Source organism: Cuculus canorus, chromosome 9 (assembly GCF_017976375.1).
Source record: "Cuculus canorus isolate bCucCan1 chromosome 9, bCucCan1.pri, whole genome shotgun sequence".
NCBI lineage: Eukaryota > Metazoa > Chordata > Aves > Cuculiformes > Cuculidae > Cuculus > Cuculus canorus.
The window spans coordinates 26,929,485-27,045,955 of NC_071409.1; the positions used below are offsets into that span (position 1 = coordinate 26,929,485).

General features: G+C 54.0%; 7 protein-coding genes across 10 annotated transcripts; 4 read left to right on the top strand and 3 right to left on the bottom strand.

The window, feature by feature from the left end:
- Positions 1-4,935: 4,935 nt before the first annotated feature.
- On the bottom strand, positions 4,936-25,538 carry TRA2B (transformer 2 beta homolog). Of its 2 annotated transcripts, XM_054074314.1 has the most exons (9): positions 25,238-25,538; positions 16,376-16,509; positions 12,387-12,549; positions 11,401-11,589; positions 10,268-10,383; positions 8,600-8,683; positions 7,452-7,514; positions 6,094-6,167; positions 4,936-5,352 (listed from the first exon to the last, which is right to left on the bottom strand). In XM_054074314.1, the coding sequence occupies exons 1-9, from the start codon at positions 25,271-25,273 to the stop codon at positions 5,342-5,344; spliced, it is 870 nt and encodes a 289-aa protein (XP_053930289.1). In that variant the 5' UTR covers positions 25,274-25,538; the 3' UTR covers positions 4,936-5,341. The 2 variants fall into 2 exon arrangements, with proteins under 2 accessions (XP_053930289.1, XP_053930288.1); XM_054074313.1 differs by lacking the exon at positions 16,376-16,509 and having other exon boundaries at positions 25,238-25,391.
- Positions 25,539-28,538: 3,000 nt separating this feature from the next.
- On the top strand, positions 28,539-35,575 carry CFAP410 (cilia and flagella associated protein 410). The gene is made up of 7 exons (XM_054075031.1): positions 28,539-28,668; positions 29,213-29,231; positions 29,761-29,807; positions 30,620-30,849; positions 32,080-32,251; positions 33,112-33,205; positions 34,297-35,575. Exons 1-7 carry the CDS (start codon positions 28,592-28,594, stop codon positions 34,420-34,422), a joined length of 765 nt encoding a protein of 254 aa, XP_053931006.1. The 5' UTR covers positions 28,539-28,591; the 3' UTR covers positions 34,423-35,575.
- Positions 35,576-38,430: 2,855 nt separating this feature from the next.
- PFKL (phosphofructokinase, liver type) lies at positions 38,431-46,535 on the bottom strand. Its single transcript, XM_054074031.1, has 22 exons — positions 46,396-46,535; positions 45,914-45,987; positions 45,743-45,820; positions 45,462-45,651; positions 45,102-45,267; positions 44,580-44,624; positions 44,390-44,498; positions 44,043-44,138; positions 43,873-43,965; positions 43,112-43,237; positions 42,946-43,010; positions 42,523-42,586; positions 42,296-42,442; positions 42,111-42,181; positions 41,671-41,758; positions 41,402-41,554; positions 40,399-40,563; positions 40,134-40,195; positions 39,695-39,806; positions 39,514-39,613; positions 39,278-39,383; positions 38,431-39,178 (listed from the first exon to the last, which is right to left on the bottom strand). The coding sequence occupies exons 1-22, from the start codon at positions 46,478-46,480 to the stop codon at positions 39,031-39,033; spliced, it is 2,343 nt and encodes a 780-aa protein (XP_053930006.1). The 5' UTR covers positions 46,481-46,535; the 3' UTR covers positions 38,431-39,030.
- A 1,187-nt stretch (positions 46,536-47,722) lies between these two features.
- Positions 47,723-51,517, top strand: PROCR (protein C receptor). The gene is made up of 4 exons (XM_009570162.2): positions 47,723-48,299; positions 48,409-48,645; positions 49,588-49,854; positions 49,935-51,517. The coding sequence occupies exons 1-4, from the start codon at positions 48,245-48,247 to the stop codon at positions 50,045-50,047; spliced, it is 672 nt and encodes a 223-aa protein (XP_009568457.1). The 5' UTR covers positions 47,723-48,244; the 3' UTR covers positions 50,048-51,517.
- A 6,195-nt stretch (positions 51,518-57,712) lies between these two features.
- DNAJB11 (DnaJ heat shock protein family (Hsp40) member B11) lies at positions 57,713-70,852 on the bottom strand. The gene is made up of 10 exons (XM_054074076.1): positions 70,723-70,852; positions 69,486-69,642; positions 67,725-67,822; positions 66,562-66,694; positions 65,558-65,700; positions 64,944-65,026; positions 63,957-64,014; positions 63,266-63,377; positions 62,524-62,683; positions 57,713-58,114 (listed from the first exon to the last, which is right to left on the bottom strand). The coding sequence occupies exons 1-10, from the start codon at positions 70,788-70,790 to the stop codon at positions 58,050-58,052; spliced, it is 1,077 nt and encodes a 358-aa protein (XP_053930051.1). The 5' UTR covers positions 70,791-70,852; the 3' UTR covers positions 57,713-58,049.
- A 296-nt stretch (positions 70,853-71,148) lies between these two features.
- On the top strand, positions 71,149-76,670 carry TBCCD1 (TBCC domain containing 1). Of its 2 annotated transcripts, none has more exons than XM_054074050.1 (7): positions 71,149-71,220; positions 71,607-71,756; positions 72,562-72,928; positions 73,589-73,775; positions 73,924-74,421; positions 74,787-74,950; positions 75,958-76,669. In XM_054074050.1, exons 1-6 carry the CDS (start codon positions 71,197-71,199, stop codon positions 74,914-74,916), a joined length of 1,356 nt encoding a protein of 451 aa, XP_053930025.1. In that variant the 5' UTR covers positions 71,149-71,196; the 3' UTR covers positions 74,917-74,950; positions 75,958-76,669. The 2 variants fall into 2 exon arrangements, with proteins under 2 accessions (XP_053930025.1, XP_009568481.2); XM_009570186.2 differs by having other exon boundaries at positions 71,151-71,523; positions 75,958-76,670.
- Positions 76,671-77,730: 1,060 nt separating this feature from the next.
- On the top strand, positions 77,731-83,839 carry CRYGS (crystallin gamma S). 2 transcript variants are annotated; one of them, XM_054074081.1, is made up of 3 exons: positions 77,731-80,010; positions 80,132-81,209; positions 83,528-83,839. In XM_054074081.1, exons 2-3 carry the CDS (start codon positions 80,898-80,900, stop codon positions 83,798-83,800), a joined length of 585 nt encoding a protein of 194 aa, XP_053930056.1. In that variant the 5' UTR covers positions 77,731-80,010; positions 80,132-80,897; the 3' UTR covers positions 83,801-83,839. The 2 variants fall into 2 exon arrangements, with proteins under 2 accessions (XP_053930056.1, XP_009568458.1); XM_009570163.2 differs by having other exon boundaries at positions 77,731-78,620; positions 80,967-81,209.
- Positions 83,840-116,471: the final 32,632 nt, after the last annotated feature.

A 116,471-nucleotide genomic window follows, 5' to 3' on the forward strand; every position in this document is an offset into this window, starting at 1 on the left:
GGAATGGGGTGGATGGGGCAGGGTGGAGTGGGATGAGAGGGATGGGATGTTGCAGGGTGGATTGGGCGGGATGAGAGGGATGGGATGGAGTGGATGGAATGGAATGAGAGGGATGGGATGGGGTCGGATGGGGCAGGATGAGAGGGATGGAGTGGATGGAATGGGATGAGAGGGATGGGGTGGATGGAGTGGGATGAGAGGGATGGGATGGGGTCAGATGGGGCAGGATGAGAGGGATGGGATGGAGTGGATGGAATGGGATGAGAGGGATGGGGTGGGGTGGGGTGGATGGGGCAGGATGAGAGGGATGGGATGGAATGGATGGAATGGGATGAGAGGGATGGGATGTGGCAGGGTGGATGAGGTGGATGGGGTCGGATGGGGCAGGGTGGGTTAGGAGGGGGTCAATGAGATGAGAGGGATGAGATGGATGGGGTGGAATGGATGGGATGAGAGGAATGGGATGGAGTGGATAGGATGGGTTGGGATGAGATGCCTGGGGTGGAATGGGTGGGATCAGGTGGGATGGGATGGGTCTCTGGAGGTCTGGCCCTGCCACCCCACTCCCTGGCCCCTCTTCCTGAGCCCCATCGCATCCGTCACCCTCAGTTCATCTGGCTCCAGTGTCCTCCTGGCAGATCCCACTCTGTCCACAATTGAGGACTTCCTTCAAAGCATGGGGAACCACCTCGCTCAGGAACCAAGGTGAAAGAAACACAGAAAACAAATAAAATCCTGTATGAAATACGCTTTTTTGGAAAGCACAAGGACACCAAAGCGTCCCAGCCGAGGTCCACCCTTCACTACGTGTCATCCTGTCATCGAAAAGGCTTCACGGAACAGCCGGAGGGTGCGGTGGTCCGTGGTCTCAGCCCACAGGCAGACGGTGCTGTGGCCTTCGGGCTCTGCTGGAGGATGTCCCCGAGTCACCAAGAGCGTCACCGCCTGCCTCGTCCGCTGAGGGTAAAGGATTTTTTTTCTCTCTCTCTTGTTGAGAATCCAACCCCAAATCTGGATGGAAGCGCACCCGGACCATGACCAGAGACTAAAATAAGGTGCAGCAGTCACACGGGATGGCAGGAGGGTACAAACGTCCTTGGAGCAGCACGCTGTGTCCTACAGCCGGTCGCCCCTTACGTAGCGGGGATGAAGGGTGGGAATGGAATTCACGGGACCTTAACCGGTGTGGTGGGACAATTACAGCGCTGCTGCCTCTGCCGCGTGCCGCCCCGCTGCCGGGCATCCCCGTCATGCGGAGATGCTGGATGGGGTAGGAATAGCAGTGACGGGTGCACGATGCCACGCGCGTGGCAAAAATAGATGTGGTTGGACTGCAATGATGCAAAGCCAGAAGAATCCTTTCTCCTCCGATTTCTCCGTCTTTGCTTTCGGTGCAGCTCCTGCTGGGTGGAGGCGTAGCAGTGGGGCTGAGGGCTCTGCCATCCCAGCACCATTCCGGGGGGCTTTTAGGCTGATAATAAGAGAATCATGGGGATCTCAAAGCCCATCCAGTGCCACCTCTGCCATGGGCAGGGACACCTCCCACTGGATCAGGGGCTCCAAGCCCCATCCAACCTGGCCTGGAACCCCTCCAGGGATGGGGCAGCCACCACTGCTCTGGGCACCCTGGGCCAGGGCCTCCCCACCTGCATGGTGAAGAAATTCTTTCTAATATCTAATCTCAGCCTTCCCCCTTCCAATTTAAAGCTGTTCTCTCTCATCCTGTCACTCCAGGCCCTTGGAAAAAGCCCCTCCCCAGCTTTCCTGGAGCCCTTTTCAGCACTGGAAGCTGCTCTAAGGTCTCCCCACAGCCTTCTCTTCTCCAGGCTGAACAACCCCAACTCTCAGCCTGTCCCCACAGCAGAGCTGCTCCAGCCCTCGGATCATCTCCGTGGCCTCCTCTGGACTCACTCCAACAGCTCCATGTCCTCCGTGTGCTGAGGCCTCCAGAGCTGGACGCAGGGCTCCAGGTGAGTGTCTCACATCCTCTAAAATAACGCCCCTTTCCTGAAGGCTCACCCTCTTCAGGTCATCGATTCACCCCTAGAGAAGAGCCATCGACAGTAACCAGGCAGGGAGCTGCTGTTTCATCCCGTGAGGTCATTGCCACTGGGAAGCGGCAGGAGAAACCTGGGGGTTCGGGAATAATCAGTGCCCACAAGGTTGCCCAACTCATTGCCAACTCCTCACTCGAGTCTTCTGCAGAAACTGGACATAAGACAGAACGTCCCCTGCAATCACCACATGATCTTATCCCTCACTCCGGGCTCTTGGCTTCGCAGGAGGAGCACAACAACCTTCTTCAGATGTTTTTGGTACTCTCTTTCCTGGTCGTGGTCCGGATGAGGTGGTCAAGGGATATTTGTTCTTTGGGGAGGAAGATGTAAGAGCATGGACACAAAATAGCTGGTGAGGGAGCAAGCACACAGGGTAAATGGCCCAAAGGTGGTGCAGGACACAGCAGGAGAATCGGGTCCTCTTCTAAGGTGGGATGTGCAGCAAGGTCATTCCTCTCTGAAGAGAGATACTGGCACGGAAGGAGTCCGGAAGGAGGCAGCGAGGCTGATAAAAAGAGCAAAAAACCCGTGGGAAGGCTGAGGGCAGGGTTGTTTAGTCTGGAGGAGAAGATAATGGACTGTGTGTGAAGGACAGCTTGGAGGAGACCAGAGGGGTCAGGGACAGACGAGTGTTTGGTGGGTCTATCAGAAGGAGGAGGTGCCACTCCTTGTCTTGAGGGCTTGGGGAGGAGGTAGGACAGTGCCCGAGACCACCACACCCACCCAAGGGATCACAAGTCCCCTCCGGGCTTGGCATGAACAACTTGGTCCACAACTCTGTTTTCTCCTCAGGTCCTGGGTTCACTTTTGGGCCATACCCATCGAACCGACGCAAGGAAAAGGACGGAGCAGCGCGTCTGGGCTCTGCTGGAGCGCGATTACCTGGGATTGTCGTGTGACCGGTTTGCTGGAAGGGAAACACAAGCATCAAACTGAATTGCAGAAATCCAAATTAAGGAGTTAGCACAGAAAATGTGAGTTTTAGGGAGCGCTGATGTTCAACAGAGCTGAGAGCTGCGGCACCACGGGGGTCAGGAGAGCCTTCCTTGTGCCTCTGCTCCCTGCGCTGGACCCAGATGCTCTTAAGGCCCAGTTTAAAGTTAATTTGTGCTTGGAAGCCCCCACGTGAGCAGGTTTGAATATCATATAATCACGTTTTTCTGCGTGCACTTAAAACCACCGTAACCCTTGAGCTCTGCCTCACCACAAGGAGCCTCCTCGTGCCCAGGGACCGCAGCATCACTCACACCGGGAGAGGCACGAAGTGACTCCACCTGCACACGGCACAGAGACTGACACAGGCGATGCCTGGTTTCCTTTTCCCCGCGTGCGGGTGCAGTTTGGTGTTTGTATTCCTCACCGCGGGAAAGCGGGTCAGCACAGGGCACGGCACAGATGTTGCTTTCGCAGCCGCAGCCGCAGAGGACACCTCCCCAGCGCCGGTGGGATCGCTGCCGCAGGTCGGGCTCCTCTCCCCCCGATCCCCGGGGCTGGATTTTGGCGCTGGGGGCTGGCAGGGAGGCAGGACATCCAGCAGCGATCCCGACGCGGTTTCGAAGTGCATCGCATACCACAGCAATCAGTCATTCCCGCAGAACGGGGCAGCGTGACGCACGCCAGGGAGCATCTGAGCAGCGGCTGCAGCCACCGGCGTGATTCAGTGGCAGGAAACATCCATCCCAGAGGCTCTCCCACTGCAAGGCCATGGCAGCGCCGCAGCTGATGCCTTCCCAAGCCCTAAAACAGCTTTAAATGGATTTTAGGATGCACGTCAGCATCCTAATCAACACAACCCCCCCTTTCCTTTCCTACCTGCTGCAAGGGAAATGCTTGCTTGCAGCCAGAGCAGAGCACCGCGATCCCAGCGTGACCGCAGCACCGGGTACCTCCGTGTGGGGAAGGAGGGGATGATGCTCTCGCAGCAGCTACGAGGCATGGGATGAGTTCAGCTGCCAGAAACTGCACCACCGCGAAATGCTCCTTTGACTAAAACAGAAAGATGATTCAACAAGGCCAAGGCCAAGGTCCTGCACCTGGGTTGGGGCAATCCATGGTTTCAGTATGGGCTAAGGGACGACGAGATTGAGCAGCCCTGAGCAGGACTTGGGGATGAGCAGCTCAAGGTGAGCCATCAACGTGTGCTCACGGCCCAGAAACCACCTGTGTGTCCTGGGCTGCATCCAGAGCTGTGGGACCAGCAGGGAGGGAGGGGATTCTGCCCCTCTGCTCCGCTCTGAGAGACCCACCTGGAGCCCTGAGTCCAGTTCTGGAGTCCTCAGGACAGGGGGGACATGGAGCTGTTGGAGCAAGTCCAGAGGAGGCCACGGAGATGATCCGAGGGCTGGAGCCCCTCTGCTATGAGGACAGGCTGAGAGAGTTGGGGTTGTTCAGCCTGGAGAAGTGAAGCCTCAGGGAGACCTCAGAGCAGCTTCCAGTGCCGAAAGGGGCTCCAGGAAAGCTGGGGAGGGGCTCTGGATCAGGGAGGGCGGGAACGGGACGAGGGGAACGGTCTTCAGCTGCAAGAGGGGAGATGGAGATGAGACTTTGGGGAGAAACGAGGGTGAGGAGGCCCTGGCCCAGTCTGCCCAGCGGGGCAGTGGAGGTCCCACGGCTGGAAGCATTCCAGGTCAGGTTGGATGGGGCTTGGAGCCCCTGATCCAGTGGGAGGTGTTCCTGCCTATGGCAGGGGGTGGAACTGAATGGGCTTTGAGGTCCCTTGCATCCCAAACCATTCCATGATTCTATGAATTTAGAGAACAACCACCCAGCACCACAACATCAGCGTGAATTCTACTTTTGGGTGTTCAACACCGCCCCAGAACACATGGTCTAAGCATTGTAGTCTCTCTTCACCCCAGAACTTAACACTTGGCCAAAATAGGAAAAGAAAAACCAAACTGCTTTTTATTATTTTTTTTTCCACTTTTGGAAAGCATTTTACACAGGTTTTGATCTTCAGAATATCTTGGAATCAGTAGAAAAAGCTAACTGAACAGTTTGTCTTTACAATAGAAACCTTTCAGAGGTCAAAATCGAGACTAAAAAAATACATGCAAAACATCCTCCTTCGGGAACACGACCTGAAACGAAGCACCAACTACACGAATATGCAGAACAAAACAGCGTTTAACGTCACGCGAGTAGTCTCGTAAAAGGTGTAAAAGTCACCTATCCACTAGGCACTGGTCACTGGTTTAAACAGAAGAGACAATAGAAAATATTGTCCGCACGCTTGCAACTCCGAGGCCCAGGCTGCCGCCGGGAGCTCCTCCACGCGTCATGCCTCAATAGCGGCCTGCAAGAGAAACCACCATGTGTGACATCCCCAGGGACCTCCTGAGCAATCTCTGCTACTGCTTGTGCTGGCACAGCCCTGCTCGTATCCCACTGTGTGGGATTGCCCCTGATTCCCACCGCCGGGCTGAGGTTTCGGCACACTGCGCGCGGCCCTGCTGCCCCGGCTCCCTCGGCAGCCGTTTCCCACCCAGCAAGCGGCCACACTTACTCTCCTGTTTCCCCTTTGTCTCCAACCTATTCATCTCCTCTGTATCCCTTACGAGTGAGCATGCAAGGGATGCTGCTGCACTTATTAACTTTCTGCCATCAAAACCCAGTTTTATCTTCCACAGAAAGAAGTAATTTAGGAAAAAACACTCTCTGGCCTTGGCTGGAGTTAAGCTCCTCATTAACAAGCTCTCTCGGTAGGTTTAGTTTCAGCGCTTGAAGCGTGAGGCTGGGAGTGCAGTCGCGCCGGCCTAGAGGTGCCCAGGCTGCTGCCAGACCATGAGCTCCGGGGAAAGGAACGCCACCTCCGGCTCTTTAACAAGTGGGATTACCCAGTTTATCTTCTTGCAAACTAAATATTTGTTCTGCCCTCGAGGCAGCCGGTTGCTCAATGAAACATTAAAGAGATCCCTGGTCCAAAGGAAATGACCGCACCGAAGCTGAACAGCCCTCCTGGAGACAAAACCTCAACAGAAGAGGCTCAGGAGAAGTGGGGATTTGCTTTCGCTATGGGAGCTCTAGGAATACTTACGAGGTGAGTAGGAGCGGGATCGGGATCGGGACCTGTAGCCCCCTCGGCTGTAATACGGGGATGGTGATCTCCTCCTGTGGAAGAGAAGCAGAAACATAAAATCATTTGGTTGGAAAAGACCGTTGGGATCATCGAGTCCAACTGTCCCTGTCCACTACTGAACCAGATCCCTGAGCACCTCATCCATCCGTCTGTTAAACCCCTCCAGGGATGGGAACTCCACCACCTCCTGCACAGCCTCTGCCAGGGCCTGGGAACCTTTTCAGTAAAAAAATTTCTCCTAATATCCAACCTAAATCTTCCCCGGTGTAACCTGAGGCCATTTCTCCTTGTCCCGCCTCTGCCAGGGCCTGAGAACCCTTTCGGTGAAGACAGTGTTCCTGATGTCCAATCTGAACCTGCCCTGGTGTAACTTGAGGCCATTTCCTCTCATCCCATCACCTGTCCCTCGGGAGCAGAGCTCAGCACCCACCTCACCACAACCTCCTTTCAGAGAGTTGCAGACAGTGATGAGGTCTCCCCTCAGCCCCCTTTTCTCCAGGCTGAACAGCCCCAGGGCCCTCAGCCTCTTCTCAGAATCCTTATTCTCCAGCCCCTTCCCCAGCTCCGTTCCCTTCTCTCCAGCCCCTCAATGTCCTCCTAGGAGTGAGGGGCCCAAAACTGAACCCAGGGTTCAAGGTACGATCCCTGCATCAAAGCCTGTGGCAGATGAGTGGCAGCAGCTTTAGGACGATCCCTCTAACCTGATCCTGGTATCAAGAGCATCCTTGGGAAAGCTAATGAGCACGTAAAGAGCTGATTTGAGTTTTATCATTACAGGGCCCAAGGAATGTTATTTCAGACTAATAAACCAACCAAAAGCTCTCTTGTGTTGAAGCCCAACTACCCGATTTCAGCGTTTTGCGCCCCAACGCAGCGGAAGCCAAATCACACCTTAACTCTGAATCCACATCATTTGTTCCAAGCTGAAGACCTGACTGGAGTAGCAGTCACTGCTCCAACCAACCCTGCCCCAACTCGTCCAAATCCAGGCACTCCCAAGTTTTTTGTATCCTTGCTTATTTCCACAAATCTCCCAATAAAAATAAGCCTCCTAACACTCAGGACCTTTCCTTCTCAGCAGAGATCCCAAGTTCTCCTGGTGAAAAGCTGCACTAACCTGTCCTATGCTGCCCCAGCCCTTCACACACCAGCAAAGAACCTCCAAAAGGAATTGTGCTGCTCACCGAAGGACTTGGCACCCACCCAGCTCTGTTCATGTCTTGCAGGGATCCTAGGCTCGGTTCACAGAATACTAAACCACTGCATATAAGAACAGTTTCACTGTTGCTCGGGCACAGGAAGCATTCCCATTGTACCTGTAGAACTGATCCCTGTCTTGCACAGCTCTCCATCCTCCGCCGCCGCCACCGCCGCCTCCTCTGTGAACACAAATGCAGAACGGCATTGGAGAATCTTAAAGAAGTTCATTGTGCAAGCAAAAAGCATCGTCGAGCATAAGGAAGTGATGTGCAGGCAAGGAAACCACATCCCCACATACATCTACTTGTCTTTTGAACACCTCCAGAGATGGGGACTCTACCACCTCCTGGTCAGCCTCTGCCAGGGCTCGACAACCCTTTCAGTAGAGAAATTCCTCCTAATATCCAACCTAAATCTTCCCTGGTGGAACCTGAGGCCATCTCCCCTTGTCCTGTCAACCAGCTAACCAGGGGAAGAGCCCAGCACCCACCTCGCCACAACCTCCCTTCTGCAAGCTGCGTTCCAGCCCCTCAAAGACCTTCTTGGAGTGAGGAGGCCAAAATTGAACCCAGGATTCGAGGTGCAGCCTCACCACATCAAGTGCAGGGGGACAATTCCATCCCTGCTCCTGCTGCCACCCCATGGCTGATCCAAGCCGGGATGCTGCTGGCCTTCATGGCCACCTGGGCCACTGCTGGCTCACGTTCAGCCACTGTCAATCAACACCCCCAGAGCCTTTTCCTCTGGGCAGCTCTGACCTGGCAAAATACGCTGAAAAAACCTTTTTGTACACAAGTCCAGTATGGAACAGGGAATGTTCCAATTCCCAGTGTCCTAGTTTGGATAACATCTGAGGTGCCACAATCATTCCTGGTGACCACTGAAGCTTACCATGTTTTGCCTACTACAAAATGTCAGCTGGCACCAGCACAAACACCAGACCTCCACCTCTACTTCCACCACGCTGGCGCTAACAGGTGAACCCACAGAAGTGTCTTTGAAAGTGAGCGCACAGGGAACGCACTTTGCTTCCCAAACTTAATGTAGATGAAGAAAGCTGACTCAGCACGCAGCATCCCTCGATCTGATCTGTACTGAGCAATCATTTCGGTAAGGATTTCATAGTAAGATTCCAGAATGACAGTGAGGGCAAAACTATTTGGGCATCCGTATGTAGGATCAACCACTGAACGCTCGCACTGGTAGAAACGGGGATGAGAAAGCGCAGGTACAAAGCAGTCGGATATTACAAACACTGGCTCACCTGTAGGACCTGCTGTAGTAGTCACGATCGTCGTACCCTCGGTCGTACCCTCGGTCATAGTAATCCCGTCGTCGTGAGCTGCCACTGCGAGCAGCAAAAGAGAAATACGGTGAATAAAGCAGGAACCACTAACAGCGTCAGCAGGGGTTTCAGCAGGCGCAGTCAGGTACAATCCAATTACAGGGGTTTATACCACTATCTCACATCCCCGTGGGCCACATCACTGGGAGCACTCCTGCTTTCCCACCAGTGTAGATGGGAACAGAACTACTTAAAAACTGCTTTTAAAATGCTTGCATTTTGGAGACAGCTACTTTCCTCCTTGCTTGGAAACCTCGTAACCTTTTCAAATCACAGGCACAAGAAGAATTCCATTCTGTGGTGCCTCTTCCTTTAATATTAATCATAGAATCATGGAATGGGTTGGGTTGGAAGGGACCTTACAGATCATTCAGTTCCACGCCCTGCCCAACTTGCAGAAAGCTCCTTTTGGAAGAACTTTCCCACTAGGAACCATAAGGTGCAGTCTCGACACACCAGCAGCTACAAACCCAATACGGTCAGCTGAATGTCTTGGGGAAACAATTTACATTCTCGCATCTTCACGTCAGAAGCGAGGTCTGTGGGCAGAACAATCCACACCCCGGCTGCTCAGGCAGCAGCTGGTGTTCCATCATCTCAGTGCAGCCAGCAGGAGCAGGGAAGGGATTGTGCTGCTGGACTCGGTGCTGCTGAGGCCACACTTGGAATACTGTGTTCAGTTTTGGGCCCCTCACTCCAAGAAGGACATTGAGAGGGGCTGGAGCGCGTCCAGAGAAATGAACGGAGCTGGGGAAGGGGCTGGAGGAGTTCTGGGAGCGGCTGAGGGCCCTGGGGCTGTTTAGCCTGGAGAAGAGGAGGCTGAGGGGAGACCTCATCCGTTGCAGCTCCTGGAAAGGAGGTTGTGGTGAGGTGGATGCTGGGCTCTGCTCCCAAGTAACAAGGGATAGGATGGGAGGAAATGGCCTCAAATTGTGCCAGGGGAGCTTTAGATTGGTTATTAGGAAAAATCTCTTCTCCGAAAGGGTTCTCAGGCCCTGGCAGAGGCTGCACAGGAGGTGGTGGAGTCCCCATCCCTGGAGGGGTTTAACAAACGGGTGGATGAGGTGCTCGGGGATCTGGATTAGTAGTGGACAGGGACAGCTGGACTTGATCTCAAAGGTCTTTTCCAACCAAACGATTCTATGATTCACTCTTCAACTCAGTCGGGCAGAAGCTACCAGTGCGTGAAGGCACAGACGACAACAACTGAAAATTATTTAGAAACTGCAAAAAGCTCCTCCTGCAGCACTATCCACACAGATTTTTTTAAAGGGAATTCTGAAGAGCCTCCTTGATCAGCTGAGTGGTTCAGTATTCAGCAGCTCCGCCAGGTAACACCACCAACGTGAGCACAGCTTTCGTGAAGGAGACCCATGTTTTAAACAAACAAGGTAACTGGGCATCAAGAGTGATTTTTTTTGTATTTTAGTTTCTAGCCCTGAAGCATCGGCACAAGGGAAGAGCTTTCAGAGCACTGCGGTAAACTACCAACCAGGAGAACCACACTGAACCGGGGCTCTTCGAGAGGACACAGAACACAAGACAATTAATCCTGTCCTCTGGAGCCACCCAGACAAATTAACTTACTAAGTGGGTCTTCCCATATAGATTCCAGGGGTGGGTGTGTGAGGTCTTTTTGTTATGGAGAAGTCTACCCGGATCCTCCTGCCATCCAGCTCCATTCCGTTGGCACGTTCCTTTGCCTAAACAGGGCATAAAACACAATCAGCTCTAAGTACGAACTTCACTACCAACACCAGTTTGCAAACCACTGCTTGGTTACACCAAGTCCCAACCAGCTCAGTTTGGACACGTCCAGCTTTCACTTGTGCCTTACACACACACCCCAAACCTGAATTCCAAGCACTCTTGGCTCACTGGATAAGTTCGATAACTACTGACATTGCATAAAAAGCCTGAAAGGAATGTAATTTCACCATTGTTTCACTGCTTCCATTTATAACACAATTAAGGGGAAGCTTTGAACACGGCCATGGAGGGGGATGTAGCTGCTCCCAAAGCCACATGAAGTGAAGCATTTAGGAGTTAACAAAAGAGCACTGTGAAGGTTTATTTCCTCCAACGCACCCTCAAATCCTAACACATTATAGCCATATAACCGCATCTGAAGTAAAAACCCAAACTCCACTGGGTGTTTCCTGCCATGCTGCAGGTCCTACACCCAAAGCTCCAGCCCAGCATGGAAGTCTTCATGCCAGAGTTGGAAAAGACGACATCAGAAACTGGAATTTCTGCAGAACATTAGCCCAGTTACAGCCCAAAGCGCACTGCTCTCCAAGGGCCCTTCCCAGCACAGAGTTCTAGACCTGTTCTATACCTGCTAGCAGAGCATTCCCTGTTCGTTCCACAGCACTTCGCAAGCACAAGCCCTGTAACATGCCATAGGGATTGACACTGCTTTGGTTTCCTGCTCTACTTCATTGTCATAGAATGGTTTGGGTTGGAAGGGACCTCAAAGCCCATCCAGTCCCACCCCTGCCATGGGCAGGGACACCTCCCACTGGACCGGGGGCTCCAAGCCCCATCCAACCTGAAATCACAATTATTTCATGCTGGCCAAAGGAATTCATGTTAAAGGCTCCTACACCATTTTAAAGGTTCAACATTGAGTTTCTCTCGGGCTATATCCTGTTATGGAATACATATCCCAGCCACTTCAAACACAGCAAACACACCGTACATTCTGTATCCCAACCTACTTCCTTAGCATCCTCAACATTTTCGAAGTACACAAATGCAAATCCTCTTGAGCGTCGAGACTGCTGATCATACACGATGGAAACGTCGGCAATCGGACCATACTTGGAGAAAACTTCTCTCAGGTCTCTCTCTGTGGTGTACAGACTCAATCCAAACACGCCAAGACAACAATTTGGGTCAGGATTTGCCTAAAGGAAAGGATGGATAGATAAGAGTTAGAATAAAACAGCTCATTTTTGCAGTATGAGGTGTTTCATGAATTGTGACTGTCAGAGCTTCAAGACAAACCCACCAACCCAGATGGTGCTGAGGTTCAGGTTGGGTTACCTCACTCTCAGACACCGTTACAATCAAACCTACAGACACATCAGCCTTCTCTCACAAAAACACTTGGCATTTCTCAGGGTGCTGCACAAAACCACAGCCACAGCACATCACAGGCATTGGACTCACACAGTTCTCCCTCAAAAGCCAGCTGCTGAACATGCAGAGATGTAAACATGACAGAGCCCTGGATCACATCCTCCTTTCTATCAGTAACCCCTTTCCCCCCTACTTTAGCCCAAACGGCACTGTGTTCAGCCACCTGAGCCCACAAAGCAGCTCAACGCCAGTGTTCTATTTAACACTTGTTCAATAGAGACAACAGCGCAGCAGCTTTTAATGAAATGTTTTCGTTTTCTGCACTTTCTAATTTTAAAAAACAACTCCCACCACAAATGTTTGTCCCTCCCAGTTCTCCCCCCCCCCTTTCACTGCATACATTTGCTCATTTATTACATGGCGCACGCTGGCCGCGGCACTGGTTGCATTTCTAAAGGCAGCTGATCCTAAGCAACCTTATGGCCACCCCGGCTTATCAATTAACAATTAACATTCAGCAATATCTTTTAATTGAGCCTGAGAGGGCAGCAGGCTGTTTTCCTGTAGAAGCTCAAAGAATCGGGTCAGTGATTTTGGGGGGTGTTTCCTGTGACAGACATACCCTGTTTCCAATGTGGCGCCTACGCGTAGACATGGGTGAATGGCTGTGACTGTGCCGGCGCCGATAATCCCGACTGTAAGACCTACTTCTGGATCTCCTATGAGAGCGGGAACGAGAGCGTGATCTTGTGTAGTGTCTACGGGAACTCCTCCTTGATCTAGATCTGAGGGGAAAAAGAAAAAGATAGCGTTGGGTTTGTTTGGGGTTTTAATCCTTCAAAACCAAAAAAGGCCCAAATAACCACTTTCTTTGAGCCTGCAGCACTCTGTGATTCAGCCATAATGGATTTAAGTCACTGCTCTCAAGGACGGCAAACTAAATCCTTACGATTTGACTGTTGATGTTCTCGGAGCATTTCTACTGCACAACAGGCACCTCCACTCCTATGTCAGTCAACTTTTCATTCCCTGATGGCTTTTAACTGTCTCTAACAAGGCCCTCTTGGTTCAACACAGAATATTCACAGCATTTGCAGTAGCATTTAAGTAAAAATACGGCTGGGTGGCTTTCTTTTAAAGACTGTACAGAACAAGGAAACGGGAGTAAACAGGACTTCACACGAAGCAAGCACAACTGCAGAGGTGGACACTCTTGCTCATTCTACCACTTCGAATAGCGCTGCTTCCAGTCAAGCTGAAAAGCAAACAGTTTTCATCCAGTGCTTAATTCCCAGCACAGAGGTCTGGCAAATGTGCCTGGAACAGAGCTCAACATGACTGAAGACATTGGTGTCGGGCTTACCCACCTTCTGGTATCTCCCCAGTCACCCAACAAGGCAGCGTGTGAATGTTTGCATGGTCACACTGTGGGTATTTAGGTCCAACAACCGCTCCCCGATTTCAGCCCCAGCCTCCTCAGCGCATCTCCAGAAATGCTTCCTGACCACTAGCTCCATGGAGAAGAGGTCCTGAACACTGCAAGTCCTTCTGCTAAGTCCTCAGCCCTCCCAATCCTATCTGGAAAGCCAGGTGGACACTGAAACTGGGATACGATGTCTGAGCTCGTCCTGCTGACGGCACTCACTGAGAAACCTGCATTATTAAAACTACGAAGCAAACAGCTGCGAGGCTAAGAAGTGCAATGAACAGTGGAATATTCTGAGGCTTTTAGTCAGAAATTAATCTCCAGGCTCTTGTTTGCATCCTACATCCTTCCCCTAGTTTGTGGGAGCCAAGGCAGCAAGCACCGACCGAGAACAGGCGCTGCGGTCCCCGCACCATGTCTCGCAGAAGCACCACCACCACACTGGCAGGAAGAAAGCTCTCAACCTCAACCCTTTTTTGCTCCTGAGCATTTAACAGCTTCTTCTGCGGTCAGGATTTCTCACTAGCTGTCACCAGGTGGCCACGCCGCATGACAGACACTCTGTACAGGACTGGCCTCCTTAAAAAATGCCTTCAGCCTCACGGGGAGAGCCAAGTTCTGTCTTCCTCAGCTTTAAGCATGCATGCACATCCCGGAGGAATAGCCTCAGCGTGTCCTATTACACCACTTCTAACTACACACTTCGAAAGAACACATTATGTTTGGCAGCAGAAAGTAAGAGGAAAAAAAGAGAGAGCTTCCCTGAGGTAGGGAAGACAGTAAAGAAACCAGAAATAATAATTAAAACAGGTTCAACGCTAGCATACAGCCCTGTTTCGGCCGCTGCCAGAAGAAAAATAGGGCAAACCAGCAAAAAGAGATGTTCCGGGTAACAAAAGACATGCTGACCAGGAGTTGGACACTTCTAAACCAGCCAACCCCTTAAGTGAGAGAACAAGGCTTATTTTAAACAGGCACTGCTTATATCGCTGCGTTAAACGTCACTGCCGTTGTTCTCTGCTGCAAAGCCACCACGGCTGAAAACCCTTTTCCTTCGTTATGAATTGGCTTCAGAGTCAGCCACAGATCACAAGCTGGTGAAAACTGCAACAGAAGCAGATTTGTAAGCCAAGAACATTCACGCCCCAACTGATAAATACACCAGGAGACAGATTTTTTCCCAAATCAACGTTTAATTTATAAAGCTGGTAACTCAAAAATACATTTGTAACCGAAACTGCCAAGAAATCTGGAAGTTCTCCCAGGGTTATTTCTCCGCTGAGAGCCAGGGCTGGATGACCTGCTCGTGATCACATCCAAACGTGTGATGGCACTGAAAACAGATATAAGCATGTTGGTTCTACATAGGTGCCTTGACACAATTCTGCTAACACCACACTAATGCTGCGCTACTCTTCCAGCCTTTCCGGCCAGAGGCATTTTCCGGACAGCTGTTAAATGCTCAGGAGGCGGCAGAAGCCGTAAGCGTCTACCATTGTACATGGAAAACTAAAAAGTCAAGTTGCCAGGGTATCATTTAAAAGGTGAGAGTAAATGATTCACCAAGTTTCACGTCAATTCTAGATCCTGTATTGGCTTCTCACAGCATTTTACACAAGCTGAGAGCGCATCCTTACACAACAGGCGATAACGTGGTGCTCTGAAGAGTACGGAATCCCTAGGGGACACGGACTGAGGTGCAGAAGGATGTGTTGGGCTGGGACCTGACTTGCTTATTTTAAATCAAAACCTTCCCCAAAGGCGTGTGCAGTCTCCATCCTCTGAGGTTTTCAAGACCCAGCTGGCTGAAGCCCTGAGAACACGGTCTGAGCTCGGGGCTGACTGCCCAGAGCTGGGTTTGGAGCGGGACCCTCCCTGAGCTGCCCCACGGATCATTCACTGACAGCAATCCTGATCCCACACCCCGGACAGCGCTGGTACTCTACCAAATATTTATTCATTCAATAGTATTTATTCTTCATTCCAGGGATTGCCCAGCGCATGACTTGATGCCTGTGCCTGAAGCACGCGGAACAAACGAGCTCTGCTGTCACAATTTCCCAAGTGTTTTCAACCTCACAAAAGCCTTTGGAGCTGACGTCTTTGATCTTGCAGGGAGCTTTAAGCAGCACAATGACTTTTGGAGTTGTGATCCCTCCTCCCACCCGCCCCTGTGCTCTGGCAGGCTTCATTCACTGCTCAGATGTGTAAAACTATGCTGTGAGCAGCTCAGCTGGAAACTCCACTGCTGAAACACCCGCGTTTTTTAACCTGAGCGGTTATAAATAAGTAAAGGAATGATCAACACGCTCGTTTCTGCGGTCAGCGCTCAGTTAGCCAGACTCTTAAGAAAATAATCTCACTCGCTTATTGACAGGTTGGTTGCCTTCCTATTCTTTCTTCATTAAATACACACCAGTAAAGCAAACGTGGAGTGGCCAGCTGTGATGTTCATAGTCTGATTTTTAGACTACTGGGATATTTTCTGTCCGTTAATAGTTTCAAGAGGAATTTTGTCCCTGCGTACAGCTTGTTTAGCAGATGAGCATAAGGATACGGAGCAAAATGCATTCTCACAGTGCACATCTGCGTTGCCACGTGACAAATGCAATAACCAAGCTGCTTTCTCCACAACTGCTTTTGGGAGCTTGGAAAGCTGTCTCATCTTAAAAATTAACAGACTGGAAAGCTTTAAAGTTAAATTAACATGTATTTAAAAGGCCAGGCAGCTGTCTGTTGACATTCCCATTTCTCTCTCCAGCTGCTTCTCACAGGACACACCACTAAGTCCTCCAGAAACATCTCTGCTTCCAGTGAGGAAACATCACACACTCTCATGACCTGAAACAGAACATCTGTCAATGCACCTATCTCTTTCAATCCACGGCAAAACCAAGACCTAGAGTTCCTAGGGCTTCCTGCTCAGAAATCAGCCGTTATCCCACGACTTAGAAGGCAGGTCACCTCCAAACAGCCTCCGTAGCTGACTACCTCTTCAAGAAAGCTGCACAAAGATCTAACTTGATGGTTTGGCTTTTCGACTCCTGACACCACGTGTGTACACCATGCTCACAGACCTCCAGTAATCTCGGGAAACAGAACTGGGCTGCACTGGATTTCAGGTCACCTCTGACACAACCGTCTGACTTGCAAAGAGGAGGAAGAGGTAAAAGAAGGAAACTCACCTGGATTCAGACCTGGATCTAGATTTTGACCTGGAGCGCCTGGAATCCTCCTTAGAGCGAGATCTTGCAGGGGTGTGCCTCCCCGACTTGCCAGACCCATGAGCACTTCCGCTTCTGGAAGCAGAACGGGATTCCTGCACGCAGATATCGAAAGCCTAATTTGTACACAATTCCTTGTTTACCTGTGGTCTGTAAACAAGCTCCAGTGCAATAACGGTAACAATTCATAGCTATGTGTCCGGGCAGTTGGCATTAGAACTGCCGAGATTGTTAAGAAGGTTTTTTTTTCCCTGGTAGACACTTCTTTACCCTGCATATATTTTTGCTATTAAACAGATAATGCATGCATGTTTAGCAAAATATACAGGGACACATAAACAGACTAGTAATTACTTAGCGTAGTGCTTTCAGATTCCAGATTACTTCTTATCTTAACTTCATTTTTATTCCTTTTCTTCATTCTTCCGTTTCAAATTCTGACTTCTTTCATCTTCCCCACTTCACACAAATTGCTCAATATTCTACAAGTGGGACTTCTGGTCTGATAATTAGCATGCATTCACTTTCTTTTTTTTCAAATTTCAGCTTCACTTATTCCTGAGCTTCAAATAATTCTCATTTATAAAACTTGTCAAATGGCGACTTCCGCATTTTCCTTCTTCACCATTAACCTTAATAGAAAAAGAACAGGATGAAGAATATTTAAAAACTCCAGGATAAAATCTAGTGCCAAAACTGAAACTAGAAAAAAAATGTTTTGAGTCGAATCTATCAAATGCCCTACTATTTTATAAACAGATTCGGTTTAACTTAGGACTAAGTAACTGAATTTGCTATTTATGCCTATATTTAATAGCAAATGCACAGCGAATCGACCGAAGAGCTACTGATGGATTCTAGTGTTAGGAAACTCAAAGTACATTGCGCCGGCAGCCACATACTTAGCCAAAATCCACAAGGAATGACCTAAGCGAGGTCCCTGCTGCGGCCAGAGACGAGCAACCAACATGCCCTTGGAGTGTCGAGAGCACAAGGTGGCCGATCCTTCAATGCCGCACAGCGAGGGTGCTTCTGGGGACACTCAGGGTTTAAAACGCCTGGTTTGGAGGTTTGGGAGCACGCTCACACCTACGCTGCTGCGCCGCCGCAATGACGCAGGCAGGCCACCTGCTGCCCAGCAAGGCAAGTTTCCACTGCCTGAAAATCAGACTCTGTGCAAAACCAACCGTTCTGGAGCAAAACCCCAGCTGCTCTAGTATTTCCTCGTGTCTGCTTTGGTAACGACACAACCTAATTAGCATTTGCAACTGTTAGTTTTGGTTTAATTAGTATAATGCAGCATAATCAGTGTAAGATACAAATTCAGCTGCGTGGCGCAAACCCTCGGCTCCAGCACTCTGGAAGGTGTTATTGATTTCAAGGTATTCAAGAAGCAGAATTCTATGTTCTCCTAAACCCAAACAACTAAATTTTACATCCCTTCTGATCAGGAACGCTCACCAACGATGCAGGAAAACCAGATTTTTCTCGAAACACTTGTTTTATCGCTAATATCTCTTAAACCTCAGCACTCACCCTCACAGGCATTCAGAAAGTCATTTACTGACCCAAAATTTAATCGCGTTTAAACCACTTCCACATAACTGACACCAAAGTTTACAATTGCCGAGCACACACCACCCAGGAGGAGGGACACAGTTTGCAGAATAAAGCAGATTTTCAATACCAAGAGCAAGAGAAATCGAGCAAAGCTGATCAAGGCCATATTCTTCTCTGGCAGAACATTTAGGGAACTGCTCTAAACCACAACCAGCTCCTGCCCCAACCCGCAAAGGGCAGCGCAAGTGCTGGCAATATTCATTTCAGTTACAAATAACTTCAACCCATGGCTAACTTTAATGAAAACAGCCCACGGAGATGAGTGCTGAGTTCATGTGTTCATTAAGACATTAATGTAATAATTAAGAAGTCTTTTAAAGAAGGTACAAAACCCAAAATAGGGGCCATTCTTCATTTGAGGAAAAATACTTCTGGTCACAACACGTAATGCTTGGCAGGTTCCAGCCAGGCAGAGGGAGTCACAGCCAGGTACAGGCGGTCTAAGACTGACAAGGACCTGAGGAATGCACACCCAAGGCAGGATCTTGCCCCGAAACACACCCCGCCCCCTCTTTTAGGGTTTTTAGAAGTCAATGAGCTTTGAAGAAATCAGTAGAGCAATCGGTACTAGCCAAAGCAAGTGACTGAAGTCTTCATCTGTTTGATATATTTTTCAGATGCTCTTGGCTGATGTGGAAACCGGACACCTGGGATCCAAGAAGAAACGTAGGAAGAAAAAAACCCTTAAGACAACTGTATATCCAAATTGGAAATTAAACAGCTGGCTTATTTCCATCTTGCTCCTTGCGATTTTACACCTCCCAGGTTTTAAACATCCACACTGTGTTTCCAGATCAGCCTTTGAAACCCTTCTCTTGGATCTAGCCTATCTCACAGAATTACAGCATTTCCCTACTACTTCCAGCCTCAAAGGAATTTGCTGCACCTGGCCCGCTCCAGGTATTATTGGAATAACCCCTCAGTCAGAGCTGCTCCCCCCAGCCCTGGCCCAGAAATCCCTCCCTACCCCACATTCCCACCCCCGGGCGCTCGCTGCCCTCCAAACGCCACCCAGGGTTCACTGAAAGTGGGCAGTTTCTGCTCTCTGGCTTTCTGGGCCCACATTTTCTTCTTACACTTTTTCTTCCTTTGCTTTGTGAATTTTAAGGTTTCTGAAAATGCCATAGTAGGCTCCTGTCCCAACACGTGAAGAAGAGAGAAGAAACAACCTCCTTTACTCTGCCTGTGCTCAAACACTGCTGGTAACCTGATCAGGACTGGTGTTTGCTATTAAATGCAAGTTCAGGGTTACAACAAAAAGGTTAAAGTGTAGATTTTAAAGCCCACCAGATCCCTTGATCTTTACCAACAGTTCTTCACGCATCGCTGGAATTCAACTGTAAGCCTTGAAGTCCAGGCTGTGGTTTCCAAATGATTCTTTCCATACTTTAAGCCCATTAAACCCCACGTGTGATGCTGAGGGATGGTATTTTTAACGCCTCTAAGCGCATTCATAAAGATGTGTCACAGCCACCTATGCCACCAGCAGGGAACGTCACAGCAGCAGGATTATTTGGGGGGCAGGAGACAAAAGGTTTCCATGGACAGAAGCAGCTGTGAGGTATGGAACTGAGGACCATGTGGTCTTTGTGCTTCTCAGATCCAGTTCTTCCTCACGGGAACAAAACTCTCAGATTTCAGTTACTTAACAAAATCAAATATAGGCAAATAAAACTATTAGTACTTTTTAAACCCTAAATCCCTATAAATGTAGGGATTCCCCCTCATGTTCCTAAAGAAAGGTGCAGCCTCCCACTGCATTATCAAATCCGCAGCCAGGTTTACTTAAAGTGTTTATGCTGACTTCACTTTACTTCAGCCCCTCCACTACCAAGTTTGGCGAGCGATCCAGCAGGAAAGCAGACACTTTTGCCTCTTTTCCCTTGAAGCATGCGATTGGATCGCTGCTCGGGGACCGGGAATCTCCTCCGAGGGGAAGCAGAACAAGCCCTTTCCAAACTCCACCAAGCCAAGAATGTGTTGTGAAGCACCAAGTTAAGGACCTGAGCATGGACCCCGTGGGACCATTCCATGCGCCGAGCCCGCCTGGAATGGATCCATCACCACCGCAGGCTGCGTTCTGACAGCTCTGCACTGCGTCAGCTGCCAAGAAGCCACATCAAGCACCAGCTGATGATGTGGGAACACAGAACGACCTGCCCTTTGCGTGGCAGCAAGCTATCGCATTGCTCCTGACCTTCCCAAACCACTTCCTTGGAGCCTCCTAGCAGAAACACGGCATTTGACGGCTTTAAGTCGGAAGAGGGAAGAGTTAGATGAGATATTAGGAAGAAATCCTTCACCATGAGGGTGGGGAGGCCCTGGCCCAGGGTGCCCAGAGCAGTGGTGGCTGCCCCATCCCTGGAGGGGTTCCAGGCCAGGTTGGATGGGGCTTGGAGCCCCTGATCCAGTGGGAGGTGTCCCTGCCCATGGCAGGGGTGGGACTGGATGGGCTTTGAGGTCCCTTCCAACCCAAATCTTTCCACACTTCTATGACTTTTTTTTAATGTATTAAAGCACCTTGTAAGCAGATCTGTTGATTCAGCATTTCTGACATTCAAGTTCTTGGATAAAAAAAACATACTACAAACCCATGTACAGTGTGGAACAGTTTCTGATCAGACACTAATCCACAGGACGAGACTCCTTGGTTTTCCCCTTTAACTACTCTTCCCTTCCAACCCTTCCGGGCCCAAATCACACACGCTCCAGCCAGCACAGCTTCAATGAATGAAAACAAAACAGAAGCGACTCGGAAACACGTGGCAGTTCTTACAGCAAACTGAGTACTTCAAGTACCTTCAGCATACAAAGCATTAGTGACATTTAATAATTCATAGTCTCTTCAGTTATGACCAGTTTAATCCCACTACGGAGCATAAGCTGCGACAGAGAATTTGACTGGGGACCTTTTTCTTCTCTTTTTAACCTGCAACATAAGCCAGTTTAAGCTTGTGTTGCTGCTGAGACAACATATCCCACGGCTTGCAAAAGCGGTGTTTAGTCTTTGTCCCCAGTGAGGACAGGTGGCTACGCCATCGAATTCAGGCTGCAAACCAGCGCAGCTGGAAACAGAATCAGAAAAAAAATGAGCTGATGTCATTCCCAGACCTGCCCGAGTACAAGGGAGAAGGCAGGAACACATTTTCAAGAGCACAACCCTTGTTGGGAACAGCTCAACAGGCACTTATAAAGTCATTATTTATCCAGATTATTTATCCAAACACTGTTCTACCCTACAGAGACCTCAGCGCTTCCAGCCTGGAAAAGCAGAAAGCCACTGACTTGGTAAAATGCAAGCCTTAAGTAAGGAAAAAGTATAAATAACACTGACAATAGCATTAGAAAAGCTGCTTCCTGACCCACACTGTGGTTTTGCCTCCTGCTTTTACAAACGCGTACCCTGCACACAGCTCACCTCTCTACGAGTCACAAGAATTCAGGTCTGAACTCGTTCTAAGCCTTTATAAAAACACAGAAAAGAGAAAACAGAAAAGCAGGTGGGATGCGATTGTTGCCCTATCATTCGCTGCCCAGTGATGTTTTAAAAGGACTTCGCTATCAAGATTTTAACATGCCCGCTCGTTCTGACTGAAAATACCCCACAGGATGCCCTGGCAAACTCGACTAAAGCCAGGCCACTGTCTTTAAACAGCTTTCAGTCCAACTTGTACAACAGCAATTAAAACATTTTATAGAAATTAGCACAGAGAAATCCACCTCGGGCAAGGTCAAAGATACCGCCCTCGCTAAATCCACACCAGCTGTACGAGCGACACAAAGGCATCAACGAGAAGATGATACTGGGGGTGTACGGGTCTGCTCTGGAATCCTTCCGCACTGGGTTCCTGCCAGCATTTTTCTCTTCCTACAGACCCCATCCACCCTGAAGTAGCGAGACTCAGACTACTAAAGCTTTGTCACAGCGAATCTGAATAAGAAAAGCCCATATTTTTAAAAAAACACCTTAAATTTCTGCTCAGAATTATGACATTGAGAAGCAGTGGCTGCCGCATCCCTGGAGGTGCTCGAGGCCAGGTTGGATGGGGCTTAGAACTGAAAGGGCTTTGAAGTCCTTTCTGACCCAAACCATTCCGTGGTTCTATGATTCTATGAGATGGGATAGGATGAGCTGTGGCTGCCCCATCCCTGGAGGGGTTCCAGGCCAGGCTGGATGGGGCTTGGAGCCCCTGATCCAGTGGGAGGTGTCCCTGCCCATGGCAGGGGGTGGAACTGGAGGGGCTTTGAGGTCCCTTCCATCCCAAACCATTCCAGGATTCTACGACATTCTCTTTCTTTTTTCTTGCCATCTCAGTGAGGTTTACAATTCAAGCTGTGTACCCACCTCTGACACTGCAGGGAGTTAAAAGTTACAGACTGATGCTGAAAAAAAAAACAAACACCCCTGCACTACACCTGTCTGTAGCCATAAAAGATTAAGACTTCAAAGGAAAACAAGATTGGAGAAAAACCAGCTGTAGGTGACCTGCACAGCAGGCGCACATCACAGAGGTGAAGCTCAGCCAGCACCTCTGGAGCAGGTGCGAGCAAAATTCCATCCAGACAGGAGCGTTGTCTGGAATGCGGCTCCGTGGCCGGGTGTGCAGCAGCCAAGCGGCATAGGTTACTCAGAGCCTGCACTAATTCTGGACCCTCGGGGGGACAGACCCTCCAAACTCGAGTGTGACGTCCCCAGCATAGACCCCACAATTTTATACACTACAGATGGATAAATATTCATAGAATTCCCAGAAAGGTCCTGCATATTCATAAAAAAAATTCATACTATCTTGATCTTTTACCCTCCCAATCCTAAACCATCTTCACACGATCTCTCATGGCTGTTCCTTCACTACGGAACCATCGCCATTCTCTTGCTGGTATTGAAGTAAAATCATTAGTCCTTGCGTTTCTCAGTTATTACACCCTTCTTCGGCTCACTCTGCTTACCAGACTACTTTTGACCTCTATAATTACCCCTATGGCACCCATTCAAGACTAGTTTTGCTAAAAAGCCAATAAATTTACTCAAGGGTCCCCCTTCTCCCTAAGGAAAGGGGGAAACGGGTCCCCTTTTTGCAGGTTCACAGTTTCATGACTTTCATGATTTCTTTTCAGAGGAGCACCTTGCAGTCATGGGGCGGTTTCAGCATCTCCCCCAGGTTGCACAAAGGGCAATGAGAAGGTTCTGTTTGAGGTTTGACCCTTCTGACTATAGCAATCACCTCTAAATTCATTAACATTTTAAAAACATTAAAGTGAGTCCTGGGAAAGGAACAGAACACGCGTAAGATTTCTGGGAAGATCTATACATACGCAGACAGGTGGGAAATACACTGTCCCAGCTCTTGTCTGGCTGCACAATTGATGGAGATCGCTGCCTTGTGCTGCCCAGCCTTGACAAAGGCTGCTCGCTTTCTAAAACTCCAAAATGATTCCTAGAGTTTGATTTGCCGGCATTTTCTCTATCATATATGCATGTAGATGGGAAATCTGTTCCATCTCAGCTCTTGTCTTGCTGCACATGGATGGAGATCACTTCCTCACACTGCCCAGCTCTGATTAAAGGGTCTGATAACGAAAATGCCAGCGAATAAACTCTCTAAGACTCGTTTTGGAGTTTTACAAAAGCGAGCACCCTTTGTCAGGGCTGGGCAACGTGAGGCAGCAATCTCCATTGATCATGTGCAACGAGAGAAAAGCTGGGACAGAAGAGATTCCCCATAAATACACACGTGGATAAAATCTTAAGCACATTCTATTAGTTTCCAAGGACTAATTTTAATGCTATTATGAACTTCACAACAGTCAAATCTCTGCTAATTTGGAGCTGGCTCCAGCTCTGCCTGAGCTTGCATTTGAGACGGGAAGAGGCTGCAAACAGAGGCCATTACAGAAAAGACATCTGTTCAGCACAGATCAGACTGATACCAAAATCACCAGCAAATAAAGTCTGTAAGACTAATTTTGGAGTTTTAGAAAGCAAGCGCCCTTTAATTAAGCCAAATAAACACGGGAGAGTGATCTCCATCAAAGATGTGGCAGCCTGAGCTAGCGGGACGTCCCTGCCCATGGCACGGGGTTGGAACTAGATAATCTTTAAGGTCTCTTCCAACCCAAACTATTCTATGATTCTATGTGCAGCAAGACAAGAGCTCAGCCAGCAGAGATCTCCCACTTAGATAAAGGGGGATAAATTCTCCCAGAAATCTTATGAGTACTCCATTCCTTTCCAAGGTCTGATTTTAATGCTGTTATGAGCCTCACAACAGTGAAATCTCTGTTCACTTGGATTTGGCTCCAGCTCTGGCTGACCTTGCGTTTGAGATGGGGAGAGGCTGCAAAGAGGGGATTTGAGAAGGAGCCCCCTCTGCTCAGCACGGATCAGGCTGAACACAGGGCGTTCTCACCTCCAAACAACGCACAGCGCCTGGAAAACCACTGCTTTAAGTGTGAGAATTAATTGGTAAGTTTTGCTGCAGCTGGTTTGTATGTTTAATTATCTCATCATCTAAATCTGTCTTGTAGGTTGTAACTGTTTCAGGTCAAGAGATAACCTGTCTTAGGCCTGCGAGAATTTATGCTTAGTTGTCTTGTAAGATGCAGCTGCTGCAGGAGATAAACTGAAGGGAATCTCCGGACAAGGCTGGATAATCCAAAAAAAAGAGCATGCTTTGAAGATGTCTACGGTTCTTTGTCTAAAACTAGTCCATGTACCCACTGTGCAATGTCATGCCTTTTTTAGAAGGGCATCCAGTTCAGGGCTGAATCGTAAAATAAAAATATTGCCTTCGCCTCGAAGACTTTGTCCTTCTCAATATTTTACCAGCGAAGGGGTGTTTCTCACGTAAGGAAAACGCGCTCGGAGGTACACTGCGTCTGACTCCCAAAGCACACAACCGGACGAAGCCGAGCTCTACTTCAGCTTAACCCCCCCCGGCCTCCTGCCCCGGGCCTGCCCCTCTCCTCACCTCCTGCGGCCCCGCGGCCCCCCCGGGGCCTCTCCCCGCCCGCCCCGCTCCCCTCGGCCATTTTGTGGCTCCCGGCCGCCACAGCCCAAGATGGCGCCGGGCCCCGTGCGGGCACACACCGCCCCGGCTCCCCCCCCCCGGGCCCCTCCCGCCGCCCCCGGGACGCGCGGGGAGCGGGGAATGAGTGAAGGGGGAGGGAGGTCGTGGGGGTCGCGGGGCCGCCTGCATTTACCCGCTCGCCGTAGTTCTGCTCGCCGCTGTCGCTCATCGTCCCGCCGCGCCGCTCCTGCTCCTCCTGCTCCTCCTCCCCGCCCGGTCCCGAGCGCCGCCGCCGCCCAATCGAACCGGACCCGAACCGACGCCGAGCGATCGTCCCGCGCGCCGCCGCCGCCGCGCCCGCCGCAGGGGAAGTGACGCGAGAGCGCGCGCCAGGCGCGCCACGCCCCCGCGAACACAGGCCACGCCCCCGCCGATAGACCACGCCCCATCGAGGACACGACACTGAGAGCACGCCCCTCGAGCCTAGGCCACGCCCCTCACGTGCGGGCCACGCCCCCTTGAGCGCATGCCTTCCCTTGCTGACAGGCCACACCCCCTTGAGCACAGGCCACGCCTACTCACTACAGGCCACGCCTCATGCGTATACAGAACACGCCCCTGCACAGGCTACTCTCCCCAGTGACAGACCACGCCCCTTCAAAGAGACCACGCCCCCGTGTGCACAGCACTGCCCTCAGCACACAGACCACGCCTTCCCTGCGCACAGGCCACGCCCTCCGCAGGCCACGCCCCCGCACAGAACAATGCCCCCCCGCGTACAGACCACGCCCCTTCGTGAACACTGGTCAAGCCCTCGCAGACAGGACACGCCCCTTCACATAGACCACGTCCGTCACGTACAGACCACGCCCTCGCACGAACGGGCCACGTCCCCTCAGAGACAGACACGCCTCCTCATCCACAAGCCACGACCCCGCGCAACCAACCCCACCTCGTGACACGAGGCCACGCCCCGCTATCGGATCACGCCCTCTTGCATCGGCAGGCCACGATGGTGCATCAAACCGCGCCCCCGCTACAGGCCCCGCCCCCGCTGTGTCCGGCTCCGCCCCTATAAGCCAGGCCCCGCCCACTCCTCCCTGGGTAAGGAGGCCACGCCCACTTCTAGCGTCACCGAGGGAAAGCCCGACCCCGGTTAAGTCCCGCCCATTGCGCGTGAAGCCCCGCCCCCCGCCCTTCGGTGCTTCCCGCGAGGCTGCAGCCCCTCTGCTGCGAGGGCAGGATGGGAGAGTTGGGGTTGTTCAGCCTGGAGAAGAGACGCCTCAGGGGAGACCTTAGAGCAGCTTCCAGGGCTGAAAGGGGCTCCAGGAAAGCTGGGGAGGGGCTCTGGATCAGGGAGGGCAGCGATGGGATGAGGGGAAATGGTTTTCAGCTGAAAGAGGGGAGATGGAGATGAGATCTTAGGCAGAAATGTGGGGAGGCCCTGGCCCAGGGTGCCCAGAGCAGTGGTGGCTGCCCCATCCCTGGAGGGGTTCCAGGCCAGGTTGGATGGGGCTTGGAGCCCCTGATCCAGTGGGAGGTGTCCCTGCCCATGGCAGGGGTGGCACTGGATGGGCTTTGAGGTCCCTTCCAGCCCAAACCGCTCTGTGGTCGCTCGGCTGTGTCTCTCCCGCCCCGGGGGGGCAGCAGAGCACCGCCCGCGGCCGTGTCCCGGCCCGCCTGGAGGGCTCCAAACCCCCGCGGAGGAGGCGCTTGGGGACGCGGTTCAGCCGGAGCGGGGGCGCTGGGCTGGTGCTTGGGCTGGATGAGCTGAGGGGAGTTTCCAGCCCCAGTGAGTCCGCGGTTCTCTGCCCTCACCCTGGCGAGCCCGGCAGCCGCAGGGAGGCACCGTCCTCCCCCGAGGGCTGAGGTTCTCCGTCTCACGGGGATGACACGAGGACACCCACAAGGAGCGGGCAGACAGGACTTCAAACACAGCCCTCCGGGTGAAGCAAAACACTGATTCAACGCTCTGGAAACGTGGGCGAGCTCTGCTTCGTGCGAGCAGCTCCGGCACTGCAGACTCCCAGGTGCTCCTGGGATGCCCAGGAGAGACTCCAGCTCCACTGCCAGTAACTTTTGACACTCATGAGAAGAGACAAGTTGGAGGCCGCTTGGCTGCCTGCCTTCTCCCTCCCAGCCCCAGAGCACAAAGATGAATTTGTCAACCGAAGAGGAAGGTGAACGGTATTTTCACAGCCTTCGCCGATTTAAAGAAACCAGAGCTGGTTTTAATGCCGCTTTTCAATGCTTTCATCTCAATTCTCTGCTGGTGTTCCATCACAGTGAGTCACAAAATCACAGAATGGTTTGGGTTGGAAAGGACCACAAAGTGCATCCAGTTCCACCCCCTGCCATACCCCATCCCTGCACTGTTGTACATTGATGCCTCCATCTCACCACCTTTCAGGTGTTGTTGGATCGGTGCATATTTTGTCACAACCAATAGTTCCTCAACCAGCTCGAGGATGCAGTCTGCTCCAGCTGCCAGGAAGAGACCTACTGAGTAAGGTCAGAGAATGAAATCTGCTTTTATTATCTTAAACAGGATTCATCCCAAACGCAAGGGGGTGGAACCAGATGGGTTTAAAGGTCCCAAACCATTCTGTGATTAACATTTACATGTAAATAGGATGTCATTAGCTACACTGCACTGCGGGAGCTGGGAAGGCAGAGCCAGGAGAACTAGTTCCTGCATCCCATCCCATGTCATCTTGGTACCAGTTCCTGCATCCCACACCCCCGGTGCCAGTACCCACATCTCATCCCACTCCCCCGGTACCGGTTCCTGTATCCCATCCCGGTACCAGTACCCACATCTCATTCCATCCTGGCACTGGTTCCTGCATCTCCTCCCGCCCAGTATTGGTTCCCACATCCCATCTCTTAGTATCCCATGCTGGTACCAGTATCACCATCCCATCCCACACCCCTGGTACTGGTTCCCGCATCCCATCCCATCCCAGCACTGGTTCCTGCATCCCATCTCATCCCATCCCATCCCGGTACTGGTTCCTGTATCCCACGTGATCCCCTTCCCCGGTACCAATTCCTGCATCCCATTCTGTCCCAGTACCAGTACCCACATCCTATCCTGGCACTGGTTCCTGCATCTCTTCCACCCCCCAACACCGGTTCCTGCATCCCATCCCAGTACTGGTACCCACATCCCATTCCATCCTGGCACTGGTTCCTGCATCTCCTCCACCCCCTGTACTGGTTCCTGCATCCCATCCCGGTACTGCTTCCTGCATCACATCCCACCCTCCCAGTACCAGTTCCTGCATCCCATCCTATCCTGGTACCAGTACACGTATCCTATTCCACCCCTGGCACTGGTTCCTGCATATCTTTCCCCCCCCCCCCCCCCCCCCCGGTACCAGTTCCTGCATCCCACCCCATCCCGGTCCCTGTACCCCATCCCATCCCGGTCCCCGTGTCCCATCCCGGTCCCTGTGTCCCACCCCATCCCGGTCCCCGTATCCCACCCCATCGCGGCCGCGGCCATGGCGGTGCCGCCCCGGGCGGGCGGGGCCTGCGGGCGGCCATGAGGCTGACTCGGGCGGCCGTGCTGGCCCGGGCCAAGGCCCCCGCGCTGGAGGCCGTGCGGCGCCTCAACTGCTGGTGGGGACCGGGGCGGCGGTGGAGGGGACAGGGGCGGGGAGGGGACAGGGATGGGGGCGGGGACAGGAATGGAATGGAGGGATGGAGGGACAGGGATGGAGGGGACACGGATGGGGGGGACAGGGATTGCGAATGGGACGTGGGGGCACAGGGATGGGGTGTGGAGGAACAGGCAGGGACGGGATATGGAGACAGGGCCGGGGTAGGAGGACAAGGATGGGGTGCAGGGGGACAGGGATGGGGTGTGGGGACAGGGGTGGGGTGTGGGGACAGGGATGGAACGTGGGGACAGGGGTGGGGTGTGGGGACAGGGGTGGGGTGTGGGGACAGGGATTGGGTGTGGGGACAGGGGTGATGTGTGGGGACAGGGATGGGATGTGGGGACAGGGATGGGGTGTAGGGACAGGGGTGGGGTGTGGGGACAGGGATGGCGTGTGGGGACAGGGATCGGGTGTGGGGACAGGGATGGGGTGCTCAGCTGGCCGGGCACGGGGCAGCGGGTGGGCTCTGGGTGCAGCCCGTGACCTCTGTCTCTCTCCCGCAGGGGCAGCCACCTCACTGATGTAAGTACCCCATCTGCCCGGCTGCGCCCCAGCCCGCAGCCCTCGCCTGCGCTGGCAGCCAGAGCCGGGAGGGGATGGGATCGATGGGTATTGATGAGCATCTCGTAACAAATAAAAAGGGGTTGGTGGTGTTTCCAGGGAGCGCTTGGAAAATTCCTGTGCCAGGCCCTACCCGAGTGCCTGGTAGAGCAGGACCACGCGTCCCGCTGGGGGCTGTGGGTGCCGAGCTCCTGCTGGCAGGGGCTGCCTGGGCGCAGAGAGGCTCCGTCCCGTGTGCGGTGGCTGGAGCCGGCGCAGAGGCTGCGGGAGCAGAGGAGCGAGGTGACGCTGGCTGGTGTCTGCATGGAACCTTGCGTTTGTCTCTGCTCCCCCTGCGGCAGCAAACCTCGCCATGGTGTTTACTCAGGTCAAACCAGAGCAAACCTCAGTTCCTGGTCTTGCTTTTATCTTGCTGCTTGGGCATTTGTACTGTATTTACCTCTCTGCTCTGGGGGCACCAACTTGCTCTTTCTTGTCTCTCCCTGCCCAGATATCGATATGCCGGGATTTGCCCAACATCGAGGTGATCACATTCAGGTGAATGCTGGACCAGCCTTGGAGGGGGATGGGGAAATGCCCTTCTGGGGCTGTGGCTTGGCCCTCGCCTTCTCGTAACCTTTCTTTGGCTGCAAACAACAGCTATGCTCAGAAAAATTGTCTTAATTTGTAAACAGTTAATATAGGCTTAATTCCAGGTATACACTTACAAAAATGCTTGTAGATTTTATGTGTTATTATTGTACAAGATGTTCTGTAACTGGCAGAACCCCACCGCCCAAGCCCACTCCACCCCCTTTGATCCCCTTTCCCGTCCCCCAAACTCACCTCCCGACTCCCTGGTTTGGGTTGGAAGGGAACTCAAAGCCCATCCAGTGCCACCCCTGCCATGGGCAGGGACACCTCCCACTGGATCAGGGGCTCCAAGCCCCATCCAACCTGGCCTGGAACCCCTCCAGGGATGGGGCAGCCCCCACTGCTCTGGGCACCCTGGGCCAGGGCCTCCCCACCCTCACAGCAAAACATTTCTTCCTAAGATCTCATCTCAATCTCCCCTCTTTCAGCTGAAAACCATTTCCCCTCATCCTATCCCTGCCCTCCCTGATCAAGAGCCCCTCCCCAGCTTTCCTGGAGCCCCTTTCAGCACTGGAAGCTGCTCTAAGGTCTCCCCGCAGCTTTCTCTTCTCCAGGCTGAACAAAGTGCAAAGACCCAGTGGCCTCTTGCTGTCTCAGGCTGAGGCTCTGCGGTGGAGCTGTTGCAGAAAAGGGGCTGGAAAGCTGCTGTGCTCTCCCGGAAGAGCTCATCGAGGGAGGTGTGGGCTCTGCTCGCTGATCCTGCTGTCTCTCTGTAGTGTGAATGGCATCTCGGACCTTGAGCCACTGAATCAGTGCCAGAACCTGAGTGAACTCTACTTGAGGAAGAACAACATCGCAAGCCTAAATGAGCTCTTCTATCTCAAGAACCTCCCCCGGCTGAGGGTCCTGTGGCTGTCGGAAAATCCCTGCTGTGGGTCAGACCGCCACCGCTACCGAATGACGGTGCTGCGCAACCTACCCAGCCTGCAGAAGCTGGATAACCAAGGTGGGTGTTTGTAGGGAAACAGAGGCCCCCAAGCCACAGCACAGACTGGAAACCAGTGGTGTGGTGGTTCCTCTCATTAAGGTCTCCTTGATGTGGTAGTAACCCTCAGCCAGGTGGGATCTGTAGGAATCTGAGTGAGATCCACCACTCCTAAGCTGTTTTCTCCCTTTCCTGTAGTGCCAGAGGTGTCAGAATTGTTAAAGTTGGAGAAGACCTCTAAGTTCATCCAGCCCAACTCCCCCGTGCCTGCTAAAGCATGGCCTCAAGTGCCACCTCTACACATTGTTTGAAACCCTCCAGGGATGGAGACTCCCCCACTGCCCTGGGCAGCCTCTGCCAGGGCTTCACCACTCCTTCAGTAAAGATGTTTATCCTATTACCAGATCTAAACCTCCCCTGGTGCAACTTGAGGGCATTTCCACTCATCCTTTTGTTTGTTACTTGGGAGATATAAATTTTTTGAGTTTTGAGCTAGCATTTGAGTTAATGCTAGCGAGACTGAGTGCACCTCATTTTAGCTGAGGCAGTGCCACTAATTAGTATTTTTAGAGCTCTCTGCTGTGGCAAAACAAAGGCAGGTAATTGGATCTGCTGTCATTAAAATATGAGAAGCTTTTTCATCTGATAGCAGTAATTTGGTGGCTTTTAGAGCCTTCTCCAGAGGTGAAAATCATGGAATAGTTTGGGTTGGATGGGACCTCAAAGCCCATCCAGTGCCACCCCTGCCATGGGCAGGGACACTTCCCACTGGATCAGGGGCTCCAAGCCCCGTCCAACCTGGCCTGGAACCCCTCCAGGGATGGGGCAGCCACCCCTGCTCTGGGCACCCTGGGCCAGGGCCTCCCCACCCTCACAGCAAAACATTTCTCCCTAAGATCTCATCTCAATCTCCCCTCTTTCAGCTCAAAACCATTCCCCTCATCCTATCCCTGCATTCCCTGATCCAGAGCCCATCCCAGCTTTCAGGCAGGTAAAACAGCAAGCAGGTCTCCATCCCTTCCTGACATCTTTCCCTCTTTGGGAGACTGGTGGCAACTCCCGGCATTCTCCTGTGTGAGTTTTACTGCAGGAGGAGGATAAAAGCAAAAGGCTGGTGCCGAGGACAATGTTTGGACCAAACCCCTGCGGTGTGGCACTGCGGCTGCAGCGGATGCCCCGCGGCAGATGCTGCGTCCCTGGGCTGCAGGAGTTCAGCGCAGCAGGCTTTTTTCTTTTTTTTTTTTTTTCCAGCTGTGACAGAGGAAGAGCTGTCCCAGGCCCTGGTTGATGGTGAGGAGATCACGGCTCCACCAGCTAGGAGGAGGGTGGAGAATGGCTGCTCCGAGTCTGCCGGATCCAGTGCTGCTGAGTCCATGACAGAGACTGCGAGTGAGCTGCTGGAGGAGAGTCTGGAGGAGACCAAGTGAGGGCGTGTGAGCTGAGAGGGTTCCAGGGCTGAACTTGGGTGTAGCATGACAGGCTGAGAGAGTTGGGGTTGTTCAGTCTGGAGAAGAGAAGGGAAGACCTTAGAGAAGCTTCCAGTACTGAAAGGGGCTCCAGGAGAGGTGGGGAGGGGCTCTTGATCAGGGAGGGCAGGGATGGGACGAGAGGGAATGGCTTTAAGCTGAGAGAGGGGAGGTTGAGATGAAACCTTAGGGAGAAATGCTTTCCTGTGCAGGTGGGGAGGCCCTGGCCCAGGGTGCCCAGAGCAGTGGTGGCTGCCCCATCCCTGGAGGGGTTCCAGGCCAGGTTGGATGGGGCTTGGAGCCCCTGATCCAGTGGGAGGTGTCCCTGCCCATGGCAGGGGTGGGACTGGATGGGTTTTGAGGTCCCTTCCAACCCAAACCATTGCATGATTGTGTGATCCTATGAAAGAACTCTGCCAGCCAACCCTGATATTCCAGAGCTGTGTCTGCAGCTGGTGCTGATTCCCGTTATTCCGGTTACCATGGTGGAGCTGTACTGGCTTAATGGCACTTGTGGGGCTGGTTCGGTCTCTGCCAAACAGGCTCTTCTGTAGGGGGTGATTCCGTGTGTCAGCTCCTTGTGCAGAGAGATGGATTCTCTCTGAAGCACCACCTCCAGCACATTCCTGCTGAGCTTCATCCTATGGGGGTTCTGCTTGGGGTGTTGTCGTAGTGGTAGTGTGGGAATTGATGTGCCGTGAGTTCTTCTGCTATTATAAACACTTCTTGCATGGTTGCCCAGGATTAGAAAGGATTGGATGTGCAGAGTAAGGTTCTAATGGTCATGATAACAACTGCTCTTCTTCCCCTTCTGTAGCAAAATTCGAGAGGAGCTTGGGATGAAGCCTGTTCCCAGGGATAAGTTTTCTTCCTTTTCACCTCGAGAGACAGACTGCAACCGAAAGAAGAGAGTGAGTGTCTTTAAAGACCAAACTGCTTTTTGTCTTTAGGATGGTTTCTGTGAGCTGCAGGAAAGCTGGGGAGGGTAGAGATGGGACAAGAGGAACAGTTTTCAGCTGAAAAAGGAGAGATTGAGATGAGATCTTAGGTAGGAACATTTTGCTGTGAGGGTGGGGAGGCCCTGGCCCAGGGTGCCCAGAGCAGTCGGCCTGGGGGGAAGGAGACTGCTGAATTGAAAGCTTGGGTGGTTCCTCAGAACCTTCTGTGGTGGAACCCTGGGTAAACCTCCTGGATCCCGGCTGTTTGGCTGAGTTGCTGTCTGCCGGGCTCAGCGTTGCCGCTTTAGGTGGCACGGGAAGGCCAGAGTGAAGGCTGGGCCATGTTCCGATTGCGGTTGCCTGTGGTGTCTCTTGTGTTCATGTTTAATTGTACTTGAGCGTGTTGCTGTGCCACAGTGACGCAGTGTGTCCTGCCTGGCCTTTGAGAACAGCGAGCATGAAAGAAGAGGAGATGGCCACAGGGCGCAGCTGGGGGAAGGTCGGGCTGAGCGTTGGGAAAAAGATTTTCCCCAGAAGGATGGATATTTGAGAGGTTATTTGTTATTTGGAGAGGACACGGAATCTCTCCCTGGAGATCTTCAAGGCAGGGTTTGACAGAGCCATGGGCTGGTGTTGGCCTGTGTTGGTGGGAAGCTGGGATCCAGCTCATGCTTTGTGGTTCTGCCAGCCCTTCTCATTCCTCAGATCAGGGGACTCCTGTCCTTTCCCATCCTACACACGGTCACGCTGGAGAGAGAGGGCGGCCACTCTTGAACGTGCCTTTGCTTAGAGAAGCCAGTTGGGAAGGTGGCCAAGAGCCGGAGGGCTGTGGGCAGTCCATGTGGAACTGGGCAGATTGCACTTGTCCTGCATTCCAGTGAGCCTCCTCCCATGCAGTCTCTGCCCATGTTTGCCCCGAGGGTTTGGTTGAACTCTGCCTGGAGCTGCAGGCATCCTCTGCAAACTGCCGGTGGTGGTGGGGGAGCTCCTGGGAAGGAGCTCTTTGGAAGTTAAGTGTTTTCTTGAACTGCTTGTATAAAGCAGCGTGTGTCTCCTCCCGACAGAACAATGTCCTGAATGCCATCCTGCTTCTCACGAAGGAACTGGACACAGAAGGGCTGGAGATGGTCCAACAGACAGTGGGGAGGAGACTGCAGGCCCTTCGGAAAAAGGAGCTGCAGGAGGAGTGACCGTGCCTGATCCCAGAGCTCCCTGGAGCCCCAACAGCCGCAGCCCCGCAGCACCGTCCCACTGCAGACGAAGCCTCAGCGTTCCCCACTGTGCTTCCCCTGTGAGGGGGCAACCGCCGGCCCCTGGAGCTCCTGGCACAGCCCCTGCCAGTGCACATCACGCTGCGGCTGCCAGTGCCTCATCTGGCTCTTGGAAGCTTTCCTGCTTGCGTAGCGAGCTCCGGGAGCGGTGGTGTCTCAGGTGGTTGGGGCTCTGATGGGAGCGGCGGGGGGATTGGCAAAGCAGGAGCGAGCAGGGCTGCAGAGGGACCTGCTGCTGGCAGGAGAGGTCCCTGCTGGGCCCTGGCTCCCACTCGGTCACCTTCCAGCCTCTCTGGGTGTGTGCCTTGAGGTGGTTTCTATTGCAAGGGTTTGTTTTTGTGAAGTCTGTTGGGGAGAGCCTGCCCAGGGAGATGGCCAAGAACCGCCTGGTGCAGATGGTGAAGGGCAATGTCCAGTTCTTTATCTTCAACTCCTGACTTCTGGTCCCTGATAGTGTGTGCAGCCTCCGACCTGGCAGTCAGGTAGCCCGAAGGAAAGCTGAGTGCAGCGTGGGTCAAACAGAAATGACTCCTGGATCCCGAATGCTTCCTGAGGTGTCCCTGCAGCATGAGGAAATGTGAGATTGGAGCAAGAAACCCTTGTGTTTGGCAACCAGGAGAAGACAAACCAAGCATTCCTGTCTGGCTTTCGTGGGCATCAGAGGTGGTGGTTGTCTTTAACTGAAAAAGCTGCATTTAGTAAGGTTTTATAGAGCCGTTCCATACAAACCAGAAGGACACATCCCAAATAAACCCGATTGCCCTTCTGGGATGCGTGAGTTGTGGCCGGGGTTCAGCAAACACAGCGAGAACAGCTGCCTGGGGGCATCGCTGCATTAGGTCTGGTTCAGGGCTCGCATTGTCAGCCCTGCGCCGCGGGAGGAGGGCTGGGGCCCCGCGCCTTCCCGCTTCGCTGCACCCGGGATGCGGCACACCCGCCTCCGGAGCTGCGGCCGCTGCTGTTCGACAGCGCTCTGCAACTGGGCTGCTGTAAAAATAGTTGCTGGTTTCAACCATCGAGTTTAAAGCAATATCTGTCAGCTTAGAATAAAATTTATTAATTCAAATAAGAACAGTTGGAGTCGGCGCATTTTTGCCAACAAGAATCAAGTCTGTTTATTCCAGTAGAATGGAGTTGTGGAGCCCTGGAACTGATGAATTATCATAGCTGATCATGGAGTGGTTTGAGTTGGAAAGGACTATAAAGACACCCATATCCTGGGCTGCATCCAGAGCAGTGGGACCAGCAGGGAGGGAGGGGATTCTGCCCCTCTATTCCACTCTGAGAGACCCACCTGGAGCCCTGCGTCCAGTTCTGGAGTCCTCAGCACAGGGAGGACATGGAGCTGTTGGAGTGAGTCCAGAGGAGGCCATGGAGAAGATCCGAGGGCTGGAGCAGCTCCTGTACGAGGACAGGCTGAGAGAGTTGGGGTTGTTCAGCCTGGAGAAGGGAAGGCTGTGGGGAGACCTTAGAGCAGCTTTGAGTGCTGAAAGGGGCTCCAGGAAAGGTGGGGAGGGGCTCTGGATCAGGGAGGGCAGGGACAGGACGAGGGGAATGGTTTTGATCTGAAAGAGGGGAGATTAAGATGAGATCTTGGGGAGGGAGAAATATTTTGCTGTGAGGGTGGGGAGGCCCTGGCCCAGGGTGCCCAGAGCAGGGGTGGCTGCCCCATCCCTGGAGGGGTTCCAGGCCAGGTTGGATGGGGCTTGGAGCCCCTGATCCAGTGGGAGGTGTCCCTGCCCATGGCAGGGGTGGCACTGGGTGGGCTTTGAGGTCCCTTCCAACCTAAGCCATTCCATGATTCGTGCATCCTCAAAGCCGGGCAGGGTGGGACTGTGGGCAGCCTCTCCCTGGCTTTGTGGCAGCAGGTGCAAGGTCAGCATCCCTGTGGGCAGACTTCACAATCCTAGAGAGAAGTTGCTTCTCCCTTGTTTTGGTTCCCACCTCCCAAGGAAGTGCAGCAGCGATTTATCACAGCGATGTCTTTGTTTGGGGACGCAGTTTGTCGGGGCGGCTGCCAAGCGCGCTGGCTCCCACGTGCAGCGCTCGGGCTTGGCTGAGCTCCGCCGCGCTCGGCCGATGCCAGACGGCTCCTTTTCCCAGGCTGCTTCTCTCCTGGGGCTTTGGGCTGATGGCTGCAGCCTGTGGGGCGTCACCAGCACGAGGATGCATCACCATCTTTTGGGTCCAATGTGCTGATTTCTTTCCTCCCTGTGGGGCTGTCCCCAAGTGACAACGGCCCCTGGATCTCAGGGCTTTGCCCCGAGCTGGCCAAGCGCCTTGTTCTGGGCTCTGGAGGACGATGGGAATATTGTGTCTTCCCTGCTGGAGACAGACACGCAGAGAAATATCGAGCTGGCCAGAGGGATTTATGGTAAACCCGTCTGCCCCTGACAGCCCAGGACCACGAGACCGACCCGTCACCGTGTGCTGAGGACGCGTCCTCTGCCAGGCTGGCTGAGCAGCAGATCCATAAACTCATGGAATTGTTAAGGTTGGAAAAACCCTGTCAGCTCATCCAGTCCAACCCTCAGCCCAACCCCACCGTGCCTGCTGAACCACGGCCCAAAGTGCCACCTCGACAGCTTTCTGAACCCCTCCAAGGATGGAGACTCCCCCTCCTGCCCTGGGCAGCCTCTGCCGGCGAAGAAATTGTTCCTAAGCTCCAATGTAAACCTGCCTTGGTTTATATTCTTATTTCTCCTTGTTCTGTCCCTTGTTACCAGGAGAAGTTGCCCCTGTCCGTGTTGGAGAGCGAGGAAGCTGATGTTCGGGTGAGGCAGACCCAGTTCTGCTGGGAGGAGAGCGATCTACGCTCATCACCGTGGCGTGTCGTCGGGGCAGGTTTGCATTGAAAGTGGTTAATGGAGCAACTGCCACAGCTGGAGGCTGCTCAGGCAGTTCCTCGCCTCCGCTGCCTGCCCCGGGCACCGCTTGCTGCCTACGTGCCGTGCGTGTCATACTTGGCCGGGGTCGGAGCTCCCGCTGGCAGCCAAGCTGCCCTGACAGCTCCTCGCAGGGTGACCCCGCAGCATCCTGCGCTCTCTCAGCACTGCCCGGGACGATCGGAGAATTACAGAATGGTTTGGGCTGGAAGGGACCTCAAAGCCCATCCAGTCCCACCCCTGCCATGGGCAGGGACACCTCCCACTGGATCAGGGGCTCCAAGCCCCATCCAACCATTTCTCCCTAAGATCTCATCTCTGTCACCCCTCTTTCAGATCAAAACCATTCCTCTGGTCCCATCGCTGCCCTCCCTGATCCAGAGCCCCTCCCCAGCTTCCCTGGAGCCCCTTTCAGCACTGGAAGCTGCTCTAAGGTCTCCCCACAGCCTTCTCCTCTCCAGGCTGAACAACCCCAACTCTCAGCCTGTCCCCATGTGGGAGCTGCTGCAGCCCTCGCATCATCTCCGTGGCCTCCTCTGGACTCACTCCAAAAGCTCCATGTTCTCCCTGTGCTGAGGACTCCAGAGCTGGACACAGGCTCCAGGTGGGTCTCTCAGAGTGGAGCAGAGGGGCAGAATCCCCTCCCTCCCTGCTGGTCCCACAGCTCTGGATGCAGCCCAGGACACGGGTGGTTTCTGGGCTGTGAGCACACGTTGACGGTTCATGTTGAGCTCCTCCTCCCCCGGCACCCCGAGTCCTTCTCCCCAGGGCTGCTCCCAATCCATCCTCTACCCAGACAGGATTTGTGCTTGGATTACCCTGACCCAGGGGTCGGACCCTGCCCTTGGCCTCGTTGAACTCCATGAGGTTCCCACAGCCCCATCTCTCCAGACTGTCCAGGTCCCCCTGGATGCCATGGAAACATCGCAGCCTGGCATCAACCCAGCTCTACCAAACCTCCTGGCTTTGCTCATCCCCATCCCAACCCTGGGGCTGCCCCCTTCCCTCCCCAGGGGTCTCAGCACGCAAGAACCACTCTCCGTTGAGGCAGGTTTGGCTCCAGTGGGTTTTATCTCTAGAGGAGGCGAGCGCCGCGTACAGTACAAGAGTCGGGGGGTCACAGAGCAGCAGCGAGATTACCGGCATGGCCCTGGGGCCACGCCGTGACGGTGGCAGCCAAGCCTCATGCAAAGGTGCAAATGCCGTGGGAGGATGGAGCTTTCCTGGGGCTCCCGGAGCAGCCAACAGCCCCCAGGACCTGCTCTGGGCAGCACCGCACCCTCCCCGCTCCCCTCCCGGGCGCAGGGCAGGCGGCTCAAAGCAGCAGCTGGCTCAGGCGGTCACGCCGCGAAACATGGGATCCAGACGCCCCGTCATTAAATAACAGGAATCAACTGTCGAGGGAAGGCTTCAGCGTCCGGACTGCGCAGCTGCGCTCTAGCAGCATCTCTTCTCTGCATCTACCCAGGGACCAGACCCTGGACCAGTAATTTGGGGCAGAATTGTGCTGTTTTGGGACCAGGCTCTGCCTGCTTTAAGGGATTGGTGGCGAAGCTACAGGGCTACTGAGAACAGGGGGACCCGGTGCTCCCTGGGGGGATGGAGAGAGGCGGAGCGGGGGCTACGGCTCGGGCTGGTGGGACTAGAAGCCCTTCTCAATGCTGAGCGTGCGGCGGGTGACGTGCTCCATCGTCCCCGAGATGTACTCGGTCAGGCTGATCTGGTAGTTGGCCAGCATCTTCAGCATCAGCCGCAGGTTCAGCCACCACTGCTCCTGGGGCAGCCTGTGCCTGCAGGGGGGGACACGGCTCTCAAGTGGCCCTGGGGACAACCTGGGATGGTTCTCCTGAGATCTGGCGAACCACTGGGGCAGGGGGACAGGGACTTACTCGAAATCAGTGACTTTCTTGAGCTCTGTCACGGGGCTGAAGGCCACCACCTTCTTCCTGAGCCCGATCACGCAAGCAGAGTCGACCGAGTTGGCGAACACGCGCCCTGGGAAGGGGATGCAACCGACCGCGGCCACCTCACCAGGAGCTGAGTGGCCAAGCCCGGAGCAGGAGGGGCTGCCCAGTGCCACCAGCCTCCCCCCAGCCCTACCACGGCCCCCCAGCCCTCAGCTCACCCTTGCGGTAAACCTCCTGCAGCTTCTCCGACATCCACAGCACCGCCTTCACGCCCAGCTTGGTCCCATAGTTGCGGTCAAAGGGGGTTGGGGCTCCTCCCTGGGGATGATGAATGGTGATGTCAAGCTCCCCCCAGGCTCTTGGGGACAGTGGTGGCTTGTGTGACCCCATCCCCTGTACCTGCTGGAGGTGGCCCAGGACGTTAATCCTGCAGTCGAAGATGCCTTTGCCCTCAGAGGAGTAGAGGTTGTAGAGGAACTCGGTGGTGTAGTGCTCGTGGCACTTCTCATTGCTGGGGGAGCAGAAGGAAGAAGTTGGGTGGTTACTCCTTCATCCCTCATCCCCAGAGGCTCCTCCGTGCTCCACAAACCCATTTTGTTCTCCCCAAGGCCCCAAGCCACAGCCCATCTCCCCAGCAGGACCCTGGGGATGGCAGTGGAGGCATCCAGCGCAGGACTATCCCCATGGCCACCCCCAGGCAGGACATCGGGCGCCCACTGCGCTGAGTCTCACTGCGCCCAAGGACCCTCTGCGGCCGTGGGAAGGGCTCAGCTCCAGCCTCGCTCCTCGCCACCGCACTGGGGTTTGCAGGAAGGCTCTCCAGGTGTCCTCAACTCACCGCAGCACCAGCCCTCTCTGGATATCCGTCTTCATTTTGTCAGTCAAGTGCTCCACATTGGCCTGCAAGATGAATGCCACAATGCCAGCAGTGTCCTGTGTCCTCTGCCACCACACCAGGCCTCTCTGGTCCTCTCATTTGCATACAAGTGCCACCAACATCATCTGGTGGCTTCATAGGACTTGGCCGGAGCCCTTTCTTTGCTGCTTTTCCTTCTCATTTTACCCAAACGATGCTGCCAGAAAGCAGCTCCCGCCCCGCTCACCTTCAGGTCGTGGATGGTGAAGGGATCTTCGTAGACATAGGCAGCGTCAGCACCCACCGCGATGCCGGTGACAGTCGACAGGTACCCGCAGTAGCCCCCCATCGTCTCCACAATGAAGACTCGGCGCTTGGTGCCCGAGGCCGACTGCTTGATGCGGTCACAGCTCTGCGCCGGGAGAAGGACCAGATGATGGTTAAACACCACAGTGAGGGGCACACAGGGAAATCCAACTCTGCTGCCCAAGATGGGATGCTGGTTCATTCCCATGTGTTGTTCCAAAACATGATCATGGAATCATGGGTGGTTTGGGTTGGAAGGGACCTCAAAGCCCATCCAGTGCCACCCCTGCCATGGGCAGGGACACCTCCCACTGGATCAGGGGCTCCAAGCCCCATCCAACCTGGCCTGGAACCCCTCCAGGGATGGGGCAGCCACCACTGCTTTGGGCAACTTGGGTCAGGGCCTCCGCACCCTCACAGCAAAACATTTTTCCCTAAGATGTCATCTTAATCTCTCCTCTTTCAGCTGAAAACTATTTCCCTCATCCCATCGCTGCCCTCCCTGATCCAGAGCCCCTCCCCAGATTTCCTTCAGCCCCTTTCAGCACTGGAAGCTGCTCTGAGGTCTCCCCACAGCCTTCTCTTCTCCAGGCTGAACAACCCCAACTCTCTCAGCCTGTCCCCACAGTGGAGGTTCTCCAGCCCTCGGACCATCTCCGTGGCCTCCTCTGGACTCGCTCCAACAGCTCCATGTCCTCCCTGTGCTGAGCACTCCAGAACTGGACCCAGGGCTCCAGGTGGGTCTCTCAGAGCAGAGCAGAGGGGCAGAATCCCCTCCCTCCCTGCTGGTCCCACAGCTCTGGATGCAGCCCAGGACACGGGTGGTCTCTGAGCTGTGAGCACACGTTGCCGGCTCACATTGAGCTTCTCCCCCAGCACCCCAAGCCCTTCTGACCTGGCGGAGTGTGAAGGCCCCAGGAGCTGCTCCCCACACGGTCCCTCACCTCCATGGCCGCGTTGACGGCCGTGTCCGAGCCAAGGCTGAAGTCGGTGCCCGGCACGTTGTTGCTGATGGTGGCCGGGATGACGCACATGATGATGCAGAGCTCCTCGTACTGCCCGCGGGCTTCCACCAGCTGCAGCACCCCCTCGTAGGCCTGCAAACAGCCGAGGGCTGGTGAGATGCCGGCACTGCATTCCGAAGGGGACGGCCCAGGGTACCGAGAGCCCATCCCAGGCCCCACCAAAACAGGGCTGAGGGTTCTCCCCGCACCTCAAATCCCCCGATGACCAGGAGGCCCTGGATGTTGAATTTCCGCACGTTCTCCACAATCTTTTCCATGCAGGTCTTGGGCAGCGTCCTGTGGTGGGAAGAGAAATGGTGGGGTGAGGACAGGGGGTCCCCACAATCCCTGCAATCCCCGTAGTCCCTGGGGTCCCTACAATGCTTGAAGTCTCTGTTGACCCTGGGGTCCCCACAATCCTTGGAGTCTCTGCAATACCCAGGGTCCCCACAGTCCTTTGGGCTCCCACAATCCCTTGGGTCCCCCAATTCCTTGGGTTCCTGCAATCTCCTGGATGCCCACAATCCCTGAGGTCCTCGCAATCCTTTCTGCAGTCTCTGGGTCCCTGCTATGCCTGGGGTCCCCACAATCCCTGGGTTCCGCTCTGCTCCCCGGGGTCCCCTCCGCTCCCCGTTGGGGCTGTTCTTACCGCTTGGTGCCGAGCATGGAGCCCCCGCGCCCCAGCCAGCCCGCCACGTCGTGCCAGCCCACCTCGCGGATCTGCAAGCAGCAGCGCTCAGTTTTGGGGTGAGGGAGCACCCCACCACCCCCTCTCCAAGCCCAACCCCATCCCGCCAGGAAGCCCACAGCACCCAGGCTTGCCGTCACCCTTACCTGCCCCTTGGACAAGCCCTCGAAGCCATCGCTCACCACGTAGACGGTGTGGCCCTGGCAGATGCCGATGCGCACGGCTGACCTGACGGCAGCGTTCATGCCGGCGGCCGGAGCGCCCACGTTCAGGATGGCCAGGCTGAAGGGGCTCTGCGGGGACCGGGGGAACACGTCACTATGTGGCCCCAACGTGGGGAACACATCCCCCACCGCTCCTCAGCCCTCCTCACCTTCTCCTGCGCTGGCTTCTGGTGTGCCAGCAGCTTGTAGATGTTCCAGTTGTTCTCAAAGCTCCTGCAAGGACAAGGTGAGGTGGCCCTGAGCCACATGGGGATCTCTAGGCTGAAACAGCCGCTGATTTCTCTTGGGAAGCAGCTCCCATCCCAGCAACTCCTTTTGGCCACCCCACAGAGATGTCCCCCCTCATCCCAGGCCCCAGGATGCCCTCCGGCCTGCAACAGCCACCCATTTCCCCTTGGGAAGCAGCTCCCATCCCAAGAAGTCCTTCTGGCCACCCCATCAGGATGTCTCCTCCCACCCTGGTCTCCTGGATGCCTTCCCGCCTGCAGCAGCCGCTGGTTTCCCCCCTGGGAAACCATCCTTTTGACCACCCCGTAGGGATGTCTCCTCACGCCACAGTCCCTCCTCCTCACCTCCCGCGGAGCTGGATGGCCTCGTCAAACCTCTTCTCATCCATGGCCTTCTGCACATCCTTCGTCTTGAGGGGGAAAGAAGCAGCACGTGATGCCTGTGCCTGCGGGGAGGGGAGCGGGACCCCCACCCTATGTGCTGCTGCGCCCGGACCCGCCCCATACTCACCACCTGGACGCACTCCATGAGCGGTAGCCGCACCGACTGGTTTCCCGACAGGCTCACCACGCAGGCCGGGGTGTCCGGTGTTGCCTCCAGCAGTGCCATCACCGCCTCCATCCCCATCTTGCTGCTCTGCAAAGGGACCCCGACACCCCCTGACACCGAAGCCACCCAGTGATGCTCCCCTGGGCCCACCCAGGGATGCTCCCACCGGCTTGGATCGCACAGGGATGCTCGCACGCCTGATTTATACCCAGAGAGCTGCTGAGTTTGTTTCAAAAGCTGTGGAAGTTGCAGCAAATCATGGAATGGTTTGGGTGGGAAGGGACCTCAAAGCCCATCCAGTGCCACCCCTGCCATGGGCAGGGACACCTCCCACTGGATCAGGGGCTCCAAGCCCCATCCAACCTGGCCTGGAACCCCTCCAGGGATGGGGCACCACCGCTGCTCTGGGCACCCTGGGCCAGGGCCTCCCCACCTGAACAGAGAAAACATTCCTTCGCAAGATCTCACCTCAATCTCCCCTCTTTCCGCTGAAAACCGTTCCCCTCGTCCCATCGCTGCCCTCCCTGACCCAGAGACCCCCTCCAGTTTCCCTGGAGCCCCCTTCAGAGCTGGAGGTTAATGAGGGGATCCGGTGCATGGCACAGCCCGCAGGGACTGGCTGGGATGGGGAAGGCCTGCAGAGGGAAGGCAGGTGCAGGGTTCCTCAGCTGCCCGCTCCTCTCTGCACGGGGACACCCCCTGTGTCCCCTCCTCGGACCCACCAGCACGCGGTCGAAGGCTGACGGGGTCCCTCCGCGCTGCACGTGGCCCAGGACGGTGACGCGCGTGTCGAAGCCCAAGCGTTGCACCACCAGCTGTGAGGCAGAGAGGATATCACGTCGCACACCCGCCGGGCACGGTCACCGGAGACGGTGCCGGAGGAGGCGCTTACGTCCTTCACGTAGTTGGAGGAGATGGGTTTGCCGCTGCGGTCGATGGCGCCCTCGGCAATGATGATGATGTTGAGTCGCGAGCCTCTGCTGCGTGTCTGCGGGAGGAAGAAGCCGCCGTGGTTCAGCCAAAACTCGTCGGCAGCTGAAGCCGAGCGTCCATCCCGCGCCGCCCACGGGTGGCACAGGGTCGGGGCGGCCGAGCCTCAGCGCTGGATCTGTCCTTGGCTGAGCACCCCGGTTCACAGCCCCAATGCCCGGAGCTCCTGTAGCTCCGCAGGGCGCGGGGCTCAGCCGGGCTCTCCGTGGGGAGAAAAGGGAGATGGGATAGTGGGACCCCTGTGCTCACCTCCCCGAGCCTCTCGCACATGAGGTCCTCCCAGCCATCCTCCGGAGGGGACTCGGGGATGAAGAGCCAGTCAGCACCTGAGGCCAGGCCGGACACCAGCGCCAGGTACCTGGGGGGACACAGCAGTGGCCACACCGGCACCGGGACCATCCCGTCCTGCTGAGGGGCTTCCTCACCCCTGGGAGCTTACCCGCAGTGGCGGCCCATCACCTCCAGCACGAATGTCCGCTGGTGGCTGCAAGGACAGGGGTGGGAGGAGAAGGAGGGTAGGTGCAATGCCATAGACTCATGGAAGCATTGAGGTTGAAAAAGCCCTCTCAGCACATCCCATCCAACCATCAGTCCAACCCCACTGTGCCTGTTAAACCATGTCTCAAAGTGCCACCTCTACACTGGTTTTGAGCCTCTCCAGGGATGGAGACTCCCCCCCCTGTCCTGGCAGCCTCTGCCACGGCATCACCGCTCTTCTACGAAAAATTTTCCCAATATCCAATCTAAACCTGTTCTGGTGCAACTTGAGGCCGTTTCCTCTCATCTCATTACTTGTTACTTGGGAGCAGAGTGCAGCACCCACCTCACCACAACCTCCTTCCCGGGAGAGAGCGATGAGGTCTCCCCTCAGCCTCCTTTTCTCCAGGCTAAACACCCCCATGTCCCTCAGCTGCCCCTCATAACTGTCGTGCCCTGCTGCTCCAGCACCCGGCGTGCTCACCTCTGTGCCGTGGTGGTGATGGCGTCGATCACCTCCATGATGCGGTGCAGCGCCGAGTCAGTACCGATGGTCATGTCGGTGCCGCAGAAGTCATTGTCGATGGAGCCCACCAGCCCCACGATGTTCAGGCGGCAGTTCTCCCGCGCCACCTCCTCGCTGATCTGCCCTGCGGGGGGGGGACGGCAGCACCTCCGGTTATTTTAGGGTCCTCCTCTCCCCCCACTGTGGCATTGGGTTGGATCCAGTGGAGGAGCCCAACGCTTCCTGGGGTCATAGTGATGGGTTGGACCTCTGGATCTCAACACCCTTGGATGCTTCCGGCTCCACCCACCCAAGGGTTGGGGAGGGGGCTTCACCCACCGTCTTGGACCAGCTCCTCCAGCAGCCCGGCCCACTCGGAGCGGAAGATGTCAGCTCCCGTCAGGCTGCCATCCCCACCGATGACGCACAGGTTGGTGATGCCGTGTTCCACCAGGTTGCGGGCGGCCCGCAGGCGGCCGGCGCGGGTGGTGAAGGCCTTGCAGCGGGCGCTGCCAATCACTGTCCCACCCTGGAGAGCAAAGGGGGGGACACAGCTCATCACGCATGCTTTTGGGGGTGGCCTTTGGGGGTAACATGGCCCTACCGATGGTCCTCCTCACCAGCTGGATGATGTTGGAGACGCTGAGCCAGTTGGCTTGCTTGATGTTGTCTGCCCCCTCCACCAGCCCCTCGTAGCCCTGTGGAGAAGATGGGGTTGGAGGTGAAGGTGCCCTGGCATGGGGGGGGTCAGCTCCCCCCAACCCATAATGGGGAGCAGGGAGGAAGCCAACCTCGTAGATGAGGAAGACCTTGGCTCCCACATATATTCCCATGCGGGTGACAGCGCGGACGGCGGCGTTCATTCCTGGAAAGGTGAGTTGTGAGGGACCCCCACACTCCAGGGGGGGCTGGATCCCATAGGAGACCCCGCAGCACCTTCTGGTGGGTGGGGGGCTGGATCCCACAGAAGACCCTGCAGCATCTTCTCGGGGGTGGGGGCTGGATTCTATAGGTGACCCTGGAGCATCTTCGGGGGGGGGGGGGGGAAGGGTCCTATGGGTGACCCTGGAGCATCTTTGGTGGGGTAGGGGGGCTGGATCCTATGGGTGACCCTGGAGCACCTTCTGGGGTGGGGGAGCTGGATCCTAGGGGTGACCCTGGAGCATCTCCGGGGGTGGCGGTGCCGGATCCCCGGGTGACCCCAGGGCGCCCCGAGGCCCCGCGGCCGTGTCCCCGGCCCGGCCCCGCCCCGCCCTGCCCCGCCGGGCCGCACCTTGCGCGTCGCCGCCGCTGGTGAGCACGGCGATGGCCATGCCGGCCCCGGCCATCCGCAGCCGCTCCAGCTCCGCCGCCGCCATCGCTGCGCGCCCCGCGCCCCGCGCGCGCCCGCCGGAACACGCCCACCCTGGGAAACCACGCCCAATTCTGCGAGACCACGCCCACTGCCCAAAGCCTTCATAAGCCCTCGGCTAGAACACGCCCACTCTTGGCGAGGCCACGCCTACTCCTCACGCCTGCACACCCCCCTCCCGGCTTGACCACGCCCGCTCTAGGTGAGGCCACGCCCACTCTCACGTCCTCTCACGTCCTCCCCTGCCAGGCCCCGCCCCCTTCGCGCACCTTCCCCCTCCCCCTGCAGCTGGGCTGCGCTATGAGAATCCATGTCGGGACATGTCCGGCTATGTCGGGCCATGTCGGGCCATGTGCTGTCATAGCAACACATGTCCTGCCATGTCCTGCCATAGCAACCCGTGCTGGGCCATGCTGTGCCATGTCATACCACAGCAACCCGTGTCCTGCCATGTCGGGCCATGTCCTGCCATCGCAGCCCATGTTGGGCCATGTCAGGCCATGTCGTGCCATAGTGAGCCGTGCCATGCCATGGACTCCCACGTTGTGCCATCTTGTGCCATAGAGTGCTGTGTCGTGCCATGTCCTGCCATGCTGTGCTATCCCGTGCCGTGTCATGCCACATTGTGCAGCAGCATGCCATGGTGTGCCATGGTGTGCCATGGTGTGCCATAGTGTGCCATGGTGTGCGTGTGTACCGTGTCATGCCGTGTTGCGTTGTGTCACGCCATGTCATGCTTTGTCACACCGCAGAGTGCCGTGTGGTGCTGTGTGGTGCCATGTCCTACCACAGCGTGCCATGCCATGCCGTACTGTATCACGCAGTGCTGTGCCATAGTGTGCCATGGCAGGCACACGGTGTGCCGTGCCAGCAGGATGATCCCAGGGGTCACAGCCCCAGGGATGGAGGTCCCGTTCCACCTGTGCTGTTGAGGGCACCGGCACTGGGATTTGTCCCGACAGCTGTGAGGCTGCTCCTCCAGCCCTCCCTTCTTCTCCTGTGTTGCCCGGGCAGAGCAGGAAGGGTGGGGAAACTGAGGCAACTGCCACTACTCTCTGCACTCGGCTGGGCCGGAGTGGCTTGGAGCCCCTCGGCCATGGCCGGGCGCTGGAGGCCAGGCTGCCCGCGTGTCCGGCAGCGAAGGAGTGCGGGTGGCTCAGGCTGAGGAAATGGGAGAGACCTGGCTGGACTCCCGCTCTCCTCCTCTGGCCCCACCTCCCCGGTCCAGCTTAACTCCCTGCCAGAACAGCGTGGGGCCACCATTCCCATCCCCATCCCTCTCTCTGCGCTGGACTACCTCTGGGGCCATCATTCCCATCTCTGTCCCTACGCTTAACTCCCTGCCAGGCCAGCTTGGGGCCACCATCCCCATCCCTGCCTTTAACTCCCTGTGGGGCCACCTTTCCTGTCCCCGTCCCTCTCCCTGTACTTAACTCTCTCTGGGGCCATCACTCCCATCCCTCTCCCCATCCTTAACTCCCTTTAGGGCCACCATTCCTGTCCCCATCCCTGCCTTTAACTCCCTGTACGGCCACCATCCCCACCCTTAACTCTCTCTGGGACCACCACTCCCATCCTTCTCCCTCCTTTAACTCCCTGTGCTGCCACCATTACAGTCCCCATCCTTCTCCCTGCCTTTAACTCCTTGTGGAGCCACCATCCCCGTCCCTCTCCCTGCATTTGACTCCCTCTGGGGCCACTATCTCCATCCTTCTCCCTGCCCTTCACTCCCTGTGGAGCTGCCGTTCCCGTCCCCCTCCGTGTCCCCACGATGCTGCTGCTCCTGCTGCTCTGCGGAGCCCTGGGCTGTGGGGCAGAGCGGGCAGGTAGGGTGAGGACATGGTGACAGCAAGCTCGGAGAGACTTGGGGTTGGGGACATGCACGGCTTATGGGGAGGGGACAGGGTGGTGGGTGATGTCTGGCATCTCTCGCAGTCCTGGGCACCTTCACCATGCTGCAACAGACCCGTGTCTCCGAAGGCAGCTGCGACTTCTGGGGGAACGCTAGCCTGGACGGGAGGCTCAGCCACCTCCTGGAGGGGCTCAACGTCACCCAGGTGCTGCCGCTGGAGCCCCCGGACGCCTGGGCCAGGCGGCAGCAGGATGTGACCACCTACCTGCTCTACTTTGGCCGGTTGGTGAAGCTCTTCAATAAGGAGAGGCCCATCAACTGTGAGTGGTGCCCAAGGGGACACAGGGATGGGGACACATGGCCCGGCACAGGGATGGGTCCCACTGGGGAAGGGGGACCCCCTGCACTGCCAGGGCGTGGGGACGGCTCTCTGGGACCGGCGGAACAGAAGGACGGGGCCACGGCCGCGTGTGAAAGCCCTCCTCTGGGAGCTGGGAATGTTTGTTCTGGAGCCCACCCTGGGAATAGGGAGATGCTCAGTCTCCTGCTGCCCCTGGGGGAAAAGGGCTGGGGGCTATAGCCTGGTGGGACAGTGAGGGGCAGGCACCCCGCCTGCACCCCGCCTGCATCGCCTTTTGCACACACCTGCCCTCCACCTGCACCCCCCCTTCCTCCCACCTGCACCTTGCCTTCACCCTGCTCGCAGTCCCCTTGCACCCTGCCTGCTCCCCTCCTGCACCCCTCTGGCACCTCCTTTGCGTCCCCCTTGCACCCCATTTACACCTCGTTTCCCCCCTGCCTGCACCCCTCACCCCCTGTTGTGTTCGCAGGGTGCTGAGGGCATGATTTGATCTTTATTTTTCTCGTTACCCCCAAACGGGCTTTGCCCCAGCTCCGCGTTTCCTCCCCTGGCCCTTGGGGAGCCCTTGCTGGCCTCGGAGTCACCGCTCTGAGCCCCACGCCCCCCTCGCCCCTCGCCCCACGCCCCCTTGCCCCCAGCTGTGACAGCGATGCCGCCTCGCTCTGTGCTCAGACCCTCCGGGGAGCCCGACAGCGCGGCTGTGCCGAGTGCGGATAAAGGAGGGAAACCCAAGCCCGGCTATTGGAAAAGTCAACGCCGCGGCTGAACTGAGTGAAACCAAAGCTTGGGGTGGGGAAACTCGGGCTGAGACCTTGCAGACTCAGCGCAGGGCTGGGTGCCGGTGCCGAGCGGCCGAGAGTGGGGGCGCGGCGCCCCTGACGCCATCCCTCTGTCCCCACAGACACCCAGAGCCTGCGCTGCAGCCTGGGATGCCGCCTCTTCCGCGACGGCACAGCCCACAGCTTCTACGAGGTGACCCTCAATGGGACGTCCTTCCTCAGCTTCCACGTGCCCAACGCCACCTGGGAGCGGCGCTGGCCCGGGCGGCACGCGGTGGCCGCCTTTGCCGAGAAGGAGCTGATGAAGTACCCCATGACCACCGAAGGCCTCCAGCATTTCCTCAACACCACCTGCGTGGGGATCCTGCGGGCTCAGAGCGCCCAGACGGGTCTGTGCTGGGGCGGTGGGGCACGCGGTGGTGTGGCTGGGGGTCCCGGTCGTCACTTCTGTCCCTCTTGCCTCTTGCAGGACAACAGAGCAGCCGGTCGCACGCGCCGCTGGTGCTGGGCCTGATCCTGGGGACCTTCGCCTTGCTGGGCATGGCCGTGGGGATCTTCCTGTGCACAGGAGGGAGCTGCTAGCAGAGGCAGAAGCTGTCCCACATCACCCCATGAAGGCAGGGGATGGACCCATCATCATCCTGTGGAGGCGGAGAATGATGGACCCATCATCATCCTGTGGAGGCGGAGAATGATGGACCCATCATCACCCTGTGGAGGCAGAGAATGATGGACCCATCACCATCCTGTGGAGGCAGGGAATGGACCCATTGTCCTCCGATGCTCCCCTTTCCTCTCAGCGGCGCCGATGTGGGGCACTGTCAGCCCCTGCATTGGATCGAGTCTGTGAGGCCTCTGGAGAGAGCCTGACGGGGTCTGGTGTCCTGAGCTTCCCTCAGTGCGCCCACAGCTTCACTTGGACTCCATGAAGCCGTTTCCCAAAAGCTGAGTGGCGATGCTTCGTTTATTTTTCATTTCCACCTCTTTGCGTGAGCCACCGAGGCTGAGTGCAGACAGTGGTGACGGGACAGCGTTCCTGAGCAGTTCATAGGATCATGGAGTATTTTGGCTCGGAAGGCACCTCAAAGCCCATCCAGTGCCACCCCTGCCATGGGCAGGGACCCCTCCCACTGGATCAGGGGCTCCAAGCCCCATCCAACCTGGCCTGGAACCCCTCCAGGGATGGGGCAGCCACCGCTGCTCTGGGCACCCTGGGCCAGGGCCTCCCCACCCTCACAGCAAAACATTTCTGCCTAAGATATCATCTCCATTTCCCCTCTTTCAGATCAAAACCATTCCTCTGGTCCCTTCGCTGCCCTCCCTGATCCAGAGCCCCTCCCCAGCTTTCCTGGAGCCCCTTTCAGCACTGGAAGCTGCTCTAAGGTCTCTCCACAGCCTTCTCCAGGCTGAACAACCCCAACTCTCTCAGCCTGTGCTCATAGCAGAGCTGCTCCAGCCCTCGGATCATCTCCATGGCCTCCTCTGGACTCACTCCAACAGTTCCATGTCCTCCCTGTGCTGAGGACTCCAGAACTGGACTCAGGGCTCCAGGTGGGTCTCTCAGAGCGGAGCAGAGGGGCAGAATCCCCTCCCTCCCTGCTGGTCCCACAGCTCTGGATGCAGCCCAGGACATGGGTGGTTTCTGGGCTGTGAGCGCATGTTGCCGGCTCACACTGAGCTTCTCCTCCTCAGCAGCCCGAGTCCTCTCCGCAGGAGACAGATGACCACGTTCACTGCTCTCCCATTGGGACGTGCATCCCAGGGATGTTTGGGGATGCTGGGATTGGGGCAGGGCCGGTGCAGGTGATGTGTTGGGGACCCCAAGGTGAGAAAACCCTCCTTAAGGGGTGGCCAAAGAAAGGCAGAGCTGTCTCACTGCCTCTGTACAACAGCACCCACGGCTTTATTCTCCTTCTCTGCAACCCAGATCTGAGCTTAAAGCTGCTCTTTGACAGTTTGAACTTTGGATCCATAATAAATTCCTGGCTCCATCTCCCTTTCACCCACAGTGCGATTTTGAGCGTGACCCCTTCTCGTGCTCCTTGCCGAGGGCAGGAATGGCTGGGGATGAGGCAGGAGCTGGCTTGGGCCACCAGAAGAAGGGACAGCACAGAGACAAGGAGCTTTCCTGGATTAATTTCCAGCTCATTCCTTTCTGAATACCCTTCCCTGCAGCTCAAAGCAAGAAAGGGTGGGAAGATGGGAAAAGAGATGCAGGGGTTGGGAAGATGAGGTCGTGGCTGTCCTCAAGGAGGGCTGGAGGAGGAGGTCTCCAAAGCCCACATCTCATCACCCTGGCCTGCGGCCACCCCGGCAGCTCCCGCCTCCCCCGGGCTCTCGGGACAGGGGCCGGGGCCCTCCCCACCCTTCAGCGTGTGCCTTTACGAGAGAGAGATGGCAGCCAAGAGGCTCCAAAACAACGGGAACGTCATCGCTCGGCCTCGGAAGATGAGCCCTTGGCGGGAGCTCTGCCACAGGCCAAGCACCGCGTGTCCCCACCGCGGGCACCAGGGGACACGAGGCCAATGCTGAAGGCCAAATGCAGGAGGTTTGCGCCCCGCCAAGGGATAAAAACACTCGTAGGCAGCTTCCAGCAGGCAGAAATTGCGGCATTCATGGCTCTGCTTGGGCTTCTGGCACCTCTGCTGCCTGCAAGTGAAGGAGATGTTGCACCACGGTCCCAAGATGCCGGTGTTTCCACAGACTCTCCTGCCGAGGGCCTCGGGGCGCTGCTCCCTGTGCAGGGATGCCCTGAGGCTGGGACGATGCCGGACACGGGCCGGCAGCCGGGCCGGCACCCGGGAGAGACCCCAGTCAGGAGAAAGTGGGGAGGTCTGGAACACTGGGCCTTGTTTTGCTTTTTGCTTCTGACCTGCGTCATCTTTTGGACAGATGAGGAAGTCTCTGCTTTAAACCCTGCTGAAAAAGCCTTTTTCCTGCCCCTCGGCTCTCTGTGCGTGTTGGTCGCAGCAGGAGAGCGCTCCGGAAAGGCTTGGCTGCTGCTCTTGAGTCTCCACAAGGGGATGGGATCCCCACAGAACGGCTGGATCCTGCGGAACAGCCTCATTCCAAACTGTGCCCGTGCCAACACACCCACAGCTGCACCCCCAGCCCAGGGCCACCTCCCTGGCGGTGACCAGCACCTGACCTGGGCACGGTGGCCACGAGACGAGGGGTTATGGCAACGGCATCCGCCCCCTGCCCCAGCGCAGCCCCAAAACTTCTCTTCCTCATCCCAAAACCCCTGAACCCCCTTGTCATGAGGCCGCCAGCCCTTGTCCTTGGAGCAGCCTGCTGGGACACAGGGCCCAGCTGCCCCAGGCTGCGAGCGGGGCTCCTGTCCCGATGCTGCTCCCACCGGCACCATCTCTCCAGCAGCCGGTAGCCACGTCTGTGGCCAATCCTCTCCCAGATCTCGCTGTTCTTCCACCAACGCTGATCCTGTCAGCTGAGGGTTGTCTCCAATTTGCTCCTTGGGTGTTTGTCTTTCTGCGAGATTGGCACAAACCCTCATGGAGGCTTTACCCAACCCCCCAAAGCAAACCGTCCTGTTTATCTGCCCCAATCGCCGCGAGAGGCTTTGCTTTTCTCACACCGCGTCGTTTCCATCGCTCAGCCCTTCTATCACAGCTCTGGATAAGGGCTGAGATAAGACGCCCAGCCTTGAACGTTGTTCCAGCAAGACGTGCTGGGAAGCAGCTTTCCCCTGTGCCCACGTCCCCTGGGTGCTTCACACGGGGTGGGCAGGGCCCTCCGCCTCGCAGGGACACGCCGTCCCCCCGCTGCCTTTTGGGCACCAGCTTGCGAGGTCGGCCACATCCTTCGGGAGCCTCCGGCTGCTCACAGGGCGTTGCTGGCGCCGTGCCCTGCCCAGGGGCCAAGGGCCGGCTCGAGGAGGTGCCCGAGCACAGCGCTGGCTGCCTGCGCCTGCTGGGGTGGGGACGGCAGCAGCTGGGAAACAACCAGGGCTGGGGGGTCAGAGCTTATCGGGACAATGGGGTCCAGCTTTACATCTGGAATGAAGAAGGCATTATCCTCGTAACCACCCCATACGCACTCGGTGCCCCCACTGGTGTCACCCTCGCTTCTCTGGCCCAAAGCTGTGTTCTGTATCCCCTCGAGGTGACACTGTCACAGCCTCAGGTGGTTTTGGGTCCGGGATCACCAGCTTTGGGACATCCTTTTCAGCCCAAGGCTGCAGCGGGTGAGGGGATTTGCAGCAGAGGCAGCATCCAGCCAGCCCTCCCCGAGCAAGGGATGCTTGTTTTACGGACAGCAGAGTTTTTGGGGGGAGGCTGTTGGGTGCCTGCTTCCTCGCAGCCTCCTGCTCCCACCAGAGAGCGGGCAGCGCCCTGGAAATACTTAACAGCAGAGGAAAGGGCTGTGCTGGTGACTCCCTCCTCGCAGGGCGCACGGGTACCCAGGATCATCACTGCCCTCTTCCCTTTCCGCTCACCTCCCAGGTCAGCAGTGCTGAGCGAACCAGAGGAAACAGGAGGAGGAAGCTGGCTGCTGGCCGGCACCCCGACGGAGCAGGGCTACGTGCCAGTCAGGATCATGGAATGGTTTGGGATAGAAGGAACCTCAGTCCATCCAGTTCCACCCCCTGCCATGGGCAGGGACACCTCCCACTGGATCAGGGGCTCCAAGCCCCATCCAACCTGGCCTGGAACCCCTCCAGGGATGGGGCAGCCACCACTGCTCTGGGCACCCTGGGCCAGGGCCTCCCCACCCGCACAGCAAAACATTTCTCCCCAAGATCTCATCTCAATCTCCCCTCTTTCAGCTGAAAACCAGCAGGATCCCCACCACCAAGGTCTCCAGGCACCTGTCTGAGCAGCTGTGTTTGGGACCACGGCAAACGTGCCTTCGGGAGAGCACTCCCCTCCCATCTCCACCGCTTGTCTCTCAGAAGCAGAAAAGTTTAGGTAAGTGCTAAATGTCAGGTTCTTTGGAAAAAGCCAAGCCCACCTGCACTGCACCTGCAGAGAAGTTTCCATGGAGAAGAAACCACTGTTTGGGAACACTTTCACCCCTCGCCTGGGCAGCCTCTGGATGGCTGAAGCCATCGGAAGGAGGCAGCCCTCAGGCCAGAGCATTCCCCAGGGCCCCAGGGAGTGCAGGCATAGGACAAGGGGAAGAGTTTTGAGCTGAAAGAGGGGAGATTGAGGTGAGATCTGGGGGAGAAATGTTTTGCTGTGAGGGTGGGGAGGCCCTGGCCCAGGGTGCCCAGAGCAGTGGTGGCTGCCCCATCCCTGGAGGGGTTCCAGGCCAGGTTGGATGGGGCTTGGAGCCCCTGATCCAGTGGGAGGTGTCCCTGCCCATGGCAGGGGTGGGACTGGATGGGCTTTGAGGTCCCCTCCCACCCAATGTGATTCCGATTCCCAAAACAGCAAGGACTTTGTGAAACATGTTTCAAGGATGAGTGTTTTTCTGGGAGAACTGAACAGTGAACACGGCTCTATCTAAACCTTCAACAATCCTTGACTCGTGCAGGGATTTAGGGTAAAAGGTGACCGGGAAATCATGGTGGTTTTGATTTGCTCCACTTTGGGAAGAACCGGATTGCTTCGAAGGGGCTGGAAATTACGGCTGTGCATTCCATGAAACTCAGCTCAGAGGTCTGCACCTTCGGGACGCTCACTTAGTCCCAAATGAAGAGGTGGTGATATGAGCATCTACGTCTCCGAAGCAGCATTTATAGGAGACAAAGGAGTCCATGCACACCGTGACTCACCGAAAGAAGGGACACAGGATGTCCCAGACCCTGAGCAGCTTCCACATCCCCCTGGCCAGACACCCTGGAGCCCTTGGAGGACAAAGTCAGAGAAAGCATGGAAAGCCTGGAAGCTTTGTCTGAAAGGCCCAGGAAAGACCCCAGCTCTGCACAGAGCTGATGGGAAAGGGAAGAGGGAAGGAAGCAGGGCTGCCCAGTATGATTTGGAGCTTTCTTTTCTGTTTTTCTTCTCAGCCTGGTGAAAGCCAGGGCTTTGCAGCTATTGTTGCCATTCCCTGGAGCATGGGCCTCTCGGAGGAGTTACAGACCCACAATGAAAAATAACAACCCCAAAAGCCACAGGAAGGAAAGGAATTCACAGGAAAAGGAAAAGCCGCAGCAGGAACAAGCACTCATGCCTGAAATAAATGCACTGCCTCTGCTCGGGGGCAGGTAGGAAAGGTTACTCTGCCTTCAGCTGTGGAGGAGCCGAGACTTTGGTGCCAAGCCCTGGCTTTTGGGCTCTACTGCTCCAAGTGAGTCCTGGCAGGGGGGTTGAAGAGTAAGAAGGCAGCAAGGGAATAGCCAAACAGGCCCTGGAAGGGCCAAGACAGAGGGAAGCAGCCCCATGCCCAGGGATATCGGAAAGAGATTCTTTGAAATATAAGGTTTCTTAGAAATCTGAGCTAAGGGGGAGGCGGGGGCAGAGCTGCCCAGGAGAGACCCGGTCACCCAACGGGCACTGGAGGCGACAGCCTCAGCTGCGATTAACGGTTTACGGTGCTGGATTTTGAGGAAGATGAGCACCAAGACCAAGGATTTGGCATCCCAGGGTTCCCAAGCCCCCGCTTTGCTCTGCCGAGGCAAACGTACAAAGGATCCAACAGGAAACCTTCCCGGTGTTGCTGCTTCCGCTGCGTCGGCTCCTGCAGGAGTGAGGGGTAGGGTGGGACAAGGCACCGGGGCTGGGCCAGGGCTGCTCCCCACCTCTCCCTGCTCACATCGGAGCTACTTGAAGTTCACAGTGAGAACAAACCACCAACAAAACCAAACAAGCTGCCCTGGGCCTCCTGCTGCTGCTCCCCAGCAACCATCTCCAGGTAGAAAAAAATCCAGATCCCATCCACTTCACAGGTCAGGGAGGCAGCGGATAGGGGGAAAGGCAGCAGCTGGAGCGTATCTGGAGAAAGGAACAGAGCTGGGAAGGGGCTGGAGCCCAAGGGTTCTGGGAGCAGTTGAGGGTGCTGAGGCTGTTTAGCCTGGAGAAGAGGAGGCTGAGTGGAGACCTCATCGCTCTCTGCACCTCCCAGCAAGGAGGCTGTGGTGGGGCGGGTGCTGGGCTCTGCTCCCAAGTGACAAGGGACAGGAAGAGAGGAAATGGCCTCAAGTTGTGCCAGGCCAGGTTCAGGAAAAAATTCTTTACTGAAGGAGTGGTGAAGCCCTGGCAGAGGCTGCCAAGGGCCGGGGTGGAGTCTCCATCCCTGGAGGAGTTTAAAACCATGTAGAGGTGGCACTTTGGGACCTGGTTCAGCAGGCAAGGGAGGGACTGGGCTGGTCGTTGGGTTGGATGAGCTGAGAGGGCTTTCCCAGCCTTGATGATTCTGTGATTTCCACTTCATAGCCCCTGAGAAGCCCAGAGGGACAGAGCAGAAGCCTGTCCTACATCAACAACTGTCTTGCTTCTTTTGCTGCCTATAGCCCTGTCACAGAGAAGCACAAGTCTGACAGACATGGGTGCCTCCAACAAATCGTTTGGGGATCACTCCTGAAGAACCTGTGGAGCTGAGAGCCTGAGGGGATGCTCAAAGCAGCAGGGTCTTCACGACAGAGACCAGAGCAGCACAGGTACCTCCCTACCAGGTCACCAGGCCCTGGGTTCAAATAAAGCAGCTACAGAGCTTTTCCCAGCCTCTGCAGCTGGAGTTTCACTCTTTTTGGCAGTTCACAGCTTGGAGGGAACATTCCTTGTTAGTCCAGCAACTTGTCCCAGCGCACGGGCTGCTGAAACACATAACCAAGTAGTTTTTGTCATTCCAACTCAAATGCCTTTATTTCTATGCTGGCAGCTTCACCCGTCCTCACAGAGGACAGAGTGCAGGAGGTCAGCAAACATTTCCAGACACGCTGTTGGTCACATTTAGGGGGCAACGAGGAAGAACCAAGGCCACGAGGGGCCATTCCGTGATATCCCAGTACCCCACAGTGAAAGATGGAGGAGCCTTTGCTAAGCTGTTGTGACTTCAAACTTAAAACCAAGCGTTAACTTTTGGGACAAGAGGATGCTTGGTAGTTAGGAGTCCACAGGAGGCTTAAGAGGACTCTTTCCCCCTGCTTTCCCACCCTGTGTGGGGCCAGAAGGCTCTCCTGCCAGTCCATTCCCAACACCACCTCCACTCCTGCCCCAGGAACACAGGCCCCGAAGCACCACCGCACTCTGGACTCAGAGGCGAAAGGGAGGAAGGGATGGGATTAAAAAACCCAAAATGACTGACACAAAGGACATGAAAAGCAGGAGAAGCTATGAAAGTACGTTGAGATGGTCAAGAAAAGTCACATCAAAATATATTTAAAAACCAGAAATTCCAATCTGCGTGGAATTTAAAACTCCTTTCCCGACTTTTTTTTTTTCCCTGCTCAAGGAGTCTTTGTTGCTCCAGGAGGTGGAATATGATAGGCAGCACCAGTTGTGTCCTGAAAAGGGCAGCATTGCCCCTAATTCGTCTGAGCACTTCTATCATTTACAAAGGAAAAATTAGACATACCTCCACAATTGCCCCCCCTCCCTCTTTTCCATTCTACAGCAGTCGGGAGAAGAGACGGAAAACAAATCTGACACTTCATTTGCAGTTAAGTCAGTTTTTCCCCACATCAATACCCCTGCAAGCCATTGTAGACCTTCTGCACTGGCCCTTGTTTCAACAACCGTTTGAGACCTGCAAGAGAAAATGAAGTATTACTGCAAGAGAAAGGAAAGCGTTGATGCACAGCCCATCCAGGCTGACGACTCTGCGTTTGCCGTTCCTGATGCGTTTACACATCTGGCTCTGTGTGTCTGATTAACACAAACACTGGCACGCCAAGAGCAGCACCAGAAAAGGAAAAACGCCCCCGAACTCAGTGGTGCAACAGCTTTACTCCTGCTACTTCAGCAGTCATTCAGTCATGGAATCACTTGGTTGGAAAAAACCTTTGAGATCCTTGAGTCCAACCGTGCCTGTCCACTCCTAACCCAGATCCCTGAGCACCTCATCCACCGTCTGTGAAATCCCTCAAGGGATGGGGACTCCGCCACCTCCTGCGCAGCCTCTGACAGGGCCTGAGAATCCTTTTGGGGAAGAAATTGTTCCTGATGTCTGATCTGAACCTCCTCTTCCAACAAGGAGAGGTGTGACCGAGGTTACTGATGCTGTAGCAGTGGTTTTATGTGCTCGTGCATCCCAGTGGTTCCAGAGAGAATGACTCTGCTGCTCAAAGCTCACCGAGACCCTCACAGCTCCATAAGGGATAAAGGGGACTCCCAGAGCTACTTTGCTGTTGAAGTTGATGAAAATTCTGTTATCTTAAGCACAAATACTCAGCAAGTTGTTTGTTGTTGCCTTTCCAGGTCTAATTCATCTAGCTCATCCCCCCAGGCTCCTCTAGATCCCAAGACAAAACTGTGAGCAGCGAGCTGGGGAGGGCTGTGTTTGAGTCCTCCTGGACCTGCCAGCTACTGAAACCCACCTGAGTATCACAGAACGGTTTGGGTTGGAGGAGACCTCAAAGCCCACCCCATTCCACTCACTGCCATGGGCAGGGACACCTCCCACTGGATCAGGGGCTCCAAGCCCCATCCAACCTGGCCTGGAACCCCTCCAGGGATGGGGCAGCCACCACTGCTCTGGGCACCCTGGGCCAGGGCCTCCCCACCCTCACAGGAAAGCATTTCTCCCTAAGATCTCAACTTAATCTCCCCTCTTCCAACTCAAAACCATTTCTCTCATCCTGTCCCTGCACTCCCCGATCCAGAGCCCCTCCCCAGCTTCCCTGGAGCCCCTTTCAGCACTGGAAGCTGCTCTAAGGTCTCCGAACAGCCTCGTCCTCTCCAGGCTGAACAACCCCAACTCTCTCAGCCTGTCCTCATAGCAGAGCTGCTCCAGCCCTTGGATCATCTCCGTGGCCGCTTCTGGACTCGCTTCAACGAGTCCCTACTGTGAATCAGTAACCAGAAAGCAGTTTTTCAGGCTGGTATGCAGTGCCTGGGGACAACACTGCCCAGTAGAAATAGTCCCTGAAGTCAAGCAAGAGAAATAAAATTGTTACCTGTGGACTTAAGCATCCCGTTGAAGGCCTGAAACCCCTAAGTCTTTTTGAAGGGCACAGTTTCACAAAGGACTCTGTATGACTTTACAAATATCTCTTCCACACCCCTGAAAGCCCATTCATAAAACATTTCAAAGAACTGACTGTGACAGGGTCCTATCAGGACAGAAATTCTTACCAGAGCAGGATAAGAGACGAGTGAGTCAGCTCTTAAAACCCTAATAGCTCATCTCCCAGGGTCAGCACGTTCAAGGAGACTGGCTGCTACTTAAAGGGCAAATCCGCACAAACCAGAGGAAGCAGAGTGGCAAGAAGAGATGTGTCACACTATTTTTATAGTGATAATCAGAAGGGACTCCCTCTGTAAAGTCACCGCGGTCACACGCTGCCAGGGCTCGACGGCCCAGGCCATGAGGCCCTCAGGGCACAGCAGCAGCTCAGTCTGCCATCAGGAACTGCAGAGCCTGATCGGGGTCTGTTGGGACCCAAAGCAGACAACTCCCCACACCATGGGTAACTTTCAAATACGAAAATAAATTCAGCTAGTCTGCTATAATTCTGCTGTTGGACATCCCCCAAAGAGCACTAGTCTGGCAACAGAGCACATAGGCAACAGGCTTTCACCTCGACATGACAGAAGACAGCCTGTCCTTGTACAGGAGCTGCTCCAGCCCTCGGATCATCTCCGTGGACTCGCAGTCCTCCTCTGGACTCTGCTCCAACAGCTCCATGTCCTCCCTGTGCTGAGGACTCCAGAACTGGACCCAGGGCTCCAGGTGGGTCTCTCAGAGCGGAGCAGAGGGGCAGAATCCCCTCCCTCCCTGCTGGTCCCACTGCTCTGGATGCAGCCCAGGACACGGGTGGTTTCTGGGCTGTGAGCTCATGTTCCCAGCTAAGGTTGAGCTTCTCGTTCCCCAGCAGCCCAAGTCCTTCTCCCCAGGGCTGCTCTCCATCCATTAATGACGGATCACATCTTTCTCCAGGGGAGAGCCAGGCAAGGTCACTTCCCCTCCACAGCCAAAGGAGGCTCAAAGCTGCTTCCTGGCTGCGGGTGAGAGGATGTGCCTCCTGAATGTGTAGTTCTTGGAAAGGAAGGACATGGCTGGAGAAAGGTGTGCTCAGCAACCCTGAAAAACAGAACCATTCCCGTACCTCGTTTCCTAGTAGCCAGCTCAGGCAGGAGCGTGCTGGACTGAAGGACGCCCTCATTAGCACACAGGATATTCCAATGCGTATCAGATGTTCAACCAGGAATTCCAGCCAGGAATCCTGACACCTGGTGCTACTGCACCTCAGGCGTTTTTCACTACAGCCAACTTTGAGATGTTGCTGACACTGCCAACAGGCGACAGGTTACAACACAACCCAAACGCTTTGCTGCCTGCTGCTGCTCTCCGAGCACTCTGGAGCTAAAACACGGGATCCAAGGCTCCAGAACAGGGCACAAACTAGTGTCAGCAAAGATAACGAGAAATGTGTCAAAGAGAAAGTCACCTCTGATCAACAGACAATAAATTCCCTGATGTCACCCTGGCAGGAAAGCGAGCATGTTATTCCTCTGATGCTAAAGCTTGGACTGACCAGAGCGGTGCTCTCGCAGTTGGAGTATCTTCTGAGTGCCCCAGAGCTGTACGTTTGGTTAAGAGATAAGAAATTAGGACCACTGCCAACAATAAGAGAAAAAGAGAATGTTTTGAGTTCTGAAGCCTACTGTTTCCTTTGAATGTGTACACTGAACTGCTGCTACGCAACAGAACAGACCTATTCCCTCATAAAACTCCTACAGTCACCGGGTGTTTGGAGATATTCTGGCACACAGGAATGCATCTGACTGCCCACCCAGGCTCCTTCCCTTGGGAAGCGTGGAATGGCTTTAGGAAGGAGTGAAACACCCAAAGGCCTCATGGCTGAACGCACTCATGCCAGAGCATCACCTCTCCACTCCTCCCCCGTAAAGGCATGCAAGAGGTTGGACAAACACGAATGCTTCTGTGGCTGCTCCTTGCCCAGATTCTTCTATATTGCCAAGAACAACAGCTGGAACAACCTCGTGTGTGTTCAAGAGGTGCTGTGGCCTTACGGGAGGACATGGATCTATTGGACCAAGTCCAGAAGAGTGCCCAGACATGATCCGAGGACTGGAGCACCTCCTGTACGAGGACAGGCTGAGAGAGTTGAGGTTGTTCAGCTGAAGAAGAGAAGCCTCAGGGGAGACCTTAGAGCAGCTTCCAGGGCTGAAAGGGGCTCCAGGAAAGCTGGGGAGGGGCTCTGGATCAGGGAGGCCAGTGATGGGATGAGGGCAATGGTTTTCAGCTGAAAGAGGGGAGATGGGGATGAGATCTTGGGGAGAAATGTTTTGCTGTGAGGATGGGGAAGCCCTGGCCCAGGGTGCCCAGAGCAGTGGTGGCTGCCCCATCCCTGGAGGGGTTCCAGGCCAGGATGGATGGGGCGTGGAGCAGCCTGGTCTGCTGGGTAAGGTTGCTCAAAACTCCATCCAACTTGGCCTTAAACCAAACACCTGATCGCACCCTCTTTTCCTATAGAGCCACGAAGGACTTTGGGTAGAAGGAGATGTATAGGGGAACAATCCTCCTCCTGGTGCTGCATGGCACTGTCTACCACTGACCGCAGAGGGATTTTCCCGAGTCTTGCCTCCAAGAAAGTAGAAACAGGGGCTGGAAACTAGCTTGTGATTACATTCCAGCAAAGGCAAAGCAGAAGGAGGCTAAGCCCAGCGAGTCTTTCAGCTCAGACAGATGGCAGCTACAGAACAAAGCTCCCGCAAACCTGCCAAGTGCTACATCCCAGCTCCAGCACATCCCAACCTAATCCAGATCTCTACAACTGTAAGCAGCTGCACTTGCTTGCTTCAAAGAGAAATGGAAGTTAATCACTGAATATCGGGCAACTGTGATTCGTTGTACAAAGGGCACAGGGAAAAGAGAGCCCCTCCTGACCACTGCTCCGGTCGTGCCAACCTCTTATCTTTGGTCAGAGTTCTGTGCAGTCCACTGCCACGAGAGAGCTTTAAAAGACGCACCTTCCCGCTGTTCGCTTGTCAGCTGCTCTTTGGGGAACTCCACATCAAATGTTATTATTAGCGAGCCTTTGATATTATTGTTGTCAAAATTTGGAAGACCTTCTCCTTTCTTCCACAGTTTGGCCCCGGGTTTCGTAATTTTATCCCGAGCAATGTGGACCTAGAGACAAAAGACATTTAGACAAAGGATTTAGATTAGACATTAGGAAGAATTTCTTCACAATGAGAATGGGGAGGCCCTGGCCCAGGGTGCCCATGGCAGTGGTGGCTGCCCCATTCCTGGAGGGGTTCCAGGCCAGGTTGGATGGGGCTTGGAGCCCCTGATCCAGTGGGAGGTGTCCCTGCCCATGGCAGGGGCTGGGAATGGATGGGCTTTGGATCTATGACTTTGGAACATTACTGGTGTTCTCCCCGTCTACCCCGATACTCCAACGCCTTTTCCAACCCACTGAAAAGCTTCACCTGATACTGAGCAATATTTAAGGAGCCGAGGTAGTATTTACTGCCAGGAGATGTGCAAGAACTGACACCATGCTCAGTAACTGCTGTGACCACCCAGAACCGAGAGCCACGCTGCACACCCCTCGTACAGGGCTGGTTTTGGCTCCATGGGAACTGGTCTGTAAGGCTCTAACAGAAGAAGAACTGCTTACAACCTCTGCACAGACCCTGGGCAAGCGAATCCTCAGCCCAGGGGACCTGCCATAACTTTCTGTCTGCACACAGCAAGCCGTTGCCTCACCTTGTGCCCATCCAAGTGGGCGATATCCATCTCAAAGCCTGTAAGTGCCTCGACCAGCGAGATCGTCACATTTGTATACAAGTCATCTCCTCTTCTTTCAAAGACCGGGTGCCTGTGGAAATAAAGAGACATCAGAACTTCTTCCCCACAGAGGAAACAGGTCCTCTGGCTCCATCCCCACTCTGTGAGCGTGGAGAACTCAGACGGGAAATTCAGAATTTAGAGAAATCAGAGGGGAAGTAAAGAATGAATGAAATTGAGCTTCATTTTCCTTTGAGATATAAACTATTGATAATCTTTCTATTTCTGGGGCAGTGAGTGGTGAGGCGTGTCAAGTAGTTGTGACTCACAACTGTTTCCTTCAGAGAGCATGGCCTTAAAATAAGGAGATAGTAAGATTACGGAGAAAAGAAGATATTCCATATGATTCATACAGGAGCTACCAACGCGTGCCAGAATTCCAGCCAAATGAAATAAAAGGGGAATTATCACAGCATCTTAACTGCGGTGATTCCTGCTACTCCAGCACCATCAGGGCTCACTGTTCTGCACTGCCCAGGACCAGACTCCCAGCTCCAACAGCTCGAGGGGTGGGCTACAGCCCACTAAGAGGGCAATGCTGGCCAGAAAGTGGCTGGAAGCTTCCTGTACCGTGAGCAGAAAGAGTGGGCTTGCTAGGCCAGTTACTTACTTAAGAACTTTAATTTTGAAGCGCAAATCCCCCGGCTCCCCATCCACATGGGGTTCGCCTGTGGAAAAGAGAGTAAAGCTCCGATTAGAGAAGCTGCTTGGGAACAAGTGAAGAAACAAACAGCACATTGAACACGACAGAGATTCGCAGCTTGCGTTAAAGGAGAAAACCAACCAGCTGACCTCTACAGGAAAAAACACACACATCACAGAATCACAGAATGGTTTGGGTTGGAAGGGACCTCAAAGCCCATCCAGTCCCACCCCTGCCATGGGCAGGGACACCTCCCACTGGATCAGGGGCTCGAAGCGCCATCCAACCTGGCCTGGAACCCCTCCAGGGATGGGGCAGCCACCACTGCTCTGGGCACCCTGGGCCAGCACTGGAAGCTGCACTAAGGTCTCCCTGGAGCCTTCTCCTCTCCAGGCTGAACAACCCCAACTCTCTCAGACTGTCCTCGTACGGGAGGTGCTTCAGCCCTCGGATCATCTCCATGGCCTCCTCTAGCCTCACTCCAACACTTCTATGTCCTTCCTGTGCTGAGGAATCCACAGCTGGACCCAGGGCTCCGTATCCAGAACCTAGGACTTCCTGAGCACTGCTGCAATGGGCTCACATTTTTCTGCTGTTCTGAAAGACTTGCCTGAATGTTAATGATATCCTTTACTTGTTGAAGGACTTTATCTCCTCAGGCAGAGCGGATTCCCTCACTTACTGAAGCCTGGAACAGATGCTCCTACACAAAAATTATCCAAAACACCAGATTTAGGGTTTTTTTGGTGCATGCCCCCAGGACCAGCAACGGGAGTAGTACTCGGAGTGTTATCTGAACTTAGCAAAGAAGATGCTCCTGGATTTCAGCAACATGTAGAAGACCACTAATCTGTTACCCAAGGAAGGGCTTGGACACTTTCATTGCCACAAAGACCAGCCTTGGATCACCAAAAAGGAGCAAGCGAAGCCGAGCAGCAGTACCCACAGACGTACCTTCCCCAATGAAGGGGTACTCCATGCCATCCCTCACGCCTGGCTCTATCTCCACCTCTAGTGTTCGCTCCTCGTTCACGAGCCTGTGCAGGGGAAGAGCAAGCACTAAGTCTTCAAGAATAATGATAGAACCCTCTTATTACCAGGGTAACGAGAAAATCCCCACCAGCTAACACACACTCGCCCCTTGTGACACACCTAAAACTGGAGGGCGAATGCTGTCTTTCTTGTCTGCTGATACTCATCCAGCAGAGAAGGCAAAGTTAAGCTCCTAAATGCACCCTCAGCATCTGGATGCGTGACTCCACCACAGTATTCCATGTCCAAATGTTCCCAGCTGGAAATTGTGGGCTACCTTGTTTATTCAGATGCAGTTGTGGGGAATTCACTGGAGTATGACTGGTTGTTCCAAGGAATAAAAGGCTGAAAGAGTAAATTGGTAAGCTCTGCATCTAAGAGCTGGCCACCTCTACTGTAGGAGCAAAGCCTGGCTCCTCGGGAGAGAGAAACCCATTTCCCCTGCTCTTACTCGTAGCGCAAGCACCTCCCTCCATCTAGTGGCAGGTTTTGAATAAACATCCATCCATCCATCAGTAAAAGGTATAAAAACTCACTTGACGTTGGGACATTCATCACAAACAACTTCTTGGGTCATCTGGAAACGCCCAGGCCCCAGCTGGGTGGTCCTCATCTCCTGACGGCAATTGCATTTCCGCTTGCCAGGCGCCTGTCTTGCCACTGGCTTGTTCCTGACAACCTGCATGGAGGACAGAGAGGTCGATCCCAGCACTCCGGGGTCTCCACAAAGCTTTGGATTTCTCAAACACAATGTGGTTTTGTCTGCTGCCTCCACAGCAGCTCCAAATGGCCTCAGTCTGACAGCAGTTTGCACCTTACATCTCTTGCTGATCACACATTAAATACCAGAAAAACTCCCTCTGACATCGCTGTTACCATTTCCTTTCTTTTTCCTGCACACTTTCTAAATAGGGAAGGACAGAGCACCTCACACTTTGGTCTATGTGAGCTCCCTTGTCTCACACAACGAGCAAAATTATTTGAGTTCTCCATTTACGCAGATGCTCATGACACAAACTCAACCAGCGCAAGTTCAAACACGCAGAACAGCAGGGTTTGTCAACACCAGAAATGTAGCTTGCTTAAAAAAGTAATTAAGAGGCTACCGTATGCTTGCCAAGTGTGCGATCCAGAGATCTGCAGTGACGTGTTTGGCCATATAAAGAGGCCAGAAAAAATCCCCAGTGTGGTTTAGCAAAGATTGCAAACCGGATTTGAGACTCAGGACAGGCGCTCAGTCACTTCATTCTAGAGAGACAACTCACGCTTTTTCCAGCTGGGCTACGACAATGGAAAAGCCATCACTCATCACCCACAGCCAATGGAGAAGTAAGAAGCATCCCTTTATAGTGAAATGGTCAGATGTGTAAATGTACTGTTTCTTCAATTAACTATCAGCAACAGCACCGCAACATCCTCCACTATCACAGGCGAGTGCTGAGCGCCTTAGCTCTGTTCTTTGGGAGAAGAAACCGCTCTGAGCAGAGGTCAGGCAGCTCAAACCTGTGAGCGCATCGGAGAGACCAAGCAGTCAACTTACTTCTACGAAGTTTCCTGAATAGACCTCCTCCAGAGTAACCTCCAGGTCCACGATGATGTCACTTCCACGGGGAATGTTCCTGTCTTGTTGGCGAGGGTTCCCTCCAAACATGAAGCCGAAGTCCCCAAAGAAGCTGGAGTAAAGCACATCAATTAGTTCAGGAAGGGATTGCAATCAAATGAGGCTTTGACAAAGAGAGCCACCCAACATGCTGCTTGGCAGAAGCTCCCAGTTCCCTGTGGATCAGCCTCGCCGTGGTACACAAGCACCACAGTAAATCCAGGTACCTCTTTTTGCTCCTCCAGGACACAAGCCAACACCTTCAAACAAAGCAGTTGCTTTGGAAAAGTTTTCTGTGCTAAGGAAAATCACTTTTGGAGCAGGAGTTGAACGCCAACACCTCAAAACCTCTTTGCCCCCTACAGGAAGTCCTCTCTGTAAGGCACTGCTGCTCATCTACCACCACCAGCAGCTGCAAGCTCGGAGCACTCCCCTTCTAGTGCTGCAAGTCAATGCTAGGAGGCTGGCTTTCAGCGGTGCCAGGATGAGGCTGATGAGTTAAAACTCACGAGTGAGTCTCCATGGTTCTCCTTCAAGCAGACAGACAGAAGGTGAGAGTCCTCAGACGGGAGGATTACATGAGATGAGCAACTTCAGGAATTATTTTAGTCAATGTGGGCCTGGAAGAACCAAAGAGGCCTTCGTGGAATGGACTGGGATGGAAGGGACCTCAAAGCCCCATCCAACCTGGCCTTGAACCCCTCCAGGGATGGGGCAGCCACCACTGCTCTGGGCAACCCGATCACGTGGTCTGTGACAATATGGTAACCATCAGTCCATCAGTCGTGTACCAAAGAGCACATGAAGTCTCTACATGTTTAACACAGCTGCAGCACCTTACAAACCATGGAGGGAGCAAGTGCTGCCCCATACGGAAGATCCCAGTGGTTCCTATTCGCTTTTCCTCATGAAAGCATGGACTGAAAACTCCACCTGTAACACTCATCATAAAGCTCTGCCTTCAAATTCTCACCTGTCCCTTCAGATCAGTCCCTCCTGACCAGGCAAAGGACCTCAACACAGAATTTACCCACCACGTGCATGAGCATCACGAAATTAGCGGCCCAAGTAGGGAACAGCCTGAAGTGGCAAAGTGTCCTTACTGTGAGAAGATGTCTCCATGGGAGCTCTGGTGCCCATCCTTCAGCCCCTCCTCACCGTAGGCATCGTACTGCTTCCTCTTCTCCTCATCCGACAGCACCTGGCAGAGGGACACAAACGAACAGGACACTCACCCACAGCCAAACTGGGTTGTTTAAACTGGGAATCTCACCACAATTCTTCTCTGAGGGACACAACCAGTGCTCTGCATTACAAAAGCACTGGCTATAACTTGCTGCACTGGACTAGAGAAGTTAAACATGTATCCCTTAAAGCCATAAAAAGTACAGTTGGTAATGAAAACAGCAGAAACGACACAGAAAATACAAACAATACTGGGTTTATCTCAAGGATTAAAAAAGAAGCAGAAGGAATAATTCAAATCATAGAACCACAGAATGGTTTGGGTGGGAAGGGACCTTAAAGCCCATCCAGTCCCACCCCTGCCATGGGCAGGGACACCTCCCACTGGATCAGGGGCTCCAAGCCCCATCCAACCTGGCCTGGAACCCCTCCAGGGATGGGGCAGCCACCACTGCTCTGGGCACCCTGGGCCAGGGCCTCCTCACTCTCCCAGAAAACATTTCTCCCTAAGATCTCATCTCAACCTCCCCTCTTTCAGCTGAAAACCGTTCCCCTCGTCCTCTCCCTGCCCTCCCCGATCAAAAGCCTCTCCCTTCTTCCAAATCTCTTTTAAAACTCACGTACATCAGTACTGGCTTTCAGTGTCCCGATGCCTCTCTCTGCAGTAAGAGCCACACGAATAAAGACTTCGAAGGGATGTTTCCTGGTTTTTGCTTCCCTGCCCCAGATGTGACAAGGTCCCAACTCACAGAAATGACACCAAGGTCACAGCTTCAACGTAAACCACACACTTCCATCTTCAGACGGGACAAACAACAGGTAACGCCTACTTAATTCTTTCCCTTCACTGGTTCCCCTGTGACAGTTCAGTCGAGTTATTTAAGAACAGACAAGTCTGAACTAACAAGAGGTCCCAGACCTGGTACAAAAATAACGTGTTTTCTTTCTGACCAAAGAGGAATGCATTCGAGCTGCTTCTCTCATTTCCCTGTTTATGTAATATTTGCATATCTGAAGAGCAGAGGAAAATCAGGGATGGAAGCAGGAGCCAGGCTGCAGCTGTGGGCTGAGCAACACCACCAGATCACAGAGAGAACACCAATCCTTCCCTTCCAAAGCTCGGCTCCTCAAAGAGGACATAAACGTCCTCGCAAGCAGCCCACCAGGGCAGGCAGGCTCCCAGCGGAACCCTGCTATGAGTTCCTCCTCGGGGCCTCTGCTCTGTGGGGACCAGCAGGAGCAGGAGGGAACCAGCAGCGACAGAAGAGAGACAAGAGCCCCTTCCCAGCTTTCTGGAGCTCCTTTCAGCACAGAAGCTGCTCTAAGGCCCTGCCTGAAGCTTCTCTTCTCCAGGCTGAACAACCCCAACTCTCTCAGTGTCTCCTCAGGTGGGAGGTTCTCCAGGACTCAGATCATTGTAGTGGACTGTCTGAATTTTGATACAGGAATGGGAGAGGAGGGTTTGCCCCTCTGACCTACAGAAGGGCCTCTCCATCTCCTAGAAGACCTCCATTCTCGCTCCCCTGAATGTTACAGGATGAAGCCTCATGGGACAACTCACTGGCAAAACTCAGCTTCACGCCCCGAGCGGTTTCACCACAAATCATACCCACCCTCAACCCTCTGGGAAGGCTCTCCCAGTTCTCCACACAGCGTCACCCCAACAGCTCCCACCTCACCTCATAGGCAGCCCCCAGGTCCTGGAACTTCTCCTGTGCCTGCGGGTCATCAGGATTCCTGTCAGGATGGAGCTGCAGCGCCAGTTTCCGGTAGGCCTTCTTGATGTCCTTGATGGATGCGCCACGAGACACCCCCAGGATCTTGTAAAAGTCTCTCCTGCCAGGGAAGAGAGGGGAAGGGAATGGGATCTGTCAGGTGGAACATAGGGTGTCAGCCATGGGGTGCAGGTGCAGCCCTTGGGGGGAGCTGGAAGCGGCTCTTGGAGCTGGGGGAGAGTGGAGCCCATTCCTTGAATGTTGGTGAGCAGGACTGGAGCCCAATCCTTGGAGCAGGGGAGGGATCAAGGTCCATTCTTTAGGGTGGGGGAATCAGATCCCGTTCCTGGGAATAGGGCGGATTAGGATTTGGGGAGGGGGGATCAGGGCCTGTTCGTTGGAGCTGGGGGAGGGAGAGCAGGGAACAGGAGGGATCAGGGCCTGTTTCCTGGAAGAGGGGTAGAGAACTGGTGTCCATTCCTTGGTGGGAGGGAAATCAGGTCCATTCCTTGGAGCTTGGGGGGATCGGGGCCAGCTTCCTGGAGCAGGGAATGGAGGGGATTGGGGTTCATTCCTTGACTGGGGCAAGGGGGAAGGATCAGGGCCCATTCCTTTAAGCTGGGGGGGAGAGCAGGGAACAGGGGGGAATCAGGGCCCGTTTCTTGGAGCTGGGGGCGTTGGGAGAGCATGGAACGGGGGGGGGGTGGGGGTGGTGGGAATTGCGGCCCGTTCCTTGGGGCAGGGGGAAAGAGAGCAGGGAATGGGGGGGTATCGGGACCCGTTCTTTTGGTCCGGGGTGTGGAGCAGGGAATCAGGGGGATTGGGGCACGTTCCATGGAGCTACAGGGAAGAGAGCAGGAAATGGAGGGGATCAGGGCCCATTCCTTCGAGCTGTCGGGGGAGAGCGGGTAAATGGGGGAGTTGGGGCCCGTTCCTTGGGGAGAGGGATCGGGGTCCGTTCTTTGGAGCTGGGGGGGAGAAGCAGGGAATAGGAATGGAACTGAGGCCCGTTCCTTGGGGATCAGGGCCCGTTCCTTCGACCTGGGGAGGGGGAGCAGGGGAATGGGGGATCGGGGCCCGTTCCTTGTGGGGGCGGAGGATTGGGGCCCGCTCCTTCCAGCGGGCAATGGCGAGAACCGGGGCCCGTTCCTTAGAGCTGGGGGGGGAGCAGGGAGCCGGGGGCCCCGCGGCCCGCGCTCACCCGGCGGCGGCCTCCCCACAGAGGCAGAGCAGCAGGAGGCAGAGGCGGCCGAGGCGGCCGGGGGCCATGGCGGGACGCGGCGCTGTGCGCTCGCCCCGGCCCCGCCACCCCCGCCCGGAAGCGGCGCGCGCGCGGCGGCCAATGGGGGAGCGGAGCTCGCGCCATGGCCAATCGGCACCGCACACTTCAGCCCCGGCGCGGCCCCGCGGGCCAATCGCCTGCCGGGACGTGGGCGCCGCGGCCAATGGCGGCCGAGCCCCGCCCGCAGCGCAGGCGGAGCAGGGGCGCCCCCGCGCGGCGGCCAATCGGAGCGCGCGGCCCCCGCTCCCGCCCCCGCTCCGGAGGCCAATGAGGAGCGGCTCCACTGCGCGAGGCCCAGTCCTCCGAGCGGGACAGAAGGGCCATCTCTATGGTGCGCGCCTGGGCTGGCGCCGGAAGTGGAGGCCATTGCCGGAAGTGGGGGAGGTGGCTGCCATGGCGGCGCCGGTGCGGCTGTGGGTGAGGACGGAGCCGTTCGTGGCGGGGCTCCTGCCTGCGCCGCCGCCCGCCCGTCTCGGGCCTCACTACCTGCGGAAGATGGCGGCGTACGTGCGGGCGCGGCCCGGCTGCTTCCCTCAGCTGCCGTGGCCCCGCTGGCGGCACATCGCCTGCGGGAAGCTGCAGCTGCGCCGCGAGCTCGCCTGGCTCTACTTCCAGCTTTTCCACAGTCTTCTCCAACCGGAGGCGGCACGGCGCCTGGAGCGGGCCGAGGCCGAGGCGGCGTGCGGCAGCGCCGAGGAGCTGGAGCGGCAGCGGAGCGAGGCAGGAGCCGCGGCCCGGGCGGGCGGGGGGCGCGGAGGGCGCCCGGCCCGTAGTGACGCCTCTTTCTCTTCCCTCTGCGCCAGCTGTCGGTGGACACGCTACAGTTCCTGCTCTTCCTCTACGTTCAGCAAGTGAACAAGGTCTCGCTTCGGCGCTCTCTGATTGGGGAGGAATGGCCCAGCGCTAGGACCAAGGCGCCCGGCCTGACCGGGAAGTCCGCCAGTGCGAATAAGGTATTTGGGGGTGCGTAGGACTCCTCGTGGGGATGTTTGGAACCTGCAGAGTCCTGCCTTGAAAGAGATTGGTTTATTCCCAGGGGCTGGAAATTGGGTGTAATTCCACTGTGGTGAGGTCTGAGTTGGGGTCACAGAGTCATTTAGGTTGGAAAAGACCTTCACTATAACCTAGTCCAACTGTAAGCCCGGCACTGCCAATGCCACTACTAAACCACATCCCTAAATGCTACATCAGCTGGGGTTTTAAATCCCTCCAGGATGGGGACTCTACTATTGCCCTGGGCAGCCTCTGCTAGGGATTCACTACTTCCTTGGTAAAGAAATGTTTCCTAATAACAAATCTAAACCCTTCCTAGTGCAGCTTGAGGCCATTTCCTCTTGTCCTGTCCCTTGTTAGTTGGGAGCAGAGCCCAGCACCCCCTCACCACAACCTCCTTTCTGGGAGCTGTAGAGAGCAATGAGGTCTCCCCTCAGCCTCCTCTTCTCCAGGCTGAACAAGGGAACAAGGCGGCTCCCTCCCAACCCAAACCATTCTGTGATTCGTTCTAGAATAAAATATTTGGTATTTGGAGTTAGGACAAAATGCTTTTCCTGAGGGGTGGGTGGTTGCTGATGAATCTGGCTTCCCTTCTGTGTTTTGGAAGAGCAGAGCAGCAGGAGCAGCGAGCGGCGGAGCTTGCCGCATTTGACTCGCTTTCCTTCTTGGCACAGGCATGGGCAAGGGTGTGTTGTGTGCTGTCGGTGGAACTTGGCAGATCTGTGAGAACTCACCCCGCTCTTCTGTGTTTTTCTGCCCACTCAGAACTGGAACGATCAGGACCACCGCACCTTTGTGCTGAGCCACCTCTCGGATATGCTGGAGCTGCTGCTGGAGCCGGAGCAGCTGTCTGCCTCCTTCCATCCCACCCACAGTAGCTTGGTGTCCTGCGAAGCCGTCTGTGCCCTCAGCTTCCTTATTGAAGGGACCACAAGCAAATCCAGGGTGGTCCATCCCCTGCATGAGCTCGCCCTCTGGCAGCCCTGCCATGGGCAGAATGGCTACTCCAAGGGCTGCGAAGCTTTCTCTTTCCCCAAGCTGGAGAGCTGGCTGCGGGCATCACTGACAACGAACCCCTTTGGAATGACTGCCTGCCTCAAGTCTGGGAAGAAACTCGCATGGGCGCAGCAAGGTAGAAGGCCTTTGTAGAAAAGTGAGCGATTTCAGAGACTCAGAATGGATTGTGTTGGAAGGGACCTCAAAGCCCATCCAGCCCCACCCCCATCCATGAGCAGAGACACTTCCCACTTGATCCAGTTGCTCCAGGCCCCATCCAGCCTGGCCTGGAACCCCTCCAGGGATGGGGCAGCCACCACTGCTCTGGGCACCCTGGGCCAGGGCCTCCCCACCCTCACAGCAAAACATTTCTCCCTAAGATCTCATCTCAATCTCCCCTCTTGCAGCTCAAACCCGTTTCCTCTTGTCCTGTCCCTGCACTCCCTGATCCAGAGCTCTTCTCCAGGCTGAACAACCCCAACTCTTCCAGCCTGTCCTCGTATAGGAGGTGTTTTTGATCACTTTTGATCTTGAGGTGACTTTAATGTTCTGCTGTGCCCTGGCTTCTGGCACTTACGGCCAGTGCGTTCTGCTGATCTGCCCGCTGGACACAGATGGTGGCGCGAAGTGTTTGCAGTTTGATGGTTCCAGCCTTGAAGTTTTGGCTGATTATTTTCTCAAGGGATTGCTGAGTGATATGGACAGTGAACCATTGTGTCCATGTTTTTGCAAGAATTGTGTGTAGTCTTGTGCTCTTTTTCCATTTAAAATGCATTGTTTAACTTTCATTTTGCAGTTGAAGGAACAACCAGGAGAGCAAAGATTGCCTGCAGCACTTGTGTGGTGCCCGAGGTGTCTCCTATGGTGATCATGAGCCAGGTGTACAAGCAGACACTGGCCAAGAGCTCAGACACCTTGGTGGGGGCTCATGTACGAATTCATCGCTGCAATGAGTCCTTCATTTACCTCCTCTCTCCTCTCCGGTGAGTTTTTCTTCTTCCAAGATATAGCTAGTTGTCTCCAGCCAGTTTGTTCAAGCATTGAGTTTTCATTAGGTGGACTAAGCGGGGCAAAAGTCCTGGTTGCAGTTGTTTCTGCTCACTGTGTCCATGCCCTCTTGTTCTTCCGCAGGTCTGTGACCATTGAGAAGTGCCGGAATAGCACTTTTGTCCTTGGCCCAGTGCAAACGTCCGTTCACGTCCACAGCTGTGACAACGTCAAGGTTATTGTGGTTTGCCACCGTTTGTGCCTTTCTTCCACCACCGGCTGTACTTTTTACATCCTCACACCTAACCAGCCTCTCATCCTCTTGGGGAACCAAGCAGTCACCTTTGCCCCTTTCCACACCCATTATCCCATGCTGGAAGACCACATGGCTCAGGTGGGCTTGGCCACTCTGCCCAACTACTGGGACAGCCCCATGCTGGTGTGCAAGGAGAGCGGGGACACCAGTGTCTTCCGCCTCCTGCCACCCTCGGACTTCTACACCTTCGTGATTCCCTTTGAGATGGAAGGAGACACCACGGAGACGCCGGGTGGGCTTCCCCATGCCTATCAGAAGATGCTGAGCCAGCGAGAGGAGAAGGTGCAGAGCTGGCAGAGGACAGTGAAGGAGGCAGGCCTGACCAAGTGAGTCGCATCTCAGCTCAGCCCTACCAACAGGAGAGTTATTTGAGGGGTTTCATCAGCAGTGCTTTACTCACGGACCGGTTTATGTGAGCAGAGTCTTGCATTCCGTTTCTAGAGTGTCCTTAATTAGCAATCTCGGGTTCATAGAATCGCAGAATGGATTGCAAGGAACCTCAGAGTACTGAAAAGGTCCCTTCCCAACTGAAACCATTCCATGGTTCCCAGTTCAGGCAGGCTGGGAGCCAAGCCGAGCTCTTAGCCGATAGATATGGATGCTTCTTGTGGTATTGAAGGTGAGGTGGGAAGTAAAGTACTGTAAATAAATGGGACCTTTACATACTTCCCTGCCGATCTTTTGGTTTCAGGGATCAGAGGAAACAGTTCCAGATGCTGGTAGAAAACAAGTTCTATGAATGGCTGGTTCAGACAGGGAACCGTCAGCAGCTGGATAGCCTTGTCCCTCCCGCAGTTGGCTCCGAGCAGGCAGCAGGATAGTGCTGGGTTCCTGTACAGCAGAAGCCAAGGAAGGGTGAGTAGAGGGCATCTTTGTCTTGATTTTTCTCTGTCTGGAAGAATTATCCTGTGTTTGTGTGCGGAGGCAGAAGTGGAGGGAGGTGGCTGTTCAGTGGAAGCTCTTCCAAGTCCCTTGCATTTGGTTTTTAGTTCTTATTTTGCAGTCAAAACCTCTTTCCAATTGGAATCTGTTCCCTGTGTGCTCAGCACCTCCCTTGTTCTCTGTAAGTGTGCTGTTTGGTTTGTGCGAAATCCAGTCTGTCTTATTTATGTAGATTCTATTGTACTCAGGAGTTTGCACTCTTGAGGGATAGGGGTCAGGTGAAGAGTAAAGTCAGGACCTTGGGTTTTAGGAAAGCAAGCTCCCGACTCTTCAAGGTGTAAGTCAAGACCCCAGGAAACCGCCATTGGGGTCAAGGAAGCAGAGCTGGTTGATCCTTAAGGATGCTTTCCATAGAATGGTTTGGGTTGGAAGGGACCTTAAAGATCATCCAGTTCCAACCCAAGAGCTTTTGATCTCCTGGTGTAAGAAATCAGGAAAGGGAGCCAAGACAGGAGCTTGGCTGAATCAAGATCTGATGTTCCAACGAATGGGCAAGAGGGAAATGCACAGGCAGTGGAAGCAGGGCAGCGTTAGGTTTATGGTTGGACTTGATGATCTTCAAGGGCTTTTCCAGCCTAAATTACTCTGTGACATCTGTGTCTGCCTGGAAAGGAAGATGGGGACGTTGTACGTAATTGGATGTAAGAACTTAATTTGAACGGCTGTGGGTGTTAACGTCTGTGCTTACCTGCATGCTTTTTGCTTGAGAGAATCTAGTGAGACTTCTAACAATTCTTACTCTGTCGTGTCTTCCTCATTCCTGAGCAGAAGTGGTTTAGCCCTGACTGTGCTTTTCTGCCATTGCCTTTTTCAAACCATTAGAAAGTTGGTTGGATTTTTTTTCCCCTCTTTTCTTTAGTCTTTGAGTTGCTTTTTCTTTGCTCTTTGGAGTAAAATTTGCTCCTCTGGTTTTGCTACAGAGTTCTGGGTACAGGCAGTGGCGTAGTGAAAACAGTTCTCGTTTGGACTTTGCGGCCATCCTGACCGAACACGTTGGATATGGATCTGATGCCGGCCTCTGTGTGGATGGGACTGTTCTAGGATTTCTGATCACCGCTGCTTTTCCCGGAGCACACTGTAACGATTCTGCTGATGGCTGAGAAGGAGCGTGTGGCTGGAGGGTGATGAACAATTATGCTTCGTTACAGATCGTTAGTGGGGAGGCTGCGGTGTCCACATATTCAAGCAGAGCTGGACGCAGGGCCTTGGCCGTCGGTAGCGTCTTTAGGATATGAGCCAGCTGCAGGGGTTTTTATAGATGGGAGAAGGAAATGTTTGATTGTTTTTAATGAATGAAATTCAATTGATTTTTTTAATATGAATATGGCACTTAAGCACTGTGATTTTATGGAATTTGCTTTCTTAGACATTTGCATTGTTTTGACAAATGTCAATAAAACAGAGTTCTTGGATAAGCTTGGCACGTGTCCTAGGAAAAGGATTTTACCTGCATAATGAGTGTAAGTGTCTTTACTGCTTAACGGAATGTGAACCTAGCAGCTGAGAGAGAAGTGCTAATTTATTAATAGCCACGGAGTTGAAGGTTCTGAAGCACAGCATTTGTATTCAAACTTTCCTACCTTCAATACTTCATAGAATGACAGAATCACCTCCTGATCCTGGACCAGGGCCTCCCCACCCTCACTGCAAAACATTTCCTAAGATGTCATCTCAATCTCCTCTCTTTCAGCTCAAAACCATTCCCCTTGTCCCATCACTGCCCTCCCTGATCCAGAGCCCCTCCCCAGCTTTCCTGGAGCCCCTTTCAGTACTGGAAGCTGCTCTAAGGTCTCCCTGCAGCCTCCTCTTCTCCAGGCTGAACAACTCCAACTCTCTCAGCCTGTCCTCATAGCAGAGCTGCTCCAGCCCTTGGATAATCTGTGTGGCCTCCTCTAGACTCGCTCCAACAGTTCTGTGTCCTCCCTGTGCTGAGGACTCCAGAACTGGACCCAGGGCTCCAGGTGGGTCTCTCAGAGCGGAGCAGAGGGGTAGAATCCCCTGCTGGTTCCACTGCTCTGGATGCAGCCCAGGACACACAGTTGGTTTCTAGGTTGCAGGTGCACATTGTATAATCTAAGTGGTCTCTCAGCGTTCTAGCAGTAAGAGCTGTAGGCAACAAGACACCTGGAATGGGATGAGGATGTGATGCTGCTGTGCATGTCCTTCTCCAATTGTCACATCAGACTGCATTTAAGAGGGCTGTGGCAGCGTACGCGGGGCAGCACGCAGAGCTGCTGCTGCCAGACTGCTTGTCCTGACAGATTTGAAACGGGGTCTGTGCGTTTCGGGTGCTGCTGTGCCAGACTCATTTCCCTTTGTCTTGCTAAGCCTTTGGGCGAGCACAGTGAAAAGCTGCAGAGGTGGTTTTTCATCGTGCTCTGGTGGGGGGGTGTGGGTGTGTGCGGGCCAGCAATCCTCGCTCTCCCCGCTCAGCGTGGGGCTGAAAGAACGGCTTTAGCTCCAGGCGTGGAGAGCGGTGTATGAGTTTTGAGTCGGATTTGTGATGCTGGTGGATTTTGTCAGATATTTGGGCACGTTCTTTGCTAATTCATGTGTTCTATTTCATGGACTGTTTCCAGGGAGGCCTTAGAGGAGCTTTCAGCGGGGGCTCCAGGAAAGCTGGGGAGGGGCTCTTGATCAGGGAGGGCAAAGACAGGATGCGAGGGGATGGTTTTCAGCTGAAAGAGGGGAGATTGAGAGGAGAACTTAGGGAAAAATGTTTTGCTGTGCGGGTGGGGAGGCCCTGGCCCAGGGTGCCCAGAGCAGTGGTGCTGCCCCATCCCTGGAGGTGTTCAAGGCCAGGTTGGATGGGGCTTGGAGCCCCTGATCCAGTGGGAGGTGTCCCTGCCCATGGCAGGGGTGGGACTGGATGGGCTTTGAGGTCCCTTCCAACCCAAACCACTCCGTAATTCTATGAAATCACTCACTTTAGGGGGTACAGCCAGACACACGTCTTTTCTTCCTCTGTGTTGGGCTCTGGTTGGAGCAACATTGCTATAAAAATCAGCAACCGCTTGGCTGTGCAGATGTTTCCTTTGTGAGCTTTGGAAGCAGCTCCTCTACGCAGAGGCTGTTCCTCACAAGCGTGTGGTGTCTGCCCTGCGTGCACATTGCCCGTTTCTGAGCTGCATCCTTTGCTGCATGGGAACGTTCTCTGACAAATATTGGGTCTCTTCCTTACAAATGACGAGGATGTTGGGTTTTTTGTTGCTTGTTTAACAGGCTTGGAAGGGAGAGAGCAGCCAAATTGCCCCCCGTCCTCCAGGACTTGGCAGGGGGTTGCGTGTTTTGAGTGCATTTGGCAGAGTTTTGGTGTTCTGACTCAGCAAATGGTAACAAAAGGAGGATGGTGAAGCTGTCCTTTATTCCATAATCCTGTTTGCTTTTCTGGAAACCGGCTATAGCCTCAGAATCACTGACTCAATTTTTGGATCCCATTCTCATGACAAAGCGGCTGTCTGGTTTAAAACAAGCCCGTTATAAAAAGGGTGCCTCGCATCCTGGCTGTTTGTACCAGCTTCTGACATTCCTCCAGCACTGAGGAGCTTGGCTGGAACGGAAAATGTCCAGAGCTGGAGCCAAGGTAAGTTTATTTGCAGCCTGTACGCGATTGTGGCTACGAGTACAGCAATGATCAGGGGTAAGTTGTGGGGAAACTTTGGTTTCTTTGCTTTGCTGACAGCCTTCCCCTGCATTAGAAAGAGGAGATGCTTGAATCCCCTGCATTTGAAAGAGGAGAAGCTGGAACTCAGCCCTCCTTAGTCTTTCCCCAGATCTTGGCTGTTACATCTAGGTGTGGCTCCACAGAGGACGCGGAGTCAAACCCAGCAGCTGGGGAGGGGAAGGTTTAAAATGCACCAGGACTCAATGCCTTGGAAATTGATGGCGGAGGCTGCTGTGCCAGCGGCGAGCGTGAGAAGATGCATTTGTGGAGTGGGATCTCATGGAAGGCTTGAAGACCTGACATCCAACACCAATGGCAGCTGCTGCGTCCCCCTTCTGTGGAACCAAGGAGCTGTGATGGAAGGATGCCCCAATGATGACAGCACCTAAGATAAAAGTATAACCCAGGGACGGGAACCGGTCTTACGATTTGGTGGAATCAGCAGAGGTGGATTTAAGTTGGAGAAAGAGGTAGATCAGGACGCTGGGCTTCAGCCAGTGAGGTGCATCAGGTGGGGATCCTGCTCTAATGCCGGGATCTTAGATCTTAGTAAGAAATGCTTCCATGTGAGGGTGGGGAAGCACTGGCCCAGGCTGCCCAGGCTGCCCAGGCAGGCTGTGGCTGCCCCATCCCTGGAGGTGTTCAAGGCTGAGTTGAATGGGGCTTGGAGCAGCCTGATCCAGGGTTGGAACTGGATAGGTTTTGAGGTCCCTTCCAATCCAAACTGTTCTATGATTTTTAACAGTGGTGATGTTTGATCAATGCCGGTGGCCAAAGCACCATAGGTGAAGCACAACCAGCTCGGACCGAAAGGTGGTTGTGTGTCTAATACTCAAGCTATGGAAAAACGGTGGGAGAAGTGGATTACAGAGTACTGCACTTTAGATTTTTAACCACGATGTTAGATGTTTAAATCATCGTGGCTGGAAGAATTCTCTCTGGAGCATTTGGGGGGAATTGGCTGAGGCAATCACAGATGCTACCAAACAACCCAGCATCAGGGATGGGGCTGATGCTGTGCAGGAAGGCTGGAAAAGGTGAGATGCTGTGTTGAGTGTGCATAGCATTCGATCAATCAACTCGCACATCAGTTTATTCAGTACGAGAGACACTGGAGTAAGTAATCAATGTCCTGTCAAGGAGGAAGATGGGCTGGTGGTTGGGCTGATAGAGTTCTTCTGAGCCCAATTCCCGTCAAACTAAGGTCACTTTTGGCATGGTCTGGCATCGCAGTATCATATGCAAGCAAGGGACACAGTCAAAACAGACGCGGTGGTTCAGGAACCCTTATTGCGAAGAGGAGCTCTTGGTGAGTAATTGTCATCTGGAAGGATCTAAAAGTGGGGCTGTACAAAGGACGGGTCTGGGTCTAGGTCTTGGCAGTCTTTCCATGCAAGGCTTTTTGAAGAAGGTGTGTGTTGCCTCTCCAGACCTGGCTGCGTTGGAGCTACCTCAGTGAGATTTGCTCTCCAGCTCTTGAGATTGTTTCGAGTTGGGTTGTGATCAGGTAGGGAAGACGTGTCCCTAAGCCAAGTGCTTTTTGGTCCCCTGCCTGGCTGCAGGAAGAAGCGTGGTGATGGGCCAGCAATTTGTCAGTGTATTGCAAACTTGAACCAACCAAAGCAGAAGCAGCCAACTGCAAATGCAGCCTTTGAGTGTCCGAAGAGCTGTGCTGTCCACCGTGGGGCACTCCTTTAGTTATTGGCACTGGTGTGATTGGCTTTTGGCATTGATTTTTGATGAAGCAATCTGTGGACCGTTAGAGTGGGAAGGAGAGCGGACTAGAAGGCGTGATGACCCAGGAGGAAAGAGACCTGACCACCCCGTCTCGGTAAAGGTTGCACTGTGAGTTCTTGGTAAGGCAGCACAAGTGAAACCCTGCTCAGTACAGCCTGCTGGCTAGTTATGGCTCCCTCAGCCAGAATGCAGTAACTACAGGTCTAGAGAAGGTGGGAGGGAAATGCTTTAACAGTGTCTTGCTGCGAAGGACAGGGACTTCACTGAGGGAGCTTTGGGTTGGGACAGAGTCAGGTGCTGGGCAAGGCAAGGAGTTGGTGGCAGCTGGAGGTGTTGGGGCCAGGCTGGTGAGTTGGCTGTCAGGGCTAGTTGGGATGCAATTGATCCTGCTCAGTGGTTGAGCTTGGTGACTTTTTGACATCTGAAGGGTTCTTTTTTTCAGGTATTTTGGGCTAGAATATGGATGCAGGCACGTGTTTGACCTGGGTGATGCGTCTCCTTGTTTTCTTTCCTCTGCTTGTGTTTCAGGTCACCTTCTATGAAGACAAGAATTTCCTAGGCCGTTCCTACGAGTGTGACAGCGACTGCCCCGATTTTCACACCTATCTGAGCCGCTGCAACTCCATCCGGGTGGATGGGGGCACCTGGGTGGCCTACGAGAGGCCCAACTTCTCTGGGAACATGTACGTTCTGATGCATGGGGAGTATCCTGATTACCACCACTGGATGGGCCTCAACGACCGCCTCGGCTCCTGCAAAGCCGTCCAGATAGTAAGTGTGACCTCTTCCCAAGGGGTGTTCTAATTTTCACAACTGAGTTTCAGCAGGCTTGTGGGTGACCCCCATCTTCCTTGGGACCTGCGGGAACCCCTTTGGAGAGGGTGGCTGAAGAGGGTTCTGTCCTGCAGTCGTGCTCTGGGAATGGCAAGGTGTTTGGTGAGTGGAGATGAGGAAAGGGCAGGAAGATGTGCCAGGGTAGGCTTAGGTGGGACACTAGGAGAAGGTTCGTTCTCCAGAAGGTGGTGGAGCACTGAAACAGCTCCCAGGAAAGCAGTCACGGAGTCAAGCCTGACAATATTGCAGAAGCGTTTGGCCAACGCCCTCAGCCCCATGGTGTGAGTGTTGGGGTGTCCTGTGCAGGATGATTCTTTTGCGTTGGAAAGGACTCGATGATTCTTTTGCGTCCCTTCCAACTCAGGACATTCTGTGATTCCATGAAAGCAGCTCCCTTTGACTGCTTCGCGGGTGAGTATCTGTAGGACCAGTAGTGGTCCTTCAGGGACATTGGTGGCCGGGCAGGTCTCTCCAAGGTTTGCCTCTCACCTGCTGACTGCTCTGACCCTGCTGATGGGCATCTCCCATCCTGACCGCTCCTCAAGCTCCAGCAGCACCAGGCCTTCCCCCAGCAGCAGATGGGATAAATGGTGACAGTGAGCAGCGTTTACACCTGGTAGAAGTGCTTGAGGATGAAGGAAGAGAGGGAATGATGCTTTTGGGAAGCCTGTGTGGAGAAGCACGCTTTAAAACTGGCAGGGATGGGATTGTGGGTGTGTGGGGTTGAGATGCTGAGCGCTGCTGTGCCTTTGCCAGTGATCCGTGCATCGCTGGAGCAGTGCAGCCATGGATTCCCACTGTGTGGAGCAGGTCTCGCAGCTGAAAAGCAGTTTTGCTTTTATGCCTGGGGGTCTGATGCCACTTTGAGCCTGTGCTGGGTTTAGGCTACATATAAATCCCTTCGTGCAGGGCAGGGTGAGTTTCCAGCTAGATCAGTGCTCTGATCTGGCCTAAGGAATGGAGCTGAAGCATATGGGAGATGTAACAGCAGTACAGCTTCCTCTGTCAGGATGAAATACGAGGGCCTTATCCTGCACCTCCAGCTGGTGCCTGGCTTCCCTGGTCCAGTGGGAGGTGTCCCAGCCTATGGCAAGGTGTAGAACTAGGTGGGCTTTGAGGTCCCTTCCAACCCAACCCATTCCATGATTCTGTGACTCCCCCCCCCGCGCCTGGGCCTTGCAGGGGTTGGGTCAAAGCACCCTGGAGAAGCAGCAGTGGATGCATCCAAGAGACCCCCCCAGAGCTCGGCTGGGGGAGCGGGGAAAGACAGTGTCCAGGCAGCTGCAGATTAAAAGTGCTGCAGTGCCTTCAGGCAACGTGGTGCTTTGAATCGCAGCGGAAAATACCCACCCTGTGTTCTGGAATACAACCCAGCTGGGGTCAGCAGCTCATTAAACTCCTCGTCGCCTGGAGGAGCGGGGAGCAGAGGGGGTCCAGCTCTCCCGATGCTCACGCAGAGTGACTGGAGGGTTCAAGGCAGCAGCGAGACGGGCAGGCTGCCTCGTAGAGAGCCCAGCCCTTGCCGACGTGGCCTCATTCCTTCCGCTCTGCAAAACTGGGGCTGTGGTGGGGGTTTGAGCTCTGGCTCGGTGCTTTTCTTCCCTCTGCAATGTGATGCTTGGTCAAGAGTTACCTGATTGCTTCCCCACTGTGCTTTGGGGGCTGCCCCGAGCCCTTCAGCCTGTCCTGCCGTGCTTTGGGGTTGGGTGCACCCAGCCTTGCTCTGACCGTGCCTCAGCGCGGCTCCCATCTGCTGGTGACCGTCGGTGCTGGGACGTACTGGTGTCCCCCTCCAGTGCCCTGCGAGGGTGTGGTCTGGCACCCAGGGGTTCTGGGAGCCGCTGAGGGACCTGGGGGTGTTTAACTTGGGGAAGAGGTGGCTGAGGGGAGACCTCATCACTGTCCGTAGCTCCTGGAAAGGAGGTTTTGGTGAGGTGGGTGCTGGGCTCTGCTCCCAAGTAACAAATGATGGGATGAGAGGAAATGGTCTCAAGTTGTGCCAGGGGAGGTTTAGATTGGATATTAAGAAAAACTTATTCACCAGACGAGTGGTGAAGCACAGCAGAAGCTGCCCAGGGTAGGGGTGGAGTCCCCATACCTGGAGGGGTTATAAAACCTGTAGCAGTGGCACTTTGGACCATGATTTAGTAGACACGGTGGGGTTGGGCTGGTGGTTGGACTGGATGAGCTTAGAAGGCTTTTCCAGTCTTAACGATGCCGTGATTTTATGATTTTTTTTTCTTCCTTTTTTCTAGCCAAGTGGAGGCCGGGGCCACATCCAGATATTTGAGAAGGGAGATTTTGGTGGGAAGATGTTTGAAGCCACTGAAGACTGCCCTTCCATCATGGAGGAGTGGCACATGCGTGAGGTCCATGCCTGCAGAGTCCTGGAAGGCGTCTGGGTTTTCTATGAGCATCCCAACTACCGGGGCAGGCAGTACCTGCTGCCCAAGGGTGAATACCGCAAACCCGTGGAGTGGGGAGCGGCGAGCCCTGCCGTCCAGTCCTTCCGCAACATCACCGAGTGAGGCAGCCTGGTGACTGGCATGCCAGAGGCCGTCAATAAAGCAACTGAGTCGCTCAGCTCCACCTGTCCTGCTTATTCCCGGGGTCTGCGTGCGAGTGAGTGATCCTACCCTGGCAGAGCTGGGGGGAGCTGAGCCTCCTCCAGGCAAAACAGCCTCTGCCAGCCCCCATTGCCTCCATCTCCACCGTCACTGCCTTCTCCAGGCTGGTCATACCCCCTCCCCTCCATCCTACTGCCCTGGTCCCGGGAAAAGCCATGCCTGGAGCTCGTGCTCCAGTGTTTGGCCCCTGGAGCAGTGGGATGACCCATCCCCGGGACTCCAGTTGTTGGTGCTGGCTCTCACGACCCTGCGGAGTTGTGGAATCCTAGAGTTGTTTGGTTGGAAAAGACCTTTGAGATCATGGAGTCCAACCGTCCCTGTCTGCTCCTAAAGCAGATCCCTGAGCAGCTCATCCACCTGTCCTTTACCCCCGCCCCCTGCCCAGGGATGATGAGGTCCCAGTCGCTGCCTTGCTGCTCGTGGTGGTTGGGGAGAAAGGGGCTGAGGAGGAGGGCTGAGGTTTGCTCCCGTGCCATGTGCCCCGCGGCCCCGGTGGGGAGCCAGGGCAGCAGCGCCCACCCTGTGCCCCTCTGCGGACGCGTGGGGCGATGGGAGCAGGGGGCAACGTGGAGGTGAGAGGCAGGAATCCCAGAGCAGGCAGGAGGCTGCAGCCCCATGGGTGACACTGGGGACCCCGGCAGCCTTTGTGGCAGGTACAGGGTGGCCCTCGGAGGTGTGACAAGGGTTCTGGCTGCTTAAAATGGGGCTGTGCAGCGCATCGAGCTGGGCAGCTGGAAGGGGAAAAGGAGGCTGGATGTGGATAGAAGCAGTGAACGCCTCGGAAAGCTGCCTGCGGATGGGAGGCTGCTGCCCTTGGAGGACAGGAGGAGATTCCTGAGCACCTGAGATGTGCAGGGAGCAGAGGGGGCTCCCCAGGGCTTCCAGTTTGCCACCAGCTGGAGCACCCTGGTTTGCCTGGTGCTGCTATATGTCAGGCAGGGCCCGTGCCATGGCTGTGCAGGAATAAGGGATGTTGTCAGCGCAGAGCACTCTCCTCCCAGGCACCCCAGGGTCCCCCAGCCTGTCTGCACTCGGAGCCGGGGGGCCTGGGGGTAAGGGTGCTGGGTGGAGGAGCAGAGCCCTTCCAGCCTTGCTCTGCGGGCTCTTCCTGGATGATGTATGAGGTTATTACAGAGCAGGGAGGCAGGAGCAGTGCTGCGGCTCCCTGGGAGCGCAGCTGCTGGTGGGGAGTGCAGAGGGGCTGCTCTGTGGGCTTCCTGAGGCAGAAAAGTGGGCTGAAGAGTTTCCTTTCTCTTCCTCCTGTTGTGACCCCGCCGTTCAACCTGCTCTGTTCCAGCCCCTCACTGGGAAGGGGGTGCATCTCCCTGACCCACCCGTGTCCCCCCCTTGCCTCTCTCCTCCGCCGGGGCAGTGGGACACTGGGTGCAGATGATTATGGATGCATCTCAACGTGGTTTTCCCCAAAATGACTCCCTAGGACCGACCTGCCGGCACCCAGCGTCTGGCAAAGATCCCCAGGCCCCTCCGAGGGCTGCCAGCTCCTGCTGTGCACAGCACCAGCTCAAGCAATACCTGGCTACGGGTTGTTTGCACAGGGAGTCTGTTGTCATCCCTATTTTTGAAGGAAAATCTCCTGCAGGTGGGCGTCCTCTGGCTGGTTTGTTTCCAACCATCTCCCACCCTGATTTTAGAATCACAGAATGGTTTGGGATAGAAGGGACCTCAAAGCCCATCCAGTGCCACCCCTGCCATGGGCAGGGACCCCTCCCACTGGATCAGGGGCTCCAAGCCCCATCCAACCTGGCCTGGAACCCCTCCAGGGATGGGGCAGCCACCACTGCTCTGGGCACCCTGGGCCAGGGCCTCCCCACCCTCACAGCAAAACATTTCTGCCTAAGATCTCGTCTCCATCTCCCCTCTCTCAGCTTAGGGCCATTAGGACATTCTGGAGATTGTCTGCCTGGGCCGTTTGCTTCCCTGCCCCGTGTCCCCTGGGTGGGGTTTGTCCCCCCGCAGTGGGTGCTGGCGCTGCAGTGGGCGCTTTGGGGAGCTCCAGCACCACGGCTGCTGCTCTCTGTCCTCCCTGGAGCACCAGAAGAACCAGACCAGGTTCTGGTTTGCCCTTTCGGTCACGTTTCCTCCCCGTGTCCTTCCCTTACATCACCCACTGTGAAAATGCAATTATCGCAGCTCTTTTCCCTCCTCCTCCTTCTGCCCTCTGGTGAATTTTACACCGTGCCCCGACCGCTGGCAACCGACGTGAATAACAATAAAATATGCAAGTTGGGTGGGTTTTTTTTTCATTACTTTTTATTTTATTATTATTCTTCCAGATGCCTTTTTTCCACGGGGGGTCCCTGGCCGCGCGCCTGCCGATGAGCCGCGGCGAGCGCGACTGAGGGGCGCAGGCGAGCCGACCCCAGCCCACCAATGCCGTTTTTTGCTTGACAGCTAATTTCCATGTTGTGGTATCAGGGGGGCTGCTCCGGTAATTGCCATGCAGATTGTGTCTGGTGGGCCTGTTCGACACCGGCGAAGGCTCGGCGCGGCAGAATAAAGCCAACCCCAGGCTGATGGATGGGGCGTGAGGAGGTCGCGGCGAGCGAGAACATGCAGATGCCCGTGCACACCGGCGGAATTTCACATCCCTCCCCCCACTCCTCCTTTCTTTATCCAGCAAACTCTAATCCATCCTATTTCATTGAGACAAAATCCTGCTCCATTTCTCTCTTTTCCCTTTTTTTCCCTTTAAGGGAAATGTGATGGAACCTGCTCCTTGATTTAATGAGAAGATGGTGCGGCATTGCGGGAATTAAAGCGGTGCCATGCTTCATTAGCAGCTGGGGATCGCACAGAGCTGGCCCAGATGTTAATTACACTTTGGAAATTAATTGGTATAAGGCATTCCTCCCTTCCATCATCCGTAATCCTGTGGCTGTAGAAGGATTTCTGGAAGCGGAGATGGCTGGGCAGGTGTCTGCGTCCTCTCCTCGGCCCCTCCATGACTGAGAGGCACAGGATGGCTTTGGAATCTTGACTCCACCTTCAAACCCATCCCCTTGGTGCCCACAGACCCACTGCTGGTTTCCTGTTTTACTTCCCTGCGCTGTTCTTTCCTAAAGTTTTTCTCCTGCTGCTCAGGAGAAGCAGGTCCGGGCGGGACTGGGGAATGGTGGGAGGTGGGACCACTTTGAAGGAGGAATAGTTGTTCCCCTTGGAGCTGAGCATCCCCAGGAAAGCCCGGGATGCCCTCTATAAGGTCTGGTGGGATGGTAGCTTCCCTTTCTCCTGCTCCCCGACCTATCCTTGCTGCCCACCCCGTCCCCTCGTGGGTGCAGCCCTGGCTGTTCCACAGGGGAGAGCCTCAACCTGCCCTCAGGTCACCTCTCTGCTGCTGAACCCCCCCAGTTCTCCAAGGTACATGGTCTCCGGCTCTTTCCCTCCCCTTTTCCAGCTTGGATTCAACCCGATGAGATGCAAAAGCTGCTAAAAAGCCAGGCTAGAAGCAGGGGACACGTTTTTTGCCAGAGGACAGGAATGATACGCTTGGAAATGAAGAATGTGCCTCTGAATGCTGCGGATTTGTTCCTTTCTGAGCTGGCTGGTGGCGGCCCAGCGTGGGGCACGGTTATCTCCTCCATGGAGCACCACACCTCTGCTTTCTGCCTGGGCTCACAGAGATGGCAGCGGGGCCCTGGTGGGTCGCTCACGCTCAGCTTTCCCCCCTTGCCCCCAACTGCTCCCAGCCCTGGCGGTGCAGCTTGCCGGCACAGCAGGGGCTTGGCCGGAGCTCTTGCCGTGGCTGGTGGGACCGGATGAGCCCTTGCTCTGTGTTTGCCCTTCTCTTCCAGGCTTTCCAGCTGTGACGCTCCCGGGTTGCTGCAGGAACCCTCCTTGCTGCTCGCAGAGGGCACATCCTGAGCTTTTGTGCTGCACGCGGTGTCCTCAGCAGTTTGTGGATCTTCTCTTGGCATTGCTGATGTGCTGCAGCTGAGGCACCGGCCAGCTTGACGCAGGCTCTTTGCCCCCAGCAGCAAAGGTTATTAATGTCCTTCTCACTGAAACCAAAGGTGCTGGAGGTTCAGCCACTTTCTTGCACCACCTCTGCGCAGTTTCTGAGGGGCTTTGCTGGTGACTAAAACTTCAGTTTTGCCCACGAGGCCACTCCAGACATCCTCTTTGCCTCTCTTTTAGGTGCAAACCACCCTCCGCGTCCCCTGTTGACGATGGCTGAAGGGCAAAGGTTGCGTGGAGCAATGTGTTTCAGGAGCTGATGGCCACGACCAGCCCCGTCCATCCTGGTTTGAGTTTGTGGGTAAAGTAGAGCTGAGCAGCTTCCTATCTTGCATGAATCTGTGCATCCATACAGACATCCTGAAGACCTCTCTGGTGTTTCCTTATGGTCTACTACACTGGAACAGATTGCCTGGGGGTTGTAGTGGAGGCCCCCATCCATCCCTGGAAACACTCCAGGGTAGGTTGGATGGGGCTCTGAGCAACCTGATCCCATTAAAGATGTCCCTGCTCCTGGACCTGTAAAGGTCCTTCCAACCCAAACCATTCTATGATTCCCTGGGCACACGTGTCCTCTCGGCCAGAGGTGCTCCCCATGGGCTGGGTTGGCCGTGCCCACGAGCCGGTGTGCAGGGTCATGGGCGAGAGCTGCCCCTCTGGGACGTGCAGGTGGTAGTGGTGAGATCGTGGCTGGTGGGAGACAGTGGTGACCCCAGCCCGGGGCTCTGCTGCTCCCCTGAAATTCCAGAGGGAGAGGGGAGCAGAAGGCGCTGCCCAGGGACCAACCTTCCCTTTGACGGCCCCCAGCAGAGGGCAATAGAAGCAAATGGAAGAGACGAGACCTGGCAAGCGATGTGCAGGGGAGCAGCTTTGAAGCCAGAGGACCTGCAAGAGTCAGGACCTGGGAGCAGAGCGAGGAGCAAGGGGGGACAAGGGGCAGACTGGTGGGCACTGGGACCGTGGCTGGTGGGGCTTGAGAGGGAGGTCAAAGCAAACCCCAGCAATTCAGGGCGGTTTGGTAGGAGTTAAAGCAAAGTAATGCCTTCAGAAACCTAAACGTAACAGCTTTGGGCTTGGATGGGGAGCGGAGGGGAGACTGTTAACCCTTTTGTTTTAATTTTCTTGATCTTAGGTCAGCTTTTAAGTGAAAAGTGCTGCCTTGATGGGCATGGTGGAGCACCTCCAGTGAAGGGTCTGGAATGAAAGGCTTAGAGACTTCCCGGTGCCAATCGTATCGCACCCAGGCAGGTTGTGTGACTGAGCTGAGCCATCCCAGGGTCTCTTTGTGGGTGCTCTGGGCTCTTCGTGGATGCCCTGGGCCCTTGGAGGTCAAATTCTGCTATGGCCACACATATCTGGTGGCTTTGAGTGCTGTCCTGAGCCCTGAGAGGGATGCACAGAGCTTCCCTTCTGCTCTGGGGAAGCAGCAGGGGAGAGGCCGGCGGAGCATCCTTCCGCCTCCCTGCTGCTCCACCAGCTCAGGTGAGAGCCTCTGCCCTGGCATCGCTGCTTCCCAAACCCGGCGTGGCTGGAATTCCCATCCCATTTGCAGCTTTACTGTGTATGTTTTTTCAGCTTTATTTTTTGTCCCAAACTACTTCGAATCACAGAGGGATGTTTTAGTAAGGAAAGTTTTCCGTGGCAGGAGCCTGATCCTACAGCTGCCCTCCCAGCCAGGACCAGACGGCTGCACAGACACCACAGGGAAGCCTTTCCTGGCAGAATTCCCACCTGGCGGCAGAGCCAAGACCTTTTTTTTTTTTTTTTCAGAGGAGAAGAAATGCAGTTATTTCCAAAGGAAGGGTAAATCCCTGAGCAAGGAGCGCTGGGGAGGCCAGGCTGGATGGGGCTTTGAGTAGCCTGATCCAGTGGGAGGTGTCTCTGCCCATGGCAGGGGTGGGACTGGATGGGCTTTAAGGTCCCTTCCAACTCAAACCATTCCATGATTCCGTGCTCTGGAGGGCCGGATGGGTTATGTGGGCAGAGCCCCTGCTGGCAAAGCTTTGGGGAGAAGTGTACTTCTGGGGCATTTTAGGGGCATTTTCAGAGCAGCCCTTTGTCGAGATGCTGCTGCGTGGAGAGGGCGCAACCACCCTCCAGCTCTAGAGGAGAGGAACGAAGGCGCTCCACCAGTTTCAGCCCCCTGACCTCGTCTCCTTGCTGAGACGAGCAAGGTGCAATCTCCCCATCTCAGTGTTATCTCCCCATCTGCCTCCTCTCCTGCCGCTTCCAGATGTTCCTTATCTCCTCTCACCTTCCCCAGAAAGCGGGCATGCTTCTCCCACTCCCCTCGCTGGATGCAGAGGCGGCTGCCTGCGCCGAGACTCTCTACCTGTGATCTCCCCGGTCTTATCTGCCGCTGGGAGTTTGGATTCAAGCCCTGTCTCAAAGTCAAATGGATTTCTGGCAGGGCGAACACGGCGAAGGTCGGTGGCGGGGATGCAGGCAAGGACCGGGTTCTCCTCCTCCACCCCGCTGGAGCCAATTCTCCAGGTAGCGCCTCTCCCCGTTTATTCTGCAACATTATCAATTACATTTGGATTATTATTACTCATTGAAGGCAAAGTGAGTCGCAGACAGCTATTTCCTAATGGGGAAATGTTACAGGCGCCTTATTAACGAACAATGCATCATTAAGGGGGTAGAGCTTCAAAGGCTCCTCAACACATTTCAAAGGACACAATGCGAGCGGAGCCGGCAATCGCATATCTGGGGGACATGGGCGAAATTTGTAACAAGGAATATCCTGGGCCCAACGTAATTAACTAATTCTCGATCAAAGGGGTTTGAGAACTGAATGGTCAGGGAATTCAATTATGGGTTGCCTAATGAACCACTGTGTGCCAAGGCAAGGGGATGGTTTCTCCTGGAAAAGCAAAGCTGAGGATCAGGAGTGGGATTTTCACGGAGGTTTGGGGAGAGAAGCACCAGAAAAGCTCATCCTGGGCAGACTTGGCCCAGGGAAGTAGTGATGCCCCAGGGAGGGAGGCACCATCCAGGATCCCAGGAGAGCCACCTGTCGTGGAGTTGGTCTATTTTGTAGAATCATGGAATAGTTTGGTCTGGAAGGGACCTCAAAGCCCATCCAGTCCCACACCGTGCCGTGGGCAGGGACACCTCCCACTGGATCTGAGGGCTCCAAGCCCCATCCAACCTGGCCTGGAACCCCTCCAGGTACCACAGCTTCTGTGGACATCCTGGGCCAGGGCCTCCCCACCCTCATCGTGAAGAATTTCTTCCTAATGTCTCATCTAAATCTTCCCCCTTCCAATTCAAAGCCATTCCCCCTCATCCTATCACTCCAGGCCCTTGTGAAAAGCCCCTCTCAGGCTTTCCTGGAGCCCCTTTCGGTGCTGGAAGGCCTGGTGGGACGTGTTCACCCCGTGCCTGATTTTTGGGGGTGACACCTCTGCGCAAGGCCAGGGCTGTGCAGGGGCCGGGGCTGCGGCTGGAGGCCCTCCCTGGCAAACCCTGGCAGGGCAGAGCTCCTCCTGTGCCGCCCGAATCCGGCCTCCGCTAAAACCAGCCTCGCCCTCTCTTTATGAAAGGAGCATCCTCTAATTCTCCACCGGTTTCTCTTATTACAGAAAGTTGGTTTGCTCACTTTACAAAGGCAAATGTATTATGAATTTTCCCTTCAATCCCCTCCTTTCTCCCCCCCGCGTTTAACAACCGATTTGTGTGTTGCATGAAAGTTACACAGTTCTTTAGATGCATTGGCTATTTTATTTTCTTTCATACAAAACTATGTCAGTAATCTTTTTGTTAACATGAAAGATAAAGGATTAGTAATGCAAGATGCAGTTTTCTTGTAACCTTCTTGAAAGCAGACTATAGTTTCTTATCTGGCTCTAACATTCATTTTCCTGAAATGAAAAAAAAAAAAGACTTCTTAAAATGAAATAAACTCTATTGGATTCAGACGAGCGGCGCTAGCAAAGGCATTTATTGCAGCTGGCAGGACGGAGCTGCTGCGCAGAAGCCCCTCTGTGGCAGCAGGGAGTGCCTTTCCGAGCACACAGCGTACCCACGCGGACACAGTCCGTAGGGAAAATGCTGTTGCCAAGGGGAAGCACCACGGCCAGACCTTGTGCTGACATCACGAAGCAGCCCAAGCTGCGCCTGCCCGACTCACTCTTGCGATGCTCACCTGCAGGACAGCCAGGAGCAGGATCCAGGTCCCAGACTGGAGCTGGGAGCCTGATTCCTGGGCTCGGTGCTGGTGGAAGCGGGGCAGCAGTGGGCTGCCTGCCCGCTGAGCCCACCACCACGTCCCTTCTGGGTTTGGCCCTGAAGTGCTTCTGAACCTGGGTGGCTTTTGTGACTGGGTGTCCTGCAAACCCTGGAGACAACAGAGGCCATAAACGAGGAAAACATTGGGATTTTCTATGTTGATGATCCCTTGAGAAAGGTTTCCATTGGAGCTACACACCTTGTTGGAGCACCTCCCATACGAGCACAGGCTGAGAGAGTTGGGGTTGTTCAGCCTGGAGAAGAGAAGGCTCCAGGGAGACCTTATAGTGACCTTCCAGTACCTGAAGGGGCTACAAGAAAGCCGTGGAGGGACTGTTCATAAAGGCTTGTGGTGACAGGTCTGGGGGCAATGGGTGTAAACTGGAGAGGGGCAGATTCAGAGCAGACATAAGGAGGCATTTCTTCACCAGGAGAATGGTGCCCAGGGTGCCCAGAGCAGTGGGGGCTGCCCCATCCCTGGAGGGGTTCCAGGCCAGGTTGGATGGGGCCCTGGGGGAGGAGGAGGTGTGGGAGAGGCAGGGGACAGAGCGTGGGGCTACCAGGGACCAGCAGATCTTCGAGCATCACCTACTGAAGCCAACAACTGAAATTTGTTGGAGCTGATTTCTTTGTAGACATGGAGAATAAAGGAAACACAAGGTGAGCAGAGGCTGGTTTTCACAGCACCAAAGTCCTCTGGTCCAACAAACCCCACTGCCCTCTTCCAGTGGCCTGCAAGGGTTAAATTGGTATAAGAAATGCCGTATTTCTATGGCAATTAGCTAATGGGGCCTCAGCAAGTAAAACAAAGTACTTTGCTCCCGCCAGGTGGATTTGGTTAATATCGAGTTAGCATAATAAGGAGCCAGTGTCTACAACTTTGTTTATAACCTCCTTCGCAGGGAATGCTTTTGTTTTGCTCCAGAAACTCGATATTTGCTGTTGCTGATGGAAATAATGATTTTGGTCGTGCACAACAGGGTCTGCACTTGGCTCCCGTGGCAGGGCTGAACGATCGAAAAAATACAGCTGAAATCATAGAATCCTGGAACGGTTTGGGCTGAAGGGGACCTCAAAGCCTATCCAGTCCCACCCCTGCCATGGGCAGGGACACCTCCCACTGGATCAGGGGCTCCAAGCCCCATCCAACCTGGCCTGGAACCCCTCCAGGGATGGGGCAGCCACCGCTGCTCTGGGCACCCTGGAGCAAATCCTCACCTTTGAAGGGGTCTCTTGTCCTGTGCTAACAGAGCTGTGCCTTCATTCGAGGAGGAGGGTGTTTTCACACCACAGAACCCCCCCGCACTGACCCAGCCTTCCCTTCCCCCTCGCTGCCCCGGCACATGTGCTATTTTAATATTTCATATATTTCATAAGCTTTTATGCCTCTAAAAGAGAAGTGAATTTGTGGAGAGTTGAGCTCTCTGGAGCTGTACTTCAGAGCTGAGAAGTAATTCAGGGTGAAGCCTGTATTAATCTCAGGTGAGAGAGATATTTAAATTCAGGCTACCAGTGTGAATATAAAATGGGGATCTCTTTACAAAAATTTCAAATTGTAATATGCAAAGCTTAAAGAAAAGAAACCCCAAGGGAACAGCTTTCTTCTAGAACATTTTGTTCCAACCATCCTCTCTTTACCTTTATTTTTTTATTTAAGAGCCCTCCCTTTGCCATTTTGTATTTTTAAATTAAATCTTTCAGTTTTTAAAATGGAATTCCTTATTGCTGGGAGATGGGAGGGGGGGATCGAGAGTGAGGAACGAAACTGCCTGGCTGGGAAAATGGTGCACAGGACCAAATCATAGCTGGAACAGAAGGAATAAAGGGGCTCCAGGAAAGCTGGGAGGGGCTCTTGTTCAGGGAATGCAGGCATAGGATGAGGGGAACGGTTTTGATCTGAAAGAGGGGAGATTGAGATGAGATCTTAGGGAAAAATGTTTTGCTGTTCAGGTGGGGAGGCCCTGGCCCAGGGTGCCCAGAGCAGTGGGGGCTGCCCCATCCCTGGAGGGGTTCCAGGCCAGGTTGGATGGGGCTTGGAGCCCCTGATCCAGTGGGAGGTGTCCCTGCCCATGGCAGGGGTGGCACTGGATGGGCTTTGAGGTCCCTTCCAACCCAAACCATTCCATGATTCAGTGATTTGCGATCACAGGCAGTGGGCAATTTATTGGTGTGTGTTTTGGTAGGGGTGGGGCTCAGCTCGCAGGTGTCTCTGCCCGGCGCAGCCCAAACCCCTCCGCAGCGCTCCGGGACAGCCTCGTGGTTGCACCTGTGGTGAAAAAACTCCAGCTGCAACCGGCTCCCAGGTCAGGAGAAATGGTGACAGATGACACGCTATTATCAGCTCTGTCAATTAATTAAATTATACATTATGCTTATGAGGGTGATATACCGAGCCACTCTAGATTAAGTGTCTCAATTAAGTCTTTAATTTAGATTTAATAAGTAAGTTATTATATGTTAATAAAAGATCAATTAGTTGTTTAAGGAGCATTGATCCAGGTAGAAGGAGTGCATCTGGGAGACATCAAGCTGACGTTGGAGGGACTGGGTGATCGCGTGAACAACACGTGTACAATTAGGTTTTAATAGAGTCAAAGTGGGGTGGACGGGGAGGCACCCAGGGGTCTGGGATGTCGTATTGTGTTCTGGAACCCGGCCCTCCCTGGGCTGGAAGGGCTGGGACAGCCAAGTCAGACCCAATCCTTTCATCTCAGCGAGAGCAAGCGTTTCTGATAACCCCGTGGAAGGATCTTCCATCAACATCAGCAAAGAGATGTCTCCAAACCAACTGGTTTTACTCTTTACTTTTGATCAGGGAGTGCAGGGATAGGACAAGGGAAACGGTTTCCAGCTGAAAAAGGGGAGGTAGAGGTAAGATCTTAGGGAGAAATGTTCTCCTGTGAGGGTGGGGAGGCCCTGGCCCAGGGTGCCCAGAGCAGTGGTGGCTGCCCCATCCCTGGAGGCGTTTGAGGCGCTGGATGAGGAGCCCCTGATCCAGTGGGCCTTCCAGGTGCCCGCTGCACCTCCTGCCGGGACCCCCTTCCTCCAGGAGCCCCAGCTGAGCCCGCTCCTTCCCACCGGGAGGTTCTGGGGGAGCGCGGTGTGGCTGGGAGCCCGTGGCTGGGCAGCGACGGGAGGGGAGCGCTGGGCTCCAGCGGAGCCGAGATTTGAGCTGAATATGGATGACATCATTATACGGGTGATCCTTTCAGCAACAGCGAGCCGGGTTTTAAAGTAGCGACCTACAGCATACAAATGATGGGTTTAAAGGAAATCAAAAAAGAGATGATTTGAATAGCATACATTTATAGAAGAAAAGCCATCCACCCCTCCTTCCATTCCTAATATCTTTCTACGGGGCAGGCGCTGTGCCTTCGAAAAGAAATTAAAACACTCCTCCTAAATACACTCCAGGCAGTAACAATGGCAAAGTTAAGAAGGTTACGAGACTTAGTTGTCCCAGCAACATGTCATCAAGTTGAAATGAGCAGGAAACACAGATAACGTAAGAAAGAGGAGAGGGGAGGAGAAGAATAAAACCACAGGAGGAAAAATGCCAAGAGATTGAGCAAGAAAAGGGAAAACCCTTTTTATTTGCTGTTTCATTAGGATGAATCTGATTTTATAGTCTCTAAAAGAGGTTAAAATATAATCTCCTTTTGTGTAATGCGCGCGTTAGGAAAATGTGTCCTCAGCAATTCTTCTGTAAGCGACAGCAATATTAACAAAATTAGGAGGGATATTGAAGTTGAGCCACAAAGAAAAACAAACACCAGCCTCACATTTCCAGCCCGAGCTGTCATTTAAGAATGTTTTCAACTTTTTATTAACCTTTCTGATTGTTCCTTATGATTTCTCTCCATCGCAGCAGAAGAGCTCTGAGTTTCCAAAGGAAAACAAAGCACAGGAGAGAAAGAGGCGGCAGCTCTGTCTGCCCAGCAAGCGCAGGGCGCTCCTGCCTCCTCTGGCATGGCAGGTTCTTGTGCTCGGCGCTGGACACGGGCACGGGAACAAAGCCTGCCTGTCTCGGGTGGAGCACCACCAGTACCTGGCAGACAAAGTGGCGACCGAAGAGAACTGAGGGGGTCTATTTGAGGTCAAGGGAGAATGGTTTCCAGCTGAAATAGGGGAGATTGAGATGAGATCTTGGGGAGGAATGTTTTGCTGTGAGGGTGGGGAGACACTGGCACAGGATGCCCATGGCATTTCCATGGCCTCCTCTGGACTCACTCCAACAGCTCCATGTCCTCCCTGTGCTGAGGACTCCAGAACTGGACCCAGGGCTCCAGGTGGGTCTCTCAGAGGGGAGCAGAGGGGCAGAATCCCCTCCCTCCCTGCTGGTCCCACAGCTCTGGATGCAGCCCAGGACACGGGTGGTTTCTGGGCTGGGAGCGCACGTTGCCGGCTCACATTGAGCTTCTCCTCCCCCGGCACCCCGAGTCCTTCTCCTCAGAGCTGCTTCCAACCCATTCTCCACCCAGCCTGTGTTTTTGCTTGTGACTGCAAAATCCTCTCCTTCCCACCCTTTTCTTCCACAAAAATATTTTTTTTTTTCTGATTGTCTCCTGCTGTGACTTCTTGTTGTGGATTATATTTTGAAGCAAGCATTGATTTAGTTAATTGATGGAGTGTTTTGCCTGTGAGGATTTAATAATCCTTACTATTTTATCTTTCCAATAATTGCTGTGTTTGTCATTATTTCCAAGCACTAAGAAAAAGCAGACAAGAAAACAAGCTCATCTACTCTTATTTTGCAGCTTCTCCAGGCATCTGGGGTGGGCTCTGCTCTTCTTCTCCCAAGTGACATGTGATAGGACAAGAGGAAATGGCCCCAAGTTGCACCAGAAGGGGTCAGATTGGATATTGGGAACAATTCCTTTCCTGACAGAGTGGTGAAGCCCTGGCAGAGGCTGTCCAGGGCAGGGGTGGAGTCTCCATCCCTGGAGGGGTCCAAAAAGCGTGTAGAGGCGGCACCTTGAGCCACGGTTCAGTGGAGGGGGGGAGGTATTGGGGTGTTGGGCTGACGGTTGGACTGGATGAGCTGAGAGGACTTTTCCAACCTTAATGACTCTGTGATTCTAAGATGTCCTTTGTGCAGCAGCCCAGGGAAGACAACCAGGCAGCACATGGGGTGAGGTGCTGGGGAAGGGTGAGGAGCTGGTGACCTGGGGAAGGCAAAGCTCTGTCGTGAAGATCAGTTAGAACATCAGTGACACTGAGGACTGAAGGGCATCCTTCTGGAGATGAAGGGGAAATAGCCACTGAGGAGACCCCAGGATCCTGCAGCCACGCTGCCCGCAGATGGTGCCACGGTTTCTGTGCCCCGGTGAAGGGCAGAGAAAGAGATGCACCCCTTCCCACCAAGGTCTCACTTTGCTGCTGGGATGATGTTGTCACAACATCACTTGTCTGTGCAAGAAGAGCAAGTGCCTGTGCCACGCGTCTTTGCTGTCTCTGGGCAGAAAGGGAAAAGGCTTGGTCCCACCCATGCCGGGCAAGTGTGATGCTGCTGTGGAAAAGCTGCTTTTTTTTGGCAAAAAGGGGGTAATTCATGTACTTCTGGCTTTGGGGCAACTGTGAATCCCTGTGGGCTTGGATCTGATGGAGGGGATGGTGGTCCCACACCACATGAGTGCACGAGATGCAAAGCAACGCTTGTCTTCATGGTGGGACATTGGGTGTCAGGCCAGGCTGGTGTTTGCTGTGGGATGTCAGATGTGAGTCCACACCGGCATTTGGTGAGGGATGTTGGAGGTGTGGCCACAGAGGTGTTTGGTGTGGGAAGGCACACCGGTGGCTGCTGTGGGACGTTGGCGGTGAGGACACACCGGTGGCTGCTGTGGGACGTTGGAGGTGAGGACACACCGGTGGCTGCTGTGGGACGTTGGAGGTGAGGACACACCGGTGACTGCTGTGGGACGTTGGAGGTGAGGACACACCGGTGGCTGCTGTGGGACGTTGGCGGTGAGGACACACCGGTGGCTGCTGTGGGACGTTGGAGGTGAGGACACACCGGTGGCTGCTGTGGGACGTTGGAGGTGAGGACACACCGGTGACTGCTGTGGGACGTTGGAGGTGAGGACACACCGGTGGCTGCTGTGGGACGTTGGCGGTGAGGACACACCGGTGGCTGCTGTGGGACGTTGGAGGTGAGGACACACCGGTGGCTGCTGTGGGACGTTGGAGGTGAGGACACACCGGTGGCTGCTGTGGGACGTTGGCGGTGAGGACACACCGGTGGCTGCTGTGGGATGTTGGAGGTGAGGACACACCGGTGGCTGCTGTGGGACGTTGGTGGTGAGGACACACCGGTGGCTGCTGTGGGACATTGGAGGTGAGGACACACTGGTGGCTGCTGTGGGACGTTGGAGGTGAGGACACACCGGTGGCTGCTGTGGGACGTTGGCGGTGGGGTCTGGCCGGTGGCTGCGGGGGTCGCTGGGCCCGGGGCTGCCCGCGCCGCTGCCGTCTGCCCGGTGGCCGCTGGGTGCTGCTGCCGCCCGCGCGGTCCCTCGGCCCGGGGCGCCCATCGGCTGTGGCGGCGGGGCGGGCAGGTCCGAGGCGCCCTCCCTTCTCTTTCCTCCTTCTCAGGACAGAGGGCAGAAGGGTGGGAGGGGATTCGGGGCGGGGAGAGCGCTCTCTGTGCCGCGGTTTGCAGAGCGGGAGCGTCTCCTGAACCACCCGTGCTCTGGTGCGCTTGAAAGAGCTCCGGGGTGTTCACAGAATCATGGAATGGTTTGAGTTGGAAGGGACCTCACAGCCCATCCAGCCCCACCCCTGCCACGGGCAGGGACACCTCCCCCTGGCTCAGGGGCTCCAAACCCCATCCAACCTGGCCTGGAACCCCTCCAGGGATGGGGCAGCCACCACTGCTCTGGGCACCCTGGGCCAGGGCCTCCCCACCCTCAGCAAAACATTTCTCCCTAAGATCTCATCTCAATCTCCCCTCTTCCAGCTGACAACTGTTCCCCTCATCCCATCCCTGCCCTCCCTGATCCAGAGCCCCTCCCCAGCTTTCCTGGAGCCCCTTTCAGCACTGGACGGATGTTCAGTGTTCTCTGTATCTTTTCTTCAATTCAGAAGCTGCTACGAGAGCGTCGCAGCCGCCCCCGACCCAACCCCAGGGCCCTGAGTGGGCTCACCTGGGCCCGGCACTCCCACCCTGCTCCCGGGAGGCTCCGGAGCTCCATTTAAGGCCAGACCCGGGCAGCTGCTCCTGGTTTGAGCTCTGCTGTGGATGTGCTCGTCTCTGGCCTGGCCTTCCTGCACGGTAGGTTTTTGAATGTTTATTAGTTTTTGGCTTATTTCTGCCCTGTCTCCTGGTGGGATGCCATGGATGGACCTTGGATCTGGTCTACTCCCTCATTGTGTCACGGTGTTTTGAGACTTGTTCGGTGCTGTGACTAATATTCATTCCACTGTAAGCAGAGGAAGGTGTTGTCCATGGGGAGCGCAGGTCATTGGAGTTCCTGCTGTGTCTGGATAAGTAAGGGAATGGTGGCTGGTTTTGAAGACTTTTCATGGTTGTGGTGAGTCTGGAGCAGGCAAATCATAAAAATGACATACTAATTGTCTCAGATCCAGAGGACACCAATTCCCGAGAAGGTTCTGTAGCTTGCAAGGGTGCGGGGAACTTGCATTTATCTGCTTGACCGCTGGAATAACTTTTCCCCCCTGGGCTGGGAGGTACAATCTCACTGAAAGACACCAGTCTAAGCGAAATGTTTCTGTAATTCTCCAACCTCTATGATCTTGTTTTTGGTATTTTCCTTTGAATTGGTTCTCTGGCATTTCCTTAGCTGTTATAATTTGATTGAGCTCTTGGAATACATGGAGAACTCCTTAAATTACACAGGGCCTGTGTCTTACACCCAAATACCTTCACAGTATGGAACATGCCGAGCTTGCAGCCATTGCAGGTGATGTTTCTTACCTTCTCTTAAGTGTCCTGCTTCTCCTCTTGATCTCAGCCTCTCTGCACCATCTTGGTCTGCTTTGTGCCCAGCTCCTTTAGGAGCACCTCATCGCCTTATCTGCACCTGCTGTGGTGGCTACATGCTTGCTGGGTTTATGTAGGGAAGCAGGAGGGGAGGCAGCGGGATGTGGGGTCTCTCCCAGCCCCTCTGAGAGGCAGAACCATGCGGGGATTGAGAGCTTAGGACACAGGAGGAGGCCTTCATCAGTCTCAGTAGACTGGATTAACTCCTAGCAGTACTTACTGGGTCAGCCCCCTCCTGCTGCTGCTGCTTCGTAAACCTGTTCCTGGTGCTAAATCCACAGAAGCAAAGTCTGGTGACGTGATTGCAGGAACAGAACTCAGCTTGATGGCTTCTAAGCCCAGTGGCTCAAGTCCTATGTTTTTCCTGAGCCTGTAAGGGCTGGAATTGCCCAGGACACTCCTGAGTCCAAGACCTGCCGTGCACCTGGGCAGCTGTGCATCAGCTGCTCTAACTGGAAGAAAGTGGCATCAGGTTTATCTTGGGGCCCTAATTCTCAGGATCCCTCTCCAGGAAAGAGTCAGCTGTTCGGCGCAGATCCTACAGCTCTGTGTAAGCAATGAAAAACTGGGCTTTGCTTAATGTACAAGGATGCCTCGATCCAGAGTTCTGTCAACGGCCTCTAGGGAGCAACCTCAAAAAAAGCAGACTTTTGGATACTGAAGGGTGGAAATGGGTGCTGCGATGAGGAGGCTGGATGTGGCAGAAAAGGAGATTTTTTTTCTGATTTAGAGGGATGGCTTGGAGAGCAAATCCCCAGGGCAAGGGGGAGAACAGCACGTAAGAAACCTGCGGGGTGTGGCCATGCTTTTGGCACAGGTTACAGCTAGGGATGGTCATATGGTTCCTCTTCAGCTACTCACCTCATAGGTCCCACTCAATGGGCAGAGGTTTCCAAGGTCATCGATTCCAGTCCCTCCCACTCAGGTGCAGATCCCAGAGGCAGTTAGTTGATCCTGACTTGGAGGTGACCAGGGAGGGATTTTATCAATAAAAATAAACTAGGCTGCTGCAATCTGTTCTGACAAAGACCGGTCATGACTGAGGTGGTGGGGGCTCATGTGGTGGCTCTGCTCTATAGTGAGAGACGTGCTCCTTCCAGGATCTCTCTGGCAATGTACCAGAACAGAACCACTCCCAGTAAGGGAGAAACTGGCATTCAAGGATGCTTTTCTGGCAGAGCAGAGCTTTGAGGTTTCTTTTTCCTTTGTGTGAGAAATCTATATGCAAAATAATGGATACAATTGACTCCCTGCCCTTAGGTATCTTGAAGAAAAGCTAAAAGAGATGGAGAATGCAGAAGGCAGCAGGTGTAGAGACCTGTGGTCAGCTAAGGTGAGAGGAACCACTGCAGAAGCAGGTTTACAGCAGCCTTGTATTCCCAGAGGGAGGGGAGTCTGGGCCCTCCTCCAGTACGAGGGGCATTGGGAGACTCTAGAAAACAAACTGATTCATAATGAGCAGAAGGAGGTGTTTGCACAGAGGGTATTTAAGCTGCTGGCTCTATGGATGGTCGTCTCGTGGGTGCCCTGGGTCTTCTGGATCAGTTCCTGGGCCACTTTTGCATGCTGCTGTCCTGTTTGACCTGAGTGCTGTCTGGGCATGGCAGGAGCAGGTGGTCCCCCCTCAGTCCCAGTGGTGTTCAGTGCCCCAGGGCTGCAAATACTTTTTGTCTGGGAACAAAAAGGGGAGAAGTGCAATATTCCCTGGAAATGCCTGGCTGCTGCTACCCTATCTCTGACGCTGCTGTTTGGATGCAGAACTTGCTGCTGGGGGTCTTTAATGTTTGTGCTGCCTCAGCTTCCCAGGGTTTCATAGAATCATGGAATGGTTTGGGTCAGAAGGGACCTCAAAGCCTATCCAGTCCCACCCCCTGTGTGGGCAGGGGCACCTCCCGCTGGATCAGGGGCTCCGAGCCCCATCCAGCCTGGCTTTGCACCTGGCCTTGAAGTGTGGGCTGTTTCCCGGTAGCCCCCAGCTGGTTACAGCATGGTGTCACCCTGGCTGCCAGCATTTTCCTCCTCCTTTGGATAAGCAGTGAGGAAGCTCTATAGATAATGGAGATGGGAAAGCGATGGTTTGCAGGTAGCAGCGCTGGGAGTGGAAACTGCCCTTCCTTTCATCCACAGGGACAGCCCTGTGATCACCTGGTTTTATCTGCTGAGGAATGAAGGGGAGCAGGGGGGGAAATCTCATTAAAGACCTTGCTGTTGGGAATGGCTGGACATCTCATTAGGGGGGGCAAAATCACTTGTTCCCTCTCTGCAGGCTTTTTTTCCAGGAACTCCATGGAGGGAAGGAGTTCATTTAAAAACAAATCCGTGTGCCAGTGTGCCTGCAGGGTGCCCTGCTGCGGGAGCACCAGCCTTGTGAGAGGCTGAGGGCCCTGGGGCTGTTCAGTCTGGAGAAGAGGGGGCTGAGGGGAGACCTCATCACTGTCTGCAGCTCCTGGGAAGGAGGCTGTGGTGAGGTGGGTGCTGGGCTCTGCTCCCAAGGGACAGGTGACAGGATGAGCGGAAATGATATCAAGTTGCACCAGGGCAGGTTCAGATTGGATATTGGGAAAAATTTCTTCATGAAAAAGGTTCTCCGGCCCTGGCAGAGGCTGCACAGGAGGTGGTGGAGTCCCCAACCCTGAAAGAGATTAACAGATGGGTGGATGAGGTGCTCAGGGATCTGGTTTAGGAGTGGATGGGTACAGCTGGACTCAATCTCAAAGGTCTTTTCCAACCAAGCGATTCTATGATCCTGTTTTTTGGCACGGGGCTTCTATCCCAGCACCCAGGGAAGAACTCGGTGGTCATTTCAGAAAGGGAAACCTGGTAGGTGTTTGGCTTTGGCTGTTGCTTGATGGTTGGACTTGATCGTGGAGGTCTTTTCCAACCTTAATGATTCTATGATTTGGGAATTGGATTGGATGACTTTCATGGTCCCTTCCAACCCAAACCATTCTAGGATTCATTTACCTTGTCTCAAATTATGTAGGTGCTGAATGGGAGTGGAGGAGTCTCCTTTGTGGGACACCAGAGAGCAAGAGGGGAGCAAGAGCTGAACTGGGAGGGCTGGAAATCCTTCCCACTACCCTCCCTGCACACATGATGTGCATGCACACACGTTTCCTTGCACACGCAACCACTGCAGCGGTTCTGTGCTCCTGCCAGTGGAAACTTGGAGAAGGGAGGGGAGAGACGGCGAGAGACAGCAAGCACACTTATCAAGTGGCTTGGACCGTAGCCGATTTGAAATATTACTAACCTTGCATTTTCAAATTTGATGCACAACAACCAAGATGCTAATACTTTCCTTAGTTTAGAAAAAAAAATCCTTTCACCCATCTCTTCTAGCCGAAGATTAGGAGAGAAGCTTTAAGAAGATTTAAAAAAAAAAAAATCAACTTCTGAGCAGCGGAAAAAATGGTTTGTGATTCAGGGGCTCCGGGCAATTCATCATGGAAATTGGGTTTCTTAGCCGACATCATGTGAATCCTTTCGGCCCTGTCAACTTTTTAATACATTACATTGAGAATGTAAATCGTGTTGGTGAGGGGGAAAGAGAGGGGAGAGGAAGAAAAAAAAAGAGGGGAAAAAAGAAGAGCTGCTTCATTTTGGGTTTAGAGGGGAGGCAGCTTGAGGCCTGTAATTCATATTAACTAAATAATACTAGTAAAAAAACCCACCCCTCTCTAAATAGACAGCGATGTACGTGCACCTCGGGAGGGAGGGGGGAGGGAAGTCAACGAGCCAGACTGAAATTGAAATAATTTTATCCTTTTGAAGGGGGAGTATTTGAAAGGGGTTTGTTATGGATTTATTTTTATTTTCTTCTATTTTTTAATATATATATTTGGGTTTATTTTATCCCTTTCTCTGCTTGAGCCAGTTCTTGAATCAAAAAGAAGAGCAAAAAAAATGAATGTTTTGGAGGTGGAGGAAGATAGAGGAAGCAGAAAAGGGGGAAAAACTGCAATAGTAGCCTGGGATCTTTTCCGAGTTTGCAGTTTTTCTTGCTGGCGTGTGTGCTGTGTCCTGGCGCTCCGGATTAACTCCTCACTGGAAGCTGATGCTGATTTGTTGTCCAGTGCTGCACTTGTAACCTGCCAGGGGGCCCTCGGGTAGGGCTGAGGGTCTTTGTGCCCGGGCTGCATGTGCTGTGCAGCAGTTCCTCTCGGAAGGAGTCCTTCTGGAGGCTCAGTGGGAGCTATAGGTGGCACAAAGACGGTATGAGCCCCCTGGTAGGGCTTAGCTGCTGTGCGGGATCTTCACCCAGCACGTTCTCGTTATAGCTGGTCACCTCCCCTGTGCCTTGAAATGCTCTCAGCATTAGAAAGAAGGTGGAATTGATCACCATAGAATGGTTTGGGTTGGAAGGGAGCTCAAAGCCCATCCAGTCCCACCCCTGCCATGGGCAGGGACACCTCCCACTGGATCAGGGGCTCCAAGCCCCATCCAACCTGGCCTGGAACCCCTCCAGGGATGGGGCAGCCACCACTGCTCTGGGCACCCTGGGCCAGGGCCTCCCCACCCTTGCAGGAAAACATTTTTCCCTAAGATGTCATCGCAATCTCCCCTCTTTCAGCTCAAAACTGTTCCCCTCATTCCATCCCTGCCCTCCCTGATCCAGAGTCCCTCCCCAGCTTTCCTGGAGCCCCTTTCAGCACTGGAAGCTGCTCTAAGGTCTCCCTGGAGCCTTCTCTTCTCCAGGCTGAACAACCCCAACTCTCTCAGCCTGTCCTCATACAGGACCTGCTCCAGCCCTCAGATCATCTCCATGGCACCCTCTGGACTCACTCCAGCAGATCCATCATTTAGAAGAGGCAGAAAAAACACAGAGCATCTGACTTTATGGGGTGGGGGCAGCCTTTATTTTTTCCTGTTGGGTGGTGCAATAGTGTGGCTGAGAGATGGTTTTTATACCAGTCACAAAATCTGGTTTGGAAGGGACTTTTGCAGGTCTCTGTGCTGATGTCCTCCTGGGAGCGTGGCAGGTTTCTGCATCAAAAACATCTGTGTGCAAGGGTGACACAGGAAGAAGACAGTGAAAAAAGTGTGGAAGCCGTCACATCAAGAAGGAAAATAGCAAACAGGACAAAGAATCGATTGGTTTCAATACAAGTTACAAGAATGTAGAAGGCACCTTCAGAGATAGTAAAAATGGCTGGAATTGGGAATTGTAGCAGGAAAGATCTAGAAAGATCAGGAAACCAAGCTTATCTGCTCTGCTAGGAGACTTCTTGGAAAGCATCTGGAAAGATTAAAGCACTCTTGGAAGAGCTGCACTGATGCTCCCCCTCTGAAATGCAGTTGTTGGTTTGGGTGCCTCCCACAGGCAGAAGATGGGGATGAAATAAGCTCAGAAACAGCCTGTGAGAACAGTTGTAGAGGCTGGACACAACGTCTGGGTCTGATCCCCTCTAAGAGGAAGGAAAGGTGTCATCCCCCTCCCCCATGATGTGGATAAAGGAGGTCTGGAGCACGAGGGACAAAGGCATGGCTGGTGCATCTGATAGGGGCTTTGAGCTGGTAATACCTGCTGGTTTCTATCAGCAGTGCCTGCTCTGCAGAGCAGCACACCAGCAGGTGATTGACAGCACCACCATGGACCAGGGTGGCCTGTGTGTCCCTGGGCTTGGGACATGCTGTTGTGGTTTTGGGTTTCACCTGGGTGATAAATCGCCGAACCTGGGGAGGCAGCTCCTTTGAAAGGAGCTGCCGGGGAAAAGTTAGGGGTGTGTTTTAACCAGCTCTTTCCAACTAAACAGCATCTAATAGTTCATCTCTCTTCCTTTGTATTTTATCTCTAACAGGAACAAGCGAGCGCGCTCTCCAGCGCGAGGACTGGTTTATCACCTCCCTTGCTCAGAGTCTGTGGAAGCCCTGCAATACTGAGGTAAAGCCAAACGTGTTCCCTTTACCGAGAAATGTGATTTATCCCATGCAATTTAACTCTATTTAATTAGTGCCCTAAAAACAAATAGAAATTCCGAACACAGCTATTTGGGTTAAGAATCCTCATTTTGATTCCTTTTTGCGCTGTTGGGATCAGGTGCTGCTCTGTGTTTATAGCTCAGATTTGTGATATGATAACTGGCAGCTCTTCTCCTTCCGTGGTGTGGGAGACGGTTGCAGGTACCTTTGTGGCTACACGCACACAGACCATGCAGTTATGCAAATCGGAGTGGCTGATAGCAATAACGCACAAGGAAGAGGTTGGGTGAAGGTGCTTCACGCCATTGTTATTTTTATGCATACGAATATTCCTGAGCACTGCAAGTGATTTTTCTGAATACCAGACTATAGTCAAGCAGCCGATATCATCAAGGTGTTATTTACCTGGTGTCTGAAATTGAGTACTGCATTTCCAGAGGGGTTTTCTGGGCCTGGTGTCCTTCGAAATAATTCATTTTCCTTTTTTTTTTTTCCCCTGCTCCCAGACCTTCTCCACAGCTGCAGGTCTGTTCTCACAAAATAGCACTTGTCCTGTCTGGGCACCGCATCCAGACCTCTAAAGCTGCATCCTGGATGTTTCTAACTCCTGCCAAAACCCAGACCGCCCCACCATTAAAGACATTCAGGAGGGTGAGATCAGTCCCCCGAGGGAGCAGACCCAAACGTATTGGAGTAGATGGAGATTTGATGGGGTCATCTCTGTGAGCCTGGAGAAATGACTTGCAAACTTTTTGTGTGGGTCAGAAGGAACAAATATTGGCAAAAGAGCAGCTCTTTGGCAGCCTCAGATTTGACCCTTGAGCAGCAAAGGCTGTGGGCAGCTCTCCACTCAAACTCATACACAGTCATGGAATAGTTTGGGTTGGAAGAGACCTCAAAGCCCATCCAGTCCCACCCCTGTCATGGGCAGGGACACGTCCCACTGGATCAGGGGCTCCAAGCCCCATCCAACCTGGCCTGGAACCCCTCCAGGGCCTCCCCACCCTCACAGAAAAACATTTTTCCCTAAGATCTTGTCTGCCTCCCCTCTTTCAGCTGAAAACCATTCCCCTCATCCTCTCCCTGCATTCCCTGATCCAGAGCCCTTCCCCATCTTTCCTGGAGCACCTTTCAGCACTGGACGCTGCTCTAAGGTCTCCCCCAGCCTTGTCTTCTCCAGGCTTAACAATACCAACTTTCTCAGCCTGTCCTCATACAGGAGCTGCTCCAGCCCTTGGATCATCTCCATGGCCTCCTCTGGACTCTCTCCGACAGCTCCATGTCCTTTCTGTGCTGACGACTCCAGAGCCGAATGTAGGGCTACAGGTGGGGTCCCAATCAAGAAGAGTAGAGGGGAATAATCCCCTTCATCCCTGCTGGTTCCTCTGCTTTGGAGCTTCACCTCCTTCTGCTGAACCCTCCTGCCTCTAGCCTGAACATCCCTGTGCACCCATATTTCCAGTATCTCCCTATAAGGCAGCTTAGAGACATTTTGTGTCCTCCTAGGTCAAGGCACTTGTTCCCAGGTCACTCCTAGGAAAGCTTGAGACAAGTTGCTTGTTTTTCTCTGTAGTTCTTCAGTCCTCAATCTCCACCTGCTCAGATCTTGGAAATGAGTTGTTGAGGCTGTCAGGACAGTCTGGCACATAATGATGTACAGATGTGTCCATATAGACATCTCTAGGTGGGACGGCTCTTGTTGTGATGCTCTGGTATGGCTTAATTAGGAATCGTTCAGACATCCTATGCCTAAGCTGGAGATTTCTCTTTTCTTTGGTTTTCTCATTTAGGTTTTAGCTGATTCCCAAGTGAAATAAACAAGAGGCTAATTGCTTTTGGATTTTAATTACCTGGGTTTATTGTATGAATTGTGTTTTAGAGGTGGCTAACGGACACCACAGGCAAACGACAGATTCTCAGCTGACAACAGCAGTGGTTAAACCAAAGCAATGCTTTGCGGTGGGATCCAAAGGACAGCACGCAAATTCATTTGCTAAACTCCTAATTTTTCTGTTGTAGAATGCAACTTCAAGACTTGGCTGACTTTTAAACATGGTGTAATTAAGCGTGCCTGAAAATGCATTTAAAAAAGACAAAAGTAGAAGTACTTTATAATCCAGAGTGTTAAGTGTCTTTAAAATTCCTTGAATGCTTACAACTCACTTTAGTTGAGGGGTGGCACAGCTCACTACTAAGGTGTAATCCCTGAGTGACTCTTCACATGCCATAACTCAATTACTCCAGCTGTTGGGTTCACATCCTTAATGCCTTGATCCAGAAACGCCTCCTGCTTTGCCAGGTGGGTTATTCTACTGATTTTTAGAGGACAAAATGCCAGGCAAGTCCTTCTTCTACATCTGCTTATTAATCCTAAAAATATTTGACATCCATTTCTATCCATCTGTATTTTCTTATTTGTGATGTCCTGATTGAACCATGTACTTGCAATGTACAGGCTGGCAGGAGCCAGTGAGAGCTTTTGCTTGTACAACCCTCTCTTAGAATTGTAAATCATAGAGTTTTTTGGTTGGAAAAGACCTTGAGATCATTAAATCCAACTGTTCCTAATGTCTTGGTTATCATAGAATGGTTTGAGTTGGATGGGACCTCAAAGCCCATCCAGTCCCACCCCTGCCATGGGCAGGGACACCTCCCACTGGATCAGGGGCTCCAAGCCCCATCCAACCTGGCCTGGAACCCCTCCAGGGATGGGGCAGCCCCCACTGCTCTGGGCACCCTGGGCCAGGGCCTCCCCACCCGCACAGCAAAACATTTCTCCCTAAGATCTCATCTCAGTCTTCCCTCTTTCAGCTCAAAACTGTTCCCCTCATCCTATCCCTGCACTCCCCGATCAAGAGCCTCTGTCCTGAGGCTGGAAGGGTTTTGTGACATGTTGGATGCTGGTTTGAAGCAAATAAGCCATCTGAAGTCCACTAACAGAGCTGGGAAAATCCTTGTTGAAAGGCAGCATTCAGTTTTGGTCTTCACACTCGAAGGAGGAGCACAAGTGCATCGAAAACTGGAGGTTCAGCAAACACCCACAGAGACATCATAATCGGTATATTCAGGCTACTGAAAGAAAGCTTCAGAGGGTGATTTGACTGTGGTATCTCAATGTTCACACCTGCACCTGGTACTAAAGGGATCTTTGCTCTAATAGACCCATCACTTCTCAACAAATTCTTATATAGGAGTGCTCATAAGATAAGCACTTGATTGGGTTTAAGTGTGATAAATTCCAAAGGAAAATAAGATGCTGACAGTGAGAGCAATTAACTGCTGGAACAGCCTCTCATGAAGAGCAGTGAATCCGTCATGACTGCTTACCTCTTAATTCATAACTAAATGACTTTCTGAAAGGTTTGCTCCAGTTCAACCACTGCTAAGGAACAAGCTCTGAGTGTCTTGTGAAGGTGGAACTCCTCCTGTTGCTGTACCTGCGAGGTGAACCTCCATGACCTTCATGGCTAGCACAGACTTCTCCAGCCTCAGCTCCCTCATTTCGGGCTCAAACCTGCACTCCTCTTCACCAACACCTTTGGCACAGCCACTTCCCAGAAACTGGTAAGAATCTCATTAAAACACTGTGATGCCCCATCCAACCTGGCCTTGAACCCCTCCAGGGATGGGGCAGCCACCACTGCTCTGGGCACCCTGGGCCAGGGCCTCCTCACCCTCACAGCAAAATATTTCTTCCCAAGATCTCATCTCTGACTCCCCTCTTCCAGCTCAACACTATTCCCCTCATCCCATCCCTGCACTGCCTGATCCATAGCCCCTCCCCAGCTTTCCTGGAGCCCTTTTTCAGCCCTGAAAGCTGCTCTGAGGTCTCCCCGCAGCCTTCTCTTCTCCAGGCTGAACAACCCAAACTGTCTCAGCCTTTCTTTACAGTTCTTTCATTCCCATTGTCCCCTTGCTTGTCTCCTCTCTCACATTTATTTTGCTTTACCTCTTCCTGCTTCTCTCTTACATTTTTGTCTTCCCCTCTATCTCTTCTTTCTTGTGTGTATCAGCCTTTTGTGCCACAAGTCAAACCTGTTAGGAGCTCTGAAGGGACTCTTGCCACTGGTTTTCCTTTGTGAACTCTGGCTTTTTTTCAGTTGCACTGTTCCACATTATACTGCTGTTGATTTAATAGACCACCATGAATTTTACTGCCTCTCAAACAACAGACCCATTATTTTGAGTTCTGTTGTGGCACAGCTTGACACCAAGCTCTGGACCACAGCTCTTCACCCTTGCTGGAGTGCACTAGACAATTCAGGACAGTATCCCACGTGGTTGGAGGATGGCTTCTCGTGTCATCGTTTTGATTTGGCATTTTGGGGACTGAATGAAATGGCAGTTGAGGGATGAAACCTCCCACCCACTCGCTTACTTGAATCTGGAGATCACTTAGGGAATGCGGAAGCTATTACAGGGTGTTAAAAACTCGAACCAATATCCTTCTCACTTGCTGCTTCCAGGTAGGAATAAATAAGATGGGAGTAATGCTCATCTTTGGTGTCGGTTCATTGTTTGTGGGCTGATCTGAAAGTTTTGCAGGCAGGATGCTGGAAGTCCTCTCCGGTTGGGCTCTCGTGGGGGGCTCTATAGTGACCCACAAAGGTGCTGGATGCAGGTGCCTGGAGACTTATTCCCGGTGGACAGGTAAGGATGGTAACGTACTTTGAGAGCTGAGGTTGGCACTCGCCAGTGCACAGCAGATTTTCTTGCCTGTAACAATGAGTGGATTACATCTGCATTAAAATAAAGAAAAGATTGGTTAATTCGGGATGAATCAGCCCATTGTATCCGTTTTTAGAGAGCTCTTTCTGTGGTCTTGCGTGACCAGGACAAATTCTTTTTCAGATGACAGGAGTAATGGACTAAGTCCACGTTGTTCCAGGGGCTGCACACATGCAGAAAGAGAATCCAACAACTTCAGCGCACCCCAGGAATATATTGCAAGACAGCAACAGGTTCCTTGGAGGAGAGCGTGAACAAAGAATTAAATTACTTGCCCAAGGTCATAGTAAGTATGCGTTGGGGCTGGGACCTGTTTTCCACTGTTTTAAAGTTTTATTTCAATCATTTTTCTCTAGGGGCTTTTGTAGGGCCCTGCAGAATACGGCCCTTCCCATAAGGGAATCTGAAGGAGATGGGTTTGGGGTGTGAGTTGAGTACAGGAGGGTACTTGCATAGAATTGCAGAACAGAGTTGGGTCGGAAGGGGTCTTAAAGCCCGTCTAGTCTCAAACCATTACAGGGACACACCTCCCTTTGGATCAGGGGCTCCAAGCCCCATCCAACCTGGCCTGGAACCCCTCCAGGGATGGGGCAGCCACCACTGCTCTGGGCACCCTGGGCCAGGGCCTCCCCACCCTCACAGCAAAACATTTCTCCCTAAGATCTCATCTCAGTCTCCCCTCTTTCAGCTTCAAACTGTTCCCCTCATCCCATCCCTGCCCTCCCTGATCCAGAGCCCCTCCCCAGCTTTCCTGGAGCCCCTTTCACACTGGAAGCTTCTCTAAGGTCTCCCCGAGGCTTCTCTTCTCCAGGCTGAACAACCCCAACTCTCTCAGTCTGTCCTCATATGGGAGCTGCTCCAGACCTTCGATCATCTCTGTGCCCTCCTCTGGACCCTCTCCAACAGCTCCATGTCCTCCCTGTGCTGAGGACTCCAGACCTGGACTCAGGGCTCCAGGTGGGTCTCTCAGAGCGGAGCAGAGGGGCAGAATCCCCTCCCTCCCTGCTGGTCCCACAGCTCTGGATGCAGCCCAGGACACGGGTGGTTTCTGGGCTGTGAGCGCACATTGGTGCATGTTGCCGGCTCACCTTGAGCTCCTCAACCCCCAAGGCTTTTTCCTCAGGGTTGCTCTCAATCTATTCTTTGCTCAGCATCGATTTGTGCTTGGAGTTGCCCCAACTCAGGTGCAAGACCTTGCCTTTTGGTCTTGTTGAACTCCACAACTGCATAAATCTCTGAGGGAAGTGAGAGTGGGATGGGAAGGCTCTGCAGTGCCTACGCTGAGGCCCTGGCAGACCAGGCAGTGGTAGGTCTGTGCTTTATGGCATGGGCAGAAGCGGGGTTGGGCTCAGGTTCCTCTGCTTCCCTTGTGAATGTAGAGCTATGATAAAGTTTCACGAGGCCAGGGTCCTCTTCCCCCAGCACTGTGACAGATATGCATTGTGTTCTGTTTTGGAGATCCTAGTCAGATGGAATAATTAGGTGGCAACACAATTTATTGCCTGCAGCCCTGTAAAGCTCAGGAAGCTCTCTTGCAGCCTTTGGCTGGTATTTCATCAAAGTGTCATAACTTTTATTAAGTCTAAATGCAATGTTTCTGAGATACGAAATTTAAAATGTGCCTGGAAACCAGGGCCAGTTTTTGTCTGATTTACATATTGCAGCCTCATGCAAACTGGGAATAGGGTGACGAGGAGCCTGGATTATGATCTTCTCCCTGGGGATGCTTCAGAGACTTCAGTCCTGCTGTGAGAGCTCTGGTGCGTCACCAGGTAGCAGGGCAGCGGGAGGCAGGTTGGAGCCTTTGAGGCCTCAGCTGCTGTTACAGATCAAGAAAGGATGCGGTGCCCAAGGTGGGTTCAGCGCAAGCTCTGTGTGTGGTGACAGTGGCTTCAGCTGAATATCAAGAAACACTTCTAAGTCCTTGGAGAAGAGTCTTCTGCAGTGCAGGTCCACAGGCAGAGAAAAATGCCTTCCCAGGAAGTAAATCCCCATCTCTGCAGTGCTGTCTCAACACATTGAGCTCTCCTGGGCGTCCCATGACACCTCTCTAGGGGCGTTTTACGCATCCTTTGGCCTCCCCCATACTGGCCCAGTCTCCCAGTGCTTCTAAAAGAACTCCTTTAAGTCCTCTGCAATGGGCAGGTAAGCCGTGCTCACATCCCCTTTGTCCGCTTGCTGAGGTGGGCGACCAGAAAGTAAGTCCGGTGGCATCCAGGTGCCAAATACCCCAACCAGGTTGTGGCAGCCCTGCTCAGCCAATTCAAGCCCAAAACACTATTTCTGCATTGACCAAACAGATCTCTGTCACCAGCATCGCAGCTGCCAGCCACAGCCTTCCCTTGGGTGCATGGTGGGACACCCATTTCCAGTTGCGATGGATGTGAAGAGTATGGGAGCGAGCACCACATCCTTGTTTTCGAGTCTAGGAGACTCTGAGGCCCGCCTGGCAGCACTGCTTCGGATCTGACAGGAACCCAAAAACTTTGCCAAATGTTGGAGACTAGCTTAAAATGCTAAATAGAGTACTTAAACCCCGTGGAAATTATAAAACAAGGGTGTTATTAAAGTGGAATTAAGGACAAAAGAGTTGCTAATATTGTCAAGAAAAGGGAGAATAAGAACATTTGGGTTTTAAATAGTATTAGAATATTAGAAATAAGGTTTATCTGTAAAACATTGTATCTGAGAGGCTTCCAATTCATGGATGAGATGCTAACTCGATTGAAGACACCTCATAACATGTTCTTTTGTGCTGGGGCCGTTCCAGAGCTGGGAGGGCAGGGACGTGGGTGTGCAAAACAGGGTCTCCCAGTGGATCAGCTTGGAACTTGTTCTCAGCCTCTGGCATGTGTGACTGGCTCGTGAAATATACTTTGTCCCAACGCCCCAAGGCTGAAATGGTGGTTTGGGGACATAACCTGTGGCCTCTTGTCTGAATTCCTATCTCCACTGCCTGCCAAGACCCACATGGGAGGGAGTCGGGGATTTTCTGTTAATACATGTAATAAGAACCACTGAAACTGCAAGAGCCAGGATTAAAACCAAACATAAATGACATTTGGAAAAAGTATGAATCCTCGTGCTTCAAGAGAGACTGATTTCTGAATGTTAAGGAGTGGGAGGGTATTACCCTCTCAGTTTGTCCTCGCAGGGGAGATGTTCCAGCCATCGGATCATCGTCAGGGCTTCCTCTGGACCAGAGCCATTAAACTCAATGGAGGTAACTTCCAGTGTTTGGTGCCCCATACTTTACGTGCAAATCTGGAGGTACAGCAGCTGAAAAAGCCTTGAAGGACAAGACAAACCACTTCAGCTCTGGGCAGCGCTGCAGAGCCTTTCAGAGGGAGAACTGCTCTCACATGCAGAGAGAAGCAAAGTTTTTGATGAGGGATTGTGAAATTTGTGTACGTGGACAATTTTTTGCACCTGAAGCAAGTGTTGGCACAGAAAGGACTCTTGTTGTGGTGCTGCCTGGCTCAGGGAACTGTGGGGCACCCAGCCTGTCTTGTTTATCCTTTCTGTATTCACTGCAGACTGTGTAAAGATGTGAGAGATTCACTCGCTGGGGATCACATGGGAGTAAGGTAGAGTCTTGTATGTAAGAGTAAGATACAGTTCTCCTTCCGCCTGGGGCGGCTGGAGATAGAAGGAAAGCAAAGCAGCCCTGAGGCTTATCTAAAATGCTCAATGGAATGGCTCACCTCTGGCTTAGGCAGAAGAAGATCCATACCTGGGGGCAAATGGGCAGTGCAAGGTCACCTCTGCATCTCATGGCTTCCAGCTGGTTGGAAATCCTTCCTGGTGAATATCACTGGCAAGTGCTCTTGTCATTAAATATGTTCTTTAGCACATGGCTGATTCTGAAACTAAGCTATAATTATTGGTGGAGCTGGCAGGGGTGCCTATAATTAAGGTTGCCAGACATTTTCCATTAAAAGATTCTCTTTTCCAATGCCACATCCTTGCCAACATGTAACTGTTCAGGCTGAAATTTGCTGTTGCCCATTGGCTTGGGCTGGTCTTTGTGTGCATGAATATGTGTATGCAAGAAAGCAGGAGTAAAATATGATTTAACCAGATCCAAGAGTGTGATACAGGGAAAAGACATTGTTTTATAGTTATTTAAGGGAAAAAGAAAAAAAACCCAACACCCACATTGTTGAGAAAGCCTGACACTTTCATGCTTTATTTTAATTTTCATAGGAACTTGAAATTTGGCTTTGTGACTGATCTGGGCTTTTATTTCCTCCTTCAGACTCCCCTTCCTGCTTTTGGCTATGTTGGATGGCTCAGCGGATCATCTGTCAACGTGAGAAGAAGAGAAGATATGCCCTGATGTTTGTCTGGATCTTGTGCAGCCCGAGTTTTTGAGAAGGGAGCAGCGTTTCCTCCTTTCCAGAGCAGGTTGGCCGTTGTTATGTGGTTTGGCCCTGGAATAATAAGAATGCCGCTTAGATTTCCTCCACCCTGTGTGTTTCTCCAGCTGATTCCCAGGGTATGGAGGCAATCACACATGCACTGATCACATTGGGGACAATGTTTTTCTGTCGTGATGGGCAGAGGTAGAAGGGGAATACAGAGCAGATTGTATAAGAAGGACAGGGAAAGGGTGACTGACTATCCAGTGAGATGGGTAAATCCTTGAAGGGTCTGTATCCTGGGCTGCATCCAAAGCAGTGGGACCAGAAGGCTGCGAGGAGACCTTAGAGCAACTTCCAGTATTGAAAGGGGCTCCAGGAAAGCTGGGGAGGCACAGAGATTGGAAGAGGGGGAACAGTTTGAAGCTGAAAGTTAGAACTGGATGGGCTTTAAGTTCGCTTCCAACCCAAACCTTTCAGCTACTCTATGATTCTACTTATCCAGACTTGAGAGCTTTGCCATAGTCCTGTGTGCCCACATCCCCTCCTCAGCTGAGATCAGATGCGAGTTGAGCTCAGAGCCCCGAGAGCAGCAACTGCTTTGGGGGAGCCATTTTTACCCTGCCTCGAGGCTTTCAGTCAAAGCTGGAGAAATCTCCCCTCAGAGTCATTGATTTGCCGAAGCACATCAAGTCATGTCAAATTTAGAGTTGTTTTGGCTGTAATGTCAAAAATTGTTTCCAGCTTGAATACTTTGTTGAGGTGTTTTGTTTCTGTTTAGCTCTGCAAACAAAACCACCTCCCTGGAAAGAATTGATTTTATAGTCAGTGCAGGGCTTGAGCGCAGCGCAGGCAGAGAGGCCTGAGGCCACCGGGTCTGCAGCAGAAATTCTGAAGAACATCGAAGAGCTGCTGATGGAAGGAACACTGTTGTGTGCACAGGGCAAGGCAAGGGGCCTCTGGAGAAAAACAGTTTTGATTTAAGTTAAGGGCATCAGGTACGTGAAGAGGAGAGGAGGAATAAAGTCTTATGAGCATCTCTAATTCTTCAGAGCATAATTTTTTCTAGACCTTATGTTATGTATGTAATCTTACCTATGTCACTATCCATCCGTATGGAGATTTGTGCTTATAGGTAGTTGCCAGATGTTTGAAATTTTCTTGTTTACCAGAATGGTGTGGGATGTATAGGGAACCCCTTCAACGCATGTAGACCTGAGCTCTTTTGTCTTCAGTGAAGTAACAGACTCAGAAGGTTGGGGTTGTTCAGCCTGGAGAAGAGAAGGCTGATGGGAGACCTTAGAGCAGCTTCCAGTGCTGAAAGGGGCTCCAGGAAAGCTGGGGAGGGGCTCTG

Bases quoted from the DNA above. Each gene is read 5' to 3' on its own strand.
- TRA2B (XM_054074314.1), bottom strand. From the start codon at position 25,273: ATGAGCGACAGCGGCGAGCAGAACTACGGCGAGCGG. The intron at 8,684-10,267 runs GTAAGTTAATTT...TGCTGCTCGCAG, and splicing joins TATATGGGAAGACCCACTTA to TGGCAGCTCACGACGACGGG. The intron at 7,515-8,599 runs GTGAGCCAGTGT...TTGTGTTCACAG, and splicing joins TACTACAGCAGGTCCTACAG to AGGAGGCGGCGGTGGCGGCG.
- CFAP410 (XM_054075031.1), top strand. From the start codon at position 28,592: ATGAGGCTGACTCGGGCGGCCGTGCTGGCCCGGGCCAAGGCCCCCGCG. The intron at 29,808-30,619 runs GTGAATGCTGGA...GTCTCTCTGTAG, and splicing joins ATCGAGGTGATCACATTCAG to TGTGAATGGCATCTCGGACC. The intron at 30,850-32,079 runs GTGGGTGTTTGT...TTTTTTTTCCAG, and splicing joins GCAGAAGCTGGATAACCAAG to CTGTGACAGAGGAAGAGCTG.
- PFKL (XM_054074031.1), bottom strand. From the start codon at position 46,480: ATGGCGGCGGCGGAGCTGGAGCGGCTGCGGATGGCCGGGGCCGGCATG. The intron at 44,499-44,579 runs GTAAGCTCCCAG...GTGTCCCCCCAG, and splicing joins GTGATGGGCCGCCACTGCGG to GTACCTGGCGCTGGTGTCCG. The intron at 43,238-43,872 runs GTGGGTCCGAGG...GTCCCTTTGCAG, and splicing joins CAGCCTTCGACCGCGTGCTG to AGCAGCAAGATGGGGATGGA.
- PROCR (XM_009570162.2), top strand. From the start codon at position 48,245: ATGCTGCTGCTCCTGCTGCTCTGCGGAGCCCTGGGCTGTGGGGCAGAG. The intron at 48,646-49,587 runs GTGAGTGGTGCC...CTGTCCCCACAG, and splicing joins TAAGGAGAGGCCCATCAACT to ACACCCAGAGCCTGCGCTGC. The intron at 49,855-49,934 runs GTCTGTGCTGGG...TGCCTCTTGCAG, and splicing joins GGCTCAGAGCGCCCAGACGG to GACAACAGAGCAGCCGGTCG.
- DNAJB11 (XM_054074076.1), bottom strand. From the start codon at position 70,790: ATGGCCCCCGGCCGCCTCGGCCGCCTCTGCCTCCTGCTGCTCTGCCTC. The intron at 65,701-66,561 runs GTAAGTTGACTG...TCCTCCATGCAG, and splicing joins ATTCAGGAAACTTCGTAGAA to GTTGTCAGGAACAAGCCAGT. The intron at 58,115-62,523 runs GTGCGTCTTTTA...TTTCTCTTGCAG, and splicing joins GACAAGCGAACAGCGGGAAG to GTCTCAAACGGTTGTTGAAA.
- TBCCD1 (XM_009570186.2), top strand. From the start codon at position 71,197: ATGGCGGCGCCGGTGCGGCTGTGGGTGAGGACGGAGCCGTTCGTGGCG. The intron at 71,524-71,606 runs GCAGGAGCCGCG...CCTCTGCGCCAG, and splicing joins TGGAGCGGCAGCGGAGCGAG to CTGTCGGTGGACACGCTACA. The intron at 74,422-74,786 runs GTGAGTCGCATC...TTTTGGTTTCAG, and splicing joins AAGGAGGCAGGCCTGACCAA to GGATCAGAGGAAACAGTTCC.
- CRYGS (XM_054074081.1), top strand. From the start codon at position 80,898: ATGGATGCAGGCACGTGTTTGACCTGGGTGATGCGTCTCCTTGTTTTC. The intron at 81,210-83,527 runs GTAAGTGTGACC...CCTTTTTTCTAG, and splicing joins CCTGCAAAGCCGTCCAGATA to CCAAGTGGAGGCCGGGGCCA.